Consider the following 144,179-nt stretch of genomic DNA (forward strand, 5'->3'; position numbering starts at 1 on the left):
CCCTACATTCGTTCCATACTACTAATTGACTGAGGAAATGATGTCTAACTCATTCTCTGCTGATATTGGGAGTATTTTCGAATGATTAAACTTAGTTATTAGCTGGTGGATTCAGATTGCTCTAACGAGTATTGTGTACTTCAACCAGGAACCAACGAATTCAGGCGTCAGGGAATCTGGCGTATATATGGCCAATTATTAAACGATTATCGGCAGGCAAATACCAATTATTCTCTAGGCTATCATGATATACATCAGCTTGTACTCGGATTCATATTACTTATAAACAATGTTGATTTTTTCGTGACTTTTTTCTCTTATAGGACGGATTCGTTTATCTACCGTCCTGCCGTTTATGGCCTAATTTTATAATAGTTCTTTCTTGTTTTGTAGATTTATTGGATTATTGATGGAAATTATCCGTTTTATAAAAAAAATAGTTAAACTCACCAGGCAGCCAGCGGTCGACGGCCAAAGGCACTGGTCAGGCTTTCGGCTTTTCCTCAAATGCCCATCCGAAATACGCCTGAAACTTTTTGTTTTTCTATCAGAGTATCAATTTCCCAGTAGACGCTAGCAAAGTCTCTCGGCTGTCTGTGTTGCTACTTCTGCTACCGCTGTTTCTTTGGCTGCTCGGTTTACTTTTCTCGAGTTTTCTCGCCAAAATAAACCCGATCATCTTGAACGATAGAATTCTCGAGCTAGGATAACGCCGTCGCTCTCGCTCTGCTAACGTGGATGAGCACCGTTGCCCTGAGGGAATCTATTCAAGGCCTTTCCTTTCATCTTCTTTGCCCACTTCATCGATTCTTACTTGTAGCTGTTTTCGATCGTTAGCCAACGATTGGTACACCTCATATTATATCTTTTTGTTCTCAATAGGCGGCAATATCCATCGAATTTCTCTGCATTACGCAAAGCATAAAGTCGTCTCGCTGATAGAATGAACCTGGTGCGAGCTTGTTACTCTGTATTCTACAAGAAGTGAAATTTGTATACAATCAAAAATATACATTTGAGTAAAACGCCTCCAGCATTTTGAATTTTTTTCGGGAAATCGGGACGGCAGGCAATTATTTGGACGAAAAAATGTGTTCCGGAATCAAAATTCAGAAAGCTTTCCTGATAACGTAACTTAGACACACTAGAAAATAAAGCTATTGAAGGCCGTTGAAGTGACCAAATGTAGGTACCATGAATAGTACGATTTACTGCGACTAACTAGCCTTTCGAAACGGCCGTAATGTGAGGTCACGTCACTGGGAATGGCGATCTTTATTAGTTCACTATTTTCAACTAAACGGTAAACTTTAACGAATAGAAAAAACCAGCAGTTAAGACAGAACGTTTTCTACTAAATAATTGAGTTAGTAAATAAAAGTAAGTAATATTAAGCCACCATTGAGTAGAGGTGACGGGGACAGTCGACAAGAGAGAAAGATTAGACCTGTTTCAATTCGGATGCTTAGTAATCATGTCGACTAATGACGGTCACTCCGTCCCGTTATTTGTGATGGATGGAAACCGCACCCAGTAGAACCTACATCGCTGACTGCAATACACTTTAACGTTTCTCAAGGGTTCGAACAAAGTCTATTCAAAAGGCTAAAAACAAGGGATTTCCTTCATTGTTTCGCGTGGTCCATCGGTGCAACTTATCATGGAATCAGAATTTAGAAATGAAAAGGTCAACTGTACAAATGGCTCATACACAGTTCTCAGATTAAATGCGCTTTTCGGGCCAACGGCCGGAAGGGAACATCGACGCTTCGACAATGATTTTTAAGTAAGATCATTGTTATCTAAATACGACTTTGGAACAGAAGCTTTGGTAGTAGTTATCAAAGGGAATATATGGAAGGTCTGTGTTTTTTTTTTTAGCAAACATGAGAGTTTTGTAATCGAGTTCACTTGAATCTACCGCAATATGTTTAGAAATTCACAAGAAACCTAGCGAAGAAATTAGGCCTATTGGCATTCCTGTTTTACACCTTAAGTAAAAAAGAGTCCGGCAAGATCACTTTAAAAAGAGAGACATAACACTCGCTTGTCATTTGTAACCTTTGGTTAGTTATCCATCGCAGGACAGTATTATCTAATTGGAGTCCCTGGACATCTAAGCACGTAATGGCCCGGATCTAAATCGTGGCGTAGATATACTTTGTTCCATGCTGGGAGCCAACTATTTGAGGTAAAGGCTAACAGCTCTAGTATCGGACGTAAAATACGAAAGACTTTTTATAAATAGATATTCTGCCCTATTTCCAAACCTTACGACGTCTCTAAAGACTTATAAAATAAGGCAAAAAAAAACTAGGTGTCACAGTTACTTTTTAATGATCCAATGAAGTTGTTTTTCTTTAGTATGCGACGAAACCAGCTAATGAGACTATATTACGTTGTGCGAGAGCCTCTGTATCTCCGCTGTATCGCCTAACAAGCAGAATCTATCGTGATCTGATTTCGAGTCAGGTGAAAACGCATCAGTTTTTTTTAGCCCGTACAAAATATTCCGCTAACTATCGAAAATGACATAGATTATTCCATGCGGACCTCCTGGAAAATATTAAGCAAGACGTCAGTTGTGGCCACATCAGCTCTAATTAAGTTACAACATTAGCTAATGGAAAGGCTCTCCTTAGTCTAGTTACTACGGGATACTAGCTAAAGCCGAAAAGCATGTGTGATATATCGTATTGAATAAACTTTTTCCTTCAAAATGTATCGAACAAATGCAAGCTAGATGCGACTACCAATTGAGGAATATTCTTTTAATCCGACATCAATGCATCCCTGATTATTTGCAGAGTAACTGAAACAATATACACCAACTAGTATAGTAAATATAAGTATACCAGAAGAATATAAGAAAAGCAAAATAGATTTTTAACTATGTATTTTTAGAGAACAAACCTTATTCAGCTGCATGGTTGCGTTTCTCTGGATTGTTCTACAACTTACAACAGTTAACAAACAAAGTTTTTTGACACGAGTACGTTTCTGCGTAATGACGTTCGCAGAAACTCAGTTTTTATTTCCTAGGACAAAAGCTAACCCTGTAGGATCTTACCTTTTCTCTGAAAGTTATCTCCACTTTTACGTGCTATTTAACGTTGTGCATTCATTATCCGATCAACACTCAGCAAAGCCCTGCTCGATGCATTAATATAAACGAGAATGCGTGTCTTTAAACGAGATACTACTGCTAACGTAAAGAGCGACTATAGTCCTTTTTACGATTTTACGTCCCTAATCATTTGGCTTTAATTTTATTTCGGTTCTCATATATTCCCTACGACGCAGAGTAACGATTATGAATAGCATTGAAAAAGGAAGGACTAACAAAGCTGACGTTCCAGATACGACGCTTTGAGTTAGCTTGAGTAAATAGCGCTCGGAAGCTCAGTCTATTGGGCCATTGTTATGCACGCCCACACGTCACGGAGGACCGTTGAAAATATCTCGCTATTTTCTTTCTTATCTCTGATCTAATTAAAAACAGTCGTAACAATACCTAAAATATTAATAGAAGAATATACAAATTCAGTACCACTCAGATATTTTTAGGCCGATACTCCTGTTAGGTATTACTTCAGATGGCTAGTTTCCGCCAGCACAGAGCGAACTGTTCCTACGATAGCTACCTAAAATTGATTAGTTGCCCCCGGGCCTAGGCGAACGCATGGGAGCATCACGGCACTCCCACAATTTGATATCAGGAGCAGAAACAGCCAAAACAGCAGACCTATATGCATACAAGGAGGTTAAGTAAGTTTGAAGGTAAAAAAAATAAATTCACAGTTAAATATAGACCTATATTGTTTAGCTTCTTTCCGACCTTTTACAGAGGTAGAAGAAGTTATTTTCTAATAAACAGTCGTAACGAGGATTCGATCTAGATTAACGTATAGTAAGAAGACAAATTGTATTATTATTGTAGGTAAATAGAGAGATGGGCAGATTTCACAGAACAAACACTTAATAGCACGCTACCGTTTACTTGTAAGACGTAGTAAAACGGTTACAGAGTTTAAGGACTTTTTGACCGGCTAAGGCGCTCTTGCTCGTATTCAGCCCTTAGCTAAGGCCAGATTTTAAACAGGTCATCGTATATCATACAATCTAGCAAACAGCGACACCTATGCCTTGATACTTCCAGAATACAGAATCTCATGTATTATCTCTTCTTATTCGGTAACTGATACGTGCTAAAATATCCTTTGAGCGTTTAGCAGATAAATAGACGCGTCGTTAAGTAAAAATACTAGACAGTTCATTGGGCATTATCCCAATTGCAAAAGTCATGTTTTGAACAGGAAAGGGCATCGTAAGCTGCGGTTCGAAAAAGCGTGTAGGCAGTTACGTCGAATATTCGAATAGACACAGAAAAAGAAGCACTGATTCAAGGAAAAGACCTATGTTTTTAGACCCACGTACAAGTTGGGAACTATAAGTTTTTTAAACACTTCAACCAGTCGCCCCCGAGTCAACCTGAACGAAATCGACTGCAGAGATGATGTTAATGTTCAGATAAGAAACTCTGGCGGTGGAATAATATTTTTTCCCTGGCATTGATGACATTGTACAGCACTAGTCGATCTAGGCTCGAACTACAGAATAAATCGGACAAACATATTCAAAGGCTTATAAAATAGATATTCAAGGAAAAACAAGTAAATAAAAAGAACATTTATATTGTTCGTCAACATGTAGGTGTAACAAATAAGGACTAATTAAAAGTGCATACATAAAAAAAGACTTATACGCAGCTTTAGTGCATGTTAAGTAAGGCAAAGGTCGAGCTGAATTTGAGGACTAAATTTTTTTATTTTTAGATACTTTTTCAATCCGATATGTTTTTTTGGCTTTACAAATTATGCCACGGGCTGCTCGATAGCATCATTCATCAGCAAATACGCTTGTTAGCTCGCAAGTGGCGGTGTTTTACCTCTTATCGGAACGCGGATAGCCCCCTCCTGCACACTGAAGCGTCTATCGAACATATTATTTACGTTTGCAAGACAACTTCCTTACAACCAATGCAGTAATCCGCTTTTCTTTGACAGTCTATAATGTATTTGCCAATAATATAAACGGCAATTTTAGTGCATAGACACAATTCTATGAAAAAAAATGTATTATTTGGATACCGGATAGACGTCAGCTAGTACGAGATAGGGGGCACACGTTATCTACTATGATTAGTATTGTCGTCAAGCTAGTGCTATTCCTGTCACATAGTAACACTTTTCCGATCATCAGATGATACGATATTACACAAACGAACCCCCTAGGCCTACTTAGTATTTTCAATTATTTCTTTACTATTTCGGACAACTGTATCTGCGGAAATATGGACGCCTTTATAATCGGCTTCTATTTTATGTCTGACAAACCATTTAAAATTTACAAAGCAAGACACCTCAGAGATTTTTCTGTACCCAGATAACGACTAGATGCTGATCTTAGCCCATTGCAAGACGGTGCAAACAATCCAATTAGCAACAGGAGTTTTAAGAAAATTTCCAACAGCTGACAGACCGGGTAAGGGCACTATGTATCCCCAACATCGATCCTCCCGTTTAGCTGGCACATTTTTTGAATTTTTATAATTAGAGAATTACCAAAAACCTTGTTTTCGAAATTCAAATTTTTGACAGGCCGATGTTATAAAACCACTTTTTCAAAATGATCGAATTCTATTTTTTCACCAAAAACTAATTGACCTTCAAATTGTATATTTTTACAAGTCGAAATTAATCTTATAGAGCGGTGTTTTGGAGGAATATCTAGATACGTTTCCCAGTTGGTATCATTGATGCAGCTTTTACAGAGCAGCTCTTGCTATTTTCGTGTTTACGCACGTGCCCTTATAGGTTTATTTCAGCTCTATACGAGCATCTTAATTACTTTAGAAGAATATTCTAATGTAAATCATAATAGGGCTTGAAGCCTCAGGCTCGTTCAACTAGAACAAGAAGTGTTCCGCAATTGAGTCGCAATTTTGGCCGCAATTGAGGCAAAATTGAAATGTTCGTTTCGAGAACGACACAACAAAGACTCTACCACATATTTTAGTGCTTTTCATCTGTGGGCAATTTAGCAAAACGTTATCACATACATTTCCCAAAACTTTATAGGTTTATAACTGTCCACAATATCTTATATAAACTATGAGAGTAAGCAAGTTTATCACGTAATAGAAACCTTGTCATTTGACGGCTGTACTCTTAGTAGAAATCGAACCCAAAATCTATTAGGGGTTAGTTTTATCATTCGTCAAGCGTAGCCTAGGATACTTCTTTTATGATATTATATATCATAGTGGCTATCGGAGTGGCTAGAGCCAAGCTTACCTCTGGGGGTCCTCTATAATGGCTTTTGGCAGTTAATCCAACTAGTGAAACACTGGGCGTTGGACACAGAAAAAGGAGTTAGACGACAAGCCGTCATCAGTATCCCAAGAGCACTACTATCAACACCGGCGTGTCAATAAATCATATGCGGAAGGCGGATAAACTGCTGCCCTGCCTTAGGTCCCGCTTCTTGTCGCCTGCACTACATATGCACTCCTTCCGTCTGTAGGATCATAATGTAGCACTCTACAACAAGAATAAACGATAACAATGCGCGCAAAACCATAAAGACGCAATGGTCTGTTTCTACCACCTAAGCGTACGAAGAAGGCTCATCGCTGAGGCCCATAAGGACAGCAATATTATATTGGCTTTTGCAGAAAAGGCGAATCCGTCATTTAGCCGGCGACAGTAACTGTTTAAAAGAAAGAAAACTATGCCGATCTGGCCTGAAAGGAATATTTTACAGAGCTAAAACACTGGTTTAACAGCGGGCCTATTTTAGCATATCGAAGTACAATTAATTAGAATCATTATTTTAAGATCTATATCGTCACATTAACATCTTGAACATGAAATATTGATTGCGAGCTAGAATTGCTGATCGTTAATGATATTTAGATGTACTGTATATATGGTTGAATATTCAACATGGTCTAGTTAGGAGCTCTTGATAATAAAAATGTAACAGCTTTTGAAATTAATCTCTAAAATACATTTTTTACTTAAATTGGTTAGGAGAAACTTGCGGGACTTCGACAAAGCCGCAAGAATAGTCTTAGACCGTGTCCTGCCATATTTATTACTGTATTAGAGTATACATGGTGCCAGTACGCAAGCCAACGACAAAAAATGGTGCGGTTGTATAGCACCGTTCAATATGCTTACCAGTCATCGGGCTGTTCTCCGCTTCACGCCGAGGAATAGCATATCATCGGTCATATACGATTTGTTCACTGTAGGACAAGCGGTCATATAGCGATTTCCTCTTCTTTTTGTCCATTCGAATAACCAACTAGGCGGCCGACCAGGCAGCGATAAGTTATCAAAGACATTCGATGTGCTGCATTATTAAACAGCGGCAAAAAGAAACTGTATCTCATCCTATCAGGGCGGAAATGCTGTGCTTCGAAACAATAGCCGTAGGGCAGCCATACATATGTAGAGCGAGCGATACTTTAGTATTTACGGACGATCAACCGGCTCGATTGATTTGCCTATTGGAAGGGGGTGAAGAAAGGGGTGTTTTAGAAGCCCTGCCATCGGCAGGCCACATCAGTACAGTCATCGAACAATATAAAAAGCGGTACGCCACAGTGTAGGAATGCGATTTGAAGCCGTTTCACCGAGTTCGACTTGTTATTTACTCTTTTACGTGTATGGCAGGCTAGGCGTTAATCGTTGTTTGGGTAATCGTTATAGATACGATCTAAACCGAGCTGCGCGCTTACAAAGGCACTCAGAACTGCGGCAATGGGCCGTCCACGGACTACGTGCGGACGCGCAGTCCGGGACAGCAAGCTCGCTTTTTGAAAAGCTCCATACGTTCTATTGGAACCACATTATATTCTATTTATTTTCCTGGTTGCGTACATACCTTTTTTTGAATAGCGCTGGTCTTGTTGCAGCGACAGGAATAACCGTTGCGCGATTATGGGCAAGGGTGAGTTAGTCGATAAGTATAAACACACATATAAGCCAAATACTGCCACTGGAGATACTGGAAGACCTGGCTTCTTCGAATCCGAAGATGTTTCTAGATAAGTCGTTCCAGACATTATAAGATTGACAGGTGCTAGACCACTTCGATTCAGATTTCACGTTACATTGTACAGAGCAATTCAATTTATACGAGCATAGTATATATGGATCTGATTGGAATAGGTTTAGTGAATTTGTCGTATACTATGTAGAGTTGTCCTTAGGTGTTACCATCGTATGTTTCCATCGAGACATCATCACGGCCATTCTGCGTCGTGGTCCTTATTCTCGGTACTGTTTGGTTCCACCGAACGGCCGAATATAGATCTGCAGATCACGCGAACTATTCCGCCAGCGGAGCGTAGATTCCCTTGCATCGCGAGTGCCCCACTGGCTGAGTGTTGCACGTTGTATACTTGTTATAGAAGATCATCGTATAATTTCTGAAGGACTGACTTGAGCCGAAACGTTTCTCAGGTTGCATGAGATATGTGACTTCATAGCGTTAGTAGTTGTCTCACAGCTCACTGATTCAAACTTAGCGGGTTTATGATAGTAGTTTGCCCGACCAATTGGTAGCATGCTGATCTATCGCGAACAAACCCTATTATCTCCTGAGACGGTTTTCTTTGTTGCTGATGCTGAGCGCGGCCATCGCTGAGGATGGGACGCTGGATGTAGTAATTGTTGCAGATTTGATTAAGGTGTGGATATTGATGCCGTAGTGCATTTTATTTGAACTTCACGTTCTTGCCACCTTAAGCCGGTCGGTAAGAGTATCACAAGGTCCTGCTGCATCGTGAGCGTTTTTTCCCATTCGTTAACGTGAAAAGATGTTTCAAGTAGTACGTCTGGCAATAGCGTCTTACGTTTGATTAGATGACGACGACGTGTGTCTGCGCTCGTTTCGAGTTTTATGTCTGGTATCGTTGTTAGGTGTTCCATCAGACGGCTGGCTTACAGCACGAAACGAGGTGTATCTAGATCCTAAATTGAACCTAGACCACAACGATTAGGACGTTAGGCAATATGTATGCCACTAAGTTATCATGGGGACGTGCTCTTCAGCCTAGTCTTTCTGAGCCGTCTAAGTTCGTACTTTGTCTTCACGTACATTTCGCCGACTTCAAGTGTGAAGATTCAAAATTCGAATATAAAGAAAATCGAATTATTTTATCTTAGTGCTAATATTCTTTTATTAACTACTATTTTATATTATATTTTCTAGTCTGCCATTAAATCTAAATTTTTTTTCAGTAGTTTGTATTTTTTGTATTTATTATTTTGACGTATAAAGTTGGCATTGTCATGCTGGGGCCCAGTATTAGCGGATCTTTAATTATTATACCTACAAAGAATTTAAGTGTTAACCTGAATTTATGAGAAATCTTGTTATCGATTTGTTTAATAATAAAAAAAAAATAATTATTAAGTGTAAATGGAATATCTATGTTTTGGATAATTGGTCAATTATCTGGTAATCGTCATCTTCAGAATAAAAATAACCCTAATTACTATATATATATATATGCTCCAAATATATTCCGTCAAGCATTAGTCAGGACAAGTGATTAATAGTTTTTCTAATCTATTGATTCAACAACAATTCGTTTTATTTTCGATCAAATTGATGATAGGGTCACGATTTTGTCGACTATGTTCTATATAAAATTCAAATAAATAGATGTTGGTAACAAGCAACGGTTAGTAATTTATAACTAAATTAAATGAGAATTTCGTCGCTTACGCTTGATAAATATTGCTCTGCTGGGTGCGTAAACGGTATTACTTAAGCTTTCTTAAAAAAAAAAAACAACAAAAAAATATACACAATTACCACTAAACATTTTTATGTCGCATTTATCTATTATGGCTTAATTGATTGTCCCGTTTATGATTGTTTTCACAGTAAATAGGTTACTACGGTTCAGGCGTTTATTGTTGAGTTCGTTTTAGTTTCAAGAAATCTGTCATTGCTCATCCATTCCGATGGTATGAATGAACGCACTCGGGATCAATCGATAGATCTGTTCCTTCGTAGTTTGCTTCCATCCATAGTCTGAGCCAACTCGCTTGCTTAGTCTTCATCCTAGGATTCAATGCTACTGGTAGCGCCTGCTCTTTACCATTCTTTGGTCCTTCCTTCTTTGGCTTTTTCCCTTTTCATACCCTTCAAGTCCGTTCTTCTCTCATCCGGGCCCTTGCAAGTCGCTGCCGCCTGCGTTACCACCACCTCCGCTATCGTCGATTCGGCTGGCACACGCTTCTGATCCCCGGGGGATAGCCGACGAACGAAGTTCGGAAAAGCCAAACCAAGTCAGGCAGACAACTTCCCAAAAGCCATACGTAAAGCCTTTGGAAAGCTCTCGAGGGTGAGCAAAGCTGTCTCGTCGTTCGTTTGCCCGCTGCCTGAACAGCTTCTATCCCTGTTAGAACTACTGCTGCTACACCCTCCGTTCGGCTGTCAAACTACTGTCGAACGGGCCAACCGATATTTACCACCAGAATGAGCTCTCAACGTGGCTCTGGAATAAGCTGAGGCTAGAATGAGCCAGGCCGGCGAAGGGTGTATCAAATTAGATAATTATAATATAGGAATAATAATATGAGGATGAAGCGTAAAAGAATAAAGGCCAGTTATACAACAAGGAATAGACATCTAAAGCGCAAGCACCTAGGCTAAAGGCTCTCCATCAAAAATGCCTACAGGGTTATCATCATCATTGTTACTATAAACTAATGGCAGAAATTAGTAAGACCAAGAACGCTGACCACGTCGTGGTCAATTACAACTACATATTATACTGTAACAAAGGTGTAAATAAATTATCTTGAATATTGCGGCGGCAAGACGCTATTTTAATGCAAAAGACCGATCAAATATGAGCAATGTCACGCTCGATCAAAACAGCCGTTTTAACCACTACAGTATTGCGAAAAAGCTTTGGCGCAGTTTCTCTATTACTCGGCTATAAACCTGTTACTCGGCATAAATTAGAAAATATGTTGGCGCGTTGTTACTACTAGTCTCATAATCCCTCTTTGGTAATATTTGAATTTTAACGTAGAATTGAATGGCTTTTCAGGGTTTAAACGAAGACTTTCAGATTTACGCGTACTCAAATCGCTCTGATCACCGTTAAGTTCTTAGCGAGCTTGGGCACAGAATACGGAGAAAGAACGTAGAATAGCCATGTTGGAATAGAGAGGAATTGCTGGATTGGTGATACGTATACATATAAACCGCTGCTTCGTTTATCATCTAGGTGAGCTTTTCGATGCGCTTGTTGCCATTCAGACGAGAACTAGAAATCACGTATAACTTGTTTAACGTATCTTCACATTTTGGCCTGTCGTATAGCTTTTTAGCCAGTTCGCATAGTGATGTCAAGTTAGGATGTATTCCCTTCGATATTAATTGATCTGCAATTTAATTCGCATGTCACTTAGCGCATAATCGTACAATATTCGGACATCTTAATATTAATCGAACTTGAAAGTAAGTTTTTGAAGATAAAAAGGATCTAGTTATTATTTCGTCTAAAGTAAATTCGTTACACCTCTGTGTGATCCTCTTTTAACCCAGATTTTATGGGAACTTATTTACCCAGAAACGGCTACTTCTTTTCGAACTTCTGGGTCCTACGAAAATCAAGCTGCTACCACACAGCGATCGGCTGCTACTTCGTGTAAGCTAAAGTTGTACTTTTCGTGTTTCACATTCGGTAGTGTCGTTGAGTACTGCTCTAAACAAGACGCACGAAGCAATGTTTATCTACGCCCGCGTTCGAACCTAGACCAACACGTGCCTTTAATGTTACTACACAAATCGGCTATCACTCTGTGCTCAGTACCTACAGAGCAAACGGCTTTTGATGATCAGTAACTCGTAAGTCGAAAAGGTCACACTAAAACAGCCCGTCTTTAGTCCAAGTTTCTTTTCAACAATGATAATTTTTGATATGTAAAAGAGTTGACTGCATTGCATAAATATATCATGGCTGGGAGTCGTCTGATAGTGGTCGGATTCAGGTATTCCCACTTTTTCTCATTCTACGAATTACAATAATAAGCTGCTTTAAAAATGGGCTCTTAAAAAGCTGTCCTATAATCCCAGCTCATATTCTGACCACGAATATTTGCTTTGTTTGCGAATTATTGCCAGGCCAGAAAATGGCCTCTATATTGACGAAAAGGTTACTTTTATCAGCCGCTTTGGAAGGTCAAATTATAACTTTTTTTTATAGCGCCCTGGCAATAACAAGCATTGTATCGTGGGTTTTCCATATTCCGAGTATCTCGCCTGCTCTCTTCTGGTACGAAAGTACATTTAGATCCAGAATACTTTGGTAGTTTTACGTGATAACTTTACCAGTGTTATGTGCTTTTCATTTAGAGCTGCTAAAAAAAAATGTATTTTAACTCTTTTAATTATCAAAAAAAAAAAGAATGAATAAGGAAATGTCGATTTTTTTAATCACTACTATTTTGGCTTTTATTAAGTCAACAATTTTTCATATTTTTTCTAAAAACTAAATGCAATTATTAGAAATTAAATAGGATCTTATTTTGAAGCAAGAACTAAAATAGGCAGTAAATATGAATATAGTTTTTATTTAATCAAGTAGGATAATGATGTTATCATCAATAAATATAATTTTATTATTTATGAGAAACTCAATAAAAAAAAAATAGAAATATTTTTTATTTAAAAAAGGTAGCGAAAGTAGAATAATAAGCGCGTTTATAGTTAAGAAAACGGGCTAGGTTCGTTTAGGAAAAATGTGGCTTTGTGACTGAAGTAGAAACGCGCCCAAGTGCCTCTTCTCACATACTGCCCGGAAACATATTTTTCTAGTGGTCCTTTTTTTTTTTGGCCTGAAATTGGTTGTCGCTTCAATTTGAACTATTATAACTCATGTGGATATAATATGATTAGAAGTACGTCGATAGGCTGACTAAATAAACACAATTAATAGTCCTCAACTACGTGAACTCAACGACGGAAATCAAAGCGTTTTAAAGGATTGTTTGTTAGTTATAATTTTGAAATTAAATTTTTCCTTAATAATAGTATAATACATACCCTTCTTACAGTTTACACGTAGAAGCACTTGTGAAGAAATGTAAGAAAAAAGGTATTTACATGATAGCATAGTACTTCTAATAGGCTGTAATAGGCTGTAATAAGTTTATGATGTTCGCAATCTTCATAGAGTTCTTTTATAGGCTCTTTGGTAATCATTATAGGATCTTTGATGATCATCATTTATGCTACTAGCTTCAGATACTAATCCCGCCATCCTCCTAAGGTCTATTTGCTTTCGTTAGGGCTAAATGTTGCCGTGCTTAAAATCAGGGCCTGTTGTACAATTTCCCTTCATTAAAGCCGCATCAAATCGTTTATTCTGCACCGTTTATGTTTCCTTGAATAATTAAACAAGTTCATAGTAAAATTCGAAACTACTCTGGAGCATTTTTTAGAACACGTGCTTCTATTTATTTATGTGCATGTATATATAATTCCGGAGAAGAAAACGTTCGCATTTCTATTATTTTAAATTGATACTATGTTATGACTGCGCCCCTTAGATGAACGCGTTTGTAATTTGTAATTAATTAATTCGACCGCTCAGATATCTCAATCGAGCAGTCAAGTTCAAGAAGTTAAAAACGAGACCTGCAATCCCTCAGTAGGACCCTCCCCTCCCCGAAACTGTGAAGAGCGGTGGCTGCTGAATCAGATAGTCTGCACAATTACTCGTTCATATAATACAAATTTACTAGAAATTGATCGATTAGGAGCTAACAAGTTTAGCCTCATCTAGCGGATTCTGATCTTAAGAATGAGCTTGAGACCAACTGCGAGCGGTGAGGTGTCTGACACACATCAAACTCATGGCTGATAGATACAACGCGGTCGAGTCAGCTTTCATGTACAACGATGCCAGTGGAAAAATATCCACGGAAGTCAACATCTGTTCTATTGCCCTCACGTACTCGTGAGCCCAACTCGTTAACGGTTGACTATTGATATTTCCTTGAATAAATTCACGAAATTAATCCGTTTGTATGACCAGAGGCGTTACCATCGCGACATGAACTACCCATTTTCCCCTGAGTCGCTAACGACAACAAAAAGCTTACAAATGAACTCATGTCGAAAGCTCGATACACGAATGTGTCAATAATAAAATCGGCCGGGCTCCTCCGATGATTGCGCAATCATATCAAAGACCCAGCTCGGTGTTCTATTAGCCGAGCACACGTTACTGTGCTCGTGACATGGCAGTGCGTAATGCTATTGCTGAAGAATTTCTGTTGTCTGAAATGAAGATGGCAAGTGAGGAGATGAAGAGAAGAGATGGCAAAGCCCTCAGATCATCGCACGTTACCAATGATGGCGACAGCACTGTACGAATCTGCTACACGACAAGGCTTCTGTCAACCGAATAATAGTACTCTTACTTATATAAAGCGCCAAAACGCAGATTATCAAGAGGAGACAATGATCGCCCCCCAGAACTTCCTGGATCCAACGTCTAGACGCGTTGTTGCTTTATCGTTGTCGCAGCAACAGTGGCACAAATCAACGACAGAACCACATCATCAGCTATCACATAGCAGTCCAATGACATATCGATGTTTGCCTCGCAGGCCTCGATTGGGCGGCAGTAACTGCTATGGCAAATCGCGCTCGAAGAAACGTTCCTTTTGTGGCAACAAGTGTCACGCGCTCGCATATTGTTTGGGCCGTCCTACTTACCTTGAGCTAAGTCAGATTGTCAACCAACACGATAAGTGTTGCGTGGGCCTTCGGTGACATTACCACGAAAATGAACCCCGCTCTGGAGAATATCAGATGTGTAAAGATCGTGTGCGTGATTTCTCTGTGCGTTCGTGGCCCGAGGTGGGCATCTGTGGCAGTTATATCGATATCAGCGTCAGTAAGAGTGCCAGTGACGATCGTAAGGATTGCTTCGGTTCATGGGTTGCACAGTCTCCATGCGAATCTGAATCTCCATGCGATTGTTCCTTGAGCCAGACAATAAGTTGAGCTCTACGGTGCCGTCGTTTGTTAAGAAGCTTTAAGGTATCCCACCACTGTGCAAGTTAGATCTGTCAATTCAAAAATGCGTAAACAAAAATGCAGCAGTGATTCAGAGGTACCTAATCCATCTCATTTGTTGTCAGACCGATATCAAAAATGTAATGGTCCGATTTCGAAGACACTACGTCTGTTTAGCGCCCTACTGACGTTTCTTATGGTTATTCGGTTAGTTTTGTTTGCACGCCAGCCACATTCTACGATACCCTGTAGCCTAAAGTCCTTGTGCTACTTACTGATGTACGATTGCTTCTACAGGGCTATGTATAAGCGCGTTTTTTACTCCTGAGTCAAAACTTGATCAGAGGACCTATTCGAGAGGTAACCAATCGGGGTGACATTGTGCGTCCAATATGCTGTGCTTTTCGCTGTCTAAGCCATCAAACGATGTGGAAGGACTCTGACCATTGGAATACTAGAGAATCAAGCATCAATAAATTTCGGGTTGTCCATTAAGATGCCGATGCATTAAGGTCTTATAATGGATAATTCTATACAGCCTGTCTATCTAAAGAACCCTCAATTGCGAAATCACCAGAGAGAAGCGGAGATGCCGTGGACCTTCGTCTTAGCTCTGAAAGACGAGTGCAACGTTCGCGAAACATTCATCCGCTACGACAGGGAAATGATATATACCGATTTCGATCGAATCTGGACTAATGTGCTAGATGGGACACATTACATGGCATATACAACGCCCCATTAACACGTCATCACTACTTTAATAAGAAAAATGGCAAATTGTGTGCAATTGCCGGGCTGCGGTCCCAGGTGTAATATCCAATCCAGGTTATGTAAAACTGCTGTAAGACTTTTGACTGACTACCTTCGTACTACCTGAGTCATATGGTATCTGTAGTATTTGCATCGTAGTTGTGTCGGCGGACCTAGAGTGCTCATGCATGATGAATTTCCTTAAGCCTGAATGTCCATTTTTTCGCGGCAAGGAACCGATCACAGTGTTCTCTGCTGTCAACTGAATATGATCACGTGGCGAACGATCCCTAATGGGTTTTTACTAGCAACGATTTAACACAAGATTGTGTACGGTGTTGATCGTACAGAAAGACAACAATGGCTATACGACCAACTACGATGGCCATATTCTATCTTGTTTCATTGTCGAAGGGCAAGATTTAAGGTTCATTGAAAATGTATTCTTATGATTACGTTTGGTTAACGTGTGATTAATCAACCACGAAGGCATCAATCATCATCTCCTCAATCGCGGTGTCACACCAGTTGAGGCTAATCTGATAAGCTGTGCTCGTACGACACATAGCATCATGATTTATGACGCTTTTTTTACGCGCGTTGCGATGGGGCGCCCTGCTGATGGATTAACAATGGATCTGTTTCGTTCTAGGACTGAAAAAGTTGCGGGATATTTGCACATCCTGTGCCATTACAGCCGGAGCGACAAGAAGATTACGACGTACTACTTCCAGGTTTTTAACGATGCTTCTGAGGCTGCATACGATATAGTAGTCCATCTACAATTGGTTAATATAGGCGGTTTCAGTGAAAGTTCACTGCCTATGGCCAAATCGAGTCTTGTTCTTTAAAACATTGTTCTGTTTGGCGGTAATGGCTTTCCTGCTATCTGTATGTTCGCCGTCGTATCCTTCTAAGGGGCTGCTAATTAAAGTAGGGCCTATATTAGATTAAGAAGATTCGAAGACTACCTAATACTTGCGTACCAAAATCTCGCGGTCCCGGTCAAATCCCGGTATCTGTAACTGCGTGGCTAGACTGCAGAAGTTGTAGTCTGCAAATAAACGTTGTATGCTTGGAACGTATACAGTGGCTAGTTTTGCGTAAAAGCGCCGCATTTCTGCGTCTGCATTCTAAAAGAATGCTGAATAATGATTTGGACCGTTGAGGCGTCATTGCCTGAATATGATCGGCCTTGAAGGTCGCTACCCACTGCTGACCGCCATAAAACTCCCGCGAACTCCATTGAGCGTCGCTCAGAAGTTACTCGAATTGCCTGGATTAGCTTTATCAGCTTAGGTTGTTTCATCAGTTGGGAAAGCGACATTTGCACTGTCGCCAATGTACTATCAACCTTCGTGAGCTATTTACGGCCGATGCTGAGCTGCACGAGGATGCTGAATGGCATATCATCAAATACTTCTTTGTCGATAGAAGAGCCGAAAAATAGGTCTATCTGCAAAACGGGGTAGCCGGAGGCAATCCGTAATCTGTGAAAGGTCCACATTTTAACCACAACTCCACGTATCTTGAATACAAACAAAAGAGGAACGCTCGTCTAGGCTGTTTTGTCATGCGACATTATTGCAATAATGTCCTTTTTTGTGTTAATGCGGCTTTATTAGCCTTTTCTTAAATTGCTTTTTTGATTAGCTCGTCAAGTCAATAGAGCCCTACCTTGCTTCTACATCACCTATAAAAATTGCCCCCGATGACCAAGTTGAGGTCCTGCTGCAGTCAAAGCGTTGGGTATGCTAGATTTCGGCGTTGCCCTCGACACAAGTCACCTAAGGAAGTCGATAACACGATACATTGCTTGGCCAGCCTCTGCAGGTATACGCGCAGTATATTTAGAATCTTTGCAATCTCTGTGTGCCCCGTAGATTTAATTGGCATTATGCGAATTGCTCATATCACAGCCGGTTTATTGTAAGCTGGCCCAAGTTCACCTATCCGATGACATAAGATTATGTGTGCGATTCAGGGCCTCGGAAGCTGCTGACATAGCAAAAGATTAAGCGGAAGTTCAACTTTCCGCGCGCGTCTCGAACCCATGTTGGTACATCGGTCTTCCATACTTTCGTGTTGCCGGATAACCAACTGTGTAATTCAATGGTCAATGTCAGATAGCATGCACACTAGATACTTCAAAGCTTTAGGATTTTGTCCAGACCTTTGAATACTATTGCTAGGGAGGAGTAATACATGGCAAGAAAAGTTCGCTAATAAGCCTACTTTAATAAGTTTAGTATTGTCATTACGTGACTTGGTCTTGTGAAGCCATATACCCCTTTGTGCTTGAACCTGTGCTATTCACTTGTTGGTCACGTTCAAACATAAGCTGAACTGACAAATAAATTGTCTTCTGCAAACAGATGGATCAAAAATGACTCATTGATTATCTCTCTGCATGTCCCGCGGTGGGCGAACTTGACTCAATTATGGTGAAAATACGTTAACCGACACAACAAAATAGGCCCACTATAGTATTTACGTTCTCGACGGTCCCGAGTACTGTGTATCGAAGCTAGAGACAAGTACGTACACTGAATTTCAATAACAATCTAAAAACGAAATCGTATTTATAAAAAATCGAATCTTTTATTGAGACAGGCTTTGCAGTTAGATTTTAACAGTATCATATCAATGAATAAACAAAACCATTGATATCTGTCTAAAGCTGATAGCTTAAATCTACGCGTGCATGTTTGAACGTTACGTCGTTCTGGCGACAGTTTGCAACGGGGAATATATGTCAATAGATTATTTAGCAAGGCATAACGACCGGCTCGTACAAATGAAAGCTATAAAATTCTATTCAGTGTATTAAATCAGACGTTAGGAACCTGAATCACCTGTTCAGGCCAAATTTCTTCCAAAGATTTCTCTTCTGTGGCACTATGCAGGTAACACTAAATTTATGAAAATCGCCGGGAAGCTCGTAATTATAAACACAAGCAAAACTGTGCGGCAAACTGCTACTGGAAAGTCGCAGCAGTCATCAATAGCCTGAAACTTTTTGGGATTCAAGTTCAGTGGAACGTTGTTATTATACTGCTAGTATGGGGCCTCCATTCGCAACGGTAAATGCTTCAGCCGTCGGCTGTATATCGTACGAATAGCTGTCGGATAGTACAAGTTCACCAGAACTTAATACCGAAATAGTTGCAGCTCGCGAATCACGACGCCGCTTTTCAATTTGCTTGCACCCACCCTTTGTTGGTGTCATGATGGTCGTATACGTGCTCTTCATTCTGGTGTCTACCCTATTTTGTGTCGGGCGATTCGAAGAGTTCAAATACGTACTAGTTAAGAGACGGCAGACGAGTTAATCGAACGCTACAATTGAAAAGTTAGCGGACGAGGTGTATAACATCGTCAATGAAAGCACGCGTCTGCGTCTATCCGACCGCTAGCACTTGAATTACAGAGACATTGAAAACTGCAAAACTAGCGGACATGATGGCCGAATAGTGAAGTCACATCGTGCTGTCCACTGTTAGATATACGACATTCTCGTTCGATCTCGACGTAATTCCTCGTTACAGCAGGATAACGTCCGAAGATGCGTACGCCATCTTTCAAAAGAAGCCCGTTCGGACGGTGTCATTAATGGTGCGGCTAAAGACTCATGATATAGATAATCCCGTTATTCAGATGCTGTACTACTGCACCGCCAATATTTCAGCGGCTGTAACGTATCCATTTGACGTATCCGTTAACGTATCCATCCATATTAACATTTCGGGACGTAACTTAAGTTAGTGGAATTTTGGACACATTCAACCGGGTACATTGGCAATCAACAAGGCCCGAGTTCCAAGCCGATAGAACTTCAGAACATTCGAACTAGCTTAAATTTCCTACGTAAGAACGAAGCCGTTGTGGACAGTGAACTTCGGTACCATTTTGAAATAGTATCTTGAATATTAGTGGTACTAATGAATAAACTAGTATGTGCTCATACGAGTCTGGTTAAGAAGCACAATGTGTTTGAGCTGTTGACTGCGTCAGCGTAGTTGTGCCCGAGTAGTAGAGCATTGCCCTCGTAAATTTCTGCAAGCTTTATTCATGCAGTAGACTGCTAATAATAAAAACGCCTGTCCTTGGAGCCTTATGGAATATTTCTATTGCATTTTTAGGTTGTTTCTTTTATACTCTATTAAGAGGTATGCTAGCGAAAATCGAGATTCGTTCGAAGTAAGACGTTCTATGTGCTAGTTTGCAGTGGATATTTGCTAGGTAACACGGACGGCATAGTTTTGCAAAAAAAAATAACGAAACCCTTTATGAGGTTTGACACTATGGTTGCGCTGGTCTCCTTGGCTATCTTCATTGTCTGATAGGGTAAGCTTCTTGATTTTGAGGCCTTGTATGTCTTTCTATACTAACTGTTGCCCGTAAGTGACTTATCTTTAATTAGATTTATGAGCAGCTAACATCTATCTTTAGACACTATCAGTATACAATTTCCACGTGTGGTTACGCTAAAAGAGCTGTCATAATGAAGATATGGATTAACACGAGATATAGTGTACTGTTCACACGGTATGCGTACTGAACAGCTGATGCTCAAGCGTTTCTTGATCTTTCTCCTTTGACCCGTACGACTTCATCTGGCTGACCAATTTGTTTCTCGGCAGAACTTTCCAAATCAGTTATTAGCTGGTTCCTTAGCTGTTTTCCAAAGCACCTTTTTTGAATCCAACTCGATCATTATAAAACTTTAAATTTACGGATTGACTGATAGCGTTAGACTAGGCTCCGCGTTTGCCTCACGTGTCTAAACAAGTAAAGTATTGACTTACAACCGCTCTACAAAAAAGTCTCTATGTAAAAACAAATAGCTATATTGATTCTTTGCACCACACATCCGACCTGTTCAATACCATGCGCGCGCATTACAAATCATCACTGACTTCGAATAGTTTTTTTGCCCCTTTGAACGTTTTCAGTATTTTAGCTTTTCAACGTATTTGAAATTTCCAAAATTGCGTCAGGTTTTTGAAATCTTCTGAGAATTTTCAAGGAATTTTATTAAAACCATCGCTGCGTGATTGTTTTGGATATGATTATACACAAAAATTAAGTCTTTTTCAATAGTAGGTCTTTAGATGATAAAACTGGTGAGTATTCTAAATGTGCTATTATAAATATCTGACTAAACACGAAAGAAATTGTCGACAATTTTGCTTTAAATACGCATCTAGACTAGATAACTATAGTCACACAAAAACCAATTTGTACTAAAAAAAATAGACTTTTGCAAGGAAAAGCTATAAAAATATATTTTTGCGCCAAATAGAGGTGTGTTAAACGACACTGATTTAAAAGCTCGTTTTCGTAGGAAAAAAAAATCGAATTCAGTGTCTATATCTCAAAAAGTATAATGTTTACAAAAAATCCTATTTTATGTTCTCACACTTGTTTTTTACTAGAAGCCACCGCCTTCGGGTAAATTCGGGTAAACCTGTTTATAATTTAATAATCTTGTATATATATATATGTATATATCTTGTATATATATATATATATATATATGTATATAATCAACATGAAGAAAATTATGAGAGCGATTGATTTTAATAACAATTTCAACCAAGCTACAAGGAACATTAATAAACCAATAAGTGTTTAAAAACCAAGTGTTATAAAAAATAAATAAATCGTAATTTGACCGAGCGATCACTGAGCTAATGAGCGATACACGAGGTCTTACCGACAAGACTGCTAAAAGATATTTACTGAGACATCGAGCAAAGAAGGAAACATCCACTGAAGATCGTTACCGGGACGGCGTCTATACATATGGTAAAAATTACCATAAAAGTTACCTCGTGCATGACGCGGCTTCAGCAGTTAAATTCCAATGTTACGTGTTGAGTTGATTGTACCAGGAAAATACAAGACGATGTTTGTGGCTGGTTCGGAAACAAATTTGTAGGTTCAGTCAGTTCAAATGGGATTTAATACTGTTAATTCTAGAAGATGCAACGCCATTTGGTCACCTGTTGGGATCGTGTGATACAAGGAATTGGCCTATGGTAAATAAGCTTGACGGAACCGAATTTGCGTGCCAAAACGAATAGGACTCGAGGTTAGGGGAAGCATTGCCAAAGAAAGGTTTAAGTAGAGCTATCGAGGGTAGAAAAGTTATAATTTGCATATGTTACCTTGAATAGTAAGGTGAACATTCTTAAATGATACGTAATGTGTTCCTTTATTCAGTTTTTCCTTATCAGCTATTAAGTAAGACGCGTTATAATTGTATGCTAAACGAGAGGAATTAGGATTCGCTAGGAATGGATTCTTCGCGAAAGCGCGTGCAAGACTACTGAACTTTTATCAGGTAAGAATTATCGTGACAAACTACACAACTACATTTCGAGCTTCTTTTAAAGTAAAAAGCGTATTTGTATTGAAGTTATTATGTAGACCGTAAGTCTTATACATTGCACGACAAGGGACAGTCTAGTTTCGTAATAAATTCACCATAAATTTGTTTCATTCAATCCTAATAAAGAATATTATTTCGGCGTATGTTGAGCTCGAAAAGCTTCAGCTTGATTGGAATATTCGTTGAACAGGATGGATAAACGAGTCTATAGTTTCAGGATTTAAAAAAAACACCTTCTCTCTCTATACGAGCGTAATTCAGTCAAATTTCTTGGTACACACTGAATTGCTTTTATTAGTCTGGAACCTCGATCCATATGGGTTCATCTAAAGGATATAAGTTACAAATAAGTAACCTCCTAGAAATCGATTGAAAAAACCTCTAGTTTGGCTTATTCTGTGCACAAACTTGATAGGCGCAGCTGTCGGGAAGTAAGTCATAGGATCCAGTGCACAGACGTATCCGCTCAAACACAGAAGCAGGTCAGCCTCATAAATGAATAAGAAGGTCTCTAAACGCGAACCGCTTCCCTTGAGAGTTCCTCATAGTAAGCTGTTTTCCTAATACTATGTCCCCAATGTATAATCCTGCTAATAAGAACGAGCATTTTGAAGCATTTCCACAAGGCAGATCCACCTCTCGAGATACAAAGAAATACCTTCCTATAGATCACTATTGCTTGATCAAGTAGGTGACACAATTTGTGCTGAGACTTGAAAATTCGCCGGAGAGTGTTCTAATGTCAGTTCTTATTTTTCTGCGCCGCAATACTGTGGAGTGAGGCAAATAGGCCGGGGCCTAGGCAAGCCCTACCACCACGAAGACGAATGCTTTTACGCAATGAAGCGTTACGAGAGATGCTTTTATGCGACGTTTCCCCGCCACAGGCCGCTGCATCGCTTGTTCGAATGTCAAAGCACGGATAGCGTAGAACTTATGTCGAATTTTGAAAAGGCTGTCCTGAGAATATGATGGCTTCCCTAGTCCCACATTTGCCACTGCATCTATTTTGGAATTTATTTCGTATCATAGACGTACGCAATGAATGTCGTCAAATTAATTTTATAAGTTATTAGTTAAAGTTACTGAATATAAGTTGTCGGAATCCATGATAGATCTAAGTGGGTCTACGGTTTTTTAGCAGAAAATTTTTTTAAAGTTGAACTGCAAACATGCTTATTATCTACAGAATACTTGCGGTGATAATTTAGTTTTTTCAAAAGCAATTAGTAAGCAATTTATATGATGGGATACTAGGGAATCTACGTCAGAAGATGGCCCTTCTGGGACATGACTGATACACGTAAAGGCGTTGTTGGGTATTAAGCATGAAAAAAGACCATTTTATCATGTCTGTGCAAGCGTGCAAATGAAATCGCAAGCAACGTTCTAAACGACTTTCTCAGTTTTTTTTATGTTAAACAATTTATATGACTAATATACGAGTGATTAGAGTATACTTAGCTGCTCATAAGCGGCGATCTTATTAGGATGGCTATGTCTAGTAGTTGAACATGCATTGTAATATACAAGAGTTCTATAATCGCGTGCCAAACAAAAACAAGGAATTAAGTATGTAAAATTTTCATATTCCCTTAAAACTTGAAGCTAGCCTTAAATTGGCATCGCCATAGAAAAAACTAAATGAAAAACAACAAGACTTAAATTGGTTTAAGAAACATTTTTTCTTTGTCGGACAATACAGAAATTTACTTCATATTTGATTCTATAAATCTTTAGAATAACTTAATGAGTGTTAATGAGCGGGAGGGATCCGTCATTGTCTGTACGCTTTTCTGGGCAGAATGCGCGCACAAAGAACCACTCTCTTTTGGACGGCCCTTTTAATAATCAGTATCCTGCACTCAATCTTCCGATAGTATCTTATGCCACACATTAGGTTTTTAATTATAGATTTACGGACTAAATTTTATTTAGGCTCAGGCCACATTGCAGGCATTTTACGCACTTTCTAGATAAATTGTTTTTGCGGTCACCCTGATTTCTGATTAAGGACATTCTTCCAGAGTTAATCACATGTTAAATGGACTACAAGGATAGATGAACCTGAAAATCCCTTTTTCGCAGTCATTCGTATGTTTATCTTGCTTGATAGCAAACCAGTGGCAAAATCCTGTCGCCACTTGCCCCCAAATGAGTTGTTCTCTATAACGGCGTGCCGACAGCACCACTTAGCCTCTATCGACTGGAGCTGTCTGATGAATCGTAGCCATTTCACAGTGATTGCTCTATTTACCTTTTTCTCTCTTTCACTTGTCTTTGCGGAATTTTTGCGGACTCGTTGTTTTTGCACTTGGTACATCACGCGATCTGCAAAATATGGGCATCAAACCTTTACGTCCGGTATTACCGTTAGGCATCCCGTCACGCAGCTGTCTCGAAACGATGTGCGTTTATGGTTCAAACTACTACGGGGACAAGCTACCAGAGCTAAGCTTGGGTCATCATCCTTGCATGATAAGCATATATATACATTTAGCTATCCTTAAAAGTATTCGACCATAATATTCTACGTCAAACCAATGCGTCTGAGTGATAAAGCTGTAGGGAAAATAACTAGGAGCAATTAACCCCAATAAGCGATCGATGTTCACTACAATTCTGTAGACAAGCTGAACTATATTAGGATAAATATAAAGGTATCGCTTACTACACGTACTACGATTCCAACAACTGAATGCATATTTATGTAAGTTTCTGTTTTCATGGCTGTAATGAGTGATGATTTCTTACTAGAAAAAAAAAACAGACTTCCTTCTTTAGTCAGTTATCTTTTGCCTTAGCATTCAGACGAATTCGTCTGAAACAACGAGACGATCAAGTACTTTTGAGAGCCAGTATGTATGTATGTATGATCCGGATGGTCCCGGAGATAGCAAGAGAGATTTTTTGATAATTTTCACGAAGTAGATAAATCATATATTGCGCTACTTCGCTCTATACAAGTTAGTAGCACTTTACTTTGGCACATCTTTTTTTCCAAGCTTGATTGTACATTTTTGCGATAGACCATCAGGTTAAATCAATTAGTTCAGTTAAAAATCTAAGTAACATGCGCATTAATGTCACGCTTCCTGCGTGACACTAATGCGCATGTTAATGTTACGATCAACAACAAGTGCACGCATTGACATAAAGACCACATTTCACTCCAAAAATAGGTTCTCTGATAGACATTTCCAAGTATCACTTTATTGATATATTTCTCTTTTATTATGGATAGAGGTAGAGTTGAGCTAAATGGAGTTCGCCTGTAGTTTTATTTTGTTAAGAAACGCCACATGACTTAGTTAATCAACAGCGAAGATATGAAACAATATACGTATAGTCTAGCAAACGATACAGCGGTCCTTCAAGTTTAAGAAGTTCTATACAGAAACTTCATGACTACAGTGAGCTTCCGAGACCATCTGTTTCTCTGAAATATCACTTTTTGCCACCTCCATACTCGTATATCTATCTAGTCATATCCCATATTGGTCTTCTCGGTTATCCTCCACAAGACCGAACCACTGCTGAAGAAATTTTTTGTTGCCCATAGGAATGTTTCCTATAACACCCATAGAGTCATGCCGTATTTATACAAATGGTCACAGAGACTCGTTCGTCAAAAATTCATGGAGTATATCCGTAAAAGTAGTCCGTTACGCGTTCCTGGCATAGGGGGCAAAACATATATATCGTATTGACTTTTCATTAGCCAGTTAAAATACAACATAATCTTCGCTTTCTTTTGCCACAGTAGTTCTTCTCGTATGGTAATAACCAAAGACTGCGCCCGCTGCATCATTTGCAATATAGTTATTTGCATTGTGAAGACATTACAGCTGACAGGCGGACTACGAATCTTCATCCATATAAAAGCTGCCCAGAGTGTCACTGTTCGATTTTCTGTCAGCCGGCTTTTCAGTAACCGCTTAACGTTCTTTTTAAATCACCTAACTCACTTTTCTTGGGCGTTATTTAGCAACCGCCGACCAAATTAAAGAAACAAATAACAACGAAATTAGAAACAGGCTGGGTCACAAAACACATTGAGATATACCTGAATTTTGCTTACTTCCTTAACGTTGCCCGTCTTGTGGCCGCTCGTCCTTGTGTTCTTTCTTAGCTACTATAACAGAGGCAGTTGCAATTTACCACTTCTCAAACTCGCCATTTATGCGTATGGATGCTGCAATGGTACATACACACTCATATCCATACGATCCCGCATTTCTCCCGTTCCTTGTTTCAATTCCTCCGAGTGGCTTGCAAAAGGCAGCGAGACGCCCCTTTGACGATGGATCAACTCATTAGACAGTTGTGTACTAAGGTTTCCCATTAGCTGCATGCTACAAAATAGAAAGAAAGAGAAGGCAAAAAGGCGTACACGCTTCTGACTTCTATACCGACCGCTACACGGCACAGACTACGCGCTCTACTCCTCGCCGTTAACAAGAAGTGATATATTGTTATCCCTATCATCGTACATCCGAGTCGCCACTGCTGGACCCTCACGCTTGTATAGAGCGACTTCGCAAAGAATCGACCGGTTCTTCATCACCGCTGCCGCTACCAAAACTATTACCGTGAGCTTTCGACGAAATCTTCTTTCGTTTATAGCCGTACTTGGTTCTCGGTCTTTAGGTGACGCATCACATCGTTGCCATTTCGTCCTTGTCGAGCAATCGAGGGGAATTCATTGACTGGGTGACGGTACCGCGCAGACATGATAGGATGGAAGGAATCAGCGCAAACAAAAGCCTTCTTAAAGAAAGGTTACAAGAAAGACATTACAAGAGAGGAGCGAAAGCAAATGGATGAAAGAAGGAGGTGACTACTTCTGCTCCCGTCTGCGCTGTGATTACAGAGAGGCAGGCGAGCTGACAAATGGAGCTGGCCGGGTAAATCGACCATTTTGGAAACAGTGGTAGTAGCGGGCGGTTGCGATTTGTATAGTTATTTTTGGTGCCTTGTTAGTTTGTTGGAACATGGCATGCAGTGACAGTTGGGGACGATGGTGTGTGCCAAAAGTGGGCAGGCTGCAGGAGATTCGACAAAATGCGAGAGCATCGTTCAAGCGATGCGTCATGAGACGACGGTTTTGCTGTGATAGACTGCGGTTCTAAATGGTCAAATGTCTGGAATGCAAAGTGCTTTCCGCTAGCCTATGGGTAGCCCGTAATGGTGCAGCAATGGTTGTTTAGAGATGTTGGAAAAACCTCGTGCTAGCGTCATAGTAAACAAGGAAAGTAGGTTACAATGAATCGAGTCGTGGCTGTTGAGCGTATGCGTAGAGCCAAAAACAGATCAGGAAATAAGCGACAGCTAGCAGACGAACTGGTTTGTATTTTTTTTTTCAGGTATACTAGTTCGAGTAGCGGTAACGTAATGCGATTAATGAGTTAGTATGTCGTATGTTCAAACAGATACTAAAATGGTTTCTCGATGGTGATCTGAGTAATTCCATAAAGCATTTAAAGGCTTTCTTGATATATTCGACTTATTTCGAAAGGAAAAGAAGACGCACTTTCGATACGTTCTTCCGGCTTCGATAAAGGTGGCGTATGCCAATAATTAGATACATTGTAGTTCCTTAACTTACGAATGTGGATTTGTCGGTAATTTTCCAAACGTGAACGAAGTAAAGCTCCACAATAGTAATACCAACATCTTCAGTCGCGAAAAGTCGGTGAGCATTATTCGGGGATCGAATCCCGATATGATTGTGGGTGATGCGTCCTACTCCGCCACTGAGAAAAAAAGGAGCTTACTCCATCACGTAGAGCTCTCGTAATTGGCTTAATGCCATAATGTTATAATACCTTCAGGAAGAATTTGTTGCAAAGCCCTGCCATGTGTAGTCTTCAAGAAATATTAAATAAGCGTAGGGGTATCTTCAGAAGGAAAAGGGACACTCAACATTTGTCTAAGTAATACCTCTGTCTCCACCCGGCGGCTTCCAATGTTATACTATAGCGGGCCGCAACCACTACGTTAAACTCTATATTACATCACACGCATGTTTAGCTTACTATGTACTACCGAGAGCCCCCCTCTTACGAGAGAGTCTGTGACCGTTTGAGTACTCTTACCACTAGCGTTGTTCATCGTGGACTGAGCTATAGGCATTGTCTGACTTTTTGATCTTGGCAACAATAAGAACCTGACCGAACAATACATGGCCGCATCACACCTTATTAAAAGTCATCAAGTCGAAGTACGGCCGAAAGGGGAACATTGTGTCCTGGATTGTCAATGAAATTTACGATCAAACTAGGCAACAGTAATCGTGATATACTTCCGGTCCTCTCTCAGCAAATGAGAGATACTCCAACACATGGAGTTTGCCTATCCTGCATTGCTTCGTATCTATACCAGGATCTTCGTTGTTATGAAAAGAGCAACCGTAACCTTGAATTGACATAGCTCAAATGCCAACGTAATCTCAGCCCGAATTTCATGAGAGTGACAGATTTCGCATCGTTTAACGACAGGTTACTTTTTAACAGTCCTGGATATCTGGATACCTTTGAAAGCGGCTAGTGATATTTAGCACTCCCGAAACAAGTGGCTCTCGCCGGCAGAGGTTTACGGTCTATAACGAGAACCCGTGGATGCACAGACATGTATGTGAAATACTAAATTGACAACCAATGAAAGTTAACTTAGTCAACTTGATTACAAATATTATTTGGTTAATTAAATTTTTTTTTAAATCGACTTCTTCGAGCTGCATGCGGTATTTGGATAAATCTAAACAAAGTTTTGTCATTATATAGCATTATATACTTCGCTTCTCACCAGCAGAAGTCATGTAGGTAGACGTTTGATATTTTTGCGCTGATTGTATTAATGGATCCGCACAACGCCGTTCACAGTCATCCCTATTTAAAAGCTATTCTGCTTAGATGGTAAACTTCTCCGGGTGGGGCCATTTGCTTTCAATAGTGACCTCTTAATGAACGAACAGTTCATTTCTTTGATAAGCACGCAAGAATTGAACACTGCTTCTTATAGTGTTGGCCAGTAAGTCTCGACATTTTTTCTCCAAACGCTCGCCTTTGCCCTAGTACTTTCTTTCAATATGGCGTTCCATTCGAAAGCGCGTGGCGTCCTATATAAGAGTGCATTGCTTGTGTTAAAAAGGAAAAGTAAGATTTTTATCAAAGCAATAATTCAAAAATGGACCTTGTCAAATGGAAAAAAAAAAGTACATTTTTTACACCTGTTCTACAACAGATAGTGTTCAACAGTCAGTTACCGAGATCTAACACTAACCGAATCCGTTGTGGGGGGACTGTGCAATGTACGGGCAGTTTGAAAAGGCTGTTTAGGCCTGGAAAATGCACTCCGATGAGGGGGATGGCTCGAGGCCGACGGTGATCCTCTTCAGCTGCTACCCAGAGAAAGCTGTCACTGGTCGCCTTATGAATGAACTGAAAAGAAGAGCTCTTGCCGGACGACATTCGAGGCCACTTACATTTAACTGAGTATGCACAAAAGTGGGGATATTGGGTACGCTATGCACCGATCAAAAGCAACAAAGAGCGGCGAGTTATCGCTCTACTGTAAAATTCATATCCTGCATTACATGCTACTAACATTGTCCTGTAAAGGCCCTTACATGAATATGCATGTATGCACGTTTATTATATTCAAGCTAAGCGACTTCAAACCCCATAAAACCTAGAAGACCATTTTAGATACAAAATATCTCCACGCAGATTTATTAGTCAAATCCGCAATATTGGATTCCTTTATTACAATTTAAAAGATCTGTAAGGGCCGCTCGCTTATTCAATGTCCTACAGTCTACATCTTATTAGAGCTGCCACAGTGTCGCGAGCTCGGAAAAGGCGATGATGCAAACAAACAACAATCTTTCTGATACTCCGCGTTGTTCGATAAAAATCCATGCTACGTCGATGTATACGTCGCTGGTTTGTACGGCATTGACGTGGCCTATAGCGAGTCGTCAGCCAGACAACTGAATTTAAAGAAAAATTCATGGACAGCGCTGGATAAGGTCCCACACCAGTTCCGCCTCCTTTGAGGAGGTGCATATTAGTTCATTGGAAACGTATCATCGTTATTCGGCTCGCGATATCGCTATTCCTCTTTCCACTCCTCACCCGAGTATCTGACGAGAATCACTGCGGAGCTCACTTTCATGATGGCTGTGGTGGGCATCAATACGAGTGTTTGTCGGGAGCTGGGCCAGAACAGAGGGGGTTGGTGGCAGTGGCGATGCAAGCAGGCCCATCTTCTGATCGAGTACGAGTTTTAGGACAACATCGGGCATCGTGAAAGATATGGCTTCAAGTTGTGCTTGACAGTAAGGAAGCCACCAGAGTGGAACGCATTTGATGTAAAAAACTGTGTCGTGAGCCGTATGGAGGTGCGATTGGAGGAAGGATAAATATGAACCGGAAAAATTGTGCTACATTGAATTGAATAAGGGAATCGCCATATGATTCATGCATACAACTGCACTTCGTGTGTGACGTAAATAAAACATCGACTATTATGAAAACAGCCATTGGCAGGTGTGCATTCAAGACGTTACTGCATAACTCTATCTATAATTGTAGCTTTACTATATCTTACCACTAGTTACTCTTCTATTATCCGAAAATACCTGAATTATAGTCCTAAATATGTCATACAATATGTACATATATTTGCGAGCGCTAGGCTAAACATGTGAAGCAGTGCACGTATGTTGCACAATTTCACTGCGGGTTTCCTTTTTTTTGTCGCGTGAAAATAAACCCGTTTGACATGTTCTGCGCTTCCTTCTGTCGTCCATAGGTGATCCTACCTGTGTACCAGTCTTTTTTCTTTAGCAGACTTCATGAAATGGCCAGATATATGATGACAGATAGACGATAAAATAAGCGACGCTTTTTTTACCGACATCAATTGCCCTAAATGAGAGCGTATCAGTTTAACTAAACTATTTCACCACTGCCATCCTGATAGAGACGATTGATTTGTGACAACTTTTCCTAAACCTCAATTAATTTCTTCCACCTGCTTTCTATCTGAAAGGACCTATCTTTTCTTAGGCCACATTGACTTAAATTATGAAAGCTAACTATGCTATTATAAACCATGTATAGACATCATTTCGCTCGTCGGTGAAATGTAGTCTTCCATTTTACAATGGAGCGCATAGCCTTCCTCCTAAGCGTGAAGAGCGATAATACAATACATGGATATAACGCATTTGTTGCCTACTAACAGTAACTACTAACAGTAAAATAATTCTACCTTGTACTCAATCCTCGGTGAATGAAGTTAGCCACCAATGTTAGGAAACTTCTATTTTCGATAATGTAAGTTTATAGTCAATCTAGCTCAAGGTGTAAGTACTGCTTAATGTACTAATAGGTACGGTCCTAATAGGAACACATTGAAGGTGCATTGATGCACTTCGATGCTATTTCGTTCCGTGGCCTGAAACACATATTCAGTGTAAAACTGCTGCTTACCAGATAGCATAGCGAATAGTAGATAAGGGTATATAGGTTTATATAATAATGCATTACAATATTGAGCTGGTCCAAAAACAGAGCAAGGCCATTCGTTAAACGATGACAAATGTGTCCTATATATTTCGCTTTGTTGCGTTGATTATTCTCTGTCTACGCTATCGCTGACGCCGATTACAGTTATGCATTTATATTTTTATAGGAAAAGGGAAAAATGTCAGTTGTAGAATTTGTCTTTTCAGTTGCTAAGCGCCTGATTTATATCACATTTCCTATTAAATATCACCGTTTTTCTATTTGCGTGGCGACTATTTTTCTGCTTGTCCTGACGGCGCTTTTCTACTTTGTCACAGCATCGCGAAAAGGACTCACTGCGGAGATCAAGGAGCTTGATAGGGGGACGATCAGAGTGCCAAACACGACACTAAAAAGGGCAGTTTTCGTTCAGCATTTAATGAAACAGTGCTGTAACGGTCATGCGCAATTCTTGAACTAAAATAGGCATAGCAATCGTTTCTGCTAGCAGGCCAAACTTTTTAGGAGGACAAGCTGCTTGTTGATTGAGTTGCGGAGATAGACGGAGCGCGTAACACTGCTGCCGAAACATGCGCAACCTTTCCTAAGAATGCATAATGAGGACACAGGCTATTATCCTTGACAAGGCGCGATACAGACCCTTTACTGCAAGAGTGCTACGAAATGTAACAAGTGAAAGGTTAAAGTTGCGAACGAGATAGCCATTAGGGCGACGAGGTGCTTCTATGTATTCTGGCTCACCCGCAGCATTCCTACTCTTCGAGAAGACTGAAAAGGCGTTTACGATGTGCCGTACGTATAACAGTGATCACATAAATATCACTACTTCATGTCTCTCCAAAATGGATAGAATAGCAATTAGGCATAAAGCTGACTACCGCACACGATCGATACGAGTAGAAACTGGTTGCTACAAGAAGCTCGTCGTTTACGATACATATTTAAATATGCCGCACGACTCCGAGTTAATTATCATTGGCTTTGTCGCAAGCACCTTACGAGTGTATGTGGAGTTTGAAATAAGGGTGAAATGGAACTTCTAAAAATGTTAGTATTATGGCGCAACGTTATGACCCCACAGAACCCCACACTGGTCGACACAATGATACTAGATAACATATAGAAGAAGGATTTTGCGAAACTATTCAGAAACCAGCACAGACTAAAAATTCATCTAGAATATAGAAAAAGATATTTTCTGCTTTCAAAGGCTGTCATCGCTGACACCTATCCCTCGTTTGAGACGAGCGTAACAGGAACATGTCAGATTCTTAAAGCGTTTTTTCGAAACGTACATTATTACGTAGACAAATACGTTAGGTATTGCAACTATAATTGCATCACGTCAAACATGTAGCGTACTTACGCATTACAAAATCAATAAGATATTGTCAGGTGGTTTCATTGCTTTGACCAGGGCCTTCAGCGAAGTTAGCGAGGTATGTCGTTAAACACGCCTGGATAGGAAATGAGTTATTCCAATTGACGGCTAACCCTCAATATTTAGTTCGTGGCCATATCTCTACTTTTATCGGTGAAATTTATCAATTTTTTATGAACTTTGAGGTCCATCTTGTGTCGCATCTCTTATTGATATTAAAAAAAAAAAGCGAATTGATAGTACATGTACCAACTAAAATTTTATGTCGGCAATTGATTTGACATATTTCTGTAGCAAAATCTGCCATTCAATCAATTTAAGAATAAAAATATTACCTAGAGCGAATGCGTTTATCCACTCCGATGGAAAACGTTTCCGACGGCTACCAGGTGTAAAAGAGGTAATGACATGATTCCCAATGTCCCCGAAGTGAAGATCATTACCTCATAAATGGGCTGATCTTAACTTTAAATCTATATAATGCACATCAATAAAAAGGCCATATGCAGGTGAAAGCTAATTGCGATATCTGTGGTGATTAATGACAAACAGCCACTCTATAACTATTTAATTTGAATATACACATATATTCAGTAAAAGAATATTATAATAATTTACTTCATTAACAAAACGACAAATACAAAACTGTAAAAATTGTCACGTGCCTACTACCTAATTAGATTCAAACCGAAACAAGTGCTCGATCCTACATCAAAAAGCGACGATTCCGAAGACTTGCGTGCAAAAAAAAAAAAAATTGCTGAGAGTACCCTAAAAAAAAAAGAAACGCTATGGAGAAATTCAACGGCTTAGTGTTTTTTTCGTAAGTTGTCGTCATTTATTCCATAATATGAATCACAATAAAAGTGGCACTTTCCGCCATCCAAACATATCTCATCGTTATTCTACAGCATCACTATGACATTGTTTATGGAGAATATTTTATTAACAACTCAAAGCGTATTGCTAATTAAGTGTTCATTGTTACAGTTAACTAAATCAGATGTTTCGACCAATACCTATAGTAATATAAAAATATACGCAATGTAAAACTTACAGCAGAACGTAGGGTCTGCGACACGTCTAACTTAACACGTCATGGAATCACGTCTACCAACAATTATTACAGTTTAATTGATACATGCATTGCTAACCCAATTCAACTCCATAACAATATCTTCCGTAAATTTCCTGGTATCGTTATATAAGCTGTATTAACTATTAGGAAGTAACTTGGTCAAGCTGATTACTTACTCCGAAGTCTGCTGGGTATTCAGCCATGCGCGAGCGCTTTACACAGGAAGGCCGGAAGAGTGTCGCCTGTTTCTGCTTAGTGGAGAGTACCCTGGCAAATTTCATCTTACCCCTGAATCCTTTGTGCGGCACTCAACACCGCATACTGAATAGCATCATAGTCCTGCCATCTGCAGTTCCTTAAGTGGAACCATATTCAGTTCGAAGAGCCCATTCAGAAGTTACAAAGCACTCTGGGCGAAATATACCTACATTCGAAGCCTGCGGCAAAGAGTTCTTCAGCACTTGCGGAATATGAAGAATCGAGACTTCAGATTTTCCACAATGGCATGCTCGCTGGAGCAAACAAAACAGTTGTATTTTTGACACGTTTCGCCACAATGTTCCGTTAGGCGGGAAAAACTAGTATTAAGAACAACATGTAGAACCATAGTTTCAAACGACGCTTTAGACCTTGAATCAGGCAGGCAGTGCAGCCTGTTCTCCTGTAATGGCCGAAGAGTCGAACACAGGGTCTGCAGGATTCTCCGACTCGGTTCCCAGTTCGTCTGTCATGAATCTAACCTGAAATTCGGCTTGATCGGCATAACACTCGACCCTACGCTTCTTGCTGCTACCTTGATAACACAGTGGCTCTGCACTCTGCGTTTGTTCGAGCTTTGACTGTGGCCATATTAGTTCCAATATGCTGTACAGGACGTACAACATATTTGAACTAATATGGTTGTGGGATCCTTAGCTTTCGTGGCCTCCGTGACGACTGCCGTCAGCTACACGCGAACCACCTTAGTGAGCTCCGCCGTAATGGCCTAAGTCTCGGCCGTGATGGCCTTTACCCCCTCCCCCCCGCCCCCCTGGAAATGTACTCCATTCCCGTCGGCGCCACCGCTACCGTCAATATGACCAGTAAACGACAACCCCGACGTAAAGGTGGCAATGCGTAACCTCAATGTATACTAAATTACGTAACGCGTCAGCATATATTGTTAAATTAAACCTAATAATAAAGTATGGGCTAATTTAGCAATATTACGCATACCAAGACATACATTGTCGACTGAAATTTGTGTATTATGTTTCTGTATCGTAAGGACGCCCGGCAATAACCATTCTACTACAAACTGAGAAAAATTATCATGTGACACTATTTCCGTGGTAGAATTATACTTGCTAGGAGGCAATTAGGAAATCTATATGTAGCATGGTTTTTTTTTATCTCGTTTATAACGTTAACTAACGCTAAAATTAACTGAAATGTAATCTAATCGATAAATCGCGTATACAAACACACACCGACACCAGTGAAATGTACATTATTTGCCTTAATAACTCTAAGAAGCGACTATACACGAACCCCATAGCTTCTAGTAGCTTCAAGAAGGGCCCCTATCTAAAAAGCGCTTGTACCGTGTGTCGGCAGCGTTAAAAATACCCGATGCGACAAGCTCGTCTTGCTTTCCATTGCCAACAAAAGATTATATATCTCCCCAACATGAATTTTATTACATAAAAATTTATTGACCGCAAGACTGCTTTGGGCGTCTTCTTCAAATCAAGATCGCTTTAAAGGATACTGTTAGATAATATAGATATATAAAACAACTATAAAAAGAATACATTGTTAAAAATGTTTCCAGCCAACGAATAAACAAACGTGTGTTACATCTAGATAGAATCTGACGATAGATAATTTATAGTAAAAGCGAAAAAAGAAATTTTTTGCTCGAAAGATTTTCATGGTCTTCAGATAACACTAATAAAGATATTAATCGTCGTTATAAGCGTGATTAAAATTATTTATCGTGATGATAAATTTCAGAAGCGACGCTCAGCATCCTTAATGCTATATAAACGTTGTGGAAAACTGAATCAGTCACGGGCAGATTAGTTTGAATCTAAATGTAATAAAAGTTCTTAACCGTTTCCAGTGTGCGATGCTCGAGATGATGAGAAGAGGTATTTGTACTCATTTGCCGGTCTGTACCCGATACGTGGATCAACATTTATTTACCGTTATCACCAACGCCATGTTAAAAATGCCATTATCCAATCGATGGCTGCATTCGATGGCTGTGATACCAACTATCCGGCACGTTTACGGTGAGCTCTTTCGCAAGCCCATACGCATCTGTGCAGTTTGCATCATTCTTGTATATAGGGCGAGGCGTACCGCCTAGGTGATTCTTTGAGATAGAATAAAGATGGGATGCAAACAGATATATGTTGACGCAAACTCTCTGGAAATACTAGCACCTACTGTTTTCAGGATTTTGAACTACTCGTAAAAGGTGATCCAGCGTCGTCTCAAATCCACAAACTGCCTTCCTAATGGATCGACAGCCATGGTTATTTCTTGCACAACCTCTCTGTCTTCTACCTGATCTTCTATGCGAATACAGATATGCGCCATTTGGAATTTTCCACCAACTCGTCATTACACCGCCTTTTTTCAAAATGAGGCAACAGATACGACTCCAGGTGGCTTCGAATACTTCCCTACGAGCAGTGACGAATACAAGGCTACAAGTTGTATCAACCAGCCTTCTGGCGTACAGAATCTAGTGCCGATCAGCGGAAACGTTATCGTTTGGAAAAAAGATTAACTTAGAAATTTTATACATTCAAGGATATATAACGTATTTTATCAGCGACATGGTGTCGCCTCGATAAGCAGAGCCGCTACGATTTTCCCAATCGTCGTGTGTATAGTCGCAATTTTTTTAAACGAAATTTGTTAAATGAGATAGATATCCTGTTGTGTGGCCATACATATATACGCCTTATCGTAACTTCAATCGTCTAATCATTACGGTAACCAATCGATAACATATAGCCTCCAAAGGAGTTATGTAATATAGCTCAACAAAGCGAGTTAAATAGGATACAATGTGCTTTTAGTCTGTTTTGGAAAAAATGTAGGCTTTGAGCCAGGCAAAGCAAACGCTTAACTGTTCCAAATTCTCGACAACGTTATCTTCCTAAACATACGGAACAACCCGTACGATTCATCAGTCATCTATTTCATTTTCTATAACGTCTATAAAGCCTGTATGACGATCGCTGTTTCGTGTACTCGTTGTGATAACAACAAATTTTCTAAAACAATTACTGCATCCGTTTACGGTGACGTTTCGCTTGTCCTACCGACGTTTGTATGATGCCAAAAAGAAGACAGGCCTTACATTCTAATTTATGACAATTAGCTATATTGAGTAAATTGACTTGGGATGGTCATTATCAGATCGAAAAGAGGAGCAGGTAATTAGTTATACAATACTTGTCAATCAACTAGGTATTTCGCGAAAGAGTGCATGCCAAACTGATCCTTTAGCAAGGGCCGGTTTGCTTGATCGTATACTCAACAGCGCCAGCCTTCGGTCAGATCGGACGATTTTTCTATGGGCCGAACCTACAACTACCTGTACGCGTCGAGAGACAAACTATCGCTACTATTAATCCCACGCAATAACTTCGTTTACTATACAACGATCATCGTACGCTAAGCGTAGTCAGTGTAAATTATTTGGATGATGATTTGATGGCCTTCGAAGCTTTAACACTGTGACGCTGTCAAAATCATAGCGCTAATTCCTGACAAAGAGAAGGGAGACTCAGACAGGGCAAGCGTAAATAAGGGGATCGCATTTAGTAAAGTAAATTTTCAGTTTCATTTTTACGGCACAATTGAGTTTGGACAGCGCGTCACCACGAGCAGCTATCACATACTACACGTGTAGAATGAATCTTTCATTCTACTTGCTACTGCTTCCAGGGCAACTATTACATATTGACAGACCCGCCCGGGATGCTCTTATTTAGCTGGAATTGGATGTCCAGAACGACACGAGCGTCTCTGAATTAAGGCTATGTTCGAGATGCTGATCGAGATGGTGTTTAAGATAGCCAAGAAGTCATTCCACAAGCTCATAGGTCATAAAAAATTAGGGTACTCTTATATGTATACTTTGCTATAAATCCTGTGCAAAACGGAATGTGTAAGAAACGTTATGCTTCTATAGCACGAATTAATAGATTAGACATTACGCTACAGATACTCCAAGGTTAGTGCTAAGTGACTATTTGTAGCAGATCGTCTTCCACTTGGGTTCTTAACTTGTCGTAATTCAATTTCAATTAGGAACTCATTTAGGAGGCCAAACAAGTTTTTTGTAACAGGTGGCTATATTTGCTTCTACGGTGGGATCTTCGCCAAGAATCAAAAAGCACGGAAACACAAGAAGTTGGTATAACTGAATGGTGCAATCCAGATCTCTCATAGTTCTCTTTCTCTTCGCGTACTTACGGGTTAAAAACGCCGAATGAAATTAACGACGACAAACCCACCAAATTCAATTAGCAGAAAAACCTAGATTTCTAATAAAATTATGTGTATTTAGTGTTTAGTTTCACGCTTTGCAGACTTATATCATAGTTAGAGCTTATAAAGATTACTTATAATTATTAAAAAAATATTGTACATGCTTTAGAACTAACTACTCGATAGATCTCAAGAGAGACGAACTGGATCAATGCAAGCTTGCCTTTTGATGTTAGGTAAACCCACGATTCCGTACTATTGTTCACGTATCTTTAACGAAGCATGATTTTTCATCGAGATGCATTTATTGTAAAGTGTTTTGACGATCATTGGAACATATTAGACAAAATCGAACGATCTATCCCAAATGGATCCCTTAAAAAGTAGCATAGTTGATAATGCCTAAGAAGGTTGAGGTCAGATAACAGGATGAGCGGCACAGAGCCTTAATCAATTATTTTTTGGCAGGTACAGGACGTGAGCGAACAGATATTTATAAAGACCTTAATTTACAAATGTTTTCGCCTTTTGGCTAATGATTGTTTCGGTTGAATTTGCTTTTAGAATCTTTACAGCTACGATCATTCTGTGATGCAGATCATACTGTACCATATAACCTTGTCTAGGTGAGGCGCCGTGCAACCATGGTCACGATCGATAAAAGCTAATCTATTGTGTTTTTCGGATACTGAGTGCAAGGTAATATGCTCTTTTCCGTACAACTCCTGAACCACAGACAGGGTCTGAAGCAGTTGAATAGTAACCGATAGCCACAGCTTCGCTGTAGGTGCGCGTAAATAAATTGCGTTTCTGTCACGAAGAACATTTTATTTCAAAAATGAGCTGAACTAAATAAATGACGCCTAGTCCACTCATGACACATGGGTGATGACAACATGATGTAGAATTGCTAGGGCTTTTTTTCCTTAGGTGAAGGCTGCTCCTTGATCCTATGATTGGATGACAAACGATAGTAAAAACGTGATTTCAAGCGTCAGCATATTGAATGTTTTTAAATCGAGCCCGCAATCTTTGATGCGCTAATAACGTTGAAATTGGAAAATGTTGGAAAGCAATGAAAAAAAATTTCTGTTAACTTGACATGCATTAATATGACCGATTCAAAATATTATACAGGACGAGTATATAAAAAATGACGAGACAAACAATAAGGTTAGGTTAAATTATATTTTCGGTATTAAGAAACGAATTTAAAATAGATAGAAGGAATAAGAATGAGCCTGTTTTTGTATTATTTAGAGTGAAAGCTTGAAATGGAAACCGACAGGTACTAACGCTTCATTGTGTTAAATTCATAAACACTGCAACAAAACGAAGGCTCGAAGTGCTTTACAAAGCAAAATATTGTGATAGACTGAGCTGTGCAATAGTAGGCCATAGAATAGTTATGGCTGTCGTGCACTGATCATATACTACTCTCAAAACGCTAGTTATAGCAAGAGTGAGTATAGATAAAGTATATAAATCGTACACGTATCTAGAACACTATTTTGGCTAACTTCTGTTTGAATTAAAAGTGAACACCCAAACCATAAAAATAGCCCATATAATAATAATAATAATAAATTCATGAAAAATTCACTAAACCAATTGTTTTTTTTTGTTAATGGAGCACATTAGATGCATAGGACTCTTTGGATAGGTATTGATAGAAACATAAACAGTAGACTATCTACGGTTTACATGTTATTTGACTCAAAACATAGGCCTTCCACAAGGACCATAAAAGGGGGTACAGAGATATAGCGCGGAAAAATACCGTGGAAAGCGTATCGTTAATAAGCAGAAGAGAAGTATACATACAGCAATATATAGGATCAACTGTCACATATGAGGTACGAGGTGTGAAGCTTACCATACATTTACCGCTTACTAATGCTAAGGGGTCTCTGTAATTGGCTCCATGGTGGCCGCCTTCGTACGACGATTTCAAACCTGTTTTGTACTGTTGCGTGTTATTCTGTCAGAGCTAATAATCTAAAGATTATATCAGTAAGACTTTTTTTGGATTCCATGCCAAGCTCATTCGTGATCATCTTTGCATGGAAGACATTCTCATCATGTGTGGAATCCGTCCCTGCGCTTATTGCTACCGACCAGCAGGATCTTCTGATGGCTTCGAAAAGTTTTTCCGATCGAAGCCTGTGTCTGTTCATAAGTTCGTTGGGTGCCTTAAAGCAATTTTTTCTTGGATTTCTCTCAAATGGCCCCCGGACGAGGACGTGATAACGATAACGACGGCGACAAAAATAACGTAAGTTTTCTGAAATTCTATGAGGCAAGAGCATTATGCCTGCCAACGTACTAACGATAGACATAAATAACGCTAAAGATACGCTGTGAATTATCGAGTTGGCAGCTAAATCCTAATTGTACTGACCTAGTAGTGACGAACTATTATGTCATTGGTAGCAGGCCAGAAAACTTAAGAGTGAGAGGTTCCAATTCTTAACTTACATTTTTTTTACGACTCTACATAAAAGAAGTCGATAATACTATATACAGTGACATGTGTATAATACCGCAGCTGTATTCATCAACTTCAACAATTGCTCCTCTGAACTCTCCACCTTCGTATTGCTAATGGGTAAACAATATTGCGAGAAAAAAAAAATTGTTACTTCAATCAAAGCTGTGTATTTATCTGTGTGCTAGCAACACATTGGTCATGGTATGCAAAGTTAACATTATTTTCAAGGCTCAAACGTTGTGCTTGCTTTACCCTATATTGCTCCGTAGATAGTGATTAAGTTTGTCATACGTCGTCACTAAGATATTCGAGACAGATCTCTGAATTTGAGCAGAAATTCTACCAACTGCTCTGAAAGTATCAATACACTTTATACATTCTATTTCGTTCAATTCATTTAGTACTACACATATGAGAAATAGCTAATGCTGTGGACGGTAGAAGTGCAGGTAATAGTAACTTACCCTGTCTATTGGATTCTTGCTAGAAGAGTCCATTAGGTTTTTTCGAGTATCTTTAGATCACCATAGATATCTGTTAACAATATTAGGAATATATTAAGAATATTTGAAGGTTACACGCCGCCTAATAAAAGTGGTAGTACCGTACCATATGCTGGTGTACGTTATCGATTATAATTAAATAAAAGTTACCGCTTTTGCTAAGTTGTCAATAGTAGATAAAATTGTATCAAAACAGCACATAATAATAATATTCTATCGTTTCAGTCAGAACTACGATCTGAACTACTACTGAATAAATTGTATTCTAAAAAAAAAAAAAAATGCACTTGTATACGCTATCAGATGTAACATACTGTCTATCGATGACCTGTTTTTATTTGCGTTGTAAAAATCAAAATCAGTGACTTTTTAAAAAATCTTTCATAAAAATGTAAGTATAATTTTTACGATGATGTTTGCTGTTTTAGCAAGCGTCAGACGACGAATAAAGACGATTCTATAGACCGGTGTTAGTAAGATGAATGCAGGTGGGATATGTTATACTCGATTCCCATATATATATATATGGGAAAAGGAAAACATTAAAATAATTGTTTCTGCTCGATAAGTAGAAACATGCCGAAGTTGAAAAGTCAATGTAATTTTTCTGCCGAAAACAAACTAACGTTATTTCTACCCATACGTTATTAGGAGTATTAAAGTAAGAGTGTTGCTATCTTAGTAGCGATTCATGTACTATGTTAGTGTAGAATCCAAGGCATGAAGGTCAATACAAGTATATTGTGCAAATGTCGTTTTCACATCGTCTCGTTCTTCATGGAAATACATATAGGGAAAGCTTAATTGGCTAGTTTTAAAAAGAAAATTCTAGATAAACAGAAACAGGTCATATGAACATCTACAGTGAGACTGCAATTATCCATTAGCGTTGACTCTGTTCGAGCCTAGGTGCCTTTGCTGACCTGTATTTGAAAGGAGACGGCAAATCACACCGAAACGTTTTACTTCTGGAAACGAAAAAAAATTGGCAGAGTCTGCCTATGTAGGATATAATAAGTGTGTAAGTAGTGTATGTAGTACTTCAAAAGCAGGGTACATTCTTCGAAAAAGGAGCCATTGAGCTCCGAAACCAGTAGCAAAGCACATAGTTTGCAACGACCTCTACGACACCCGTAATAACCAAAGTTCACGTCCTTGGTTAGAGCATTCTCGATGCGGCAAGCGAAACTGGCCAAGTTCATATGTAAACGGAAGCATACCTTGAATTTTTTTATAGGATGGAGTATTCGTAAGCTAAAGTGTCGTTTTTCTGCAGCGTGTTTTTTGTTCAAAGCTCAAATATTTTACGTATATATATAAATTAAGTTGTCGAAGATGATTTGATTCGATGAGCCAAAGTAATATTACTAAACTAAGCATGCGCTACTTTGATAGATGATTTTCCGTCGTTTTTTAGCTAACACAGGAAGACTATTACTGCGGAACTTCCGTAATGTCTGAGCGAAAAAATTGTGGCGAGTGATTTTTTCAATTTTCGATCGAAGCTAGATGAACGTTATCGGGGGAGTTCTGCAAAGACCGAAATAGATGATGATAATTTGATGGTACAAGATCCGAACTATACGATGGATGCGTTGAAATTTCATATTCAAGTTCACTTAATTTCCGCCGGATAGCTAAAGAAGTATATGGTCTGGCATAGTCAAAGGACGATACCATTCCGATTCGCTAGTTCCGTTCGATGGCTCATTGTAGTTTTGCTAGTGGTCAACGGTAGAAGAAGGAGCTAATGAGTCGTTTTGCAGCCTAACAACCATAATGCGCGATATCTTTTCGATTCCTTTGGCGCCAGTCTGGGCCTTGCCGTTGATTCTAGAACACATTAGTTTGCAACACATTATTGCCGTGAATGGGTATCTTTCATCGCCCGTAATCAGCTGTTTTAAGACGAGCTCGATTTTCTTGCGTTTTTACAGAATGCCCCTGATGGAAATACGATCGAGCAAGCTACCTTGCATCTAAACGTCGAGCCTTTCTTTAGTTCCAGCTCTTACTCAAATTGCTTAGAACTGTTCGACGGTAGGTGTCTGTTCCTTGGGGATACAATAGTAATTAGTTGATTACTACGAAAAGGATTGTTTACAGCCCCACATACTCGCAGAAAGGAAACAAAGGAACCATATTTGACTATAAACAGCATAGATTTTTCCATTGGCCTAGGCAGCATTTGGCCTTTATCGGCATACAATTGTGAATTATCGAAAATTTTTTGCACAAATTTCATTTACCCTCAAGGCGCTCTATCTTTAATTTGAATAAAGCACTCAAACTCTATATCGAATCTTAGCTTTCAATGACAGTAACGCCGATTCCACACGACGCGTATCATATGAGATATGTAATTTTAGGGTAATAAATATATATATATATGTAAGGACAACTACATGATGTTATTGTAAGGCCTGTCTTGTCCACAAACTCGGCCAGTCAACGCCGCTTAATTGGATCTGCCATCTATTTTTTTCTACTGGATTGACATAATGGCATCCATTTGACTGATTAAATTGTATGTGTTGTACAAAATCAACGCGAGCTTATCTATCTATCCAATACAACCAAATCGAGAATTCTGCTTGAAGATCGTTCGGACAAAAACTGGCGTTTGCAAAAAAAAAACCTGCCTATGGATAAAAACCTTCTGTTGCATTGAAGATGCTAAAAAACATGAATTGTCGTAAAAAAAACTAGACTAGAACGCGTGAGCAGCGTTTTTTTTTAGAACTGCGTGGTACCACAGATCGGAATAAGGGCGGGTCGTCTCATGCAACATGAAAATCTCAGCTATAGAAATTACTTTATTTGCAATAATGTTTCTAGAATTAAAAATGATTAATAAAGACAAAATAAGAAGTTTAATTTAGCGAGTTTTCCGTCCAGAAGAGCTCTATTTTGTGACACTTGTCAATATATATGGATTTATATATACGCGCTCCAAATTAGTAGCTATGAAGTTCAACAGAGAAGAAGGCCTCGCGAGGATGATTCGTGTAGCCTAAATGTAGAGAGTTTAAAAAGAGCTAATTGCTCGACACACCTCGGTTCAACTATAATAACGACAGGCAGTCCTTTCGACACGTCGAAGACGTCGAGTCAGGAAAGCGCTTATTGCGGCAACCACGATTAAACAGCCGCGGAAAAAATCAGCGCCACTGCTCTCAAAGTGTTTGCTCCGAACGTTGCCCCTAGAGCGCCTAGGTAATTTAAAAAAAAATCATAATCTGGCATCTGACGATGGACTTCCGGTGGTTTTTCCTGGAGGTGTTTAGACTCTACGTGACGACACGCAATCGACCAGACGATTTCGAGTCGTCGCGATTCTCCTGGCCGACACGTCATTCTCTATGAAAGAAGCCCTCCAAACGTTTCGCCTCCTAGAAATATCGTTAGCTTATCGGTGATTCATCAAAAGCCAGAGAGTTAACAGACACTGGAAGTGGATATATAGGCATAACATGACCAGGTTTGCAGTCTGTGGGTTTTATCATCCGGTGTGAGAGATGCAACGATACCATGAACAAGACGAAGACAGCGTTTGCGAGCTTCGCAAGGCTAGGAGTGGCAAATATCATGTAGATCAATGTAGCGAAGTCGAATAGCCCCTCAATGAAATCTCACAGCTATATGTTGTTAATGTCGGGTGGTAATTTACGTACGATTATTATCAATGTTTACATTAGAGTCTGCTGCAGAGTTTAATACGGAGGCGAATTTTGGAACGTCTATTCAAAAGCCATCCGAGAAAAAAAAAGACTTTTAACAAACAGGTACAACGAATTGTCCGTGACGCTAGAATTCGTGACGCTAGAATTGCGTGACGGACTTCAGATCTACAAATAATCTGGATGATTCATTTAGTATTATGGGTTCAAGTGGGACTGCAGCAATCAATTAACTCAAACTAACTCAAAAAACACTCGCAATGGCATAACATTCTAATCATCACTCAAACGCCCTTTAACGCTCCTGGCAATCGGTAACAGCTGCATCGACAATTAGGATTGGCTTGTTTTGAAGACCTGTTCTGGAGTGAGGTCGCTTCGATGCTTTATTACAAATATACTAGGAATCAACTTCGCCACCAAATAACGACAGCTTCTCTAAATGTGTGAACGAGAGGATATTTTTTGCTCTTCGAAAGGTATTCATCTCTATGCTCGAAAGCGGTCGCTGGCGAATTGTATCCTATTTTGGCTCAAGGAGAATGCTGCTTGGATTTAATGCGGCATAGGGAATTTAGAAAGTCTATTCAACTTCAATCCACAGACTTCATTGAGATGGACACATTTTCAGCCCATGAAGGAATAAAAACTAAATGTCCTCTCATGACTCTTTAATTAGATAATGTAGCGAATACTCTGAAAAACAAAAGCTTTTCCAGCGCCCATTTTCACAGGCTTCGCTCTTGATAGAACTCGAAGGTTCAAATGGGGCCATAATAATATTACAAACAGCTGTCATCAAGTGAAGCCAATTTGACATAGTTAAGGAATTAAACTGAGAGGTGTTGGAGATGGACAGGGTGGAGATTGAAGAAACACCACGTTTTCAATGTAGCGATATAAGATTATTATTAATAAACAGAAATGAAGAATATGTATAGAAGGAGGGTTAGCTTTTACTTAAGTAACGTCTGCCAGTTGTTGTATCGGGTGCGTTCGCTGTGATAGCCTCCATGGTAACCGCCTCCATAAAATGATCTGGAGCCACCATTATATTGCAACGCTGCCTGTTCGCCTGTGAGGGCTGACGATTGGAAGATCACATCAGCAGGATCTTTGGATTCGGTGCCAAGCTCATTTGTGATGACCTTTGCGTGGAAACCATTCTCGTCAGCGTGATATTCAACCCTGCGCATATTGCCATCTGCCAGCCGAATCTCATAGTGGCCACGAACTGTTCGTCCATCTGAAGTCTGCATATGTCCATGAGTTCCTTCGGGATCTTGGGAGACGTAACCAAAACCATAGGGCTGAGGAGGTCCATAATAGTCTTCATGTGCATAACTACCTGGGTATAGACCGCCATAACCTTCCCCTCCGTATCCTCCGTTGAAATGGCCCGCGCACGAAAGCGCGACAACGGCAGATAAGACACCACAGACGGTAAAAGTTTTCTGAAATCCCGTTAGGTAACACACTCTGTCAAATGCAAACTGGAAAATAAATTAATCATATTTATTTATTCTTCTATAGGTCTATTTACATTTAACGTTCTCTAGAAGTCAATACTTATATTGGAATATATCAATTCTAAAAGGGAGTTTCAGCGAAGTAGGAAAACAGGAAATCTTCTAATCTAGAACGGAACGCATTTCCGTCGTCCATTACACCGACCGTAATTGTAATGCTGCAAAGATTTTTCGATAATCGAAACGTTCGGCGCTCAAACGGAATATTGTTTTGATAGATACTGTGATTTATAAGAGGGCGCGTTTGTCAATGCCCAGTCACACTGGCCGACACAGCCAGCTTCAAAACATATTACAAATGTAATTGAACTCAAAATAGAACATTAACATTTGTTTCCTTCAGCTATTACGCTACCAATAGAAGGAATGAAGTTCCCACCAAAACCTCTACAATTATCCATAATCCTCTGTTCTGCCAACGACAAGAGTTTTGTAAGCTTTGTTGAATTTGAGGAAGCACTTGGAAAAAATGAAAATGTTATCCGTACCATGACTTCTGCGTTCTTTTGCTTTGTTGCGCTATCCGTAAACTGCAATTAAGCGTGTAGCACGTGGACGCTTTTATACGTGGTACTAACGCCTGCTGATTGGGCGAGTGGTTGTACCGACCGCTGTAAATAATACCAGTATGGCTAGGCTGTTTTACCTTGAGCATCGACACTATCATTTTCGACAGAGGAAACAGAAAAGAAAGAAGAACGCCAAGATAGACGAGCAGGATACTGTCTGTACAATTAGCGCCGCTATTCAGTAGCCACAAAATATGACTTTCGTTTGAGCCGGTATATCGGTGTTGCGGGACCTTTTCTGTCCGTAGGCGGTAATCGCTTCATATAGGATCGTCACAACAGTAACGATACGAAAAGTACGTTAAGCGTAAGTATAACGAAGAAGATTCCGGCCTGATTGAGATCGGACTCAATGATATTGAATCAAATCAATATATATATACATATAAAGCGACAGGTCCGAAAAACGCTATGTGGGAACGTTTGCTTGCGAGTAAGGCAGACAGGTAGGTGGCTTATTCATCAAGTCAATATTACACGCGTTTTCATCGGGTTTAGCAAACGTATCTGAGTGCTTTTCTTTGAGCAGAGACAGAAAGTTCGCGTGTCTACTTCTACTCTAGTTAGGAATCGAGCAGCTCAATAGTAACGTTTCTATTTTATAAGCGCATAACTTGAGCTACGATCTACAATACGCACGCGAATCGTAGCCGTAGATCTACAGCCGCGTAAAGTATTATTGTTACTCGATGAAAATATAGTTTCATCATACGGTAATCGTAATGCTAGCGAACATCGTATAGAGTATGCTAAGGGTCGTTAAGTTTCTTTTCTGTTAGAGGAGGACGCCATTAGGATGAGAAGGTTTTCTGCTTTTTACTTTATTATATCGAGCAAGGAACGCTGTAGCGTATCAACTAACCAACTTCTGGATCTGGAAAATAATATATCATTAGTTCCGTGATTTCGCTGCACATAAGTACCCTCAAATCTGTATGAAAACTTGAATTCGAGGCATACCAACAGCAGAACAACGCCTGCCATATTCATTAATTACGACTGTGAGTTAATGTCCGGAGAAAAACATCGGGGGCATTCAGAAGGCCGGAGGACTTTAATGGAAGTACTGGCCAGCGGTGGAAATAGAAACGAATTCTCGGTGGTCAGTGTAATATTGTACCGAACCAAAAAAGACATAAGCAACTATATTGTTCTTTCCATAACCGCTATGGCGTGCAAACGATTCGAACTGCGAAACTTAAACGCCCAGTTCCGCCTTGAAAAAAGGCACCCGAGTAACTTTATTAACATGTCTATTCGGGCTATGCAAGGAAAATCTTTGTTGACATCTACCGAGCTCATTTAGAGTTCTATGTCTAGGAATCTTCCTAGTGGTTATTCCTTGTTTAAGAATGTTTGAAAGTCCTGCTGTTGGCTACGGACCTCCGAACGCGCTTTACTCCAGGTACAGGGTTCGGCCTCCCTTATATTTATTAATTCAACTGTTCAGATTGTGCCTTTTTCGAAAGCTGTTATGACTGATAATCCCTACGTTCGTTCGCTAAACCTCTGATCCATGTAGAATTTTTCATGTCCTTAATCCTTTAGAACGAGAAACCAATCTCACCTAGTTCTAATATCAATTATTAGTTGTTTAGAAACCTTAGTGAAAGATGAATTAGATTAACAACGCGATGAACATTTACCACTTGTTCTGCTTGCTGATAGAGACCATACAGGGTGACTTCTTTACCAGATGTTAGTTGATGATTTAAAGATGGCATCGGCAATGATGTTCGACTTCTTGCCGACTTCGTTAATAATGACCGAAAAACTTCTCTCATAGGCGCAGATCCTGCAAGAGCTAGAGCATCGGCCAGGCAAATCACGCAGTGGCCTCGGATGGTTCGCCGATCAGAGGTCTACATGTGTCTGTGAGTGTATTCTGCGAAGTGTGACCAAAACTGTAAGGTTCTGCGGCCCATATTGTGCGTCAAGGTTACCTCTATGGGCTGCTCCAGATCGACCAATCGGCTAACATGCTAATGTACCACAATGGCACACGAAGCGACAAAAACAGTAGAGGTGCTCTGAAGCGAAAGGTCGAAGGAGCATAATATTTTCGTTCTATGTATGGATGATATAACAAACTCTGACAGCGTAATTTATTATAACTCGAATTAATCTAGAGGACCGAAGAATATCACTCATCGTAACGTTAGCTTGTGCTTAGTACAGGTAGATAAGTTAAAGCTACCGTGCACTCCGTACCATTATGTCGTCTTGATCGGCATCCAAGACCAATGATCAATCATGAAGCTGATGACATTTTTAGACCGTGAAGGTATTGATGCAATAGCGGAATGGCTACTGGCCACTGAGTACTTCACCTTGAACAATTTCTGGAAGGTGGATGCAACAAAGAAAATGAAAAACTAGATTAAAACATATTTATTTATTTAGTTGACGTTATAGACATCGGAGTTATAGCATTTAGTCGGTTATCTCTGTTTTTTTTTGTTTATATTCCTTATTTACTTATGTTTAATGATGGTGGCGTTACGTATCATTAGTATATGGTACGAGACAGAGTTTTGAATGATGGCAGTTAGATACTGTCTAAGGAATCGTAACCACTTGAGTTTTCCGTCTTCAACTGTTCAACTGTCTTCAACACTTTTCTGCTTAATATAAAATTGTTTTACATTTCCGCCGATTTCTATACGTATTTAGTCAAGCGACGAGCTAATTATGAGAAAATGGACAATTTGGTGCTGCGTTTGTCCTATGTTGTATTTATCGCTGGCCTGGTTATTGATATAAAACTTGGAGCACAGAGGTTATTAAGCTCATACTCGTTTAACTAAAGGAGCTTCGAAGTCTTTTTCTACTTATCCAAGTTAATCGAACGTTTGCTTAACTATCGAGCAAGAAGCACTATATATTTATCGATATCCGATACTCCTTCTCACAGATGGAACTGAAGTCCTATTTACTAACGGTAGATTTTTTTTACCCTTATAATTATGGCTATTTTAACGTCACCCTGTCGGTTAGGATCACTACGAAAAACATACATTCTAGTGGCTATGAAATGGCTCCAGGTTTCCCTTTTTAATTTAACCTCTTCATAGTCTTTTGCTTAGATTACCGATTGTAGTCTTTTTTTTTTGCATTTTGATATTCGGTACGTCTACATACAACCAAACGTTTGTATATTATACTCTTGAGTGTTTTTTTTTGTTTTGTAAAATATTCCGACAGGTTCATACATCTCAATTCTCTAAACAGAGATACCCGACGAGACTATATTTATTTGATATTTGCAGCAGAACCGATTAATATTTCTAATACTATTGCTATTTTGTCTTTTGCTACCTTGTATTTTTTTTTTTATTTGTATAGCATATTTGTAGAATATCTATATTCCGGATAACTTTATTTTATCTGGCTAAAGACTTATACGCCGTATATGAACGCGCAGAAGGCACGCTAAGTACACTGTACACGTATAACGTGAAGAATATGCTTGCAGTTGGTTCTCTGCTGATAGGTAGGAATGATTCGGGAGTTGATCTAGTTTGAAATTTATGTTTTTTAGAAATCAACAGCCGCCGTCTTTCTAAAAGTACATTAGTCCCATAGTTACCACAGTTAACCGTGACAAGATATATTTTATGATGCGAATTCTCATTACAGAGTATAGCAATGCTAGGCTAACATTAAATCTAACAGGTCCGATGGCAAAGTTCTTTCTAAAGGAGACTGTAAGCTATTAAAAAAGAGAGCATTGTTTTGCTATTTACATATAATCAATATACAGTCAATCTCAATGTACTACCTTATCTTATTATAGGGATTAATGTTGATTTGGAAAAAATTTTTTTCGTAGCTTAAAACATTTATAGCTCAATAGTATGTAGTGGTCCTTATTTTATTATTGTTTCACTTACAGGCTTTTTGAAATAAAAACGTATGTATATATACGTTTTTTATACAGAACCGAAGTTGCAAAAAACTATGAGTAGAGAATAAATTTATGGAGTATCAACTAATAAGTTAACTCTCATAACCTGCATTTTAGTTAGAAACTGACGTTTGTGTAAAAATAGGGATCTATACATATTATGTGATTTACATATTATTATTATTATTACACGAACATTATAATTTAATAAATCATAATAATGTCTTGTATGGACGTCTAATTATTTAAGAACGATTCCTACACTACACCTTAATTTTGCTTAGTACTTTGAAGATTTGTGAAAATTCGAGTTTTTTAAATAAATTCGTTTTGTTTCACAGCAAATGAGAAGAACCTTTTAGCTTTTTGCCACTCTGCTATTGCAGTAGTGTATGCTAACGGGGTTGACATTTTGTGATGAGGGTCCATATCGGGGCTTCCGCCGATTCAGTTTGGCCTCCGCCTGTTCGCATTGAAACAGTAAAATGGGTTCCTTGAATTTAGTGCTTGTAGCCAAACAGAACAGAGTACAGCAGTTAAGGTAGCATGAAGGGACACCTGAGGCTCACGAGGTAGGATGCGGACCACATTATCGAAGCCTTCTAATGTAGCAGGCTACTACTGCCCGTTAAGTTAAACACGGAAAAGGCATTTGGTGCAGTTTTGTAAGCCAAATCGACGGACGATAGTCGCGCCTGTGTTTGAATTAACACGTTACTCTTTATGGAGTCGGCGTACAGCATTTATTGCCATTCAAGATTTAGCAGCCTTAACAAACGAGACAGGGCTCAAGTAAACGAAGTGCCAAGTTTTTGCAAGCAGGCTCCCCTTCCAGAGAGTGAAACAGATTACAGTTAAACAGATCAAATCACTTCTAAAGAGCTTAAAGACTATAACCGAAACGTTAAATGCACTAGGAGGAAACCTGATGGAGGAAAGTCCTTATCCGGTGCTAATCCTATGCATGAAATGAAGCCATATGATTATGTCTACACTACACCGCCTACGTGTGCATCTTTACAAACCACACTATCAGTTATGGATATTTAAGATGTGCTTAGAGAATATGATCCTGCACTGAGCCGCGATATTTCCAAGGCCTAAAACAACCTCACGATGGAAAAGCTGGCAGACATTCTCAATGTGTTGACGCTCGACACAGCGCGTAACCAGGCTTCACGCTACAAGCCGAGACGGGCTGTGCTTTGCTTAGCACGCATAAGAGAACCCTATAACCATCCGGCCCTCCTCTCATTTCGTATGACAGAGAAAAATGCCCCGTGGTCGATACTTTGACTTTCTTCTACCCCCTCCTTTATGGTGTGTCAGTCGCTGTACTGCGGTAGCAGACCGGCTTCGCTGTCGTGAGTGCGATGCTTATAAGACGGAGGCATATTTTTCAGCCAAAAAGGGTGTATGAAGTCGTTGACTATGTTGTACACGCTCGCACCTCACAACTGTGATATGATGGTGTGAATAATGTTGTATATACAATACAATGCCGTAAAACAATGATCGACTAAAGATATCAACTAATTAAGAAGGATGAGTAATAATAATGATAAATCAATTGGTATATGTTTCCGTCTTTGTTAAAATAGCCAAAGTTTCAATGTAGTTAAACTGAAAAAACTTTTTACAACAACAAACGAAAACATACATAAAACGTTATTAAGCATCGCGATCTTATTAGCACATGTGGTGTTATTTAACATTATGTTGAATTTATTTAGGGAGTAGAAAATTAATCAATATTCTCGATGTATGTACTAATACGAATGAGTTTTGCTTGCACCTAACGTATCCTTTTTATTGAAAAGTTACTACACCAATATCGCAACACCGAAACCATTTCTCAGCGTTCTAATCATATTGAAATAAATACAAACGTTCGCGGGGCATAAACTTTCATATTTTCCAAAATATCACAATCACATCTCTTCGCAATTTACCCTTTAATTCGCCCCTAGAAAAAAAAATGGTGTCTCCTGCATTATTTGTTGAAACCACAAAAACTCTTCTTGATCCTGATGAAATAGAGGACAGACATTAGCTCGCCATATCAGTCTGTTTCATTGACCGTATGTATATATCTATTTATTTGTCAGGAGTACATCTTTGTTTAATGCTTGCGATGGATGTCTGATGACTGACAATTGGCGATCCGACAGAAATTTATACGACGCTTCAGATTTTTGATATTGATTATGTTGTTGATGACTGATATTTTAACAAGTACAGATATTTCTGGTCAAGAGGTTCTGATGCTTATTCGTCTTTTATGTAATAAAGCGATTGTATCAACTTTGTCTCTTGACTGATATAAATCTATCTCCAACCATTTATAGCCTTGGTTTACCTAATAAAGGTAGTACATAATTTGACTGCTCAATTTAGCCTTAAGCGACAATATTATTTCCATATACAAAAATAACCAAGAGTATTGATTTTTGTTAGCCTCTCGCGTGGCCACGCACCGATGGCACTTCGTGCCATGTATCTATATTTATTTTTGGCTCTCATGTGTATGTATAAGGCGTACATTGACTAAATAAACATCCATAAAGGTATCGTCCTGAATTCGACAAATTATTTTATAATCGATAAGAGTATTGAACTGACGCGTATGTAAACATGATCACTTTTACATAAAGTTAATTAAGTTTTACTCATTACTAGTAGTCTACTTCAGCAATGGCTGTTGTTAACCGATCGAAGTTATGAATATCTGTAATCGTTGTTAATTCTAGCATACAAACATGAAGACACACAAGTAGAAAGATACGTAAAGCACAGTTTATTTTAAGAAAGAAACTATAATAAATAGCAGCTTAGGTAAAACCTATATACAGATAGTCATTCTTGGTTATCTTGCAGTTGTCTGCTATAAGTGCCTTGCCGTCGAGTTGATCTACCACTTAGTCTGACCCGAATAAGGTCGTCCTCCATGGTGTCCACTTCCAAACGAGGCTCTAGGTCCCGCTCCGTACTGCAATGCGGCCTGTTCACCAGTGAGAGCCGACGACTGGTAGATGGCATCGGCAGCATCCTTCGATTCTGTTCCGAGTTCGTTGGTTACCACCTTCGCATGGAATCCGGTTTCGTCGGCGTGATACTCAACCTTACGACTCCGTCCGTCGGCCAACTGTATCACATAATGGCCCTGCACTCTCCTACCGTCCGAGCTCTGGCTGTGGCCATGGGTTCCTTCAGCATCCTGTGAAGTGTATCCAAACTGGTATGGTTGAGGCGGGCCATAATTTTCATAGCCTTCCTGGCCACCTCCTCCGCCACGGAAGTGTCCTGCGGTGCACAGTACTACCATTGATACAGCGAAAACAAGCGTCACAAAAATACTCTGAAATAGATCAAAGAATCTGTGTTATGCCTAGCGGAAATTTTTCACAAGTGGACCCGATAAAAACATATCCATACAAAGGCTTGGTAACTTCGAAACATAACAAAAGAACTTGTAGAGGACTCAACTTTATTATCCCCAAGGCATTACTACCTTTCGTGTGTTACTTTGGCATTGTTTTTACTACATCCTCAAAATGTTTTTACTTAGAATGTCTCTGTCTACTCCTCCATCCAATCCACTCGTCAAACATGTTTCGCTAATTTTATACATGTGAACGCAAAGAACTTGCTAGTGATGTCCAAAACACTTCTTCTAATGCACTTCGAACTAGAAACTCTGCGAGTTCTCACTTCTGATACCATAGAGCTACAGTTTACGGTAAAGCTTTCTTGTTCTCGCGCTCGCTGTTTCAGCCTCCCGTAATAGCTCACCATAGCGACTAATTAAAGGCTGACTCAGCGTCTTTTTAGACTTAGAGTTTGTGCTTCTTCAATGGCAACAGAATTTTCCTATGTGCGATGTTCTGTCTGCGGCTACTATGACAGGCTGATGTCACTTCTGACCGCTGCTTGCCACCACCGTCAACTTTTATACCTCTCCCTTTGGCAGACCTTTCTTCAGAGCGGGCGCTGTTGCATTTTCATTTGTGCTTGACCTTGTAGCTTACCCGCGCGACGCCTTAAATCCATTTCGTTATGGGGGATACTACCTTTACCTATATTTGTCGGAGGTGTTGTTAATAGTCGAGTATTTTAACTGCAATTTATTGATGTGAACGACAAACCACTTTGCATTACACTTATCCAACGAATCAGATGTACGCATTATGAAATAGTAATCCGCTTGTCGTATGAGAATATTACAATGCTACCGAGCGAGTCACACTGGCGGGCAAGTACAAACAGATGAATTTATGGGCAAAAGATCAAATAATGGATACCTACTAATTTGGACTCGGTTAGAGCCTTCGTTGATATATTGTCAGTCTCTGATTGTCGACCCAATCCTTCACGACTTGGCTATAGCTACAAAACCCTTGGCCGAAAATATCTGATGAAGTGACCGAACCACGAATTCTGAAGCCCAATCAGCAGCAGCTGCCTATACAGCCAATTAAATGCTGCTTAAATGTACAGGACAGGAGACGACACTAGCAGTGCAGAAGTTTAATCACAGGTGGCCTACCGATAAGACTATTATACAATTTCTTTTTAGGGGAGTGCCTCTATGCACAACATCGGCCCAAGTAAGACAAGCGTAGTTTTTCCTGATGATATCAACTACTTCGGAAGAATTGTTTTCAGATGAAGCCCCGATTACATTATTTATTACGGTAGTTTTAATGATTCTTCAATAGAGTTGTTAATCTGCTTCTGCAAGAGAAAGGAACGGATCTCTTGCAAGTCGGCCTTCTAATGGAACGGAGTATGTTGTAAATTTCTAAGCGTTTTGCAACCATGTCTCAAAAATCTTTGTTGTTACTTATTCACAATGATTTACTGAAAGCTGAAGTTAGTCAGGAACTTCACACAGCAGACGAGAACACGTATGTCGAAAATTCTTACTGATGAATCCGCCTTCAACAAAGTAAAGATTTTTAGTTCTCTGTTCGAAACCGCGTCAAAGATTGCATCAGAGGCATCTGTCAAGATACCAGTCGCTTCAAGCGCTAATTTATTCCGTCTGATACTTAGGTTTACTTCCTGATATCTGATCGCTTGGCTCTATACCTAGAACTAATAATAAATCATTGATTGAGTGTATAATGTCCTTACTGCCTCGCAACTCTACCTAGCTATTATGAAAATAGCTATGAAAATGTTTGTACGTCATTTACATTTTTATGAAGAGAAAATTTCCAAAGATGTTGTTTCAGCAAGCATGCGTCGCGAAGGCCACTTCTAGGCTCATCGCCTACTGATTAACTACCTTAATTCATTACTGGCTTCACCTGGCTATTCCATTATTGCGTTATGATTGCCAGTGTTAAAGAAGCTCCACTACTCTTTCGTTATACACCTGCATCGCTACTTCACTGCTGGGCTGGACAATCGGCCCTTCGACAGCCCCAGCTGCCGTTGCAGGCGCTGGGTCCCAGCAAGCGATCGAAATAATACGTACATAACTCACACTGGCAGTAGCAGAAAAAAGATGTGCTGTGAGAACGAAGCAGAATTTGGGTGCTTCATTCTGCTTCCCGCGTTCCCATTGCTATATCACTTCTGCCGCAACTTGTTCTAGGGAGGGTAGGCGGGAAAGATAGGAGATTTTGAAGAACGTTATCATTCATTTTCAGCGGCCGTCGAAGCTAAATGGCACCAACGACTCATTCCTATAGAAGCGCGAGCGAAACGAGAAGTGCGACTGCGCCGGTAGCGGCAAAAAGTGCAACCCATTCATACAGACTTCAAGCGTTGTCAAATGAAGTCGAATATCCGCCCAAGCCACAACGGAGACAGCTAGGTCTATGGCGTTGGCACTTTTACGACAACTGAAGGAACTTTCATTATGGTGCGCTACGATAATGAGCAGAAAAGGAGGAGCAGTGATCGCTTCTTTTTTTTTTTTCTTTATCACAATTACAACCGTTGTAGAGCATTATGATTTCAACTAATACCGGCAGCACCGTTCGGCCCATTGCTTCGATCCGTTGCTACGCATATGCTTTTGTACGACTAGATATATTTCATCCTCGAGGCGCGTATTAGATTTTCAAGTCTTCGGCGTCGCTGGCCGTCGCTCTGCCCTGTTTCGAGCCTATAATCCGAGAAGCCCCGTCAGCTAATATCGGGCTCATCGTTACCCTGTAGACACTTTCATTACGGGCAACGAAGTTTCCTTTTTTATGATTACGTTTTTATTTTATTTTTTTAATTTGTTTACCTTTTGTGTCAAATGTTCTCGGATTTTTGCTATTCTTTTGGTAATAACGTGTTAAAATTGGCCTCAGGTACAGCCAGGCCGCAATTTTTCTTAGGAGCAAGCGGGCCTTCACGATGATTAAAACTTGTGCTCTGTGGGTTATCATACGCTGCCGACATGTAAACCGGACGTTAGCCGCACTGTTATAATTTATGGCCATGCTGTTGTAAATTAAAATACTCCGGCAGGTGGCTTCATTACATTGAGTCATTACTACTTATATTTAGGAATTGGGTCTCGTCAACACGAACGATATCTGTAGTAGAGTAGATGCTATTTTAAGATATCTGGAAAACATATATGGAAACTTGCTGACCAAAATTACGTTGTATCGAAAATTAAACTTACGTTCTGTATGTAAGTTTTGGCTTAAGCGTCGCTTAGCAGTATTAAGCAGAGGATTCAAAAGGTGACAGGAAACGCTAGACATATAGCATACCAGTACGGTTCACTAGCAGGGACAATTAATTGACACTTACTCGGACAGACCGAAATCAGAGTTCACCTACCCAAACGTTTTAGTTTCTATGTAGTAAGTATTTCTACGTTCAAAAGTTTGCCTTTCATTTTCAGTTTCAAAGTCAGGGAGACAGATATAAGAGTAGCTTTGCCACTGGTGATTTTTGTTATTATTATTATTGATATTATTATTTGATTTGGAGTTATTGATTTGAAGCCGATATATGTTTATAACTGGGTTTAGAATATGTTCAACCTAGAGTTATATAAGCTAACTTAGCGGCCATATTGGCTATTTCAACCTTTCACATAAGTGCCGAGGGTTGAGCAACTCGTGTTAGGGAGATCTCACCAGATTTCCCTAACACGAGTTGTCAAGTGACGCACGTTTTTTCGATGAGGGTTTTGTTCGGAATAAATGTCAGTGGTCGTTTACTACCTGTAAACCTGAGATTTGTGCCATTTCCAAGACTCAACTGTCGGCTGTCCCGATACTTTCCTCTGAGAGTCTGCTCTAGTTGCTAAATTATTCGTCAGCTCATAAACTATGATCTAGAAAAGTTTTCTTCTATTCTTTTTTTTTAATCAAAATAACGACAATTACCTTTCAGTAATGATCAACTTGTAATGAGCTTAACTTTACTCTATCTTACAATATCATTTTCATCAACTAAGGACCCATTAAGGCTACGCTTTAAAAAGATGGCCTGCCTGACCAGCCTTGGTTCCTGGATCCCCAACCGAGTTTCTTATGACCAACCATATTTAATATCTGTTCTTACCCACTGGGTGACTAATTAATCAATGATAGTTAGGGTGTGGCCGCGAGGAGCAACGGAAACAGTATTTCATCAAAGATGATGAACGTTAGGCTCACAGTGTTGATTCCTCAACCGCAAAGAGTTTTTGTTAGGCTAACATTTTTCTAGGTAAGAGTAGGGCATGCAACGCCTCTTACCTGCAATGCTATTCTGCTTTCTGGCCCACCTGCTCTTAATAGTTGGGTTGTTACTGTAATTATATTGTGCTTGTTGTTGGATCGGCGAGTAATCACAGTTTCTCACAAGTATGTGCATTCCTGTAGAAGAACATACAGCATGAAACCTGTAGTATGCAGTCTCCGTCTGCGGCCTGAAACATCGCGTTCGATGGTATTCAACAATGACGACAGCTTATCCGTAGCGATACTGTGGCAGAGGCGGCGAACCAGAAATGAATTGAGGTTATGGTAACTTCTCACACCAGTTCTAGCTGAAGCTAGACAAAGCAACCCTTGCCTTTGCTGGAAGAGCAAAGATTCAAGTGTGAACTATGAGCATAAATCTATGAATCTAAGTTTTATGCTAACATAAGCAGTCAGCGGCTGATACGCCAATACCAATACACCTTCTATTCTTATCATATGTTTATCTCGGAATTTGCGTTTTGTTTTTCCGGACACGACTACACCTTTCTTCCGTAACGATTTTCTTCTTCGTGGTGGTTCAGATGAACGCGGTGGCCTTCAGCGAATCGAGCGTACGACGACGGTACCAACAGCATTACTATAGCATTTATTGAAGTTAGTCAGTCAATCACTATCGAGGCTGTTTTAGCTAACCTGCGTAAGCGTATCTAAGACAGCATTCTGTCTTTTAGAGACATGGATAGTGAACTGACAGGATTACATTTAAAGTACGATTTATAATTTTCTATTTTATGGTGGCACGAGCTGAATTCAGCTCGCGATATTCTTATTCGACACGCTAAATACACGACCGTGCTAAGATTACATTAGTTTTTTTGTGACGTTCTGATTCCCTTTTCCATTGTCCGAATATGTATATATATATATATCCAAAGGTTATACTGGGACTAAATATCATTACTATAGCTTCAAGACAAAATGGTGTATATTAAATTACAAACTGTGCCCAAAGACTGCAGATGCTTTTCACTAAGCCGCACTTATTTCTCTACTAGACCGCAAAATTACACCAGACACTGTTCATCAATGTATTGCCGTGACCTAAAAAAGAAACACTTACAATTATAACGGGTCGAAAAGAGAGAGAACCACATAGGCAGTGTGTTACAAAGAGCCCTTCGTTACAACGCAACACGTACAAAGCACATATTTGACACGTAACTTCGATACGATATTTAACGGTACGAGGAGGTGGTAGCGTGAACGAAGAGCATCTGAGAGCAAAAAACCCATCTGGACGAGATGTCCCTTCACGAATTAGAAGGCCGAACGGTTTCGATAGAAGTAATCGATAGAGTAATTTTATGTAGGACAGAGAATTTTCTACAAGCTGAAAGGGATTTGATGGCTATTAAGCCAGAAAGTTACTAATTACTAAATGCTTTCGCATTTAGCAATGATTTCGAGTAGGCCTCGACACTTTTTGTCAACTAATCGTTGCAACAGAGAGAGAGAGAGAGAGAGAGAGAGAGAGAGAGAGAGAGAGAGCTCGCATCGTTAACAGGACCGGTAAGACGAGATTTGCATAACTGGTAATAGTTTAATTGACAGCTCCCCCTTACGTCTATCAGTTTCTCTGTTGCTCTTTAGACTATCTTTAAATGATCACACGTATGCAAAAGATCTATTTAGAGCAGATTTCTATGAGAGCTTTACGCCTGTCGATATTGAGATCATCCAAGGTTTCGTTGGTGTTTTTTTTGGTCCTATTTTAGGATACGGTTCGAATAGCAAGTTCCGTTTAAGCTCTTTCGTCTTGCCGTATAGATAGGCAGCACGATAATCCTAAATTAGCGTACAATATCTGCTTCTTTTTATAGCCTCGTTTTTAAATATGAACACTTTGGAAGGATGCCCAATATCGTTTCTAGTTGTAGCAGGCCTTTTCGTATCGTAGCAATAAGTTCTAGCATTAAGGATGGGATACGGTTCAGCGAATCTCTCGATAAAACCTGACAAGATAGAATGGTTACGTTAACATTCTGAATACTTGCTGCAAATAAACGCATTGCTTTCGAGACCTAATAAAAAAAAAACTCCATAAATGTAACACTAAGAAAGGATATAGACAGATATATACATAGATTTCAAAGAAAGTATCAATTCTACGAACGGTTCATTCGTTCGTTTGACTTAAATAGCCGGTACACTTCTTACCTCTCTTTACGACTGATGCTTTTAAGTCAAGCTTATGACTTTTCTTCAAGTTTAAGCCAGGATTTTTTTCAACGATAAGCCACCGCGAATACGATATGAATCGAGCTACTTTTTAATATATATAAAGATATACAAAGGCTATTTTTCTTTTTAGTTAATCAATTCATCGCTGCCAAGATTCTGCCAGCATTTACGCGTGGAAGATTAGGTAGAAGCCACATAAGGGCTTCCTTACGTATAGGCTCAAAGGCCACAACTAATAGGTTTGTGTTAGCTTTTTTCTCATATAATGGTTGTCGGTTCCGATTATACCAAAATTCTGCTTTCATCTCATTTCTTAATGGAGAAAGAGTCCCGTTCCTCAGATAGCGGATATCAGTACGTTGAAAAGCACGCACCAAAAGCAGGTAGACCAGTTTTCTAGTCGAAGCGGATCAACAAGAATTGAGAAATGGGTTAGTAAACATCATTCGACGACCGCTTCGTTGTTGTACAGCGTTCGTATAATCATTGAGTTCTCTTGGTGGGCGTTGACGCTTCAAATGACACCCATTTTCATTGTGTATGTTTTCGTCTTCCTCTGTGTGTTATAGCCGTATCCCAAGTTGTTCAGTGCGTAACTCATTTAGCGACCCAATCTGTATCGTCTCATCGTGGTTCGCTACCTATTTAGATGTAACTAAAACGTGCGTCCGAGATTCTTCACGTCCCATCTTTCCTATAGCGACCAAGATATTTTGTGGGCAGTTGAATAGATCTAGTGACAACAATTGATTGCTATTATAAATGATTAAATCGTATCGACGAAGTGGTGAGCGGCGGACTGCGTCGTCGCTGGCTTTTTGTTTGCCTTCAGAAACAAGCCTAGTGAAGTGGGGATGAACTGAGCAAGTTCGCAGAAAATCCACCCAGAAAGAAAATTCGTAGCGTATCTCGTTAAAACTGGACCGGTCATGAAGAGCGATAAGTCGAGGTAAAGTGCACTGGGTATTTCATTCTCGTCATTCTCGCTAGACAGCTTGGCAAACTAGAGGTCGTCTTATATTTTCACCTTTTTATTTTATACTCGATCTCTAATGTTTTTTAGTTCTTGGTTTACCACTGTGCCAGTTAATAATCATTGTGCCTCGATTATGATGACGCCGACGCCGACGCCGACGACGACGACGACGACGGCATATAGTAGTCATAATAAATGAGCGGTTAGGGCTAATGGGCAAATTTTGTGTTTACTGTTGATACGCTGCATACACTCATGTACAAAAAGCTACCATTATTTTATCGGTTAGATTCGTAATATCATGTCTATGACTATGTGCGTACAGGCAACGTTGCTTTCAGGCTTTTCACGCTGTGATGGCTGTCCTATTAAGGCTTGCAGTCATGACAATATCGTGATCCACATTTAAGCATAAAAGATCTCGTTATCGATACCCCCGTTGTGACTGCACACTACCGTTAACAAACGTTAAAAGCAAAAAGAATATTCGCGCTTGATTTGGTAACTTCATTGTCATCCTAACAGTGATCGCCATTATCACTATATGTGCGTGAGTGCGTGTCTGAAATATCGTGCGTTCAGACTGCCACGGCACCATCCGCCTTCATCACCATCACCTTTTCGGATCACCACTGGTCTATAATGGTCCATATACGTTGACTGCTTTTTTTCGCTACCTTCTGTTGAACTTTGTCTTTAGTTTTAATTCACTGCTGTTCATACATCCGTTGACGTATCTCTGATTGATTATCTAGGCCATCCTTGATACCGTTGCTGACGATTGTTCATTGGCTCCTGAATTGTACTTGTCCGGTGGCGGCGGTGGCCGGAACAGTTAGCCTTGCCCCTATGGTGATGGCTTGCCCAGCGATGATAACAGTCACTAATCCTATTACTGCTGCCAACAATACACAATTCTCAGCAGTTTTTTCATTGAGCATTACTCTTAGCACCGATCATCTGTTGCTGGTACTACCGCCCTAGGATAAACAGGATGGGGTAAATGAGTCCTGTTTATCACGTGTTCCACGTATGGGGCTTGAAGGCCCGTTTACACAGATAGGACACGACAGGACTTATAAGCGAATAGTAATAGGAAAAAATTGAATACACGCGCCACACTTGTCTTTAGAGGAATGTGTAGGTTAACAGAACTCGATTTTTTATGTTGTAGTGAATGAGTCTGAGGCAATACTTGAAAAGGATGAAGCTGTTTAAGAAAATTAACCTTACCCTATCGACAAAATAATGTATGATCTGGTACCCGATGATATTTATTTATACCCATTGATTTACAAGAAAGCCTCAGCCAGGACGACAATCTCAATCCTTAACTGTTTCCTTTTCTCCTAATAGACCCTCCACAGTGAAATAGGTATCTGCTAGCGAGCGTCATAATGTACGCAGATGATCTTGTTATAGAGAGCCGCAATCGCATCAGAACGCTTAACCACTTTTTCCATCAACGTTACTGGCATAGGGTTAGGTTAGGTAAAACTATGGAAAATCTGACGGAGAGGACAACTGGCACGGACAGATTCGACAGTATGTATATAAATCTACATTACTGGACGTTATATTAACACTAAGCTTAAAATGGTTGGGACGCATAACAAAAGAAGTGCTGCTTAGCGCGCCAGTTCCATCGATTACCTATCTGTAGATCTCTCAGCAAAGATTACACTCGGGCTATTTGATGTGCAAGTGAAGCCAACGGCTTTCAACGGTCTACATTTTTACTGAAATAACCTGCCAGCAAGCTGTTTATCAACACTGGATGGAGCCAAGCCTTGTTCGGTTAAACAGCGTGTGGGCTTCCGCCCCACCACGATGCGGGAGCTCATTTACTACCAGGCGCCTGATATACCACTCCTTATTTGGGAGTTCCGGAAATAGTGCAGGTTATTTAAAATAGGCCTGAGCAATCAATGAGCTACCTAGTCATTAGATATGCAACACACGTATTGACCATATTTTTTTGCGGAACGGAAGCATAGTACAACCTAATCAACAGGTTTATTTGTGAATGTTGCAATATATCATATCGACGATATTATGAAACTACCTACGATATGATGCTAGTATCTCTGATTGGATTAGAGGCAACCTTTTCACCAATGCGCTTAGACGAACTGTGATCTCACAGGTTTTATGTTTGTACGTACGGGCTCGATCCAATTCGGAGCCATATTGTATTGAAAATGTTTGTTCAACTTCAAACTTCAGCATTTCGGCAATATGCCAGTCGTAATTGTCACAGAAGTCAGCAACTAACCAATGGCAATTGAAGTGTTACTCGAAACAAAATCCTTAGGCCAACCAGGCTGTGCGATCTAGCCTATGGATGATCGTTTCGAGTTCACGTTGACACTGCCGTGGAGCATTGCTTTCAACACGCATTTCTACCTAAACGAAATTTGCAGTCGTTCGGATAGTGCCCAAACAAACTAGGTTTATTTAGACGCGTTATAGTGCACATAAGTATTTGAATAGGGCTTATCTATGTTCACTGTATCCTACTTCTCTCTGTTTGTTACGTTATGTATTTTACTCTATTTACAGCGAGTTTTACTATATGTTCGTTATTAATTTTGCCAATTCTAAACAGTCAGACTTTTTACACATGTCACTTTAGACCGCCAAAGCTACACAATGAGTACTTTAGCCAAAACGAACGATTGTCGTTTTTCTCCCAGTTACATTTCTGTTACAATTTACGCTTCGAAATTTGCCATAAGTGTAGGGTTTATTCAACACGCGGATTCTGCTGATAGTTGTATTCCAAATTACATTTCCCAACTGCTTCCAAAGTGGCATACTCTTCAAGCCTTTAGTATTACAGGGGGCTGAAGTAAGCTATAGTAGCTAACTTTGGCAAGTTCCATAATCATTCGACCGAGAATACGTAATTTATTGCCAAGCATACCGCTACCTTTGTATGCTATATTCTGTGTTGTTATAGAAGAACTTGCGTCTAACCATTTCCAGAACACCGCTATGGTAGGATTTCAGTACCGTAAAATTCTGCCTTCAAATGGTATGAATCGCGTGAGAAACGCGGGGTCGGTGCTTTGTTCACGTCGTCTCGATAACAGTACGTGTTCACGTGTTCATTTTCGATACCTCTAACGTTCTTTATTGCTAAAATTCGGCATTCGATACGCTACTATTAAGTCTTATTTCAGGATAAACAAGCCAATTGTTTTATATCTATTGACCTCTTCAACAACCGGAGTACATCGGGCAAACCGAAATTACTGAGAGTGAATCAGCCTTTCATGGAGATGGATGGGATTTGGCCGCATTTTCAAATCCTTTTTGGCGCACTATTGCCATTCGTATCTATAATAATAATAATAATAATAGTGGTAAATGTATATAACAACGGACAATGGCAATTTTTAAGGCCTTTTTCAACGCTTTGCGGTACGCATTCGCCGTGAATCGCATAGCTTCCCGTAAGCGTGTTCCACCCACCATCTGTCTATTAAAATAAGTACCGATTTTCCAGAATTTTAATAGAACCGTAAAGCCAACAAATGCAAGTAACGGAATAGTCTGGAATAAGAAAACCACTGGACCGGCTTAAGGAATTGGTTATTATGATTTTTCTCGTGTTTCGGTGTAGCAGTAAACATACGATCATAATAGTACGATAATGAAAGTACATCTGCTAGGCTACTAAGTAGGCCTCGGCGAACTTTTAAAATAGCGCGCACAACGACTCGTCGTCTGCTCTTTTTTTAATTCGAAATGCACAGCTAAGGAGAGATCGTAATGTTTGTGGTATTGACGCCGATCGATGTTAGTCCTAACAGAATTCATAGTGGAACAGCACTCGACGACAACAGCGGCAGTAATGACGACGCGTTAACAATGGCGTGTTCGGTCTGTGGACGGATCCCTGAGTCGTGCATGGTTCCATTCAGCATTAGAATGAGCACAACGGAAGAGCTTATCGCCATCTGCGCTGGCGCAACAAGCTGGCGTTGCGGTTGCGGGTTCAATGTCTGGAATATGGCCAGATTGTTTACATATTATTATCTTTGCGCTATAGTTACGATGATGGACCTTTCTAACAATATATACAGAAAAAGGATATTTATATCATTACTGTATATGAAGACACACGACTGCTCGTGATCACCTGTTCATTGATTAGTCCCTGATAAGATCGATAAATGCTCACATAACGCGTAAACGATATTTTACAGGAAAAAAGAATAATTCTGTGCTACCTTACACGCCCAATGGCCCTACCTAGAGGCGCGGGTTGTACTATAATTGCAATGAAAGGGGCCGACGCTTGTATGAATTAGCAAAGGTCTCAAGTGAAACATTCAAGATAAAACACTTTCGTATCATTTTCGAACCACGTGCCAACGTCCACGATATCATAGTGGTTATCAGCCGCGGTTGTGGTTATAATTTTATTATGTAGCTAAGCGAGTTAAAGCGCAGACACACCGTAATAATCCAGGTAGGGGGTAAAAGAAACTCGGGAGAAATAACGATCTATGAAATGAGGTCGGTTTTCTGACCTACTTTGCTGTGCTACACAAACGCAGGCTGGATTGAAAGATGCAGCTATTTTGCCAAGTACAGAACAGACCCAGAGATGCGACGATGTGCCTCGTGTGTACATAATTTCTGTAAAAATCAGCTTTGTACAGCCCAAAGCGAGTGACTGTGGTCTACTTTGAGCAATGCGATTTGCACGAAGTTGTTTTATTCGTTAAGCAATGAAAGTTGTATTTAGATTTTTTACACAATAGTAAATGAAGCGTCAAGTCAAAATGCTGATAAATAGAAATTTATCGAGTGAAGGTATTACAACTACTATTGTTATAGCAACGGAAATTGCCTGTGATAAAAGCAACGCCACAGACAGAAGGGACCACATAATTCTCATAGATTTCATCATTTAAAATGCATATTTCGTGCCGCATATATAGTTTCTAGGGGCTCTATTGAAGATCTGAATCAGTTGTGGTAAACAATGGGACGATCTTGGCCACTGTGGTGTCGCTTCTAGTTCTATGTAAATGACGCTAGATAGATTGGGTCTAGATAAACGTGTTGACCATTTTAAGTCAACATTAAAGCAGATACATTTTATAGTTCAAGATAATATTGCTAAGCTAAATAGGACCCTGTGTCTCATTTCTGGTAGTACCATAATCCCATCGCTATATGTTCTGGGTACAAAATTGTCACAAGTAATTCTTGTATCCTCCCACATTGATATCTCATTAACACTTTTAACAGTTTGATTCGGGCTATACGGCGAATGCATTCAACCTGCCGATTCTAGTTCTTTCCATTTTTTGGGTAGCCGACAATATCTGTGGTCTGGTGTCGTGACGGGGGAAGACGACGTCTTCCCTATTTACTTTTCCCGGTCAGTCTTTTTCAATGGCATTTTTACAATCTTCTCAGCTGTTGACAGTAAATGTTCAAGTAGCTCGCTCTGTCGAGCGCTAGATACACATAATGTACGCTTTTCCTTCAATTCCGCCAAACACACCGCATTACCTTCCTTGGCGTCAGCCTGGACTTCTGGGACATAATTTCTTTTAGCGCTTTCTTGCTGTATGTAACGAGTCGATTTCGTTACGTTTTTGTAGAATTTGGAAGATAGATAGATATACGATCAAGGAAATTCGTTTGGGTCAATTTGTGTGGCGCCCAAATGTCAAGCTTCCAATTATACAAAACTTTTTGGTGACAGATGTTTGGTATATATCATGGCTACTCACATGCCGGTCTTGCTCTACTGTTACAATAATGTCATCAACTTTTTTCATAATCGGTATAAACGAGGACCATTTTCATATATAAGTTTTTAAGACTACAGCGGTGAAAGCATTATTTGGGCCGTTTTTCCAATAACCCATCCGGATCATAAACAGCGCAATTATTTATGGATCCGAACAGCGCTTGCATCTTTACCGTAATAAAATTGCAAAATATAGTATTTTTTTCAAATCTTACCAATCTTCAGGGCGCTCTATTCCAAGTCTAAATTCAGGCATTTTAACAATTCCCGCGCATTTACTACCAAATCCCTGCTTTCATATAGCTAAGAAAATGGTCTGATGACCATTTCAGCCAAAAGATGACCCAACATTATATGCAACCGGCCCTAAGCCGTGTATGGATAAATGTCAATTAAAAGAGTCATCTCATTTTGCAATCAATTCTTCATTGCTTTATTCGACGTCAACAAATAGAGCTCGAGCTTATAATGGGGACCGTCCGTATTGCCTGTGTAATGGTAGTTATGACCAACGGGGACACTTTACAGTTTAAAAGCCAATTTTATCGATAAATGAGGAAAATATTTAGTAAAATATATCAGTTTAAGGCCGCCACACCTCATCTACTTGCGCTATTACTTTGATCTAAGTGTTAGTACTATTATCATTAAAATATTTTATTTAAAGCGATAATAGCATTAGCCATACTATAATCATTTAGCGTTTTAAATAAGGTATGTAGATGTAGACCTTAACTGCTTGTTTGGATGGGCCGAAATTTTCTATGGGTCAAGTGCGTAAAATATACTTCGAGTAAATAGAGTTTACTAGATCGACACAGTCGTCGTACACCGTTTGGGTATAAACATGTCGTTGGCAACAATTACAGCCGTAAAAACACAAATATGATACGACGAGTTATTGCATATAAACATGAGCGCACTCCCGATCGAATCTTTCAAGCACAACACTCGAACGTAAAAAATAGGTCCGCTAAACTCTTTCTGCGCTCCTAACAAATGCGAATTGTCCTCGTTTTTAAGTTCAGCTGATCAGCCCCTCAGTGTCGCTAACGGTAAGGACCAACGGACAATCATTAATAATAGTAATTTTATGTCCTGCAAGTTCATGGAACTCCTATCACGACATCAGTTACCAAAAGGATGACGTAGAATCGAGTTGATGGACATATTTAGCTTTGGGGTGCCGACGAAATTTAGATTTTCTATTTGAGCTGATCTGCGCCTATTGTCAGTAGTAGATGATGGTGACTAACGACTGAACTTTAATAAGAAAGCAAAAATGTTTTAAGAACATGTTATTTCTGTTCAGAATGACACAGCAGTTTCCTTTACTGAATTAAATCTGTCCTTCTCACGCCGTGATGTAGTTCTATCTGTGACTGTTTTAAATATGAAGAGGAAACTACAAACGGTTATGGGGATGTCCTTTTAAGACCTGCATTCATTAGCCCAAAAATAATAGGATAAATATTAATTATCTTATACTACCCATAAGTTCTCTATATTTATTAGATAATTCAGATAATAACCCACTGGATTAAATTCTGTATTACGTTCTAGGGCTACGCGGGGTACAATCCACAGCTAACCGTGTTCCACAGTGAAGTTAAATGTTACTCAAAAGCAACGATGTGATACTTTTTAATCGACGAGAAACACTGACAACAAACAAAGCTGCGGAATATCAGAGGAAGTTCATTCGTAGGAGAAGTTGTGTGGGACAAAGGTAACGTGACATGGAGCTAATCCTTGATATATATATCAGTTATTTTAAAGTAAATATAATACAAAGATAAGATATATATAAATTCAAAATAATGCTATATCAATCTATCAGTACCACGAACGATATTTTCACCCCAGGCTCCTCCCGAAATCTAAGCTTCTAGAACAGAAAAAAAAAAAAAAAAAAGATTAAATTTTATGTTTAAATATCTCAGATTGAGATGATAGGAATAATATAAGACACACGACTAAAATCAGAGTTAAAATATACAGAGCTCGTCATAGTTTAGGGCACGTACGCAATGTATATTACAATGCACACTGTATCGTATTCATATAGTAAATACTGAATTGTGATATCTGGGTTTTTGCTGATCAGTAAAAGATGTTTCGATATTAGGACACGATAACGGAATCATAGTTGAAAATAAACAGTGATAATCACCAGTATCACCAGATATCAGTGATAAAAGCAACCATACGGCTAATGATCAAAATAATGTCGATCGCAACGAAGACGGCTAATGAACACTATTCTATATCATTAATGTTCACTTGGGAATATCTGAGCGTCATGAAACAATAAACGTTCCGTCTATACGTTTCGTTGCTCGATTCGGGTGACAATCTCGTTGATTCGTTACTGGTTCTGATGTCTCTGCGTACACTTTTTTTTTTTTTTTTTTTACTATTTTTTACGCCTTCGTCGTACGAAAGCGAACGACAATGCCGCATCAGCCGCAAGGGAAAATTAAATTCTAACAAACGACTCCTTAATAACAACAATCATACTTATACCAATAATAACGCTCATAAAATTCATAGTCGCATGGAGAAAAAGATATGAAGGAGAGGGGAAAAGGGAAAGGGGGCAAAGTAAGACCACGTAGACGAGGGTAAACGCATAATTTTTGGGGTTATACGGGATCAATACGTGCGCTGCTATCAAGGAGTATTACTGCACTGTGTCTACCTTACCCCCTTTCGTCTCGCGTGCGGAGAACTGAAACACGGAGAGGCAACATAGGCATCACGGAACATACTACTTGTCATGGGCATACGCCCGTATGTGTATCTATGGCTCTAGCATCATTTCCCGTAGTGTAGACATGCATCCACACAGATACACACATTTAGGGCAACACAATCTGTTGGTTCAACAGTAGCCATCAGAGAATGGCATAAGGCCTCGGATGCGCCCCGTCGGCTGCAACAGGACCTAATCGATTATTTGAGATCAGCCTTCGAAGCTGCTATTGATTGCTGCCTGCCGCTGGTTCGTTTAGGGAGCAGTGCTGGATGTTGACACTGAACAGAGAAGCTACGCCGTCGCCAAAAATAGCTTCTTCGGCCAATGCAGAATATTTGACCTGGACGAACGAAAAGATCGTCATTTCACTCGTATAGCTTGAATGGTAACGATATTAGGGATCGTAGAGGAGAAAGAACTAGTGTAAATGTGTGTGGGTGCTTACCACCTCTGAAGCTGAGCAGATAACAATCAGCTAGCAGAAAAATCGTGCCCAAAACAGCGGTAACACTAATAACAATGTAAGCACTGGCAAAAATTGATGACGAGCGAAAAAGGAAAATTTTCGCGCAATTTCTTTGGTCGCCGTATTACGTTGTAGTTATGGCTGTTGCTGATCGACTTGGTCCTATGATTCGTTTTTTAGTGGTCACTGCCGCTGTATTGTGTGAGAAGTTGCCATATGTGTACGTTTTTCTCGATGTTAGTTAATAACTATGAGAAGTAACGTTGTTCGCGGGTGGGCAAATATAAGATTATCGTGTGTTGCACACTCGGTCCTATTCGCGCATCGCTGGCACACAAATGCAATCATCCTATAAAATTTACGTATAAGTTTAAGTAATGCACGACTTAGCGGCAGTGAAATATTCTGAGCGTGAGATCTGCAAATAGTTTTTTTTATTATACCGGAACTCATGTAATTCTAATTCAAATGGACCAAATTAGTTTCTGCAAGGACATATTTGTCTTGTTGGCATTATCGTGACAAAAAGATGGTTTCTTTATCGCTGCTGCTGCTGCTGCTGCTGCTGCTGCTGCTGCCCCTATAGGGCATGTTACATTCAGCCCAAGAGTCTGTTGATTTTCTAAAATATTCACAGCCAAATCAAGAGATTTTTATCTATCATATCTTGCGATTGCTCTTATCGGCCGCAGTTATCGGAGTCACACTTGAGTTTGGTTTCTCACATGTCTGATGCGAAAATGGTTTTTGCGGATATGCGTTCAATAGGAATGAAATACGGATATTAATTCCAATTGCTGAACAATTACAGACAGCCGTATCATAAACCGTAAAATGTATATGTGTATTTTGCATTGCATTCTACTTTATCTAACCCGCCGGTTATCTGAGCATCTGCCGCCTTCTAAACAAACGTGTATCTGAAGCATTAATCTAAAAAAATAACCATTGTTATTAGCCACTTAGCTGAATCTGAGAGAGAAATTTTCCTTTCGAAAAAGTCACTCTGTCCAACCTTACGATGCCTCTTCAAAGCTTTCAAGGATATAGATGCCAAGCACGAACCAACGGAACTAGACATGATGCATCGTTCTTACTTGATCTTTTGATTTCATAAAGCACTATAAGAGCCAGATGTGTTACTGCAGTACACCTGAATTTCATGCAGCGCCACTTGTGTCCTGTTGAGGTCGCTTATTTTAAGCCTGAAGCCTTCCAATCCTATTTCTAGTGTTAGGAAAACTACAGTTGACGTTCAGCCATACTGGCTGAAAAAGTTTTGACCATTTTTCTAGATGGCTTTGAAGTTACATGTCTCAATTAATACGAATCACGTCGGACCGGCGTAGGCGCTATTTTAGAACTGGAGACTTTGCAGTACGAGATGTGCTAAAACTGTGGGAGTGTCTTTTTTTACACAAAACAAAGAGAACCTCTAAGATGAACGAAATTTCTTTACAAATTCATTAAATTTTACAATTTTAGCACGATAAAAGCACAAATGCTGCCCAGGCCCGTGAAAAAAATATGCTGTTTATGGTCAAGCTGCGTTATCGGAAGGAACAGACCAAACGTGGCTGTGTCATTTTCCTTGTGTTTCTATGTGAAAGATGCTTCTCGTACTGATCGATTGGTTACCGAAAAGCTTCGCGGAAGTCGAGCGAGACTGACACATGAGTAGCCATAATTTTCGCTAAGACAGTAGACATTCAATTATTATCAATTATTATATTAATTCATTACTAAAGAGTTTTAAGATATTTGAAGAAAGGTAACTACAAAAAAGTTACTCGACCCTATGTCCATTTGTGAAACTCTACAGAAATGCAACGAAATCTTGAAGTGATTCTTTACGGTTTATGAAAAGCGGATCACACACGACAGTCGGTGTGCAAATTAGGAAAAATGAAAATGCGCACCATAATCTGTGGCCAAGTCCAGATAGACGCCAAAAGTGGTAATGCTACATGTCCGGTGGGATTGGAAAGGAATAGTGCATTATGAGTTGCTGCCGTTCGGGACGACGATTGGTTCGGACCCCCTATTGTGCACAACTAAACAAATTACAATAAGTCATTAAAAGAAATACATATATCGTCAGCTACTCGGCAAAAATAGAGGGAACCTAGATGGGAGATTTTAATGCGTCTGCCGTGAAGCCCGGATCCTGCGCCATCAGACTACACTAAGGTTTACGATTCCGATTAGTGATGTCTTCGGCCAGAAATTTTCTAACGCACATAATAAAAATGACAAAAGAATTCGACGATTTTGTCACCTCATTGACGTCAAGAGGTCATAAAAACCGTACCCTCCTAAATTGGAAATATGAACAATAAACGACAATGGTTCCTTTTAATCTAGGGCATATACTGGATTATATTTTAACGGCATCGTTAGCAGATTTTCTATGCAGACAACTGACTAATGGAATCAATTTCTTATTAAGATTGCACAAAGTTACCCTGAAGTACAATTCATCTTCTGATTAATACAAAAAGAATAATGTGAAGGTATAATAGGGTTTTTAGAGGACAGTCATCCTATCAACATCTGGATGACCTTCATGACGACTGTAAAGGCATGAGACAACAAGAAGATCTTATTAATTCCGTTTTATTGCCATTTCAATTAGTCAGTTTAGCAATGCCACCACCCCGGTCGATAACACCCGATTATTCCGTTATGAGACGACCTATAGGACGCCGTCAGGGTAAAACGGAAGGCAAACAAGCCAGAATAGATAATGAAAGGTAAATGAAAACTATTTTTGAAAGCCCAATATGAATAATATTAATTTTGCGCTTCGATCTGAGCTGTAGGATTTCCTCAGTCATTGGCCTGATTCTCCAAATCACATATATATCTCGATGGCAGCCAATGATACGCTAGTCGCCACACCTGATGGTCCTTAGTTATCAATAACATTTTGACATGTTCTACAAAAGCCCAGTCACTTCGGTAACGATTTGATGAAAGTTAGACTATCTGATACGACCGGTAATTATTTGCGCCATAGCATATCGGTTCGCTTCTATTTCGGTTTTGACATCGACATTATAAATTTATCGGTCTGAGATGTTCCATCCCCTGCACTCATCATTTTATATCTTTAGCATATGGAAACATTATAGCTATATAGCTAATAGTAAATCAAATCTAGTTTGTCTTAGTCTTTGACCAACTTGCTAATATGTAGCGGCCACTGCACTTGAACTACCGGTAACGACTTTTCCCTTTGTTCGTTTCCATAGCACCACACACGCATTACCTGTTGTTTTGTAACACCTTGTCCGATCAGCCCAAACAATTCACTAAGCCCAAACCCCAAAAACAAATAATACGCCGAAACAACAAATCTATATGAACGTCTCGATTATTGATCACATCTGTCTGAAGGTAATGCAGCCTTATAAGCCCACTTTAAATATTGCTAAATTATAGGCGAAGTCAGCTTTTTGTACTAAAGTAACGCAACGGACTGTTGACCTGCTCACCGATAACTAGGTGACTGACTATACGTGTGCAAGATCTCAATAGCGATCTTCATCGAATCAATAGATTTTCCAATTCGAAAGCAGACAATTTTCTTATCAGTGTTTCTTTGTCTTTTTTCAAGACTGTACGAATACTATTTGCCAATTGCTAGAAACGAGTTATCAACTCTTTCGTGTAGCCATTATAACTTTTTCTATTTGTTGTTATCTACATGAATAGATTACACATTATTATTAATCGGGATGTTAACTTCGATCAACTATGAACTAACTGGCAGGCGATCTTGCTGGCGTCGTGTTTTGTTTTCATTCTATTGAGTCTGGTATAGATGAGCCACGAAGCCCTTATCCAACCAGATACTATTGCAGGCTGTTAGTTACTTAATGCTATATGCCTACGAGCCAAATAGATGGTGATGACAAAAAAAGAAAGCGTTGTTTAGCATATCCTCGATTGCTTTAGCCATAAATACGAGGTTCTCGGCCCATTTCTAACTGCGCAAGACCCGAGCTAACGTAAATGTAGCATTTTATAATTTATATTCCATCGGCTGAATTTGCTTAGCCTAAGGATAGTAATTACGTCTGAAAAGCTCACTCTGCCGTCCATATGGTGCATGGCTGCTTGTACGTACTAACTATAGCCAATTGTTAGGGGTTTATTTTTTGCAATGCCTAGACATTACCCCTAACTGGAAAAATGATGAGCTTGCTAATGACCGGTTACTAGTAATCGATATTGGTCTTCATTTGATATCTAGTGAACAATGAAATTTTGTAATATTACAGAACTTAACAGGTTTGCTCCGCTTAATTAGCACACACCTAAAAATATGACGATCTCTTTTGTATTTCCGTTTAGCAGTTACTTGTCTAGTAACCACAGCACTGATAATAAGCAAACGTTCGACTCGAGTACGCTTTCCAGCTTCAACACAATCACACCTTGGTGTACAACAACACGGAACTCTCCACAGTGGAGATATCCTAGACTTATTTATTTGTTGAAGCCAACCATTTGAAACACACAATTACCTTCTGAGTCAAAGCACCTGAGAACTCTAGCATTTAGATGCACACTTCAGAAAACGAGACTTTCAGGCCATGTTATACAACTAACACTCCGTGAAATTTAACGGTAAGCCATCTCTCATCATCAGTCATCCTATCACCGTGTCTGGGACCCTTCGGAGGCAAAATTGCCCTAGACAACACACATGCCAAGAAGCCGGCGCTCACCGAACAAACATGAAATAGACCAAATAGAAACGGTTGCAAATTATCGAAAGCCGATATTATTATTAGACTGGCAGTCTAAAGGTAAGCTAGAATTTTGCAAATTTCATACCCTTTGAATCTTATTATATTCATTTGCGAAGGTAGGTATTTTATTTCTGTGTGGGTCATCTGAAACGGTTAGCAAACGCATTAGGGGCTCCAACAGAAGCTAGATGCCCCGACTAGAATTCGTCTGATCAGTCATTTGGTCAAATCCTTAGTCCTACTTGCCCTCACGTTAACCTTTCAAATTGAAGAAGGACAATGATTCTCAGAGGGGTCAATTGTGAATACTTAGACGGTTTATACTTGTTTGTGTCTATCAGCGAATGATAATAAAACGAGTGATTTAATCGCTGCTTCGAAAAACAGTAAGTCTTTTTATATTCGTTTGCTGTTCTTATTTAGAATTTGTTTGATTATAGTCAGTCATTAACTGAACGGCAAAGAGATAGTCACCGTCGGCTTTGTAGTCTCGTCTCGAACCCGAGTTCGTGCTTAGCATTGAACAAAAAAAGTTTACGTCGCTCTTAGAAGAAATAGGTCTATGTATACAATAACTGAGTGTAAAATGACTATTCGCCCTTGCATGCTTATTTCAAGACTTATCCAAACGTCAAATCTGTTGTATCTCCGCCACTTCGTTGACCAACAACAACGTCACGTCAAATGATAAGACCCAACTTACAACGCTATTCCTGCAATATTATTTTAGCTTTTTTCTTCACATGAGACCGTTGGTGTGAATGAAGAATTTTGCAGAAAACGTTTGTTCGACTTGCCTTCTTTGTAGAAAAGCTTCAATATAGATTGACTAGCTATTGACCATTCAAATCGGGTATGTTAGTTTATATTGGTAAGTGATAGCTATCGATCAAACTCTCTGTGTTAGGTCCGCCTTTCCTTCTTTCTTTTCTTTATTTCGCGAGCCACTGTACGTCTCTCTTCAAGTGGATATACGCCCACAGTAGATACACCAATTGGGTACATGACTTGTCCTATACTTCGACTCGCTTGTTCCCAAGCTGTGGCTAGAAAGACAAGATCCATCTACACTGCTTGCGGAAGCGATCCTCTGTCTTAGAGTTCGCCTGCTCCGCCGCAGTGTGTCACCGTGACCCATGGAGTTTTTCACTCGAAGCTTTTATGCCCCTGTAACGTAGCCTTCATTCACGTCGTCCATGTCTCGACCGAGCCAATCTCTGTTTTTCTGTTTCGTGCCGCGTTATCATTCTTGCAATTTTTTACCGACTATCTTTTATTGGATTAGTCGCCTTCGCTGCCCTCTTTATCCTTCTCACAGGGTATCCTTTTATGGGGCGAACGGCACAACGGATGCGTCGTCATTGTTCCTCTAGATCAGCTTAAGCGACCCAGGGCATCGCGCAGGGGTAGCGCAAGTGAATGAATGGAACAGGCTGGCAAAGATACATGAACTGATGCCGGCCCCAGCTGCCATTCATTGCAGAAGCTCCGTGCGCTGCTAGGCCAAAGCTAGCCGGGAAGTCTGGAAGGTGCTTCGCTGAGGATACGAAACGTATTCGTCCTAAGGCGACACGATAGCATCAGTAGCTACTCTGCTGTCTCATTGTTGTCTCAAACCGCAGTGTAGGTTAACGAGAATGATATCAAGTGAAAGGCAAAGGGAGTAGGGCCGATCCGATGGTTCACCCGCAAAATCAACACCACTGAGTGCCACACCGAAATGGAATCGGCTGGCTGCATGGGCAGCGGGAAACGTCGCATAAGACAGCGGCAGGTAGACAGGCAGAGCTCACGTAAAAGTCAGCCTGGCCAAGAAGACAGAAAGCGAAGTCCGCTAAGACCGGAGATGAGGTAATATCTAACAGCAGAGAGAGAGATAGAGAGAGAGCCAGTAGAATATATAGTACGGACGGTTGAGTAGCGATGCAGCGGTTGGGATAGAGACGGAAATGGGAACTGATCTGGATTGCGTCAACCACTCAGTGCCAGGACAGAGTCTGCACAATGCTCAGACTAAGTCCGTTACCTGCTCTGTATATCTATCTAATTCGTACCTCCCTATGGTCGTGAAATTCAGATTGACACAAGCACGTAGACCTATCTATCACACGCGCACAAATGGCAAACGCGAGGCTTTCGATCACACTTATTTTTGCTATGCGTGCAGGCTCCAAAGCTCCTTGTCTGACTAAAAGATTACGCCGGCAAAATAGCTTTATAACTGAATTAGAGAAGCGGATGCACTGCTGTCAATGAATTGCTCAGATAATATCATTAAATTTATTGTTATTACTGATTTGGACATCATAAACGCATCATTACATAGGTACATGATGTGAAATCAAATGTTTCTAACATTCATGCAACAATATATATATAAATTCGTATACTTTTTAATCATTTTAATAATTAATTTAAGTTTCGTGAACAAAAGTTATCTTAATAATTTATTTATTCTTTTTTAGCGCTTCTAGCCAAACTATGGTTAGGTTTCCCTGTTACTATCGCCATCTTTTACCTTAACATTGTAGTTAATGCCTCACACAACAATTGGTTGCGTGGAGCTCCCATTATATGCAATACTATATACTATGTGTTCCTTTGAATATGACTATGCTTTATTGTTAAGCGAACTTTAGATGTTTTACATTATTCGCAGAGGAATATTAATACTCAGCGAATGATCTTGATAGCAAGCTGTTATAAATGTATGTTTCTGTCAAAAAGCTTGAATGCTATTTGACACAAGTGAGTAAATAATAAGCTCGGCCGAAATGGTCGACGCCTCTGGAAAGAAAGGCTCGATGATAAGGGGCAATCCTGCAGTTCTAGTGCACATAAAGCACTGCGTTTAACTATTCTGTTGGTCTTCATACTAGGGACGAATCAGTAAGCCCTATCAGTAGAATGTGCGTCGTGGTGACCATCTTTGCACAACGATTCATACAAAGTACCCATTGGTAGATCATGGACGGCCATAAATAATTAATTTTCTAAAGGGCTTTAGTTTGCCATGGTAGAATTATTTATTTGGTTGCATGCATCATCCGCCTATATCTCTATAGCAGTCTCAAACTTTATTAGGGGCTTTCGTTTACAATTTGGAATTGTGTTACAGCTTTAACAAAGGCCCATTTTTTCAATTTAATTTGGGTCAATATTAAGGAGTAACACGAAATTATTAGTTACTTCAAGCTGCATATCGTTATGTAAATGGGGTTGCATCAGTTCGACCCTAGCAGTGTTTATGAGCGCATAACATAGCATGACAACATTCAAATACGACCTCAGTTCTTTTTCTCAGATCTTTCATGTATGTATTTGATAAAACACTTACATAATACAGTAGTATTCGTTCTCTTGAAAGGATCTTCAAAGCAAGACGCTTTTGCAGAGTCTTGAAAGCTTCCACTTAATGCTTCGTTTACTCGTAAAGCTAATCTACTACTCTTGTAGCTTACGCATCTTCATAATTCAATATATCAATGATCTACTGAAATTGTTTTGCTCATTTCTAGGTTAATGACGATGAGCTTAAATGGACGCGCGCGCTACAGGGACGCTGTTCCAATTAGAATCTTCTTGCTCATTTCCTTAATATTATCCAATAACAAAACGAACCAAATACTGCTACATAGCACAGATCGATAAAGTTTTTTTTGAGAGTCCAATTCATAATTGTAATTAACTAATTAAATATATACTAAAGTCGCTGTTTTTCGTAGAAATACTAAGAACGACCACTACTATTAGGTTTTTTTTTTGTTTCTTGACTCAGCTTCATTACAGCAGTGCTTTACTATTCGCTCTAGAATCGATCTCGACTCTATTTTCTTTTACGGTAATGTCTATAGTGGCCGAATTTGCAGAATTCACTAATACCCCAGCCTGCACGAAGTATGTGATGGCGCAACGACCTTTGTCATTATGGACTTGGCACCCACCTAAGTTTTTCCTACCTAACCACGCTCCTTTTGGCTAGGCCTAGGTTGCGGATCCACTAATCGGATTAACTTTACTTTCCATAATACGGATAGGTATTTAACTCAGCTTTGCCCGTCTTCATTATGTATATATATCCATACATTATGAACGATTAGATACAAAAGTAGCGGAAGTGCCATATTGGAGCCATTTTCATTATGGCTATATAGATCCTTTTCATACTAAAGCAGCAAGCAGCCATTCTATATTGTGAGCCTTTATAAGAATGCATGAAAAAGACTCCTCTAAAAAACCTCTTAATATTAAAGACAAAATAATACCTTACCAAATTCACTTTTTGACCATTTCTCGAAAGCATGCTGCAAGCATTTCTATTAAATGTACGATATGTTTTCAATACCTTTTTCATCAAATATTATCAGATTATATATATATATATATATATATATATATATATATATATATTATTTTTTTTTTTTTTTTCTAGATATTACAAGTGCTCTATTTTTTGAAAGGTTACGATGCTTTTTTTCGAATAATTTTATTGTTCTTATTTGTACCTATTTAAAACTTCTAGAACAGAGACTACTAAAGGCACCAGTTGCATTTATATATACTGTGAATGCTTCTTAACAATCGCACAAACTATCGATATGATCGACTGTGAAACTTCTCAGTGAGCTCTTTCTCAAATCTATATGATGAAACATCAGCGACTTTTTTCTTTAGTAGTTAAAAAATATGACTCCATTTTTCCTTACGAATACCATTTCTATTAAACAGAATGTATTAGAGACTCGAGTAGAAAGTTAAGTGAGCATATCGGAAATAGAAGCTATCCGAAGAAAAATCTTACCGTAAAAAAAGATTACCGATAAACAACATTATCATAATTATTTTCAGAAAATGTCCTCCTCGATTAGTATCCACAAGCCGACGCAATAATAACGTTTGCTTACGTACGTTGTCCGAATATACTACATCGAAAAAACCGACACTTTTTAATAATTTCTTATTACGTTTCTATAGATATAGTAGCACGTTTTTTTTTTCTGTTGTGTGCGTCAAACGCTAAACTGCACACTACATGTTACTAATATGATATCAATTGGCTATGATTTGCCAACAACCCATCAAATGTAGCCACGGTGAAAGCTGTGCGATGTTCTAAATTATGATGGCTCAGAAAGGAAGCAGAGCCCCACAATAGAGCGTCAAACAATCACCTTTCGACGAAAATACGGCAAAGGATTTCGTTGCGGATAAATTTCATATTACTCTTCCATATAGAGCAAAAATGTCGAAAGCGGAAGAGGCGTTTTCTTCCAAGGTTCCGTCGCATTATTTTCCCACGCTTTTTATCGTTGTGGCAAAATGTTTAGAATGTAAAACTTCAGATGAAAAGGCCAAGGGGTAAAAAAACAATCAACAGATAATGGCTGTGCATGCCCGTGAGGATACACATATAGACGTGTCGTATTTGGTAGCCCCTTCCTTTTCTAGAAAAATTCAAAATCGTTACTTAGCGGAGCTAGAGGATTTGTCGTCAAATTCAAGTGAGCAAATATTAGCTAGCAACCATTGTCTAACGTGTTCACTTTGGACGAACTTTCCATAAAAATTATTATCTCTTTAATTCGCTTGAAATTGGCAATTCGCGGTGTTCTGACCCACTACTCAGTTGCTGACGTAACGTAAAACAGGCTTTCCAGGATACGGGGAATACGACAGAAAAACAGCTGCAAGGATTCCGTAACGTCCTGATCACTTAATATTCTTAGACGCTAAAGGAAATCATGTCTAATTATCCTTTTTCCAAAACGCTTCTTAACTACCTTAGGTCGACGCACCATTAAAGCCAATGATAAAACCTACGAAAGCCGTGAAGTGAGAAAAAATCTGATTGGTGTTGTTTGTTTCTGAATACGCTCACCTACGCAACGGCAGGTTCTCTTCGATTTTTCAGAGATGACAAAATATACGCCCTGTATGTAAGCGTGACTGGCCATAACCTAAAGGTGTCCCATAAAGGGTAAAATCGAATTCCTAGGTCAAAACATGGAGAGCTTTAACACGACCTTACGAGTGAATCAGAATCGTGATCGAAGCGAATGATAGTTTTATTGATTAGACAGGTCCGCCAGGCATAACCTATCGACCTACATCAAAAATTTTATCTAAATATCTATTTTTATTCAGATGCAACTTGTGCAAAACGCTTATATGAATCACTCATAATTTTCTATATATCGCATACATACACGCAGGTTTCGATTCCATAGTTTTTTCGTCCACGGCAGTTGTGTGCTATAACTTTCCTGATTTCATTCTCTTGCTCGTAATTATCAACCTACATCATTAATTACAAAATTAATAAAAACAAACCATTTTTTTTACATTATATATTTTCTTTAGTTTTTTTTACGTCTCCCACCCTACATTATACCTACCTTTTTTAACTTTTTCGAACTAATACCTTAGTAGTAAGTAGTTTAGGTTACCCAGAAAGAACCGAGATGCTACTCTAAATGAGCTCTGCACAAAGAGTTCAGCTACTGAAAAATTGTTTCACTTTTCAAGGAATGATATCCCGAAAATGGTCTAATCGAGCGAAAGTTATTGATGGATCGTCCTTTAGTTCATATGCGATGTTCTCTATTTATACAAACATTTTAAATAGAATACAGGGAAGAATTATGCAGTACAGAAACGCGCGCAAGACTCGAGCTGAATTAGTAGAAAAATAGAAGAGGTTTTAAGTAGAACAATAGAAATTGAAAATATCATTTTCATTGCTATGCAGATATTGCATACCGTTTGTAGAGTTACCTCTACGCGGTAAACAAATCCTAACCGACTCACGGGCGTGCGACATTGATGCATTTTTGGAGGCGAGTCATGCATTGCGGCGGTGAATATAATACCCGAGTCAGAAGGGCATAGAGCTGGATAGCCCCCGGGGCAAATTAGTGTGCTTATCTTGAGCGCAGATTAACCAACTGACAGGTTTATACCTATATATAACCAAGCTAAAAGCTATATGGGTGCAGGGAACTACACACCTTGCACCTGCAGTATCGATATATAAAATTTTATTTATCGACCTTTGCTAGTAATAACTGAAAACTTTAAAAAAAATTATAAGCATAGGATATCTCAACGTCAGAGAGGCTATATACAACCATGCAAAGCAGTTTGCTTCATGAGGGTTACATGAATCAAGTTTATAGAGATCATTTGAGGGTTTCGCTAAGTGTTCTAGAGATGGTACTCGGAAGCAACAAACGGTATGACATCTATCACAGTTTCCCTGAATCTAGAGTATCTACTTCTATTGGCTCACGGAAACTTAGTAGAATCTACGGTGAAATCCATAACGGCCAAGCGAGAGACAACATGTGTGTTCAACCGGTTCGTCGCCTTTCACTCGTTCTTAGTCGCACCCGAAACCAAGAAATATTCAATCAATCTCCGCGAATTTTTGCTTCCGCTTCCAAAAGCTTCTCCTGAAGGCTTTCATTTCTGGGATCTCAAATCAGCAACGTAGGCCCTCGAACAGCACTGGTAAGTCGGTTAGGGGCTACGCGAGGCGACTTCGCGTCACTATGCGTTGTCTCAGTGCTCATTTGAGGAAATGAGGCTATCATGCCATTTAATTGCTTGAAGTTTCCCTGTTCTGAGATATTCTCACATGGTGCGTATCCCATACATCGCGATCGGAGGTACGTTAAGATTAAACAAGCTGAGCGTGCTTGCGAGGGATAAGCGATGAGACGATTTGATCGTTTGTGGGATCAACACCGCCTTCCTACAATTTTTAGCAACGTGGGCAAAAGTTCGCAAAGAAAGAGCAACCTCAATTACAAAAACCGGTTCACACAGGGAAAAGATGACCTGCCAAAATGCAGAGTGCCACTGGCTTTTGTCCTGCTTTTCCTTCTAAAGTTCCAGTTAGACTTGGGATTAGTCTTAAATTTGTAATTGCCGCGGATAGCAGAGTTAGGGCTTTATATATATAAAGCATACAAGATGACTTCGACTGATCTTCTTGACCCTCATATTTGATCAGGGAAGCCCTTCAACAATATCGAGAATAAGAGTGGGCTTTGGTTGCCCCCTCGAGCCGGTTTAGTTTTCTGTGTGCAGGGCGAGGGTTCAGTCATTGCTATACGCAGTCAGCTATACGCGGCGTAACCAGTGCTTGATGTCAGCCATCAGGATTCTTCACGCTGCTTCTATAGAGCGTTCTTTCCGGAATCCTGTTACTCCGTTAGAATGGTGTGTATGCTTTCTAAGTAGCTGTTCGGTCTTTTGGTTAGCAAACCTGAGAGCAGATTATAACAGTCACCTGTTTTTTCACGGTTATTCACGGCCATCATGACAACACGGATGTGCCTTCACTGGGCTGAGAATATACCATTATATAAACATTTATTAAATTGTGCTGTCCAACACGGCTCCAGAATTGCGGTGAATTTGAGATGTTCGTTGCAGACTCTATTTGGACCGGCAGCTTTCTTTTTGCGCAAGTTCCTAAGACCTGGCATTAAATTCCACACTGTAAAGTATTCCTGAAGGGTATTGCGTTGTATTGAGATCCGCCTGCCCTCACTGCGGCGAAAAAGGCATCTCGTATGCTATCGTATCCCTTGACAATATATGAGGAACGAAGGGTTATTTAAGGTGAGTTGATTAGCCAAACCGCTGATGATTGTTGGCCTCTCGTATAGTTAGCGCTCTTCATTGACGATTAAACGGGTCTCCACTCTTTTAACGTATTGCTACTTTTTGTTATGCATACGTTTTTCTACAGATCGTTTTGAAAATGGGTGCTCGGACTATATTTTAGCTGTAAGCCTAATCTTCCCGGCAAGGCGGCAAAGGTAATTGAACCACTGCCTATGCTTCCAAGAAAGGCAATAAAGTTGTACTGTAGACTGGAAAATTTCAAAGATTCGGCGCATGAGTTTCAGCACGCACCTTGACAAGTAGAGGGGGAACTTGGTGGATGCGTTCCAGGAGCACGATGAAGCTTGGCGTTTGACAATCTACACAGGTGCAACCTGGGCAGTCGGGTCCATCGCCATTAGTATGTAAGCAACAATGCTTGTGCGCTTTTACAAATAATTACTTTCACCTTGAAACTTCATCCTATCCCAAGTTACGCACGCCGCAAACATATCAATGACCAAACTTCCTGCATGTCTTAGGAAAGTCCGTATCGATGTGAGATCGACTATCCAGCTACCAAACTCCACGAGCATGTCTAAAATGGCCTAGTGTAGTAGCATGGCCGTAATGTAGCTAGAGTGTAGCTGGACGAAACGGGCGTTGAAGTCGCTGGCAGTGAAGAGAGGCAAAATTAGATTGCATCTACTGACGAGTTTCTCCAGCAGTACGTGCGTTGTTTCCGAACCAGCCGGCCAAACATAAGCCGCTACGAGATTTAGTCGCTGGCCACGCCAGCCAATGACGTTATTCTTTACTAAATACGGCGCGAAGTCTCTTATCTTATGACTGCAAAAAACGGGGATGCCTTCATTAGAGTCGCCAAGTCCGTTATTCTTCATTGGAGTGCAGTGCACGGAATAGAAACGCGGTAAGTGAAAGGGCTGTTTGCCCAAGTCTCCGTTAGCACGCAAATACTTATACTGTCTGGGGCCTACGAGGGGGAGCACTAGAGTTGCGATACTCTCACAGTTCCCCTATATAATTTTTGGCATCTTGCCAGGGTCCGGCTCCCTGCAAGCTCCATGACCCATCTCGCGAGCGATTGCGATGACTCATGATGTTACGTATAGGAACCGGCACTTCGGTCGCCTGTCAGAGCCTTCTTCACGAAGCATCCTACCGCTGGGACGAGTGCGACCTGTGGGAAACGGCGGTTCTTCAACGGTGGCTTCGCTTGGTGCTAACTCGTTCTTTGAAGGTGATCCGGGTACTGGAATGTTCGGCTCTGCGACTCCGGTTGAGCTGCCGGGGTCTGATGTTCATTCGTCTGCTCGTATCGTTGTCACCGATGGCCCTCGGGTGAACATGTTTTTCGGTTGTCACGATTCTCATGCCTAAACGAGACTTTATTCCCCCAAAAATGTTGTAGGTTACCTTTCCGGCCATCTCACCTGTATTGTACAGTTATACAGTCCACTTTCGGTGACCGGGCGTGGTAATGTGGAGCGCGAAACATTTCGTATTCTCTTGAATTGCTTGATTTACAGTTATTAAACGCTTTGTAGCCCTGGCCGACGAGGGCAATAGAGAGCAAATAGACTTCTGACCCTGGGCGCGGGATAATTAACGTCTCCGAAAAATTCCCCATCTTACTGAATCTGATGCATTCATGATAACCTGCTTATAAAACTACCGCGACTAGTCTATCGATACTGTCAATATACTTCTCTGCTTCGCCAGCGACACTATCGAGGTTTGTTCTCAGGGCCGCACAAATGATCACAGACATTTATTTAGAAAAATCTGTCAGCACGGTGCTGAGGGGCTGTACTATATTATCGTCGATCCTTAGCGCTGGTTTCCGTAGCGTCCCGAAATATCTCGGGAGTGTCTTACATTTCACAGTCAGGCTCCATTACCGATGTCACATATTTCAGGTTCGCTTATAGGTTTGATATTTGCACCTCCAGTTCTATTATTTGATGAACGTCACGAGACCAGTTAACTTATTGTTTAGCACACACGTCTTGTTCTGCTGATTAGTCTGATGTTGGCACTGCGCATACCCTGTAACGCCATTTGTCGGCTGAGTTGATTGCTAAAATCGCTAGTCGTGCAGGCGACACGTTCTGGATCAGAATTTTTTAGTACTTTTAGCCGGTTGTACAAAGCATCGTGCCAATACTTGTACCATTTAATGATTTGACACTCGTTCGACCCCCATAATCTTTGATATGGCGTTTTGCAAGACAGGAACTTCATACAGGCTCAAAACCCATATAAATGAGGTCAAATCAAGGTGTGGATTATCAAGAAGCTGTACCTTAGCGGTCGATTAACTTCTTTCTTACTTAGAATGCGAAACTTGTAGAGCAAGCGTCAACGTGTCAGTCAATACTAACTACTAATTCAAACACTATCTTAGAGAAGAGCGGCAATTTCTGTAACGTCATTAGGGCACAAGCAGGCATAGCGAGCACAACATATCCTGGCCTGGTGGTGGATGACTGACGGCTGCTTCGTTGCATTCAACCAGCTACACAGAATTACACAACTTGCGTCAATACGAAAAAAAATATGATTTTCCTTATTATTGTTGTAAAACTTGGCTTTCGCGTTGCCTTCAGGTCCTAAATTCACGTTTTCTAGTTCTGGTTTGCTTATTGCTCTATTTTTGCTCTAATCATTACTCGGTATCCGATCATTATCTCTCTGTTACGATGTACGCGGTAGTCTGAGATCCCTAATAGATAATTTACTCTATTCACTTGATCATCTTAGCCTAATTGTAGTGTTCGTTTAATAAGTAAAGGAGCAAATAACGCACTTAAAAAGCTATCGCTTAATTTTGATATTCCTACGTTTACATAGTATTGTAGTCTTTTCAATAAGTTCACCAAAAGCAATACTACCAGGCGGCCAATAATGAACCAGGTGCGTGTTACATGTATCATACGAGCTCTCAGCTGGGCACACTTAATCCATTTGACTGGGAACCAATTAATGCAGGTTTAATTTATATCAACAGTTGGTTCGAGCTTCGATACCCAGCCTGAACGTTCCTTAGCAATTAGCAAGTTTTGTTTGGCCTACGATCGCTCTGAATGAACTAGAGCTCAGCAGTCGTTCAAGATCTAAGCACTGACGTAGATAAGCTGAAACAAGGTTTCAACGCGTTTTTTCCTGCATGAGAATTTGTTTCAGTACCATAAGTATTCTTTATCCGAAAGCTAAGATATCTGCCTAAGAATTCAAAGGTGGCTTTTATACGATCCTGGACTCTTTATGCTCTTCGATTTTAGCATTAAGGAAGCAGAATGTTGCAAACAATATAACACAGAATGATACTAGCAAATTTCAATGTTGAATAATTGTTTTGAAGCAATTGGGTTTTGTTTGAGTACATAATTGCATTCGTCACAGTAGAACGAAGGCTACTGAAAATAGGCCACTGTCAGACACGTACACCAATGATATCAAGATCTATGTGAAAGGCAAAACTAGTAAAGGCGTGCAGTACGTCCAATAGATAGACCGTTCGGCGTGTAAAAGACACGATACGCAGTGTGTTAACCTTGAAACATTTGCGACAACACTGTGCATGCAGGATAGCAGACCTTAACTGGGGCAGTATTCTACGAAGATCCGGCTGTAGTGCTTCATAGAGGCCTCTAATTTCATATTCCCATATGAAGCGTGGTACTCATGGTTGTCAGAATTTGATGAAATATCATATAATTCTTTAGTTGTATCCGAATTAATATATTGTGCGCGCATATAGGTCGCTAAACATTCGCGTAGTACTGATATTTGAGTCCTAATTTCGCGAAGGTAGTTCGTGATGAAAGGCTTTGCCACTTCCTCGTCGTTAGAGAAAATAATTTAAGGAACAACTTCTCGATCCAGGCCACGGAGGTTGGCATCACTGGTCTTATAAGTCCTGCTTCTACTTGGTGTATGGCTTTCAATATTTTCATGACAATAACTATCGAGTTTATAATGTGCTATTCCTTTGTTAAAGAAAGAACGTGTCCTGAAATTTTTCCTTAAAATAGCGGCAATTTCATTTCAGCGGAAGATTAAAATCGATATGTACTGACTCAGTGGGAACAAATTGCTACACCGGCTCGACTGATTTGATTATCTTACTTGCAAATAATACTGAAACTTATCCGATAATATGGTATCAAGTTAAAATGATTCGTTATGAGAACGACGTGTCCATTGGCAAACTCCAACCAAACATTGGCCTACTCTAATCGTAGTAATCAAAACCACTTTTAGTGTCAATATGCATCGTATGCATGCTCATATTAACTATGCTTCGAATTATGTGATCGGACGATAATTATCCTTCAGTCGAGGCTGGAGAGCGGACTATTCGACGTAACAGCCAGGAAACGCGGTCATCTTTGTTAGTGTCAACGGACTTCCGTTGTCCTCATGCCGTTTGGCCGGCTGTCCCTTTACCTTCCCCACGTTGTATTTTTTCCTTCGTCCGGTTTCGTCCGTCAATAGAGTTACTGAAGCGAGGCAGGCGTAGGATTAGGGACGCGCGAATTCTCATCGAAGTGCCTCTCCAACACAGAGAAAATTTACCCTTAGCACCGCCACCCAACGACCATCGCCGCGGTCCGCTACCGCTTTCAGTTCCGCCCTATAGCCAAGCAGACCGCTCCTCCAGAGGCAACGACCAATGGATGGAGAGAAGCCCTTCATTACAAATAGGAGAAAGAGTCATTACAGGACCGACAACCCTACGAAGCCCACCGATGGTCGCGATGGCCCAATCGGCTTCTCAGACCACAAATAGATACATGTGTATGTGTATATATATGTACATCACTAGCTAGCACGCTCACGTAATAAGTTGTTGGCGCTACGTTGCTAACTGGCGGTCGTTTGGGCAAGGCGTCCGAGTCAGCTCCATCGCCACTGCTACTATCAGTCCAACTAAAACCAAAGTGTACAGTGCCCCATCGCTGGCCTATCGTTCTCGCTCCTTCAATCTCACGCATTCACTCTTCCCTCTCTGTCTCTGACGTCCGCCGTTACTTAGCTTGAATCGACGCTGGTCGTTGCAACGGTTTGTTGAGCCTTCTGCAACGTCTTCTTTTCGAGTGCACTGCTGATGGCAATGGCAGCCACGCCGACGACGGCACCGACTAGCGGAAAGAATTCTCTACCGCTCTCCTTCAGTCAGCACAAGGGGCACGAATAAACGGATCAAATGGATGGCTAGCTGCTCGGTCTTCCAGCCGGCCCGTTGACTGCAGTGTTCGAAATGGCCCTAACGAGCCCACTAACACCTGCAGCACACTTTGCGCACAAATCCTGTCACTACTAGGAATAGGGGGTCGCCGTAAGGAGAACCATAGTAAAAAGACTCGCCAATCGGTGTCTTTATGTCCAACGGCGCTGCCGCAGCACTCAGCCACTACACAGGCGATGCGGGGTGAACCAACGACAGCCGTGGCGGCTACTAGAACCTGCAGCAGAGCATGCTGCAACTGGTCTGCTAACGGGTCGCTGTTGCCGCTACCCCTAGGCCTTCTCCTTCGTAATGCCTTGTGTTAATGCAGCAATTCAACAGCGTTCCGATCCTCATGGCTCGCAAAGGCCCGAGCTTATCATTTCATAGGGAAACTTTGGCCGTTGCGTTGGGATGGTAACCTTTCCCTAAACTTTCTGGTCGTCCTACGTTGCTAATGGAACTACGCAAAGTTTGGGGGAAAGCTGGATGAGAATGCCAACTAGCCAGTTGTACAGACCTTATAATGGCTGGAGGTGGGGGAGATGAAGGGGAAAACGCGATGGTGTTTTCTTTTCTGTAAGATGTAGTTGTGAGGGCGGTGTACTTTTGCTTCCATGTTTACGCGTAACGCGTTTGTCTGTAGGAGCTTAAGTGCAGACGCGGTTCAATTGAAGGAATTGGTAGGTGGTGCCACAGAATGGCTACTTGGAGTGGTTCATTCAGCTGTTTATTGTATGGGGATATGGTGGTTGCTCCTTGTGTGCGTACATGACCCAAAAGTAATTATGCCTTTCGGCATTAGATGGTGGCAAAAAATGGAAGCATCTGTTTTTTCGCATCATTTTTAGTAGAAACTACAAGCTTTATCTGATGACTTTGTTCTAGTTTTGACAACCAGTATTTTATATTTTAAAATTACCTCTATGTTGTCCAGCAGCTCCTATAGCATCTTAACATCTCTAAGATAATGCAAAACAGGTTGGAGTGCTTCCAACAAAACTGCTCAAACTTAATAGAATATCGTGTCAGTTTAAGGAAACTTTCCTTTATGGCACGCAGAATCTTTCCAATTATCCGAAATTTAATTATAGACGAAAAGTTATCGTGCAACTTTTCTCATATGAGTCGTTCTACGAAACCTCTAGGATCATACTCTAGTAAAGAGAGGTGACATCAATAGATTCATCAACACCAGCCGCACAATTCGTACCTTAAAACCGTACGGGAATTCAGCGATGAAGTGACTATCTTTCTACTAGAACCGATTGGCGCAAACGCTGAAGCAGACCACTATGTTTCGTTAGTCGACAATGCCTTTTTATTTGGTTGCCCTATCGAATATATTTCTACTTACCTGTAGAAATCAGACTTTAGAAAAACTAGCTCTGCAGTAGCAAAAAGCAAATAAACAAATGCACATTTTTTTTTTACCCCTCCATGAACACTTTACCACCGAGCACAAACGATTTCCTGCTGTACATACTACCTATCTTTCGAACTATAACGATAACTATAATCAAAATTTCTTGTTTAATTTTCTAGTCAACGTCAAGCAGGGGCACCGCCTTGTATAGGTGACAATTTGCGAATGTACCCACTATCGTGTTGCTGACTGTAGATACATCGCAAACGTTTATAGACATTAATTTCAAATGCTATTTGACTTGACTGCGGTATCAATTCATAGTTTGAACGTTCAACAAAGCAAAGTTCCTTCTAGAGACGGCAAATTTTGAAACAACTAAAACTTTTTTGCGTTACATACATATATATATATATATATAGATCTAGTGTCTTCTAGCACTACGTCTTCTTCATACGGATTCCCATTTTACTCCTTAGACAACGGATGAAAAACACAAAGCTTTGTTTCAACATGTTTATTGTCGTCTTCATCATCAGTTATAGTTTTAGTTGTGATACCATATTTTCACATATTGGTTTAGACATCCGTATTGTATGTACAGCGTCAGGTCAGTGTGTGTGTGTATGTGTGTTTTTACTTATTGTTTATTATATGGATTCAATGTGACGTGAAAGTAGAAAAGTACCGAGTGCAACTGCAAACCTGCACTGCTCTGCTCTGCTCTGCTTATATCTTATCCATTTAGTCTATTCTTTTTTTGTTTTAGTTCTCGACGTGTTTGTTCTTGACGTCATTTGCGCTGTTTTTATAGAACCGCATTGTATTTCTACGACATACTGTTTTCAGTGTGATATTTGTCGTCTTGATACAACAAACACATAAGTTCCAGTTTAAATTCACCTACGTTCAGGCCCTATAGGCCTCCTCATTCGATTTTCAACCCTCGACACATGTATGCCTGCCCGTTCACCTGCCTTTGGCAAGTATTAGGCCGAAACTGCTCATTGCTGCTGAACGTGCACGTACGTACTCTCACAGTTATGATTACACCCTTTATTCATATATTACATTGAGATGATGCATCTAATTACAGAAGCACCGTTTGTTATTATTTACGCTCGCACGGCGGTGCGTCCCAAGTGCATTGTACGGGTGCTGTTAATGCTGTTATTTGTGCTGTGTGTCCAAGGTTTGCGCTGGGTTACTGACAACATAATACAATTTTTCCCTTTTAATCTGCTGGGAAGGATCCCATCACCGATATGAAGTTCACCTTCTTACAAATACAGGCGTGTATCAAAAAAAAACAATGTTTAATTTTACGTCGACTACGGCGTTTATGCTGCTACTTACTGATCAGGTTATTGATTGGATTCGATTTGTTCAGCGTGTAACAACAGTTCAGTGTCTCGCACGCGCTTCCATCGCTGAATCACGCGCACCTATTTCACCTTGCTAGAAACATCAGAGGCATGTTCTCTATACGCTGCTTTTCTACAAGCTACTTATGAAAGGTGTTTCTGTTTACCAGTGATTGTGTCATCGTCGATTTTCCCTTCGCAAGTGGGCCACAATTGCGACCAGGATTGTGATGTTTTACATGATAAAATATTACAGCTCTGTTCTCCACAAGATCACACAGTTGAGAACCGCCATACTCACGATATTTGTCCCATTGTAAAATTCTGGCAAGAAAGTGTTTCGTCATTACAATGATTGCAAATAAGCTAGTAGGTCGACTGCGCTACGATGGGGAAACGGCTCGTATTTACACGCGCGACTCATATTAAACACATGTGCCCATCGACAACATAAATGAAGTGCACTGATAAAATCACTTCACAAAGCGAGCCATAAAGAAAGCCATGCGTAATTGTCATGAGCGACGGCAGTGCTTGCAATAGTTGAGAAGAACCGGTTGTGGTAACCTACTGCTATTATAGTAGTAGGTTTGGTAGTTGTACCATTGTAGTAAGTTGCCGCTCTCACCTCGAAATGAAAATCGCACGTGTCACACTTTTATTTTCCGGCTAGTGGTAATTTCGTAATGGTGAGTTAACAGTGACTAAGTTCTTAGCCCCAGCCGGCCTCGCGTCTTCGACGACGAACCCAATTAACTTTGGAATTTTTGCGCACCGTTGCACGCACTTCCAGGACTGTGAATAATCCGTACAAAAAGGACAAACGTGAAAAGGGTTTTTTTTTTTTTTTTTTCGTAGATTTGCCGAATCGTATGAGAACTTAGCGCGTCGTATGGCATTATTGCTCACAGATCCAGAGGTTGATACAGTCACTAACGCACGCACACTCACACGCGCATGCAGGCAGACAAACAGATTTTGCCTATATTGTATAGCTTTTTATATATATATATACTAGACACCTTTGTGTTTTCCCGTGCCGCTGTGGCTTGCAGGCGAAGTCCTGTCTTGTCCTGTACTCTATTCTGTGCTCGGTTTGTCTGGCGTTAAGCTCAGTTCGTTAACATTGTCATCAGTGTCCACCGCGTTAACGGGCTTCATCATAATCACCACTAACAATACTCTCATTAATCATCAGTATAATAACTGATGTATTAATCACACTATGATCAGCATCACTAGCAAAGCTAATCAAAATATAGGGAAAAAGATAAACTGGGTTCGGCTGAATTCTAACGAGAAAAGTTGTAGGCATAACGAGTCCTACGAGAATACCAGATTTTCGTTTGTTTCGTTTCTGTCCCTTTGTCTTGCACTAGAAATCTCATTTTCGAAGATTGGACCAACAACGGGATATCCAATCGACCGTTATTTGTTGCTCCGCCGTGAAAAGGTGCTTTGTGGGGTAGCCTCTTCCTCTTGCGAGAAATCTCTAAATTTTTGTATTATAATAATTATTATTATTATTAATGGTAGTAATAGTTATAATTACCGCTTGTCTCGTCACGGCCTCAGTCACGACTAACTATAGTAGAAGCTGCCTTGAGGGGCTCTAGGATGTGTGTCGGAAGGTATCCGACTTATCGTACTAGGATTTGATCCTGGCACACCCGCTGCCATGTGATGAGCAGTGGGATTGCTATGCGGTGGCGGGTGTCGTGGTAAAGTGCCTGTCAAAATGTTACCTTGCGACGCCCGGTGAAGTGTTGATGTTAACGTTGGCGGAGCGATATGGCCCATTGACAAACTATCGGACGACTCACCCATCGTATCGAACTCACCTGAAGCCAATTTTAGTCGTATATTACAATATGACAAACCTGTATCGAATTTTAATCTGAGTGGAGTCCCACCGGTACAGCTAATACATACCACAGTATGAGCAATTCTATTTATCTACGTTGCGACAATAAAAAAGTCAAGAAAATGCTTGAAAAATATAACAGTCATCTCTCTCTCTCTCTCTCTCTCTCTCTCTATATATATATATATATATATATATATATATATATATATATATATATATATAAGCAGTACAATTCTATTCTGAGGGATTCTGTAAAAATGATGTCATCTAACTTGGATTTCCATGAAGCGTTAAGTAGTACATGGAGCCAAAGCTTAGTTAAAGTAATGCCTAAAGTTACGTTCGCTGGGTATTAGGAATGCGTTAAATTATAGGCGGGTATTCATATCGAAGTCGGTAGCTTCAAGGAAATAGAACAAGCATGCCAAACCCTAACATATCCAAGTCACCGACTCGTTTTCGCGAACCTTATGGGAGCATACGACACTATGAAAGTGTTTGCCTTCTTAAGTGTCACATATGTGCACATTGGACGAACGAATTAGAAACAAATGCTGCGAAGCGGCATCGCCTTCTAGCTAAACTTATCAGTTTTTTCAGGATATCGCATTGTTATCTGTGCTTCGGGAGCTCTACACCAAATGCATATTTATCATTAAGCCAAAGGGGATTTACTCAAAAAGAAGGTTCAATGGACAACACGGATAATCTAGAAGTGGGGGAAGCATGTCTTTCCCCATTTTTCACACGCATCCCTGTGTGCTTCTAAAGAAAGACGACCTCAAGTAAGCTCCATTAACATGAGGCCTCTTTCGACTCTAGGAGTGTTCTTGTCAGCTAGAAGGTCATCATTTATCATGAGCAAGGTCATACGAGGAGGTCGTCCAACAGTGCTAGAAATAAGTGAAGACTGCGGTAACTGTTATCCTTAGAGCACCAGTCTGTAAATTTGACCGACTCCCCACACGCTTCAGCGTGTTTTTCGGTCAACACCCACTTGACGTTGTTGGATTTCTCGTTAACACTTCTTGCTAGTCTTTTTAACCTTTGTCTTTTTTCACTGCTTCCCTTTGGTAGGCTACTACCCAGGCGTCTGAGTTGTTGCCAACATCATTTTTGTGATATCTTTTGCCTAATTAGGCTACTCAAATGACTAAAGTCGATTGCTGTTTTGAGCCTATATTAGCACCTACATATCCTAATCAATAGTGAACAGCAAGTGAGAAAGCTATCGCTTAATTTGCTATGCTAATCTCCTACAGATTGTTGAATACGCCTAAATAATCTTGCGAAGATATCACATGTTGAAAAAAAGTTCAATGAAATTACGTCATAATACATCGATGCTAATATAGCACATTACTCACAAGTGTCTGGTGTGAGAACGACAAGTTTTTTTCGCTGCTGTTTTGTTCGGCCCCTGCTACGGCTGATCGATCCAATTAAACATGCCATGCTTACGACGAGGCAGACGCAAATGACGCCTCCTCCCACGAACACCATAACCTGTTGTCGGGGCGCACCACCGATGTTACGCCACAGCAGGTCAAGGAGGCCAGGTAAGCCCCCAGACGAGGAATTTCCTGAACTACCACTTGATGAGTCCGACAGTCCACCACCGGCCACACTTCCACTGCGAACCGTTGAGCTTGACATCGACGACCGTAGCTGACCGCCGTTATTCGCTGTAGATTAATGGAATACCAAAATAGCGACGCTATCAGCAATATCGAAATACGTATGTGAATTTGTAACATTATGTAGGTATCACACAGGGTATACACAGGGCTACTTAGTATATTGAGGAGGCGACATTTTTGGGTCAGCATTACGCTTGTGTGCCTAGTAGACCATTATTTCAAAGCTGATTCTCTCATCAACGCAGTATTATCTTGAAGCACCGTATACATAACAACATACCTAGTTGCATAACATTGTATTATATAATACTAGAGAGCTGGCTTCCTTGTTTGGAACACCTAATAACCGTTTTACGTATAAGCACAGTGTAGCCGCCTGCCGCTAACGAATTGTACTAAATATTATATAACGCGAACGTTTACTATAGCTTAGATTAGATTGGGCGTCGCAAACCGTTATATATACTACTCTGACATAAGAACCCTTAGAAACTAGCGGCTTCTCAAAACCAGCTGCCAACCAAAAAAAAAAAAACGAAAAAACCAAAATGTGATTGACAAATCAATTGGCAGACAGCGTAAATCGACTTACTGTACTAGACGCTTCCTGTTGTTACCCGCTGGGATCATGCTAGCAATAGCAGGCAGCATTTTTTCAGAGCAGATCGTATTTCCCAGTGATAATTTCTTCCCTTTAAGTGTAGCACCTTAGAGATTAGGGACCGCACGTAAAAAGAACGAACTACAGATCACCCCCCGTTCTAAATATTCGTGCGGTATGAGGCGTGGCGCGGTGGAATCTCAAAAATAGGTTGCCTTTCATCTTCTCGATCAGCAAGAGGAAAAGCGAGGCTGAGCCGGCCTAACCGTGTTTGCCCTGCCTCGGGGCCAAAGCCAATATCGCGCTCTACAGCCTGATGATATCAGCCACACCGATACATCAATATGGAAACAAACGCCCTCTTGGACAGCCTCTTCTTGTGTTTTTCTCCCTTTCCATAGCTCTTTACATCGTATATTTTCGGTTCCTTTCAGCTCTGTCGTTTCACACCAGCTTCCAACAGTTTCGACATAAGCAAACTATCAGCTGACACAGAGCATTCATTGAACACTCCCCTACGAGTAACAATATCAATGACGTACTTATAACCAAAATGCAATCTAGCTTGTCCTTTTTGTACTGCGACATTCACTGCTATTCGGCTATGACGCCCCTTTTTGCAATACTCAGATATGACTGACCAACAGTGTAAAAATGGTTGAGGTAGCATGGATGAGGCTCTCCAAACATTGACTTAAACGGGAGAGTCTGCTTCATGAAAAGCAAGCTGGCTAAATAGGTCGGCGTGTATGTCAGGGTTTCAGAGTGAGAGGGAAATAGAAGGAGCTGAGATCAGCGTCAACCAGCTCTGGCGGACTAGCTTTCTATCTTCTTTAGGTATTAGTACAGCTTGCCTCTTTTGGCCCTCCCGAGCAGGTTGCTCCCTGACCAGTCGCAGGTTGCGTCTCTTCTGCTTCGAGAAGCAATAAATTACCCAGCTCTCAATAAAACCCGACAGATTCGCTTTTTGTGCCTTGCCATTGTCGTCGTCAGCGGCATTAACGTCGTCGTTTCCTTGCTTCTATTCCACGTACCGTCTATAGCGCTTCAAACCATTCCATCCTTTTCGCATCAACCTCACGCTGTCTGAAGCCGAAGCAGACAATCGGGGAGGAGCCAGATTTTATCAAGGAGATGAGACAAACGAACATAGGCCAGGCAATTGACACTTAACTTAACGTCCAGTCATTGTAGATATACTACTGCTGCTGCTGCTGCTTCTACTATTCCTGTTAGCCAGAAGACTACGCCGCTACATTTAACACTTGTGCGCGAACCGCCATCATGACCACTTACAATGGCTCCATTGCAGATGTAGCAGAAACGCTCGCTATTGGGAGAAAAGGGGCAGTAAGGCAAGGCTGATTATTATGTTCGCTCCATGAAGCAGGGATCGGGGAGAACACTGGCCGTGCGTCTCTCGAGGGGACAGATCAGAAAGCTGCCGATCGAAAGAGCGAGCCAACTGGTGCTAGAAGGTATCAGTCAGAAAGCGTCGCCTTCGCTGCTTTCCCTAAGGCGTATCTACTTCTATTCTACCGTGGCAGATCTATAACGTTACTCGACTTTCACAGGAGACCCATTAGAGTCAACTAGACAAAGTAGCGACAGCTTTAGGCGAACTGAGACGCTTTCGTGAAAGTGGTAGATGTGGTGGGCCTATTGAGAACATGAGCCTCACTGAGAGAAACGAGGAAAAAACTAAAGTAGAAATAGCAGAGAATGATTCAGTTAGGAGAATAAATCAATGACATGTCACTACGGAACGACGAGTGCTAGAGGTATTTTAGTCCTGGATGAGAGAAAATCTTATTGAACGCAAACTAAAAGGCGGCGGTACTCAATCTTGATGATCGACTATGCGAGATTGGAATATGGTACTTTCACAGAACAGCGATACCAATTATAGTAGTTCCGTTGGGTAGGATAATAGATTAATTAGACGTTTGTCTCTAAGTCTTCGACTGAATCTTGCGAGCGTCCTACATGTACGATACCTGAGACTGTTATTAATGTATTTGTTTATAAAAAAAATGGTTATATTTTTGATAAACAACGTTTCACTATCCCTTCTAAATGCTATAGTACATGCACTGCCAATGTCTGTAATCAAGTGTGCGACCTGGTCATAGAGAGGGAGGAATTTTCATCTTAATATTAACGCATACGAACACCGTGCCGTTAAAACGGAAACGAGTTATTCCTCTAATGAGGATTTATTCCTATGGGTAACTCACCCGATGATCCATCGATGACTTCATGTAGTCTAACTGTGTCTCCAGCAGAACCAGGCTTGGGTACATTATAGATAATGGAAGGCGGGGTGCCTCCCAGAGGCTCCCTTTCTTGTAACCCCATACCACCGGTACTAACTTGTAGCGGTCCATGACGATACCCCGAACCATTTCCCCGACCGCTATTAGAACCATGGTTACCACCTGTCGATCAATTAGTAAAAAAAAAATGATTATGCTGTCGGTATCTTTTTTCTTTAAAAAACTCCGCTCCCTTATTTGTTTAAATTATGGACCAGTGCTTTTTTCTTTTAACGAAAAAAAAAACAAAGAATACCATACGTTAGCTATCCTCAATATGCTCTAATTAAAGAAGTTGTCCATTGGCTAAAACTTATTGATTGAATAGTTTGCGATAAACTGCAAACGACAGCGTTAATTGTTTGAATCACGTCCGCGGCACGAGCGCTGTGATACCGCATGCGTTATTAACTGATTTTATATTTAAAGCATACTCATGAACATACAGTTGTTTTCTGATCGGCCTTTTGAGCAGATCTGAGCAATCTAGTTCGACGAAAAGAGGTGGCCGTGCACGATTAAACGCCTCCATTTGCCATCAGGGAAATGCTGAGCTATATACCCTTGAAGATATCAAAAGTGACTATTTGCTGTACCACTAGATGGGCACGAGCACGCAAAATGAGGAAGGAACACTTCAGTTTACATATGCATTGTAAATCGTCCGTGAGTTATGCACTCAAGGGACTAGTCTAACTAGTATGTAGAGCTCGCATTGAAGAAATTCTTTAAAGCAAAAGGACCCAGCCATTGGATAAACATCTAGATTCGTATATCTATTTTTACTCTAGCTAATGCAAACAGAAGCAGAGCAATAGCTGGCCGTGTCCGCTATGCTACACGTATTGACAGCTGTGATTGCCTGCTTCGGCAAGATACCCAACACTGGAGAGGGACGCAGTTCGGTATTTTCATTCACGGGTGATATTAATTTCGTAGATTCAGATTCAGATATTTATAGGCTTACAGTGGCCTTCTAACAAAGTATTTGTGACAGATTTTTAAAAAATACATCTCGTCAGTTTACAAACAATACCTAGACTCAGTTCAGATGCTGCGGTTTCTACATCGTGGCTGATTGTATCCTGCATTATTATCTTGTAGATTTTGTTAGATAGGTAGATGGTAGTAAATGCTCAATGGTAAATTTTCTATCAAGTCGAATCGCAATCGTAAAAACAGCCTTTCTGGACAATAATACCCGCTTACTGCAGATGTTTCGTATGAAAGAAAAAAGTTTCTACGCCACTGAACGCGACTGGCGAACACTATAAAAATAGACCCATTTTTGTACGTGCACATATGTGTCGTCAGCTATATGTTGTAGATGACTTCCTCGCTTTTGAAGTCAAGACTCAATGTTTTATACGCTAATTATAGATAAATTACTAACGCTTGTCCGACTCACCTTCAGTGTACTTATTGAACGGCGTTCTCGGTCTGTCCGTGGTAAACTGGTTCGACGGATAGGGTGGTGAAGTCGATAAGAAATTTTCAGATATAGACATCAAGGAGGTGGACGGCGACGAGGAGGATGATGACGACATTATGAAATCATCCGTCGCGAAATCTTCGTCGTCGTTGTCGTACTCCTTTAGGATGTCTCGAGATACTAGGAATGGTAAAACGAGAAGAAAGGGGAGCCTATTTATGATACGCCCTTAGCGACTTGTAGTCAAATGTAGCTCAAAAACCAGATGTGTTGCAATCAGACTGCTATGAGCCAGCTACGGATTTTTTCCGTGAGCCGTGACGAAGCTGTTCTTTCAAGCTGAAACAAATACGCTCTCTGAATTCGTAAATCCTGTTCCATTTATTTATCAAACTATTTTTCCGAGCAATATTTCGTGTTAAGCAGTTACTCAGTTTGAATGAAAAGGTAGTAAATTAAAAAAGGCTTAATGGCCGAAGATCGGCGTAATAATCTTCACTGTACCCTTACTTTTATCAGGAAACGAAGTGAGAAAGGCACTGTTAGTTGTGATAAGCGGTACGTTACCAAAATACGGCGAAACATAAGATAACGATATTGACGTTGTTAGGCAATTGATTGATTCATACCCAATCTGATTGATGCGAGCAGTCGTACTAACCGCATGTATATACGACGCGTAGGAAAACGGCAGCCTGCTTAGCGCACAAGATCCTGCCGAAACGCTCGTGGCTCGCGCTCAGCTGGCACCTCCTCCGTCCCTGGCACTCCGCGATCATCGCATCGGTTGCGCCAATCGCGTTGCATTCCTGCAGCCCACAACGGAAGGATCGTCCTTTAGTCTAAGCGATGATTCGTAGGATTCTAGCTATTTTTGCGTTATTGTAATGTTGTTTTCGTGTTTGCTTTCTTTAGCATCTTCTGCATCATTCTGTGACCTATGTGGATAATATCCAACAATGTACTGAGACGGCTTATTTTAAAAAGTCCATAAGTTACGTCAGGTAAAAACTTTTTCCTCGATTCTTAGATAGGAGATTATGTTTACATATACATATTACAGAGCAGATCCACTTGGAGTGCCGAATGTCAATTGCTATCAGTGCTCAAACGTTCATACACAACTTAGTTCCCAAGGAATTAAACATTGCACCACAACAAGCGAGCAGAACACGTTTTTCAACATACATTGTCAATGAATACGACTGATACGACAGTTAGTAACCTACCAGTAGGGTAGAATAGATAAAGAACGGCACTCACTTTAGCGATATCGTCTCGCTGGTGGCACTCGGGCACGCCTAGTTTTGTCGCTCCAAAGAAGGCTGAGAAGACGAGCAGTCTTCGTTGTTTGCCCTGACACTTCAGCAGCATTTTCTCGCCCTGGCAGACCGTTTTGTACAGGAAAAGATTTGGCCGACATTGGTAGGTCACATCGGTCACCTTCTTAATGTGAGGGCACGGATCCCGCTGTCTGTGGACGAAGAACACAATAACGCCATATATAATATGGCATAAGTAGAGTAAAGCATAAGTAAAGCTCGTCTGTCTATACGCAGTGCCATCTGTAAAAAAATACTACATTCGGATTTCAATTGACACACTGTCTACGAAGTAGAATGTGTGTGACATCTAATGATAACAACTCAAAGTTTGCTACAATTCTGGGACAGGTTCACTCATGGTCGTCCGTATTAGGTAGCGAAGAGTGATTTTTACCTGAACTCTTTATGAGGATTGACCTTGCATTCCTGTTGATTCTTGCAAGCTTCCACGAGCAGAGGTAGCGCGCCTTTCCAGATACAGGTGGTTTCATCTGCCGGGTTCTGGCTACCACGGCCTCCACCGCTGCTTCCCTGGCTAGCTCCACCTGGACACGTTCTGCTGTAGGAAGCGTTGCGTCCGTAGAATACCATGTTAAACGTGATCGACGTGTTGCGAGGGCATTTTATGTGTAACATGTCACCGTCACACACTGATTTCTGCATGGTTTTCAGGTGCGTGAAGAACTTGGCTGAAATTCATCAACAAGTTGACCATATAGGATCAGTGTAGTTGACCCTTCTGCTACCTAGGCTAAAATTAATTTAATTCGATTACCCTTAGAGATATTATAGAATGGAAAATATGGAAGATCTATTGTTTAATTATTATTGATTTATTCTTTTAGAACCATCTAGCACAACCACTACCCTTAATGGACTTTACCTAAAGCATACCCAAATTAGTCGAAGCCAAGCTAATAATAATTAATCCCTAGTATATTTTTTCTTTGGTAAGGAATTGCACGAGATAATCATTTTCGCTATGCCTTTGCCGTACTTAGCGTAATAAGGATGTATATTTTAACTTAAAAACCTGCCTGTGCTTCACGATGTTGGTCCGAAGCGAAGTTAACTTAAAGTTTCAAGTTCGACAAGACCCATTCGACCTAGTTGGAGTGCGGCAAATTCCCAAATCGAATAAACATCGAAAGTGTAACTTTTATCTGTAGGGAATAACTTCACAGTTTTACTCTGTGTAAGAGCAAAGCTTTACATGTTAACGTGTAGACCCTTACAATGCCTAGCGTTTATCTTCATACTTTTTGGGCAGTAAGATATTATCTATGAGACTGTATTTGTGAGTTTCTACTTTAGCTGATTTTCGACTGCATCTATTTTGCCATGAATGACAATAGGTTAGCGGGGCTTAATCGCTCAGCCACCTGATAATATTATTTTGTATGCCTCGTGTAAACATGCAGGGGGTGATCATGTGTAGAGTTGTGTTGCTTGAGCCAATTTATAACATCAATATAATGTCCGTATTCCTCAAATACGTGTAGACACGATATACAAGATAGTGTTACGTTGATTGACTATCTCATATTTTTTGCGTAGGAGTTAAATGGAGGATTTAGAAATCTATCCTAGTTTAATTAAAGGTACGTCAACCCAACTTAGCTCCTATATCTTGACAGGTGAACGGGCAGGTCTGTTCCCTTTAAAGATCCCTTTAAAGAAACCATAAGTTATTAGAGCTTTTCCTGTGCGGATCCCGATTTGTCTATAATAATATTATGGAACAACGGTGTCCGATGATCGGGCGTGCTTTTACAGCCCTACCGAGCGCCGCCAATAGAATACTTGTGCCGGTTTCATTGTGTTTACAGTACGGAAGCAAAAATAGTTCATGCTTTTAACTTAATTTAGTAATAAAAAAAAAAGCGCCGACCGCTTTATTGTTCTCATCATTTTGAAATGATGTGAACTTGCAAAATTCAGGAGTGTTAATTGAAATAATTCAGTTTGCATTAATATTGTCAGCTTTACAATAGACGCCTTTCTAACAGTGAAGAATAATCAACGGCAGCATTACGCTACTATATTGGGGCGTTAAATCTCGGCCCCGAAAATCTAGTTCTAGTCCTTTTGGCATTAAGCGCTACCGTTTAGAGTGCGTATAGTTAACCGCGTCTTAATGACTAGAATAGGCCGCTAGTTCTCTTAGAGTAAAAAATTACCGCGTCAGACACAAGCTCACATTTCCTGCATAGAACGACTATACTAATTTATTGATATAAAGTTGTAAAAACAAGAAATCCAGTGTAACGCGAACCATGCACTTCTGGTAACAAACCGAATAGCTTCAGTAAAATGCAGCAAAGCAATGCCTTGCAGTAGTAATACGGTGATTCGCTGAAACGTGCAGGTCACGCAAGACGCACAACGCGGCAGTGAACCCGTCTGTACGTGCTGGTGGTGGTGGTGCTAAATCCAACGATCTCTGTAAGGCTAGTCATGTTACTATTCTGGGAAAATATATTTGATTGTAAAATTGCAGGTCTGTTATTATGATTAACGTCGCCTAGAGATAGTTTGTCTGGTTGACTTTATCCCGCCTTGCATCTAATACTCAGTGCAATTGAAGTAATGATAGAGTAGATACCCACTGGGTCCTTAGTGAAAAACACCCCGGTATCTAGATGATAGCGACCTTCTTTCTCTTCTGCCCAACATCGTTCGTGACCACTCCTGTTGGTCGCGTCTGTCGGGCTCTATTATATTAATCTCTAGGTACATGTTTTCGCAAGTTCGAAGGCTTAGCTGGCAATCCGAGTGTTCGTTTGCGCTGCTTTATCGTCCTTTGTTGTTTTCCACTTCAGGGAAATTAGGCGATCAATGCAATCCAATATTGACTGCTGGTGCTCTCACTTTTTTTACGACGGCTAACAATAGATCTTATCCTTTCAGATAAAGGGATCGGTTAGAAATAAGCTCACATAAATTGCAGCCGGCTTGACGTCTTTGGCTCGTTCCGCTGTTGCGACTGCTTTTACAGCGGTGCTGCTGTTCGGTCTCGTACGGAACTCCTGTAATCGCCACCTTATGTATCACCTTTCCACGATAGCTTCGTGGAAAGTTCGTTTTCTTTTCTCGTCTCGTCTTACGTAACAGTTTTTTTTAATGGCTTACAAACTATGCCGTATCTTGTTCTACAGGTTAAAATAAGTACAACTTTTACGGGAGTGTAATGTCGCCCCTGAACGATTATCACTATCTAGATTACTCTCTACCTAGATACCCCACATTTTCTATCGCTATATTCTTGCCTTACCGCCATTCCAACCCATCGGCCCGGCCATTTCCGGCTCTAGCCGTATCGCAAATGCGTGAAATTATGACTGACCTGTCACGATTGCTCGTCATGCCACTACGCTTGTGTTGAGTTGGTTGCCGTCTCGTTTGTAACTGCTGGTGCCCGTGGCGCTAGCAGTTACAAACGAGACGGCATCATCTCCGTTACGATTGGTGCAATTGTTTGTGCGCAGACGTGCCGGGCTACCGCGGTCACTTCTGCCCAGGTACTTTCTCGTTTCCTAATCTCTCTTTGATGTTCTCATTGACGCACGCGTTCGTGTTTCAAGGCTACTGCAAGAACGAACGATCGGGGCGGGTCGACGAATACAGAATGGAAGGAACAGCAAGCACATGGCGTCATTCCCACCACGCTACATCCACCGTGCTCTGTACAGCCTTCTTTTACTTGCTATACCCTCCGCTTCCACAATTGAAGCCTACTGTAGGCCTACCTAATATAAGCCTCAACTAACACCTGCCTCAGACTTAGAAAACTGTGCTCCCTGCTTTCTATCCCTATTACTATGCTAAGGAATTCACTAAGTGCAAAAAATCATTTTTGTTCAGAAAGCCATTCACAGATGTTAAAGCTTCTTAGCTTTTGTTGACGTGAAGGCTTGAACGGTCAAGCTTCTGGCTGAAGGAAGCCAGGGGTCTCATCAACAAGATACATCACACAACCTGTATGAATATATGTGTACATTAGTACGGACTGTATATAATTTCAGGAATTCCTATCGCTACCGCTAAAAAAATGAGGTGTTGCTCAAATTAATAGCATTTGCGTCATCACTGTAATTGGCGCCAGCGAGCGGAGAGCAGATCGTTGAAGCCGAGAGGGTAACGAAGAACGAAGTAGTCAGCTGCAAGGCTGAGGTCCGTACTGAAGTCCTTTAATGTAGAGGTAGTCGCCACCAAAGCTACGATTTCTTAGCTCGACGATTGCGGAAGGTGTTGAGGTAAACATGCGTGTGCATTAGCAAACGCAATGTCAGGAGCCGAAGTGAAATTTCAGTTCGAGCAGGTATCGCAGAATAACTCGTCAGTGTTGAGGCGCAATCAGGGGACATTTTTACAACAAACGTGGGACGACTCAAGCGGAAATCACAGCGTGCCGACGAGACCTCTAAGGATAAATCGAAAGCACGTACGGTACTACTAGCCGTAAGTTCGTGGTTGGCGCGACATAATATTACAGCCCGTACTAGTAATCATAACTATTTCCGTCGCTATATACAGACGAGGTGCAGGTCGAATAAATAGCATTTTTGTGCCTATATATACATATATAGTGCTAATGCAGGAGGAACTGATCAAACTGACCTATTGCTGTTGCATTTAAAAAATGATCCGTAATAAATGTTGGAATTTTAGACTTCTGCGTTTGAAGAGTCTCAAGGGGCAAGGTCTAAAGTGGCTTGTGCAGTATTGTTGAAATGATGGTGTGCACCTCGATGGCCAGTGTCAGCCACCGTTGCGCTTATCGGAAGTAGCTGACAAAAAAAAACAATCGCAATTGATAACGCACTGTTTGGTACTAAATATATCGTTTTACGCAAAGATCTCTTTGTGTATACTCAAACACTAGTCCAACTGTTGCATCCGTATTGAAGCTTTTTGCCGCTAGCGCTGAATGAATGTTGAAGCAAGCCAAATCAGCGGCTGATCGGGTCGGCAGTGAGCGATTACGAGAGTCACGCAAGGGAAAGGGAAGGGTTGATGAAGGAAGGAGTACAGCACAGCTACCGCTGCTGTCCGCCGCCTCCGCTATTGCTGCCACCATCGCCGCCGATGTAATTAATGGAGAGCCATTGTTCCCCTTCGAAAAAGTAAGAGTGTTGCTTGCAATGTTATCGTTATTGACTGCTGGCGTCGTCACAACACGCCAGCCGTCCTACCCGCTGTCACCGCTCATAGCTGATGGTTAGGCACATACAGAAATGTCGTAGCATTAGCGCTACTTTGTTAGCAGTGGCAGGACTTTCTGTGTTTACACTTACGTTTTCTCTATGAGTGTTTCTCTTTTTTTTTTTTATAACCAAACCAGAAACACGTCTCCCGTTCTGTTCACACTTCTGCCAGCCCCTTTCCCCTTCTTGTCTTTTCTCGCTCGTGCTAGTGCTGCGACTGTTGGTCGCAGAGTGTTGCCCCTATCGGTGTTGCATTGTCTGGTTATATATACAAACCATGCAAGGGAGCGAATGTAGACGCACTTCCGAAATCTCGTCATGTACAGACTCGTCAGTTACCTAGTTCATGATAGTGGGCCTAGAGCGAAAACTTCCGGCTTAGCAGGCTAAACTGACACAGATCTCTAGCTAGCCCTGTCATAATCCTTTCCAAAGCAACTGCCCTCTCCTTTCACCTATAGTTTAACTAATTTTACCACGGGGACTGTGAGCTACTACTGGTATTATTACTAAAAGCTATGAGACACAACCCTCTATATGATGGGAAGTCAGGCAACTACAGGTTGATCGACGGCCAACAGACAAGTTGCTTTTCGCGCATCAGGGAGGCATAACAATGACTCGACTCCGACCGAGGTAACTGCTACCGGGCCCGAGGTGTACAGACTTATGGCGTGTTCGTCTGATTTAAACCGCAGGGGAGATCGCAAAGTTAGGCGTTGAACACTGTGCAGTAGTAGGTGCGGTCTTTTCACGCGACAAGCTACTGCTACGAGTGACGTATTATCGAGAAGTACACTTCAGAGAATTGAACAGTAAACAAAAGCCAAGTGCACCACGAGGAGAAATACTAGCGTCACCATATTCTATGGTGACTTATCCGATGCCAGGTTCGCACAACGACGGCAGCGGCGGTAGCCAGGTAACGAGCTGACACCAGGGTTGATGAGGTGAGACCATGCTTTTCAGTTTGCTCGTACATTACAGAATATCGCTAGCGCCAGTAGCTGCGCAAGAACGCAGAAAGAGTGGTGGTAAGTGAAATATTGTTTCAGTGACTGATATTGCACACAATACGTACGGAATGCCGGAGACATTTTATATCCGTATGTTGTCTTAGGCACGTGCTCTACTGATATTCTATCCGTCTAAATGGATTCCACAGAACAGGTAGCGTACGTGCATAGGAGATCATTACGTTCGTTGTGTTGACGCTCAACAAATCTAACGTATCGTGGGTACTAGTTGGACGTGAAGCACAATTTCTTTCTTTCCCTCTGCGACAAGTTCTGTTCAGATCAGATGAGCTGCAATAACGGAATCCACAAAGAACAACTAATAAAAGAGCGTATCATCGTTATGAGTAAGCGACTCGCGTCTTTCTTGAAATTTCGTAATGCTCCAAGTATGGGTAGATGCAACGTTTGCTTGAATACAAGATAAACTCAATCCAGTTATTATAGTATTACTCTACGCGGTCGAAGACTGCACAAAGCAGCATTACCTGTTTCCCTTGCCTATATAATATTTTATTAAAATCTTTTGATTGAAGACTTTTCCAGGTAAAATGCTTTTTACGTCTATCCAACTGAGCAATTATATAGACAATAATGTTATATTGCTATGTTTCCATTCAGCGTACCGACAATCGTCCATACAACCGTAATAAAGTAATGCGTGTTCAGGAACATAGTTGGAAATTCTGGGACTCGCCAGTGGTATTTATGAGGCTCATATTCATGATTGGTTATTGCTTACGCACTTCTTTGATCTTCTTCTATCAAATTGCACGCTCATGTACTGTAGTAGTTTATACTTCCTTATATATATATATATATATATATATATATATATATATACATATCATCTCGAATATTCTTATGTAGCATCTCTACACGTGCCGTTCCATAAAATGTAAGGCGAGAGTTCGAAAATCATAAACAATAAGAGAAACAGCCGGATGGCCAATGCGATGGCCTGCGAGATGGTCCAATCGCTAGGGCCGTTTATTTTGTGCCCTATTTTTTTGTAGCTCTTTGGCGGTTTGTCTTTTCTGCTCCACCTTCGCACTTCTGAGCAACATGTTACTGCGCCAGCATATCACATCTTAATATCGATTGACTTGGCATACGTGATCTCGATCGAAGTGGCGAGGAGAAAGGCAACGCTGAAATAGAAAATGTACGATGATGACGATAACGAAGATGATGGCCGGTTCGAGGTAACAGAAGCAATAGATGAGGGACTTATGCGTTGGCGTTGGATATAGCCTTGAAGAGTCGGCCCAATCGTCGATTTGATTGCCAGGAGACTATCGTTCCGGCTTTACAAAGAACGATTACAAACTATTGTCCGCCATCTTTCGGTATCCTCAGATTGCAGCAGTTCTCGAGTCTAGTCCTTCTTAACGCAATAATGAGATGGAGCTATCTTGTCTACGCCCCTAGATGTTACTGGAGACCACACCAGCGAGCGTTGAGCCAACCCCGTGATCGCACAGACGAAAGACGGACAGGGTGGCAACTGCCTCAGGAACCCAGAAACCAAACAGCGCAGGGCTGTAGCTAGTGTTACTACTACCACTCTATCAGTTGACAGAACAGTATACGTTCATAGCAATCGGCCACAATCACTAGGTAAACACCGTCCCTGTACACATAGACCAACGCACGAATATACTTGTACCATTCGACTGGCCACTGTGGTTTGATTGGATATTGTTTCCTGTTCTGTGGTAGCCGTAATACAATTGGCTTGTGCCCAACAGCACAGTAACACACCGAAAGATCGACACGTCTAATGCTGTGAATGATAATACACTATTAAAGGTAACGACAACGTATTCTTTGCGAAATTTATTATGGCTACGTGTCGACCATCAATGGCTATTTGGAAAAAAAGGTTAGAATTTACTTACCAAATGTTAGAAAAGCTGATAAAAGAAGTTTATGTATAACGTAGACTTTCACTTGCTGAGGTTGGATGGTGTACATACAATTTTATTTTTTTTTTTTCTATTATTTTTGACAAGCGTCTAAGTGACAATTGCGATAAAACTATAAAAATCTAATACTTTATAGCCGTCCATATAATTTCTGTCGTTTTGGGCTGTATTATCGTTATTAATTGTATCCAGACCACAAGCCCGCACAGACATCTGTGTACTAATTGTATTTGTATCATTCTATAAGCACATACACATTGGGCTAGTAAATTTTATAGATACGTATATACATTTATATAATGTAAAGTACTTATCGAAAGTATTATCATGTGAAACTTACGAACGTTGCTTCCATAGGCAATGGAAGGACCGAATAGAGCAGCTAGTAGGAAAGCGGCTGCGAGCAGCGCATAGATCATGGTTGGCCGACGGCGCCTACAGTTGTGTTGGAAGACGTGCAGATAGGGGTTTGAAACGTCGTCGTCGTTGTCTACAGCGACACCGGCAGCAGCATAAAATAGCGAAAACCATTGACCGTGGGCCGCATCGCTGTCGATAAGCAATGAGCGTGACGGTCGTGAAGACGACAGGTCGTCGCGGTGGCTGTAGCAATGATGGTAATGATCATTATGGCTGCTGCCACAGCGAATGCGAAACTCGTGGCTTTGTTGTTTATAAATGAATGACAACGGAGAAGAACGGAAAGAAACGTTAGACCTCCTGGTACTCCCACCTTTCAACCTTTTCGAAAGGGGTGAAGGTAGGCCCATGGAGTAAGCGCTCCTCACGCCCCCGGGCGAGCAGCCGTCCATCGTCGACTCGTTGGTCCCTTGACAAATAAACAGCCTGAAAATTAAAAAAAAAATGGAAAAAAGACTAGAGTGAAAATCATTTCGTTTGGCTACTTAAGTCATTATTTAAGGACACATTATAAAACAATACAATTTATAATTATGGCCTGCGAATGTCTAAGCATCTAAAATACGCTTGGCTTTTGTTGATGTCTACACAAATTTCTTATGACTATTTAATTAGTAAAATAATATACACCGTCCACATATTCCAAGGGACGAAGAGATAGAAGCGCTCGAGGGGAGTCCTTGTACGTTTTTATATATTCAAGTTCTGCTGGAGTCTTCGTCAGAACATATTTGTCATAACTAGACGTACCGAATAAACAAACGCCACTTTCAGTGCACATACTGCTGCATCAGTATGTACATCGCTACTTTTTCAAAAGCTCATAATTACTACGACAGTTATCCGCGCCAGCCTTCTCAAACCGAAGCCAAGTTTGCCGCTTACATTCCGATGGCTATGCGCAGCCACTGCTACTCTGTCTTTGTTTTATCTAATCATTTTATTACAGTTTAATTGTCAGCCGTTCTATAGCCACTCAACAGTCGTTACTATAATTCATAAGGCTAAACGGCCATCTTCGTTACACCGAAGCAAGCGTCTCCGCGCTTCGTCCCCTTTACCCTATACTTTTTCGTTCTTCGTTGTTTCTCACCTATTCGCCAGTTGCCCCTCCACTGCGAATATATCGACTTGGCTACCACAAGATTCATACTAACGTTATCTCTATTTGAAGGGCGCTTCTCGTCTGTATCCTCCTTCGCGTCGTGGTTTATACACACAGGTCAACAAACAGCCATGAACATACTTCCCTAGATGGAGCTAATTCGCGCAGGTGTTAAGCTCATAGTCTTCTCGTTCGCCGCCACCACCACTAGTACAGCCACAAATGCGTCTGCATGCAGCTCTACTGCTACTACTTTTTCCCAGACCTTTATTAACAGACGCCCAACCTATACAGCTGAAACTAGGCATTGCAAAACAAGCCACATTCCTCTTTCCGCAAATAGCCCAAACTCAACTCACAGCACCTAGACCCCGATTACTCCAGGTATATCCGTATTACTGCTCTCGTGGCTACCACTTGATGGTCAGTATAGCATTGGAGGAATAGCCAGTTGCTGTGGCAGTAGCTGCGGTGGAAGCTAAATACGACACATCCATTGTTCCAACACGTCGGGCCGAAGCCGATGCCACTTGCTAACAGCTCAGCAGTACAACGTTTCCCGCCGCAGCCGTTGTTATAACTCAGTCAGGAACCTTACCTAGCATATATTCTGCCCGGCTCGACGACGAGCAACCGGTCTTGATGTCGACTGGTTCAAGACCAAACTCAGGCCAGGCTATTCCAACTAGCCAAGATTCTGGACAGAGACCCGAAAACTCAAGCTGTTCGGTAAAGGCGGTAGAGAAAAAGCTTCAGAAATGAGTGGGAGAAGGCAGAGGTAAAAAGCGCTAAGCTGTCAAAAGTCGCTTCTCCCCCTCTTATAAGCGTTCGTCTTCGTTCAGGTTTTCTTGGACTTGCCTCGTCCACCCACCCACCTACCATGTTTAAGAGATGCTGCTTTTTTTTTTTTAGAATGGTAGTGTCGTCGCCGCTGCTGCTGCCTCCGCTGATAGTGATTGTAGCCATCGCGTGAAGGTGGTGCGAACAAGCAAACCAGCTTGCGACCAGGACAGCTTGCTATTGCTGCTGATGATGCCTCTGTTCGGGCCACTGTCAATAGGAGCTGAGAAATCCTACACTTCTGTGCTTCTGCTAACCACCGCTTGCTTCATGCTGCTCTGTGTGTCGAAGTCTGTGTATGTTTACGGGGCTGGATGACAGTCGGTGTGAGTGCGACCATGTCACTTCTACTGCTCTCCTTCGTCCCTCTTACTCGTCTTCCTGAGGAGTGGTCCAGCTCAGTCCGTCAGTTTGCCTTGTACCCATCTACCAGGCCAACATGAGAAGCGTAGGAGAGCAGCAGTATACTTGCAATGCTTCCCCTCACGCTGACCTGTTGCTGCAGTTGGTCCTCGGGCTATGAAAGCTGTCTGTATCATGCTGGAGACAGCTCCCATAGCCATCAGGATGGATCCCAGCCCAGCGCATAGTCGTCGTCGTCGTCTTCATCGCAGTTCCTAATCTACCTCCTTTCCCAATCTCGTTTGAGCGTTCTTTCGTCTGAGTTGCCTTCTTCTGGCTTCAACAGCCAGGCAGCTGCTGCGCAGTTACTTCATTCTCTTCAATGACTGTGACTGCTGCTTCTACTGTAGGCTTGCCCCCCATCCGTCAGCGTACAGGAGATTCGTTGCTCCCCAACGCTAGCCGTTTTTCTTCCAAAGTATCCTTCCTTAGATTATCAAACCTCTTCGACGTTACGCGTTGTCAGCGGTGTAATAGTGCTGGTAGTTATAGTGATGGTGGTGGGAATCATCAAACAGCGAAGCCAAGGCAGCAAGGACCAACTGCTTGCTTGCTTGCTAGCTTCTTCGCGCGACCCGCTTGTAAGCCATCTGCTTGAATGGCGGATGACGTTCGCAGCGATCTCTATGACTTCCGTGAGATCTACCTACCACCTAACATTAGTCACCCAATGGCCACGAGCGAACAACCCCCGAGTCGGGTCTCCGAGAATCTTCCATAAGCAATTTCGTCTGTTTAGGCAAGACCTCTCCTGTTACGGTCCGGCAAACGACGCCTAGGCTAACTATGAACCTATGAAGGAACGTATCGTGGAACAACACCATAGACATTCGCATTGACAGATGATTTCCTATTCTCCAGCTTGCTTATTTTCTCGGTACTGTCTTTTTTCTATTCAAGCCTGATACAACAAGATTTCCCATCATCGTCAGGTCTTTTCTATTATGGCTTTTCTTTACCAGTTATTATACATAGCACGCTACGACGATCACCATTACAATATCCTTAGAGGAGTGCCCTTAGCATTTCAAACGACCAACGATGGTGTTATGGTTGTTTGCTTAGAAGTAAGGAAAGTCCCATATTGCGTCTATTACGATATCACACGACCCCACTACTAACACTGCCGTCGCCGTCGCCATCGTCTGCTTCATGCCTTCGACCAGGAGCCGTTAAAAACTTTCATTTTCCATGCTAGAGAAGAACGAAAACACATGTGTGAGTGTGTGTCTGGATGTGTGTTATGTTTGTTTATCTAGGGCGTCTACGAGCAGCCCACGCTCTTCACTTGTATACATCGTTGTTAATAATGCGTTGCCGTTCACAACCGCGTTCATGGGAGGCTGAGGGCGCATGATCTTTTGTGAACGTGCATGTGTGTCGTCGCTTCGATATAGGTGAGTTCGACGGGTTGATTGTCCGGACGAACGAACGTCAAAAGAGAAAGTTCTACCCTGCTCTAGCTCTGCAGCGTACTCTAGCATTACCAAGTATTTGTGCGCATGGAGCCTACCTGCCAGCTCATGTCTTCTATCTTCTATACTAGTTAAAACGGGCGTCAATTTTCGACTTATATGTGTGTGCGCACTTGCTGGTTATAGGGTTGGACGCCGCTGTTTACGAGCTGTTGCTACTTATAGGTTTGGAGCATAGTGCACGGTGTTGCGTTGCTAGCTGCTTGCTATCCTGAAACAGCTGTTCGACTGTTGCCTTACATAGGACTTGTTTGTAGTGAGAGGTGCCGTTCTAAAGCCAGGATAATGGCAGAGCATCTCGACCAACAGGAAGGATTCGTGCTTGACGGAGCGGGGCATTCCATCAGTTGCTGTGTTGCCGTGCTTGTTCGGTCCGCTGCTGCTGCTGCCGCCACCCTCAGACGCGGACGAGTTCCAAGATGCGACACGCATATTTGCACACGAACAGCACTCCGCTCACACCTAAACCTCATATGTATCCCTTTTCGAAGCGGAAACGATTGGGAAAGCTCTATTACGATACAATGTTATGGCAAGGGTAGTAACACACGACCGTAATCTTTTAGGGCTAGGAAAGGTTTCCTTACCTGACACAAGGAACAAGACAACAGAGCTTTTAAAACATGTCAAGAATCTGACATGTTCAACCTTTAGCAACAACCAGGTTGCGGGCGCTATGACGGCGGCGGCGGTGGCGGTGGCGGTGGCGATGGCGGCAACTACGAACCAATGAATATCTGCCAGCTCCGCAACAAGACGAAACAATGTTCTTTGTCACACCATTCCTTTCCTTTATAACTTCCCTGCCGTTAGAATGTCCTAACGTTTTGTTGATCGAAAAACGGCTTGGGAACCGCTGAGCGGTTTTCTTTTTTTAATTGTGCAATGTTACCCATCACTGTCTGATCTTTTCCCTCTAAATCGTTATCCCTATATGCTACATCTTCGTTTTTCTTCGTCCTTTCCGCAACTTTCTGCTGTTGTCTTCTTGTAATTACTAAACAAGCAATATATTAGTAGGCTTATGCGAGAGTGTCGCTATACTCGGAAGCCTCGTGTGTCAACCGCATTGATGAAATATACCTCTCAGTATTTACACTGTCATATCTTATACGACATAGGAGGGGATAGGTGCTTCCATGGTCGGCCTGCAGCTTGTGGTCTATGTGTCGTGGTCTTCGTCTCGCTTCCTTGTTGATTTGTTGGTATTTGACTCGTGATTGATGAAGCAATGTTTTAGTAATTAGCAGTGAATTAGTTGTTTTGTCTGATAATGAAAAAGAGTTCATTTCGACGATAGCAGTAGCCGTTCTACTCACCTATAAAGCTCTTGGTGATATTTTCTGGGCGACAAGAGTTATACGCAAAAAAATATATGCAGGGTACGCCGCCTAAGCTTTCCCTGGAATTTTTTCTTATGTTTTGTTTTTAAGGCTGTATTAAGATCCAAAAAAAAAAATATATTCCAACAACTGGTTGTACATGTGCTAAAAGTGTCACTCCTGGCAGTTGTAGCTATAAACCGTTATGATTTGCTTCAATTTAGTAGCTAAATCACAGGCGGGACGTTTTTAGCTCATTATTTAATCGGAAACTAATGGTCTAACGGTTACCACACGTCAGGCAATACTGGTAAACGCCCAAGTGCGCTGCATATAAAAAATCTTAGTAAATTTTAATTTCGAAGGGAAGATAGAACAAACGTCTCAAAGATATAAGGGTTCAAAAGCGACCAAAGCTTTAAAATTTTTTTTTTAATTATTAGTTGTCGCAGCTTACCGTGATGACGTAACTGGCAGTTGACCTATTCCTCTCCAAAATGGCCGCTAATTCGTCTAATCAAAATTCTGGTATATCAAAAGTAGCTTTTGGACCATTTTGATGATTTTTTAGCTTTCTGAGCCTAATCTCATGAAAGATATTTCGGTCTTTTTCATGAAAATCTTTTCGGAGGCCGCGTGAAAACTGGCTATAACGTGGATTGTCTGATCTCGGCTTGCTCTCTCTTGCTAAAGATTCGTCTAGCGTCTCGTCGAATAATCGAATAACAGACGATCTTAACAAATATTCCAAGGAACTATGAACTGTTGTTCGGCATGATGAATTTGATGTTTTATTGTGGAAAGAACCGGCTTTCGTCTGCTGTTAGGTGTAGCGGATAAACGCATGCCCGTTGAAGCAGACAGCCCGTTAAAGTTTGACCCAGTTTAGGTGCCATATCCTGTAAATATCATTAAGAAACAGCGGAGCCAATTCTTTAAGATATCGTCAGTCTTGTCTGAAGTGTTTAAAGTTTGCGCGTTACACTAGAGAGACGTGCGAATCTGGTGGAATAGAATTAATTGTAGTCAGAAACTTGCTAGTAGAGACTAAGTGTAAGAGCATAGTAATTTAAATGAGCGTTTTTGAGGCATAGCTTACGTTCGTTTGGTTTTCGATAGAGATATACGACTGCCTCTCAGAGCGACCACACCAGAGCTCCAAAAAACGATACGAGAGAATTGAACATTCAGATAGGGCAGGATCGCTTATTTTTATTCGCCCACAATAAATTATACTCTTTTCTCAGATCCTTAACCGTGTCCAATTAATTGTCCAGAGTCCAAAAGACCGCGGCAGGCTGGTGATACTTACCCATGCTGCAATTGAATAAATTGTGCCTGTTTTGACCATGTGTAAGCGCTTTCGAAGGAATAATTACATCGAAGACTCAGCGACAATGAGACGCGGTTCCCATCCAAACACATGGGTAAAACAAGGCTTAGATGGTTACTTACCAATTCTGCTTCTGCATGAAACATGATCAGACTTATCTGATTTGCTCTCTATTTTACCTATTTCCATAAATAGTGGATTAACTGACCTGATAACATAGCATATCTTAATAATATTACCCAGGGCATTTTCAAACTTTTGAACAGGCAATAAAAAAGCTTGTTTTTCTTTTCTAGTGTTTTTTTTTTGATTTACTTAGTTGCATAAAAGAAGCATTTCGTCCCTCAGATATTTTTAGCAATAAGCGATTTATCATAATGGTAAACAGCCGCGTAGCCGCTACGCCATTACCAATAGCGATAACCCACCTTTTATGGACTTATAAAAACGCCAGCAATTACAGGGCGTTTGATTAAGGACACAAACAAATGCTCCCTATAATTAGTCACTGTAAGAATAAATGGTAGTTTCAGATAAAAACCGTAGAGCCACTCGTGACTTTTAGAAGATATGATTATGTCGAATACTGATTGTGGCAGATTGGAGGGTTCTTATTGGTCAACTGTGCTTGCGCAAGATGAAGCCGTAAGCCAAGATGAAGTCCCAAATAATGTACTGATTTTCGGTTGAGCGTACACCGCATGCGCGATTGCCGACGAAGTATAGCGTATGGTACCCTGATTCGATTTACCTCTGTTACTCAAAATTGCTTCCTAAAGATATTCTTAACCTGTTACCATACGGAAAATGATTGAACACAGTCTTTTCCGTAAAACTGTAAAACTAAAAATCGTTGTCCTTTAGTTACTGATGGCTTCCTTGCAGTTCATTGTCGCTCACGATTTCCCCCGTTCGCATTTGCATATTGATAGCCAGTGTCCTGCAAGGCTCGCTTGATGAGAATAATCCACTCACGTTAAATGTATAAAGCACGTACGTGGTTGACCCGTGCAAATGTAGATTTCTTCTCTTAGCCGACTTGGAGGCTCTCAAGGAAGTCAGGCTTCCTAACTTGGCTTTCGACCAACGCCTCACATTTAGTGTATTGCCCCAACTTGCTGGTACTCTTTCCACTGGGTGGCGTCTGTCAAATGCGTGGTGGCATAGGGCACGCCCTTATCCTTTTGCCAACCTCTTCAGTTCCACGTACCCTTTCCTGGCCAATCACTTTGGAGGAGACTAAAGCAAGTGTCCAAAAGTAAGATCCCCTCACTTTTGCTTTCTCCCTGTGTTTTTGCTTCTCAAGCCATCAAGCCGCTGACAAACTCAGCGTTACGCAAATGCAGCAGGTAATAATGGCTTGCAAAATCCACCCCGTAAAACTTATTTGCTTTCTTCTTAAACACAGCCTTCTTACTGTATCGTATCTAATATCCAATCAAACGATAGTTACAGTTATACCCCAGTAAATGAGCACTGATGTTTTTGCGTACTGTGCCAATGGACCTTAATTCTGACGTGGTCCGCTGCCCGCTTGGCGTCCTGCATAAGCGCCTTAAGGCAAAAGCAACAAATCAATTTTGCAACCCAAAAACGATTAGCTGATAGAAGAAGACGAGGTAGAGGAGATATTCTATTTGAAAGTTGTATTTACATGTATTCATGTGTGTAGGAATAACCCTTTATGGTTTTAAAAAAAATAAATAACGTTTTCCTAACGAACTAGCGAAGCATTATTCTGAAAGCATTAACATACAGTGAGGTAACAACGTGAACTGCGAGACGATGAGAACAGATGATACCTGTGAACTTGTTCCTAGTGACTGACCTAGGTCGTTGTACACCGAAGATATGGCAACTGTCAGGTCGGTAAAGATTTCCTTGCCAGCTTATAAACGACAACTATTTAAGGTTAACCACTTAGCATACAGTAAATTCTGTTTGTTTCATTTCTACATTTCGTCATTTACACAGTCGTAATCACACAACGTCTACTACGTCCTACTGCTTACGTTCACCTTAAGGTCTTTGCAAAATTGAGCTACTTAGAGAGTGACTCATGCTGAAAGAATAACCGCTCGGGGATTGCTCTCAGTTGTTACTCAATAATTTGAAGTAAATGTAACATTTCAGTTACTATCCCTGTCTATAATTTTCTGCTTTACACTTGCTTCGGCCATATATGAGTACAGTTGATGCTGGAGTTACATGTCACACATATCTCAAAAGTTTTAGTTGGCGAAATAGAACTCATCTGCTAAGTAAAACGTCCGCACGTCAGATTGAAGAAGCCTTGGTTTTTCTACACTCGAGCGTCAAGTTTCTTATGTGAAGCTAGTTATGTTTTTAATATATATATTTGATGTTTTGAAATTTACGCGGTGATATGTACTATACATTTAAAAAACTGAGTTGTCTCGCACAGCTCGCAAGCTTCAGTAGCAAGCTGAACGCTGATATGTATCAGGTAGGCAGTATACGGATAGTCCATAATAATAAACTGGCATCTTTCATTGTACCTTTTTCAATGGCCTACCGTGGTGCCTTGATTCACTCCGTTTTACTGCCTGGATCACTTCTGTGTAGTCCGATCGCTCGCCTTCGTAAGCACTCTTCCGCATCACTTGTGCTTATCGCCATACGGAGACCTTTGTCGTACGACGTGGCCTTAAATAATTTCCTCATCTTCAAATGCAATAAGTCTGCTTTGCTGTTCTATGTCGAATTCTCGACCACGACGATATCTTGATATACTTGAAGACAATTTTTCTCTTGCCATTTATTTTTTGATAGAGGTCCTTGCGATTGCTGTTGTCCTCAATGCCATGACGGGATTTAGTGCACTACAGAAGGTTAAGAAACGAGGTAACGTAACACATACAACTACAGAAACTATGAGAGAATCAAACAACGATCTCCACGAGCCGAAGCGTCCAAGTTATACCAATAGGCGATTTTCTTAACGATATTCGTAACGTAACTAACCGGTTTGTTGGAAGCACCGAATGTGGTGTTTCGCCAAGCCTTTATTAACCTTGCCAAATTTTTCATCGTAAGACAGGGCACAAGACCAGATGGACAGTGACCTTGACTTGTCTAGTGGTAGCAGAAAGGGAATGGCCATTAATATGATTCAGTGCGTATAGGTTAAGTAGAAGGATTGAGCAAGTACTTCGGCTATTTCAACTCTTTCGTTGCTAAAGCTTCCATGGAAACTGTGAAAGTACCAAGCGGCATGGTTGCTCTCTCCATTTTTGCATAAGAGGACGAGATGTGTGTATGCGGGTTGAATATGTTGCGTGTGCCGTTTGTTATATGTATATAAATATATATGTTTTTACCGATTAAGCAGGAACAGCATCGCTACCAGTCTGTATAAGATCGACGATAGGGCAGCCTTAGACGAACGGTGGGCCCCAACAACAACAACAACAACAACAACAACAACAGCATCAGATAAGCCACTGTCTGGCGTCAACATAGTCGTTCTGGTATGCGGCAAACGCCAGAGGAGAACAGTATTCGAGTATCAGTAATAGCAGTACTAGTTTTCATAGTGTCAGTAGGGGCAGTTATGGCATATCGTCGTTGAAGTAGTACAAGACATTAGCAATGCTGACAATGTCAACGGTAATGCTACTACTGAAGTTTGCTCTTTCGTGCCTTGACCCCGTCGTTGCTGCTGTTCTAATAGGCTCATTCCGACAGAGAGAAGAACCAGCTAACGAATGGCCTATCCGTCATCTGCTAGTGTCGTGCATGAAAAACACTGCAAGCTCATACTAGGCGGGAAGGAGCGTCAGATGGGTCGACGACAAGAAGAGGGGATTAGCAATTGTGTACGCTGTGTGTAGTGTGCCTGACTGAACAGAGGCACTTGCCAGTCTAAGTAGTAGTGCTAGTAACAATATGGGGTCGCAGTAAGAGCAGGGATTGGGGGTAGCGGATAAGTAGGTGACAGGAAGAACAAAAATCAGAGAAGCGTAGAATGTGAGGCTATAGAAGAACGACGATCTTCCATTGCTGCTGCCTGTGCGAGCCGTCACAGAAACAGGCATAGCGCCCATAACGACAACCCCGACCTAGCATACGCTACCTCTATTGGACCTCTACAGTTCTCATCCGTTAATAGTATTCGGTTTCCTTAACACTGAACGTATTAGATCGCTTAGAATAATGCCGTTATGTTCAGTGTTGGAGGCGACGCTGAGAACAAGAGTAACGACAATGGTAAGAACTAGAGCCTCAACGTCAGAAGCTTTTCTGAGCGACAAGGTAGGCTCATGTGCTTAAACAAATCAAAAGACTTACCAAAAGAAAGTCGTAGATATAATGCGATGTAACTCAATCGGCTTTCAGATTTTACTGACGACTTGCGCCACCTCTAGGCGGAAGTCGTTGACGTCCTGCTAAAAGTTTTCTAACTATATATTTAAACGAACCTTTATATATACCTAAAACAACGTTACACGAAGTACAACGCACGGACCCATTGTCTGCCAGTGCTTAGAGCATAACTAGGATATTCAATTAATCGCTCAATGATGGTTTCTAGGAAACTAATGGATCGACTTCATCCAAAAGATGTAGTACAACGTTCTAGATTTTATGCGTTCATTTTTCGTCGGGTCAATAAACATATGTAGCAAAACCCAGTTGGCTGTAAGGTTAATCCCATTGTGCCGCTGTACATGACCCATCAGCCTGTCGCCGTTACGAGTTGCTCATAATGGATATTTGCTGTTCTGGTTGTCATTGAAAACGTAAGTATTTTGTGAACCGAAACGGTCCAAAGCATAACGAGGAATATTTGCATGATTTGAATGGAACGCCGTATTTATAGTATACTTATGGTATGATTACATTATTATTTTATGATTATGATTTAATTGTGCGTATTTGCGACTACGTAAATGTACGATATAGATGTGAATATATGTTTTTAGCATATATGTCACAGGTAAATTAAAACGCATGTACTAAGTAAGCTCAGTTTGGTTTTCTACACTACAACAGCGGAATTTATGTATAGCTTGTGAAACTTGCTCCACTCCAACAGCTGTGACAATCGGAAAATCAAACAATGGCATAGCAAGACGTGACAGAGATCTGTCAAGTCTAGCTAAAGAACTTGACAGGGTGTGGTAAAGCCCAACCGGCTCGACAGGCCTCGTTTCGTGACCCCTCCCCCCTTCCCTGAAGGCAGCTTCGAGAACGATAAAAGTTCGGGGGCTCTAACATGACAGGGAAAAGAAGTGTCGTTTGTCGTGCCACAAAGAGATTTACACAGTGTTGTTGAGTTTTATTAAGGTACAGATAAATTAATGATGCAATACCCAATACACATATAATATTCGGATTATCGTTAGATCGTTAGCATTATAAGCTCGTCCGTTCCTCTCTGTCGTATTCGTAGAGTATAATTCAGCTATATCTGCAATAATACAGAGCTGGCTACGTGCTATCTCATACTGGACGGTTGCGGTCTGTCATCGTCTTCTCCGACAATTTCAGTCACACAGGGCAGATCATTCGTCTGTCTGACTCAAATGTCGTTTCGTTTCCCAGGATAGAATGCAGCCGAGAAATGTCCTCGGAGGCAACCGGCAGATGGGAAAACAGTGCGAGCTTCGACCACACCTCAGAGCGCCTTGAAGCGCGCTAGTAGATCAGTCAGCGAGACAGCTGAGTGCGCTCAATAAAACATCGCCTTGCGCGTCATTCTATCCTGGTAATCGTCTTTCGTAACCATCCAGATAATCCGTCGAACCTGCCTAGAAGGACGAGCACGCGTCCACATAAAAGCCACGTTAATTCCTGACCTGTATTAGTAATCCTGTGGCTTTTTCAGCCGCTAGGCTCGACCCACTAATATCACGTTAATATAACCCCTTACTAACTAGCCCTTCAACAAGAAATTAAGAAGAGCTGAGCTGGGTGAACGGCTTGTCCTTTTGCGCACGGTGCGCGTCATCAAATCGAAACATATAATAACACGCTGTACGTAACAACAGTTTAGAAAAGGGACGAATGCCATCACAAAATCGCTCATGCCCTTTTTTCAGTTGTCCTACCGTTCATCGCGTGGCGAGTGCTAGCACTTACCGCGGTCATGCAGTATTATAGTTATTGAGCAGTGGACTGCCGACACGATAGCTAAATACTGTTCGATTTCTGCCACGAGTCATAGGTCGGAACTACTATATTGCCGATACTGAATGGTATTATATGCATAGAAAATGTAACCATTAAAAAATAATCTAATATTCGCTGAATATCTGAGTTAATTATACACTGCACTTACTGTCCATGTGCAAGAGATTAACACGCTTATAGGGCTACGTTACTCTTTAAGCATATGGTATTTTTTGAATGCAGAAAGTGCCAGAAGCCGTTTATCGTATTCAGTATCAGTTGATGACCATATGGTCTCATGCGAAAGGTGAGTCGATAAAATAAGCCTGTTTGTAGCAATACCTTACTAACATGTCCGAGGAAGCGTAAATACAATCAAGGAGGCTGCACCATTGATATAATCGATATAACTGGAAAAGCTTAATAATAACTGATCAAACAACAATGTTTTATCAGAGTAGAAAGCTTCCTCCAGATGCACTGTTCATTGTTATAGGTGATAGTTACCTAGCTATACAAACTGTATGTTTTCTGAAATAACTGGCTGAGGAGTTCAAATATCTATAAAGACTAATAGCATCACGCGATTGCTTGTACCAATAGATAGGGGCGAACAGAAACAGGATTTTATGTTCCATCACTCAGCGATGACAGCCATATATTCTTTGGATGGGAAATGGGTTTCAGCGAAATAGATGACCAACTAACCAATTCAAAGTCGAGCAGACTCCGTCGTCGCCATGATGTGAACAACACGAAGCCTAGCTCTCACGCTTCCCTTTGTGGTGCCCCCTTTCCCAGGGCGCCCGTAAAAACACCTCATCGTTTGCTATCTATCGCTACCGTTTCCATCTCGAGCATATACATGGTATCATTTAATATTTATTATTAGTTCCTTTTGGTGCATCTCCCATTACGCATAACTTCTGCCGGTGATAGATGGCGGACTACGTAGAGTAGCCGATGAAGTCAAAAAGGAAGATCGATAAAATCTGCATGCCTCGAGAAGGGGAACCTTAAGCAGACGCTGTAACCGGCAGCATGGACGTCCACGGCCGAGTATCATCTCAAATGTTCCTATATACACTTCGTTCGAGCGGACGGAGGCGCAGATCGGGCAGCAAGAAACCATCGGAAGGGCAAACTTATCAAGCCATAAGATGCAAATAATGTTTTTTGCCTGTTTTAACGTCGGCAATCTGAAGCTGAGGTGAAAGCAATAGGTCTGTTATACCCGCGTTGACCCTTTCTGGCTTGGCTGCACAGTTAATGATGCTGCTGCTGCTGCTACTGTATAGCACCAGACAAATCCCGTGTCCGAGCTTTTTATGAGTATGACTTCGTTGGCCTACTGATTGGTTTTCTAAATTTCTAACATAACCCGCTGTGATTTTTGTTTTTGCGTTCATCGTTAGACCATAAGAAAAGAGCACAGCAGAACCACTAAGATTCGGTCTGCCGCTGTACAGTAAAACAGCACGGAGCACGTACGTGCTTAATTGAGCTGGGGCAACTACGACAAGAAATTATATTAATAGGTCCAGCAAAAGCATTAGTCATCAGAAAGATGGCGGAACTACATAGAATGTAGTAATCAAAGCCACAACTAGCTTGTAGCATTTGTAGGCAATAAGCAGACATAAATAGATAGGGTGTCTGCTAATAGATTTTTGCTTCTTATATGCATGCAACACATCTATATTAGCAAAACGCATACAGGAAATATATACCAACATACAGACGTCCTCAAAATTAAAATCGAGCGGATACACAGAACACGAAGACTGATGGTAACGTTAATAATAAATAAGTACTATCTTTGCTGTGATCGCAAGAATACTAAGCAGATTTTATTTATATATATATATATATATATGTATATATATATATATATAATGTTTCTAAGTATATGCTGTTTATACGGAAAGTCGCAAAATATATTATCAAACTTTAACAATAAATATTTTCCAATTAATTTTACGTTCATTTTTATTGCATTTGAAACAAACCACTTTGTGTGTCAGGTGGTAAGCGGTATCATAGAGGAATATCGAACGACAGCAATGGCAAAAGGCGAAAAAGTTTAACTTCGCTTGGCGTCGTCTATAATGGCCCAACCTGTTATGGATACAAATTTTCACGATTAGTGACCTTTGACAGAAGTTATTTTCGGCTTTTTAGGTTCGTCGCAACTTTTAACTAATATTGACCCTGCAAGGCCTAACCACGCTCAAACCCTACTATATGGAAATCTCTCATTGGAAACAAAAATCGCGTCGACCTTCTCTCGACAGGTGAACGGATAGCTAGCGCACGATATACGTTCATGCCGTGTTGTTCGTAACTAAAGTTAGGTCAACCACCTATGCACGTCTCGTATCATTCGTCCAAAAGTCAAAGCTGTCGGTCGTTTGCCATCTGTGCGGCTGGCCCCTACCCCTCGGGACTCGGCCGCTAGAAACAACAACCAGCCTCCCCCAATGGCCCTGTTACTCTCGCTGCTCACTGCAACAGCTGCTTCGTAGTTGTCGTCGTCATCGTAGCTGTTTTTATTGTGCTCGAAGTAGTCTGCTTCAGCCTTGCCCACTAATTCACTCCGATAGTGACCTGTCTAGAAGAAGATTCAGTCGGTAGAAAAGCTGCCTGCTGCGGAGTCGGAGCATTGGAACCAGTTAAGGCTGTACCAACTAAATCGTCGGGCAAGCACTAACGGAGGGCAGATACTAACAGGCGGTGATGAGGACAGCGGAGAAACTGGTGGAGCTGGACAGATTTTTAAACCAGCCCTTATTTTTTCCAAGAGCGTATTCTTCGTAAGCACTTCTGCTAGATACGTTCGTTCCTTGCCTTTTTCGACCGAGCAAAAGAATGGCTTACGTTTGATTTAAATACTTCGTGTCCATTTCCGAAAGTGCTTGCACCCCTTACGTCTGTGCCTTTTTGCCATTGGTGGAACGGTGCGTATAGAATAATTCACAATTGCAGTTTTTTTGATCGGAGATTTTTGCAACCCGAGCCTCGGCACATCGTCGCCTGAAGCGCGTTCTTCGTTTAGCTCAGCAGTTTTACAAGCGACAATTACGGCGTAGTTGTCTTCGTTACTGTCGTTATTGTAAGAGCACAAGTCTAGAAGTTCGTCACAACTTGTTTAAATGAGGCGGTAGCAATTATAAATAGCAAATATAAATTTAATTGGAATATTTTAATTGGAATTGATTTTCATCCGAGTTTATGATGGGCCTAGGACGCTAGTCGGCCTGCCCGTCGACTTCTGCACGGCACGTACAAATTATTCAATCTGTAAGATTTACCAAGTACGTAAAAATGGAAGGACACGTTTACTCGAATATACAAATGGAACCGGAAAACCGTGACCGAAAGAATCACATTGTAGATATGAATCTGAATTTGTATGATGCCATTCGGGACCTGATGGTTCGCATTATTCAGTTAGTTTTAATCGTACGGAATTGTTATCATGTTCTCTTATTATTGTCCTATTAATTTCCTGGAGCCATACATTTCTGATATTTGGGTAACTATGGATGAACGATGTACAACCCCTTTGCTCGTCGCTTTTACGAACGATATAAATGATTGCAGATAATCTTATGTACACTCCGCGATTTAGTCCAAAATAGGAACGTTTTGATAGCCACAAAACATGGTACTATGTTCGTGCTTCCAGTGCAGGAATGCTGGATATAGCATCGTTTTCTTGTTGTCTCCGTTGTTTTACAGTCTTTACTGCTAATTCTATTACTACTAATGGGGCTTAGCTCTAGTATTATAGGTACTGGTCGTTTGATTGTTTCTACACGACGGGCGTCAATGAGGGATGGTAGCGTAGAGGAGGCGTCAGAAAAGAACGAATGGCAATGAGAAGGAGCGAGAGATTGAAGTCGCTTATATGTTGTGCGTACGTCGCAGTATCAATGATATGCAAATTATCGCAGTGTGCCATGAATCTTCATTATACGAATAAGCAGAAAAAGAGCAGCTACAGGCTAAAAGAGGATAGATATAGAGTGATAGATAAAGATAGTTTAAGTAGCGGGAAAAGGGGAAGGTGGCCTAGTCGGAATGTGCTGGTGGCCTGCTGAGGATGCGCAACAGAAGGAGGAACAACAACAACAACAAACGAATGAATGCACAACGAACAGCAACAGCAACGACGTCGACGGCAGTGACAAAAAACAACAACAACAACAAAAGAGAAAATAACAACAGAACTGGCAAAAGATGCAGATACTTATGTTACTGTCGCATGGACTGATCATCGTAGGCATTAATACCATGTTTCCTTTGTATCATTGGAGCGGTATGGCGACGGACTTTTATAGTCAGTGGACTAGCGGATTAGCTCAAAGTCCCTCCTACTCTTTTATGGGAATACAACCTTCTTTTTCATTTTCTATTAGTATTAACACATCTCATTTGACCTTTGGAAATCTCGGTAGATTTTATAAATCCGAATCCGGCTTGGCGAGCTGGCAATCTTAACGTGAAAATAAATCATGCTCATAGTCACAACGGAAACTCCAGCTAGAAAACGGAAATGAGATAGTCAGCTGCAAAGCCTGCTAGGTCGGTTTGCTCAAGCTTGAAGTGCATAATAGAGATGGAAAAAAGTAGGCAAAAAAAAAATTGATCTGTCAGACAGCGCCAGCGATCTTTGCTGCCACGTTTACAGCTGCTGCTATGGCTGCTATTGGCCGAAAACGACAGCAGGGCTTTTAAGTTTCGTCTCACCGCGATGCGAAAGCGTTTTCTGTTCTGTTCGCGTACCGCGAAGACCGCAGTAGTGCGCATAACAGCGACGTCGTCACACAACGAATCAGCGCAATCCGGGGCCATTGTTCGACCTGCATTTGGATAGAGGAACGGATAAGCAGCAACGCAGAGAGACTGCAAGGTAGTTAAGAGAAGATCAGAGCAAATGAAAAAGAAAAGAAGGACGATCGAGATTCAGCGGAAAAAGCCAAGATGAAGAAAATGTTCCCCGGCACAGCCAGGCGCTTGCTTGCTTACTCTCTCGGCCTTTGTCGACAGTTGTATTTCGCTACTTAAAAAGAGCGAAAAGGGGAAAACAATTTAGGATCTAAGTTGACGGCTGGAAGAGCAGCTAGCGAATGGGTCGAAGGGGAAACTAAACGAAGCTCTGAATGCAGCCAAAAGGGATTGGACAGATCATCAACGGGTCAAGGAGCTCCGACGGATCGGTAGCAAAAGGAGAGTAGGAGTGAGGCGTTCGTCAAACACCCACACGCTAGACGCACGTACGGGCCCATGCACATCACCATTGGTTCAGCGGTTGTCGACTGTTGACCGAAAAAAAGAGCCCACTGTTACTAACTGTAAGCCTAATGTGAGGGCAAAACTCTCACAAAAGACGAATCAAGAAAAAAACATGAACGTAACGATAGCGAAAGTGGTTCCTATTGAACATAGTTCTTGAAGACTGCTCAGCAGCTAACAGCGGCGACTTTGAGTCAGTGACCTGCTAAAGCTGATATGGCACACGTCAATGATGTTGCTGTTGTTACTGTTAAAGAAATTCGTTTGGTTGTTAATTGTTTATTGTTAGCGGCCAATTAATAAAGAAACTTTCCTAGTCATCTTCATAGTTAATGAATGGTTTGGCACTGCGCGCTAAAAAAACTGTGTTAGCTACGAACTTGATGCGAGTTCATATATGTTTGCAGTGAGTTCCAGCAATGTTAGAAAGGTGAAATTATATGTACCTTGATAACTGAATAAAAAAACGTGCGTTCTTTAAATGTTATTGTTTTGCATACCATGCACCACTGTCAAGCTCTCTCAGTAACAGTTCATACCTTTAATAAAAAAAGTTTAATATTGATTTTGATACCTGAACCTTCCTCTCTGACCCCTTAGGAATCGCATTGGTAATAACCTTCCAAGGCGCGCATCATAACTAAAACTCTACTGGTATTAATAAGCGACCAGTTGTCGTTAAAAAATGTCTTGAAACAATAAAAATGTGGCCAGCATTTCTTTATACTGGAATCGCAAGGTATCATATTTGCTTCTACGGACAGTTTCAGGTGACGAGATATGGCAGGCTACTAGAAAAAAGGAAATACCGTCTTGGTAAACGCTTTCGTTAGGCCTGTATCATGGACCGCAGGAAAATATATCAGTCTCTAAATAATGTGCATTGAGGCATCGCACGTACATAATGCGCACATTCTAAGACCTTTCCATGAAGATAGCGCAACATCCTTTCGATTAGCAACTTAACCGAAATATAATTGCAGCCCTCTGAAACACTTCACGGCACCTAAGGAGTGTATTCGTGTTTGTTACAATATGTCCCGATCAATTGTGGACGAGTCATCTTCAGCGAGACGAGCACTTTAATGGAACTTTGAATCTAAACGTTCTTCATTAGAGCTCAGTTTTAACAGTGCACCTACGCACAAAGAAACATTGACCTTTATGTAAATTTGGTAAAGCCTTCTTCTCATAAGCCAGACCGGCAAAAATATTGGATCCAGGACTTCAAGCATAAATTGCTGCCTGAATTTTCGTTATTAGCCTGCTAAGTCTTCCGTAACGTCATCTACAGTACTAAGCCAACTAAAGCCCAACTAAAGGGCGAGGTAAATGCCCTAAAGAATTTTTCAAAGATCGCCTCTACATGGCGAACCTATCTGCGAATTTCTAACCCGATTTGATCTGTGGCTGGAATTCGACCTATCTATTATTTGTACGTGGGATCGTCTCGTTAACTCTGTGACCAGGATGATGCAAAATCAATGGGAATTGAGATAGCAGAATTAGATAGCCCCGTTATGCCACTGATTTAATGTAGTCTCCGAGCATGTTTGCACGGACTTCGTCAGCAGGAATCAGCCCTTTATTCTCGACACCCACTAAATTCATCTTCGGTCTGAGGCACATGGAAACGGAGCAGACTTGACCGTCTCAGCTGCCTTTCCGTTCCGTTTGGCCGCTCGTGGCTGACGGACCAGGGCCGGTTCTGCGACTGGCTAATTAATGATGTGCGTAGGTAGCAGATACCATTTCCACAGCGAGTTCCACGTGATAAGCTTACGCTCTTTTGTCTTTATTGCTAAGAGGATATCAAAGACAAGGGAAGAATAGCAACATGCATTGATATCATACGGGGAATATCCCAATTGGGGAACTCGTTCAGAGGAAAAACAAAACGAAGTTAGGACGATTCAGACGAGCCCTGCGAATACTTCTGCCTTCCTCGTCGCCGATGACGGCCGATACAAACAGCGAAGATGGCCAGAAAGCTACCTCAAAACGGCTAGTTAGAACTTGCAATAAGAAAGTGTCTCCTTCTGCGTAATTTTGGTTTAGGCGTGACCCTTGACTAAGCTGGCCCTCCGCATGATCTTCGTTCTATACACAGGAAGTGGAAGGAATGGGAACGTCGGTATGTGGAAAGAAATAAAACGGAAGTCAAGTAATAATATTGTTCCTTGTCTAGGCTAACACTGCTTTAGCAAACAAGAGTTGGGGCAATCCCATTAGTTAAAAGCAGTTACTTGCCAAGGTGCCTAATACAGCACGTCTACATGCACGCGTCCAAATGACGACAGTCTACTTGGTAACATACATTCTAATGAAGCCAATCTTACTTCTGAAGCTTCGGGAAAGCAAATTCTTTTGTAACCCAAGCTTCTGCTTGTTCTAATATGAGAGTATTTGAAGTGTATTGTAAGGGGTATTTAATGTAAAATTCCTCTAACGTCACATTTGCTCTTTGTCGTTGAGCCTGTGCTCGCCTATTAGACGCCTACCAAAAGCGGTACAAAAAATGATTGGACACAAAATCTTAGAGTCAGGCTCTCGGTTGGTCATACCAGCACCACGTAGTCATTATTGTTGAATCGCCTGTGTGTGATGTTTGTTCATTCTGTTTAGTAATGCAATAGGCGGACATTCTACTATGTATCGAACTTCTGCGAAAAAGTAGAGATGACAACTTACTCTTGTTTCAAATTTTTGACACACATACACATTTATGTAGGTGCAAGCGAAATCTTATCAAATGGAATCGATCAGAGAAGGGGAAATGTCAATGACGATCTATCGTCAATGCAGCAGCAGCCAGACGAGTTCGCCCACTGGTACCAACAGTGAAATAGGTAGGGGCATACTTCTCTCTCGACATCAGAGGAATTGATATTTATTTCATTCACCCAAGTCGTGTCGTGTCCATCGAACAAAAGGCTTTCAAGTAGCCAGTCAGAGCTGAAGCAGTGCTATATACATTGTTTCTCTGCGCGTAGGGCTCATTCAGACGCTAAGGCCGCACGTCAGCCATCATCAATCATTTGTAGCCGTGAAATGTATTTCTCAAGTTGATCGTAGAAAAATCGTCCAGCACGTGTCAATTTTTTTTTGTCTCATATGAAGTCTAACGGTGAGGATGCGTTAACGTAAGCAAAACACGAGATGCTTGACACGAGTAGATTTGTTAACTTTATAAGCTCTATAATGATTTAATTCAGTTGGCTAGTTATCAACAAAGCGTCGAGCAATCTGCACAAAAAGCATATAATGCCAACTGTTTATTTTTTTTTATTTATAAGCGGGCTAATTTATTTGTTTATGGAGTGATGGTATTTTACCACTTAACTACCCTCCTAGATTAGGCAGAAAGTATACATTGCAATATATTATAAGTAATTGCTGCCTTTCTCTTAGTCGATTTTAAAGCCAGTATTAATGAATAACATTATTCTCCCAGTGAATAAGGACCTATCACGCAGGATAAACTGTGAACAGTGTTTCTACAGGTATGATTGCTATTACATAGGAAAGTAACACCAATGTTTATTTCATTCCGCTATTCTCGAACAGGGGGACCCAAATAGGAAGGGCCAACACTAGGCATCCATAGCTGTCACGGGTCTTTCGGGTATTTGTTGCCTTCATCAAGATGCGCCCGCGACTGTTTCCTTATACTGGTGCTATGTGGCCGCCTATTTCCACATCTGTCCGCTTCAATGTTACTGGGTAATTAGCTTTAGCGATGGCCTTTTTTCTATACGCGGCCACTGTACCTATGCACGTGTGGTGCATCGAGGTTTTGACCTACTCAACACTGAGGTTGTCTGATCTGAGCCTATGTTGCCAATAACGAAGCCTGCTTAAGCGCTTACCAAGTTCTTTGGCCGTGAATATGTGACGCCATGACGTTAGTATCTTTTTCTACATTTTTCAGATAATTATTCGTAGAAGTAAATGATCCTATACTATGTCACTTAGACAGTGTTAGCGAGTCTCGGTGTGAGTCGGAGCGCAAGTAAAAAGCCCATTTGAAATTCAAGGACTTTCCATAATTTTCAGCACGTTCTATTGACCCAACAGCTCATTGTTTTAATGACGTATTTGTAACGAAATATATAATACTATTATGGAAGATATTGTCGTATATCTTTGTGCAGCGATTGAATGACAAACGGCGAATCGATTTATTGCGAAAACTTAGTAAGTAAAAGTTTCCAAGCTACCACATAGGCTCGTCGAGGGGGTAACCTCTCCATCCAGGGTTACCTTTCGAACCTTTCCGAAATATATGATAACCTGGGTCTCATGCTTAAATTTTCTATAAGTGGTCTATTTTATTCGATGTTTGTAGCCCATCGGGTCCAGCAATCTTTTCCCTTTTTGTCAGAAAATATTATCTGGCTGTTTCTATTGGTCTAGAGCTGGCGCTGGCTTAAAACGCGACGAGGCCGCAGCCCCGTGATGGGATACTACTATTATAGTGTTTGTAGCGTGATATTATATCGTCCTACAATCATCTATATGTAGGTGTCGCGATCCCGTTGCATTTTAAGTTAGCGCGATCTTTAGGCCAACAGAAACGCCTAAATTATGTCCCACGACGAAAAGAAGAAAACATACGTACGCAGGTAGGGCAAAATAAGTTTACGTCAAGAACGAATCATTGTCTACGCCGACCTCGTGAAGAAGACATTTGTAGATACAAAGCCGCTTGCAAATGCGGTATTTTGGTTAGGTCAGCACCTTTCTGCTCGTTCACTTGTATGCTTGGGCCCTAGCACCTCAACAAAGACTGTACTCAGTGGTGTGCATGTCGTCCCCGTGAGATTACACTGAAGTTAGAATAAGCATGAACGGCCCCTTTCGGGCCCGCTATAGTCCTTCATTTACCCCGCATAGCTATATATGTATTTCTTTTTCGTTCTTTTACTGTTTTAACAGGACACACCGCTATGAACTAGCACTAGGATAGGCTATATCTGCGCAATAGGAAAACGGGACCAGACCGTATCAACAGCGCGTGTCGTAATCTCCGGTTGAAAAGAAAGTTTTTCGTCGTTGTAGATTCCTCGTTTCATCGTATAGTCGATCGAACGATAACGCTTGTTTCTCAATCCTAATTCTATTGTTATAACTGACGTCTTAGCTTTCACTGTGACATTCGGCGCAATGCACAAGCTGCTATGTATGAAAATGTGGGTGGCGAAATGGTGTTTTCAACCATTTCGGTAAAGCTGAGATTGAAGTCACTAGCCCTCTGAAGCACACAACTCACTTCGTCGCCAGACACATCATTGAAAACAACGCAATAAATTAGCGTTCGTGTGTGACCGAAATATTATTCAGAACATCATGCGCACTGCATTTAATTTGTTTGTTCTTTTTTTTCCGTTAAGTTATAATTTTCTCTGCAGTTCCAAAAGGGGCGTAGGCTGAAACTTGATAACTATCGTTTTGTAAGAAAATAGAGCCACTACATTCAACATTTGATTAGAAGAGCTAAATTCAATTATTAAACTAGCACTAAACGCTGCTAGGGCTAAGCGCGCACAGAATTTGCCAATTCCTGCAAGTGAAACGAACGTACGTTGTATTCGGTCCTAAAGTGGGTTTCCTATCACTAGGTCTCAAAGCTATAGACAATATCGTCTGCGATAAATTCCCTATTGGTGAAAAACCGCATCCCTTATACATAAGAACTCCTTATAAAGAAATGAGTTCTCACATGGACTATTGGTAACAAACAAACAAAAAAAAAAAAGCTACAATATGTGTACTTTATGTATTTAGACCTAAAGCAATAAGTTTCAAGTTGCAGAACCGAACGAATTTACATTTTTTACATGTATTATATGGAGCCAGAAAAAAGTTGTTGTCTCTATTGGTGTCCCGACGGTGGTGCTACAGCGACTTTGGTATGCATGTATAAGTCCCTGTAGAAGTTCTTGCTTCTCTCCTGCTACTTTGTTTGCCTTTCGAAGAAGAAAACACCATCGTCTTGTCATGGCAAGCGAGACGGCTCGTCATGAGAGCCCAATCATCCCCGGATCTAAATTTCAACCAAAGGCATACAATATATTTTGACTTAATAACATTTCCTTAGGATATTATAATATTATATATCTACATCGAGAAACATTGATATCGAAAGTCCCACATAGAGTGGCGGTTGGATCAGTTTCAGCTGTTGTTGGTGCCGACGCTAAATTGCCACCCACCATGATCACGTTTACAAACGTATGGTCTAGCTTGCGTAGCAGGCAGGAGAATCAACACTGATATTAATAGTCGCAGTAGACAATATCAGCCTTCGACAGAACAAGAACCCGCTATCTACTATGGTCAGGCAAAGGTGCATAGGGTCTCAATAGCAACGCCTCTTCTTCCTATTTCTACATGGTGTCGCCATCGTGTATGTTACTTTTAGTGATGCTGCTGTGGCGGTTACAAGTACGTCCTAAGTTCTTGCTGGCTCTAGTTAGCTCTTTAGGCTCTCTAGTTAGCTGCCCGCTGTCGCTAAGGGGCTGCTGCTATCATCATGTTTCATCAACTGCCATTTATATAGGCTTCTTGGTAAGGTCATGTTGCCACTGCAGCTGCGAGGGAGAAGAAGAGGTATAGAAGTATTTAAGAGTCGCTTAGACTTGCCTCGTTTCGGCAGTTGTATTTTTGTCAAGGGTTGTCATTGCTGCTAGTGGCTTGCCTTTCTTGCTCGTCAAATCAGGATAGGGAGCTCTTTTTGTTTGGTGCGAAAATGTGCCGAAAGGTGAATGGAGTACGGAGCAAAGAAGACACCCTCGTCCTAACTCTGTACGGAACGCCTAATGCCACCTCGGAAAGTCGCTGCCTTTCGTACCATTACAATTTTGCATCGAACGCCAGAGCACTACAGTCTGCAGCGTCAGTAGAAAAGTCGGGGGCGAAGCCGTGCCATCGAAAGTGGCCCATAATCGCCATTAGAGCGATCCTTAAATAGGTTGCTATTCCCTCAAACCAAGTTGCTCTTGTGTTACGTATCTCGACATGAGTAAAAGCCAATCGGTCACTTGTGTCTATATGTGTGGGGTTCCATGTAGGCGTCTACTTAGCTATGCTGACAGCTGGCAAGTTCGCCACGGTCTTGAACGGGCCAAAGACCTGTTGTAGCGACATTTCATAAGCGCGTCCATCCGTAAGCGTGCCGTAGTGGCCCCCGATCAAAAGCGGTTTATCGACGTCAAGCTGGCGTGAGCTATGGCGGTCCGAACGTCCTGAGAATAGATGGAAGATTAATTCATTCTAAATTGCATCTTAGGCTATAGATAGTCGCTTCAATTGAACAATGCTCTGATCAGATAGATTTCGAGAGGCTGTTGTCAAGTGTTGAATGTGTTGAAACGACAAACAATTAATTTACCAAGAAAAAATAAATTGTCCTTTACAGTTATAAGCTCGGTAGTTATGAGTTTGCCACATATGCTATTTATAGTAGTAAAAATTTACAATCTAATATTGTAGAGTACGATCCGTATGCTTTTAGGGTAGCTACTATTAATCCTAGCTTGCAGTTGCATAATCTTGCATTTCAAGATTTTTCGCCGCAATTTTATGATGACCAAAGGTCTCCTTCGAGCTTACCCAAGGTTGCTTTTTACAATGTTTATTCTTTCCCAGATCTATTAGATCCGGGGCGTTGTTCATTTTGCATATTCTTGAGTTGATTTAAATTAATACTGGCTACTACCATCTTCATTGCTATAAACTAATAGTTAACGTAACGTTATGCTGCCTGCAATGATGTGTATTTCGACTTCATAACCACAATGGTTTTTAGTTGGCCCCTAATGCACTCTAGGACTATGCAGAGCATCGACTTTTCATTTTGGATCGGGATCACTTGGAGTCCTTGGTATATTCATTCACGATTAGTGCTAGTTTGTTGTTCGTACATTCGAAACATCTTTTGATGTTATCAATAGCCGCACAAAGTAACTGTGCTTAAACGAAACGCAAGCGACTCACGGCCCAGAGCTCCAGTCAGGTTTTCGGCCCATTTCTCATGTTTTCGTATGTAAGGTTTCCAACAACTCGATTTACCATTCCTGACGCAACCAAACAACATGTCAAGATATGGTTCGTGTACTTCGCGTGTGCGATTATTACTCATATATACTTTTTCAATATGGCGACATTATGGTTATAATGACCCATATTCCATTCGCACTCTCGCCAGAATAACGGCTTGACTTTCGCGCGCGTCTTGCCTCCGAACGGCGACTTCGCTGCGTCTTCTTCCCTACCAGATCATACTTTATACGAACTTATTGGTTATTGTCAATGGCGTCCAAATAATCAACGAAGCACTGACACCTACGCAAGCCATATTGTGGATATCACTTACTCGCTTGAGCTATATCCGCCAATCAGAACACGTATAATGTATACTGTTTTTGTGTAGTTTAAATCATTAACGCTATTCCTATAGCTTGTTTATAAATCATCTAACTACGACATCTCTCTGTGTACCATTATATTTAGCTGTACAAGTGGTGTGGGTTACCTGATCATTCCACAAATCATTTACTCCAACTTTGTTGACATCATGATTGGGTCTGTTGCTGGTATACACGCCCTATTTGCGTTGAAGCTAGCGTAATTGACGCGGGCTGTCTAGCTTGAAGTCGCCTCACTCACTTCACCAGAGCGACGAGATTACATAACGTACGTGTGATGTTCTATTCGGTCAAATCACAGCCTGCATCGCTTGCTGTAACAAATTACGCTTCATCTTTATGTCCCACACGTATCATTTCACGTTCGCTTTGTCATCGGTCCAGCTACTGAAAACCTACGTGGCAAGTACGCAGATATTCCCTTAATATTCATGTACAGTCATAGCGGACGATTGAAAAGCCATCAGAGATACCATTGATTCAGAGTGGCTCCACCTTTCACTGGATCTAGGCTCGAACCCGGACGTAGACATACATTGTTTCGTGCTGGTAGTTAGTAGTCTGATGGAATGCCTAACGGCGTTATCAGGCGTAAAATTTCCTAGTTTTGCGAGTCTTCCCTAAGATTAGCAAGCAAATGTGTCACCCACTAGTACAGGTTCTCAAAGTGCCTAGCAGACATTTGCCATCGACGTTAACTTTGATAGTGGCCTTGTTGTTTGGATTTTTTCTAAAGTGCTGAGGATATACACACATTGTTGCCGCGTCCATATTACTCAGCCATCGATTCTGGCTGAGGTTGGCCATAACCTTCTTTCAGAACCCTGAAAAGGCTCAAGTTTTCCATAAATACACACAGATATGCGACTTGCACTAGTAGCTCGATCCAGATAACCGCCCTAGAGAGACGGAAAGAAGAGTGACACAAGTGATACAACTCTAGCCCAAGATCATTGTCACTGTTATCATGATGTGACTCACGATGAGTAACTTTAAAGTGGGTTTTCATGCGCTCTATTCTTCAGTGGTTACTCGTATAGTCTCTCGTATATTTCGCTTCGTAAACTTCCAGCGGCTTTTTCGTTGGTAGTATGTCTTAATGTTAAGCAGAAACAGGCTCCCCCGCGACTGTCTAGTACGAGCGACGTCGACGGTGATATTTTCGGACGCGTTAATGACGCCCACGATGCACGTTTGCAACTTTGGAAATTTCCCAGTCGCAACAAACGCCGCTGTCAATGGAGCCGCATGGTTTTGTGACACTAGGGTCGATGTTACCGAGTGCGAACATGCTGACTTTTTTCAACTGTCCACGTGCAACTCTAGAAGGTGCAATTTGGAAAGTTTGGCCTAGAAACACAAGGTTGCTAAGCCTGAGTAGTTTGTAATGGTCGGTCGTATCTTCAGTTTCAGACCTTGTTCATCTATTTATATTTACGAAAGATGCGCCTTTAGTAAAGTTGACACCCTATGTCCGTTGGATTTCAAGCACTAGGTCTGCGTAATGCGCGCGTATACTCCGGTCAGGCTGAGAGTTCGCAGCGTGTCAGATGCCGACGATATCGGCTCCGAGAAAATACCTCGACCCAAACATGAATGTGATTTATACCAGCTTGCTATGAACTCAATGGTCTATAAGCATGACGTATACTAGATGCCCGATAATGGCACTTGCACCCGCTATTTCCCAAAAGTATTCTGCTCCAAGATCAATCTTAACACTCGTAACTTCCTGATTTAGGGGCGGATAGATTGTGTCCCAACAGCAAAACCGCACTCGAATGAATAGGTTGTTTTATATAATTAACATTTACTACTTGGATGTAAAGCTTGCGTTAATCTTAAGGTGTCATCTTTTAAATAAATTTACAAACATACTTTTAAATGCTACGGTTGGTTTACTCGTCATTTACGAAAGACGCATGCCAACTTCTTAGAGCCATTGAGTTCTTTAAAAAAAAATAAACAGAAGTTATTTTTTAGTTTGATTTTTAGGTATTTTTCGTATCTAAACCAGCCACGCTCTTAATTTGTAATAATTTTGTTAGTTTTCGTTTCAAAAATGTTTAAAACAAGTAAAAGTAGTTTGAAGTATTCATTTTTATTTGTAACTTTCATGGTGACTAGATTTCTCTTGGAAAATTGTAACGAGAGACTTAAGGGTCACAGGGGTCTTAAATCCAGATCCGCTTTCTATACGGATAGGAAAAGACTGAATCATATCGAGAACTGCAAAAAACAGTCGCGAACGACGAGTATCAGACAAGTAAGCCTAAGTCGAGATATGACAATGATACCAGGAAGATATCTAATTGCATCTCTAAATATACCCTGAAATTAGCAACAAATACTTATAAAATAAATAAGTATTTATTTACAGCTACTTTTTTGGTATATACTTTTTAACCATTTATTTTCTGAGCACGATGATTATATCTGCTGAATTTGCTGCAAAAAAAATGTTAAAAGTTTTAAAATCATCAAATATCTTCAAGTTTTTAGGACACCGAAATTGGCTTTTCGTTTCTTTCTTTAAATTTTCATATTTATTTTATTATTTATTAAATTATCATAGCATATTAGGCATATGATTTATACTCTTCGAGTACATAGTTATGTACACTTTTTTCCCCACAGCAACGGTATGCTTTACAGCGTAGATCACCATTTCGATATCAATAAGTATTGAGTTATGGTTAAGCACGGAGAGAGCTACCGGATGCAGCCGAAGTTGTACGGTGGATAGATTTCGAAGTAATTTAAGTTAACAGTTACTTAATATTTCAATTTTCTCTTTTTCATTGTTTAGGTAGGATCTTTGAAAAGAGTTATTCTATCCATATGCTGACTGCAGTAACACCACAACGACAGCTTTCGCTGACTTTGAAAACTCAAGTTCCGGATGATTTTTAGCTGTATATTGTTGAGATTTATATAGTGTACTAATTGGATTTTATAGTTATGCAGTGGTTCGTTAACTTAATAGTAGTGACAGCTCAAAGATAAAAGTTAATTGTGACATGAAGAAAAATCTCTAGAAAATAGTTTCCACCACTGATCATTAATTTGCAACTTGAAGACGGATAAGTTGTTCATATAATCCGTATTTTATCGAATGTCCGCTGTCAATAATCGAAGTCGCGTCAAGATTCAGTGATATGAGCTCAACCAATATGAAGTGGTACTGATGTCACTGTTCCGTATACCCTCAAAGTTTATAAATGCAGTATACGGTTATGATGCTTATGTTATCGTAGCAGTGAACAAATTGCTCGTTTTAGTTTTTATCGTCCTTTTTTTTCCACCCACACTTCTACTGATGACTTAAGTTTACTCATTGTAACGTTAGGTTTCTCTCTGTCTCTTTCCGTCTCTTCCTTCTACTTGAATGTTAAAGTCGACAAAATACTAGCAGTGATAGACCAGATCCCGTTGGCAGCAAGCCAACATACAAAGATAACCGAACGAAAAGAAATGGTATTTTCTATCCGGCCTTTCAAGGACTTTCACAAACTTCAACATATCGAGAACTCTTCTTTTTTAATAGAAAGCTAGCGCTATCCTTTCGTGGCAGAAGGTACATGTTCCTCTTCTCTAAGGGGCCAAAGTATTGGAAATTTAGCATTTTAATGAGAGCAGCAGTGGCAATGACTAAGAAGAGAGAATTCGAACTAGTGAGACACCGCGCAAAGGCCCCATCCAGTTCTTTTCCCCATCCAAACCGACTCTCCTCAAAGCTAGTCGAGATGAAGCAGGTCGATATAAAGTAGTGGCGTGCATTACTACCCCCAGATACAAGACTAACAATTATAGAAGAAAAAATCTTATATTTGAAGATGAATAGTATGCAGATCTCCGCGCGAGTCGGCGTACGGGCTTCTGAATCGACGCGGTTCGACCGAGATCCTTCTAATGGAATGGCGGAGCCCAATAGTACAGGACTTTCAAGCTTCGTCGGTGCTTCACTAAATGCTTTTGCTGCACGTCCTGTTTCCCAGCAGAACTCGCGAATATGTTCCTTCCATCTCCCTATATTTGAATTTTTAGAGCCGGATGGATTCTTATGCATCTGGACGTTATGACAAGATCAGTCAACAGTGCAAGGAGGAATGGGCGCTGGCGAAAGAAGAAACCACTAGGACATAGGATACTGAACGTACAAGTCTGCAAAAACGAAAGCTAGGGATTGAAAAAAAATTCGACCGTTTTCAATAACGTGGAAATAATAATGCGTAAGCAAGACTCACTTTGCTAGAGTTACACATGAACGGTTATGGCAAAATTTCATTCGTGTAGGTCTACACCCAGCCAACCGTTAGAATTGGCTCTAGGGGACCCTATTGCATCTTGTATTCAAATATGTAAAATGCAAGCTGTCAAATAAGTAATTCGACTGATAATAATGAATAAAGTATTCTACGGGCATCATTCCGTCTGCTGTATTATCTAATTTTTTCGCCTTTATTGGACACGGTTGGTCGTGGTTGTTGCTAACCTTCTTATTTTATGTTGTTAAATCAAAACGGGTCAGTTTTATCTTCTATCAATTAGCCTTTATCTATGGTATCTATGGTATGATACGACCACATTGGCGATGTCGATGAAAAGCACCGGGAATATGTAATACAGATTTAGCTTGAGGGTGCGCGCTCAGTATATGTCTGAGAGGACGCATCCTTAAGGCTTCAGTGATGATTATCAGCGCGTGATATCCTCAACTTTCTATCTAGGTTATAGAAATAACTTGTTAGTGAAAAAAAAAAAAAGCTTTATAAGCGATGCATTGTGTTGTAAAGCCATAGAGAACGTAAGCCGCAATTATATCGTAGCATTTGGTGTTACATCAGAGCATAATACTCCACATCTTAAGCTCCTTTTTCAGAACTAGTTGTATGCAGTTCAGGTATTAAAACACTTTTCGCCAACATGAAGGAAAATATATGAATTTTTCTCAAATCAACTATTTATTGATCCGAATAGGTTAACTTTTAGAGTTCGTTAGAGAAGTAATCCGTAAGGACAAACTTCGCAAATATGGCGTATGGTATCTTACATCATTCAAATAAGAGATTCTATTTATCGTATTTGTACCTTTGTTTACGCTTGGGCAATACCATTATGACTTTGCAAATTGAGTTGTCTTATACCTCAAGTGGGTAGAACATACAATACGTCAAATATTATGAATCATTATATAGGGCCCTTTTTCTCGTAATCGAAAATCGTGACTGCCTTTTAATTCACAAGCTTGGCGTACCTCGCCGTGTTTTCAACTTTGATTGATTCTTTAATGTGGCTTTCTTAGAATACACTGGCCGGATAACGGGACCCGCTCGAATATCATTTCCTCCAACAAATCTTCAAAACTCCACCCATTGCCAACTTTGTGTTCGCTTGGGATCATAGGATCAGAGGATATTTGCCCGACGGACACAATCTGCCGCATATATAAAAGGGACGTTATTTGCGGATTTGTGAAGTAGGTTTATACCTCACCCAGTAGCCACCGGCAAGTTACCAACGGTAGAAAACATTTCAACTTACAATCATGTTAGAAATGCGTCAATTGATCGTTACAATTTCTCCTAGCAAAACATTGGATTCAACTAAACATAACCTACCACGCCCATCAGATATCATGTTTATTCACGGTGGACGAAACGATAATAGCTAGCGCTATGATGGTCTTAGTGTATTATACCGAGATGCTGACGTCGCTACCAGTTCGCCTTTTCGTCTACTAATCTTGATTTCGACAAAGGTGAGGAGTTACGTACTCACGCGAACCGACATGTTCTTCTAGCATACTATAGTTGCTTTTTCGGTTACGCCTATCGTTTAAAAGCGTAAAAGAGAGAACGAGGCCACCCCTCATTTTGCTGCTGCCACTCGAGCCGACGAGAAAGATTAACCATTGCTTAAAAACAACTTGCTTTGCGAAGCTGCTCTTTGTCAGTAGAATCATTAGTATTGTAGATAAATGACATTCAAAAGCAAACAAAAACAAGTACCCCATTATTCTCCAGGGTGTCACGCCGCTATGCTCTATGTAATCGTCGGGCGGGTCTGAGTATGCCATGATGAGCACTAAGGTGGAATCAACGAGGTGGATAAGAAAAATAGCATTGTTCTTGTTGTTTTGTGTATCCAGCCACTCCCGGACCAAGTCGGCTACAAAGGACGAACTGGATTATGATGATGAAAGTTATACTTCGCAACTCATCACTTAACTATGGTTGAGGTCGGTGCGCGAAAAATTAGATAAGACTCTAGGCCAAAGTTTTGCTAATTAATAATTCGGACAAAATACAGGCACGACAAACCTATTATTCATACGTTATCTGTTAATAAGAAACCCGGCTATTGTTTTAGCCAGGAAGCTTTGTTGTAAAGATCACCATAATGAGCATACGGTGAACGCTAGTACTTCTTACAGTACAATCTCTATCGTACTATAGGGTCCAACTTCACAAGCTACATACGATAGAGCTGCAGCACAAACGCGTGTTATACAGTTAACACACATAGAAGTTCTAGCCGACTGCATCCAGATCGTGTGTAATACATTCCGTGCAGGCCACTGCTTATTGAACGCTGACAATTGGCTGTAAGAAAGAAGATGAGCTTCGTTAGTCTCATTGATATATATCACAAACAAAAAGAAGATTGCACGGCGAATCAATTAAAGCATGATTCCTAGCACGGGTGTTTCATCCTATGTGAAGCTCAGACGAAGGTATTCGTCACAATTGCTACGTATTGCTTCGGTATTGGATAATACCTCTAATATAATGGCTATGGTAATCATGTCCACATGCCATTCAAGTCTTTCTATACGTACCCTCCTATCTCAAGGCACCTTGTGGAAGAGCTAGCTTAAACAACGACGTCGAGGTGCCATGCGATGTTCCAGCTGGACGACGAAGATATCGACCGCTCCGGCTGGCGGGTCAAAAGCGGACGTCGGAAGCTTTTCGGAAGTTATTAGTAGCTCGGAGAGGACTTCCTCTGTTTTGTGTCGCAACTATGAAGAAATGGCGTCCCCCAAGGGGAAGCGTCTCGTAGCAGCTGCTCTCTAGCTCATATCAATCTACTGCGGACCTAGTTCAGCCTCAATGGTCCCTCGTACTATAGCAGCTAATTATACACCTGCATTAAAGGAAGCCTGCTTGGAGATAGAAGACTGGTGTCGCTGCAGGTTGGTGATTACAGCGCTATGTCCCTCTACCGTAGGATGAACACGTGGGGACGAAACTTGGTTCGGGTAGTTAGTGGCCGGCTGGCTGCATACATGGAAGCAGCGCGTTCCGACCTGCCTTTAATCCGTGCGCCACTTCATGTTCACACTTTTTAGGCAAAAGTTGGTAAAATTTCTCGTCTGGTGTCCCCATTTCTAGCTGTTACGATGCCAACTTCGTT

At 40.9% G+C, this 144,179-nt stretch overlaps 3 protein-coding genes and 2 long non-coding RNA genes across 9 annotated transcripts; 1 reads left to right on the plus strand and 4 right to left on the minus strand.

The window, feature by feature from the left end:
* Nucleotides 1-23,942: 23,942 nt before the first annotated feature.
* Nucleotides 23,943-26,483, minus strand: LOC111246968 (uncharacterized). The gene is made up of 2 exons (XR_002671906.2): nt 26,343-26,483; nt 23,943-24,607 (listed from the first exon to the last, which is right to left on the minus strand). It is a non-coding gene; the product is annotated as an uncharacterized LOC111246968 (long non-coding RNA).
* Nucleotides 26,484-27,058: 575 nt separating this feature from the next.
* Nucleotides 27,059-39,672, plus strand: LOC147756945 (uncharacterized). The gene is made up of 3 exons (XR_015323804.1): nt 27,059-27,622; nt 36,376-36,547; nt 36,714-39,672. It is a non-coding gene; the product is annotated as an uncharacterized LOC147756945 (long non-coding RNA).
* A 6,657-nt stretch (nt 39,673-46,329) lies between these two features.
* LOC111247448 (cuticle protein 10.9-like) lies at nt 46,330-47,813 on the minus strand. The gene is made up of 2 exons (XM_022798358.2): nt 47,457-47,813; nt 46,330-46,893 (listed from the first exon to the last, which is right to left on the minus strand). The coding sequence occupies exons 1-2, from the start codon at nt 47,457-47,459 to the stop codon at nt 46,396-46,398; spliced, it is 501 nt and encodes a 166-aa protein (XP_022654093.1). The 5' UTR covers nt 47,460-47,813; the 3' UTR covers nt 46,330-46,395.
* A 6,405-nt stretch (nt 47,814-54,218) lies between these two features.
* Nucleotides 54,219-55,775, minus strand: LOC111247166 (cuticle protein 14-like). Of its 2 annotated transcripts, none has more exons than XM_086983535.1 (2): nt 55,156-55,775; nt 54,219-54,802 (listed from the first exon to the last, which is right to left on the minus strand). In XM_086983535.1, exons 1-2 carry the CDS (start codon nt 55,237-55,239, stop codon nt 54,356-54,358), a joined length of 531 nt encoding a protein of 176 aa, XP_086839661.1. In that variant the 5' UTR covers nt 55,240-55,775; the 3' UTR covers nt 54,219-54,355. The 2 variants fall into 2 exon arrangements, with proteins under 2 accessions (XP_086839661.1, XP_022653529.1); XM_022797794.2 differs by having other exon boundaries at nt 55,237-55,443.
* An 8,975-nt stretch (nt 55,776-64,750) lies between these two features.
* Nucleotides 64,751-110,813, minus strand: LOC111247626 (uncharacterized). 4 transcript variants are annotated; one of them, XM_022798808.2, is made up of 9 exons: nt 110,342-110,813; nt 102,245-102,539; nt 101,789-101,999; nt 101,187-101,334; nt 100,502-100,705; nt 99,016-99,216; nt 95,905-96,222; nt 94,416-94,511; nt 64,751-66,320 (listed from the first exon to the last, which is right to left on the minus strand). In XM_022798808.2, exons 1-9 carry the CDS (start codon nt 110,811-110,813, stop codon nt 66,181-66,183), a joined length of 2,085 nt encoding a protein of 694 aa, XP_022654543.1. In that variant the 3' UTR covers nt 64,751-66,180. The 4 variants fall into 4 exon arrangements, with proteins under 4 accessions (XP_022654543.1, XP_022654544.1, XP_086839660.1 ...); XM_022798809.2 differs by lacking the exon at nt 64,751-66,320 and adding an exon at nt 91,809-93,465; XM_086983534.1 differs by lacking the exon at nt 64,751-66,320 and adding an exon at nt 91,809-93,465 and having other exon boundaries at nt 94,223-94,511.
* Between the last annotated feature and the right edge of the window lie 33,366 nt (nt 110,814-144,179).

This window comes from Varroa destructor, unplaced genomic scaffold (genome assembly GCF_002443255.2).
Source record: "Varroa destructor unplaced genomic scaffold, Vdes_3.0 BEIS01000003.1, whole genome shotgun sequence".
NCBI classification, from domain to species: domain Eukaryota; kingdom Metazoa; phylum Arthropoda; class Arachnida; order Mesostigmata; family Varroidae; genus Varroa; species Varroa destructor.

What these genes read in the sequence shown, in the direction of transcription:
- LOC111247166 (XM_086983535.1), bottom strand. Translation starts at nt 55,239, where the DNA reads ATGGTGAGCTATTACGGGAGGCTGAAACAGCGAGCGCGAGAACAAGAA. An exon ending in GTAGCTCTATGGTATCAGAA is followed by an intron (nt 54,803 to 55,155) that starts GTGAGAACTCGC and finishes GATCTATTTCAG; the next exon opens with AGTATTTTTGTGACGCTTGT.
- LOC111247626 (XM_086983534.1), bottom strand. Translation starts at nt 110,813, where the DNA reads ATGGACGGCTGCTCGCCCGGGGGCGTGAGGAGCGCTTACTCCATGGGC. An exon ending in AATCCTCATAAAGAGTTCAG is followed by an intron (nt 102,000 to 102,244) that starts GTAAAAATCACT and finishes CTTCGTCCACAG; the next exon opens with ACAGCGGGATCCGTGCCCTC. An exon ending in AGTCATCGATGGATCATCGG is followed by an intron (nt 96,223 to 99,015) that starts GTGAGTTACCCA and finishes ATTAATCTACAG; the next exon opens with CGAATAACGGCGGTCAGCTA.